At 45.0% G+C, this 140,122-nt stretch overlaps 1 protein-coding gene across 2 annotated transcripts; it reads left to right on the top strand.

Annotated features, from left to right (window-relative positions):
• Window positions 1–29,224: 29,224 nt before the first annotated feature.
• Window positions 29,225–109,106, top strand: WNT3A (Wnt family member 3A). Of its 2 annotated transcripts, none has more exons than XM_072329208.1 (4): window positions 29,225–29,250; window positions 74,856–75,097; window positions 105,248–105,513; window positions 108,575–109,106. In XM_072329208.1, exons 2-4 carry the CDS (start codon window positions 74,971–74,973, stop codon window positions 109,052–109,054), a joined length of 873 nt encoding a protein of 290 aa, XP_072185309.1. In that variant the 5' UTR covers window positions 29,225–29,250; window positions 74,856–74,970; the 3' UTR covers window positions 109,055–109,106. The 2 variants fall into 2 exon arrangements, with proteins under 2 accessions (XP_072185309.1, XP_072185308.1); XM_072329207.1 differs by lacking the exon at window positions 29,225–29,250 and adding an exon at window positions 31,047–31,151.
• The last annotated feature ends 31,016 nt before the right edge of the window (window positions 109,107–140,122 follow it).

Below are 140,122 nucleotides of genomic sequence, written 5' to 3' on the forward strand. Positions count from 1 at the left end.
TGGGTGTGCAAGGTCTGAGTGTGCCATGAGTGGGGTGTTGTGCAAGGGGGGTGTTGTGCAAGTGCAACGGGTGTGCAAGGTCTGAGTGTGCTGTGTCTGGGCAGGTGTGCAAGGCTGAGTGGTTGTGCAAGGAGTAGGTGTGCCACGAGTGGGGTGTTGTGCAAGGGGGTGGGTGTGCAAAGTCTGAATGTGCTACATGTGGGGTGTTGTGCAAGAGCGGTGGGTGTGCAAAGGCTGATTGTTCCATGAATGGGGTGTTGTGCAAGGGGAGTGGGTGTGCAAAGTTTTACTGCCACAAGTGGGGTGTTGAGGTGGGTGTGCAAGGGCTGAGTGTGCTGTGTCTGGGCAGGTGTGCAAGGGGTGAGTGGTTGTGCAAGGGGGATGGGTGTGCCACGAGTGGGGTGTTGTACAAGGAGGTGGGTGAGTGAGAGGTGGTTGTGCATGAGGCAAGTGTGCAAGAGGTGAGAGGTTTTGTAAGGGTTGGGGTTGCAAAGGGTGGGTGGGACAGAGCAGAGCAGGTGTGCAAATTCCAGTTGTGCAAGGGGTGAGCAGTTGGTATGTTTGCAAGGACCAGATGTTACAACACTGGGCTGCTATAGCAAAGCCTTGTGCAAGGGCTGTGTGCTGCATGTGGGCAGTTGTGCAAGGGCTCAGTGTGAGAGAATCAGACAGCCGTGCAAGAGCCAGGTGTGCAAGGGCTGAGCAGCAGTCCTGCAAAGGCCAGGCAGCTGTGCAAGGAGTCAGTGTGCAAGGCTGGTCAGCTGTGCAAAGATGCTCTTGCAAGCTCTAGACACTTGTGCAAGGGCTATAAATACAAAGGCAAAGCAAACCTGTGAGGTTATCCATGCATGAGGACCGACTGGGGTGTGCAAAGGGTGAGCAGCGTGGCTGGGAAGCAGTTAATGCCCCAAATGTCAGCTCTTGGAACCACGCATGGTGGCAGTGCTGCTCTCAACGTCACTCTCACCGTCACGCTCAGCTCACACACAGAGCACCTCCGGCACCTGGCAGCAGCTGAGAACAAAAAGGGTTTCCTCCCTAACGTGTGTGTGTGTGTTACACTGCTGAGCCACCCCATGTCCCTGCAGTAATAGGCATAGGGCCATGAAGTCCTGATCAGAGCTGTGCCCAGCAGGTGACACTCAGATGCTGGACAGACCCTCAGATCACCTCCAAGAGCAGCCCTCAATGCACCATGCCAAACACTGCACATCCATATGCTGGGTTTGAGGTGTCCCAGTGCAGCTCAGCACCCCAGTAAGTGCAAGCCATGCTGGCAGGAGCATTGCTTTGTTGGATCTGCACAGTGCCACAGGGCAAGGGGGGGGGGAGGGTATCTCAGTCCCCTCATTGCGATGCTCAAGGCATCTTTGTGCAGGTTCTGGATGGGAAACGGCTTTCAGGCTCAGCAGGCAGCAATACTGCATTAAAGCCCCATCTAGAGGCCTTTCCTCAAGGAGAGTTTGGGAGACAGCGACCAGGTATGGGGTCACAATGGGTATCCCCATGCTCCCAACTTAGCTTCTCCAGCATAAGGACGTAGCAACAGCAATATAGGAGAGAATGATGAGCATGGATATATATATAGCATCAGAAGGCTTTGCCCAAGTGTTTCCCTGCTGGAAAAGTGTAAGAGTCACCCTTCATGCACATCCCTCAGGAGCTGGGGTGCCCGCATGGGGAGAGGGGAAGGAAACTCCAGTTCCTCCAGGATAGGGATGTAGGGATGGTTCCTGGAATGGCAGAGCAGCCCTTGGCCTTACTCATTTCCTCTGCCCACAGCAGGTCGGGGAGATGCACCGGGATGTGAGTGACACTTTCCAAAGTGAGACAGCACTGAAAATAGTCCGCGCTTCTGCTTTCAACAGAAAGGGGAAGGCTAAGGATGCTGAAGTCGCCGCGGATGCAATGCTAGTGGACCACGCACCAGTGCTGGGTACATCATCCTTCCAGGACTGTGTGATGGTTTTCCACCACCTGCAGTGGTTCCCAGGGGGGAAAAAAAGCCCGGTGCTTCTGCTCAGCGTGGTGGCTTTGGTGGGTGTCCGCAGAGCCACCGACAGCAGAGGGCAGTGCCACATCATCGGCGCAGCTGGGATGCGTTTGGTGTTTTGCTGTTGTATTTCCAGGATGGAGGGATGCAGCCAAGTCTGATGGTTTTAGTGACAGTTTCACAGAAGAAAACGGTGCTGTTGGCAACGTGGTAAGGTCTTGTTTAGGATCGAAATGAGATATTGGGCACAGTGAGAATGCTGGGCGAGGAGGTGGTCACCGTTGCTGTTTTTGTGCTGGTAAACTGAAAGAAGGGAGATTTCTGTTAGATGTTAGGGGGAAATTCATTACTCAAGGGGCAGTGAGGCACTGACACTGCTGCCCAGAGTGGATGCCCTGGCATCCCTGTGCTCGGGGCCAAGTTGGATGGGTGCTGGTTACCCTGATCTGGTGGGGGGAAACCAGCCCATGGCAGGGGGTTGGAACTGGATGATCTCTGAGGTCCCCTCCAACCCAAGCCATTCAGATCCCAACACTGGGGCTTGATGTCCCACCACTGGGGCAGGCTCTGCCTCCCATCCCATGGGTGACACTGCCCTGTGACAGCCACCAGGACTTCCTTTCCTCAGGCAGCCAAGGCAACCGTGGCCTCCCCACCAGGCTTCCCAAGCACATCAGAGCACAGGGCATCTGCAGGGTGACTTCAGGTTTTCCTGCTCCATGACTCAGCTCTTGAGTGGCTCAGACTGTGCCTGTTGCTCCGGTGGCTTCCCTACCCCAGAAGAGACCTTACCACCATCCTTGATAGGATTTCAGAGGGAAACTTGGCTTCCTTTATGTCTTGGCGTTCCCCTCCCTATGGCTCTGCGTGCTTTTCCCTGTCCGTCCTCCACACTGCAAGAGGCGAGGACATTTGAACAGCTCTCCCAGGTTTTGCTGCATGAATCGAAGCTCTCCAGTGTGGTGCCTCCAGCTCAGCGGGGTGGTTGAGTCATAGAGGGAAGGAAAATACCCATGAGGTCATCTCGTTCATCCCTCGCTGCCAGTTCTGCATGGGTTCCCCACCAGATAGTTGGCACCTGCTCCCAGACCAGAGTAACTCAAGCAAGGCAGCAAAAGGTGGGGACCTCACTGGGCACTGTGAGAAGCCTTCAGCTGTGTTTCCTTCCTCAGTTTCCTTAATTAGAAGTGGGCCTGGCATTTATCTGCCATCCGGATATGATCTGAAATAACAGACAAGAGCCGGGCTCACCGCCTGCCCACGGGTTTTTGGTTATTCCACCATCCCTGGGACCACACCATACAATTTCCAGTTACTCCTTTTTCACCATCACATGGATTTCCAGGGTGTTTCCTCACTCTGAGTGATCACACGTGGGCTCTGAGCCAGGATCTCACTTCTTTTCCACTGGGCAGCTGGCATCACCCTGCGGACAGCCCTGAACTTCAGCAATGCAACGATTTGTGCTTGTTGTATTTGTTGCACTGTGTTGTGTTTTTCGTATTATGTTTGTTGTGTTGTGTTTGTTTTGTTGTATTGTGTTTGTGTTGTGTTTGTTGTGTTGCTGTGTTGCTTTGTGCTTGGTGTGCTGTGTTGTATTGTGCTCACTGTGTTGTGTTGCTTTGTGTTTGTTGTTTGTGTTGTGCCTGTTGTGTTGTATTGCTCTGCTGTTTGTTGTGTTGTGTTGCATTGCTTCACATTTTGTTGTGTTGTGTTGCTTTGTGTTTTGAGTTGTGTTGTGTTGCTCTGTTGCATTTGTTCTGTTGTGTTGCATTGCTTTGTGCTTGCTGTTTTGCTGTGTTGTGCTGCACCTGCCAGCATCCAGCTCTCCAGGGCCAACATTTTTAGAGGGCAGAGATGTGGTTCAAATATGCCCATTGTTTCCATTGGCAACCAGTCTGAGAGCATCCCCCTGGGCTCTGGGTAGTGCAAATCACTACAAACAAGGAGCAGCTGAACCTGGTAGCTCCTGTATGGTGTGTCCCCAGCTCTCCAAGATGAAAAGGCTCTAAACCAACTGCAATCTGTTACTTTGGAGCTACTGAAGGCAAAAAGCAAAGAAGAGCCTGTCATGCCATAGCTTCCCATAGACGGCAGAGATGCAGGGACACAGCAATGCTGTAAGTATGTGTATCCCCAAGTTATAGGAGGTGGGGCCGCCAGCTTTGTCCCCTGAGATCCATCTGCCATGGGGTCCAGACAGACTGAGCTGTAGCCCACTGAGCTGTATCTGCTGAGGTTTTGTTCATTCCTCTCAGAATCAGGCCATGGAGCAGACCCAAGCAGAGCACCTTACCAAACCCCAACAAGCAATAGGATTCTCTAACCCGTACTCCCACCACAGATCCCTTCTCTTAACTGATTACAGGGTCCATATTAAAATACTTTGAATGAGGCTTAACCACCAGGTCCCCAGGAACCTGTTAGATGGCAGCTATAGTCCACCCAGGCTGGATGCTCTGACTCTACGGTTATGTTGTCCTGTTGTGCCACCAGGAGGAGAAAATAAAGGAGGAAACTTCAATAGAACAGCATCTTATGCAAGAAGGGTGATCTTTGGGAACGTTCTCCTCTTTTTCCCCTAATCTGAAGCTACTGTTGGTGCATTCAGCTCAAGGAAGATCCAAGCTCATCACCTTTCTGTATGGAGGGAGCTCAGCTGCTGAGCACTTTCTTCTAGAGGTGTAGAGCATTGCACAAATTGAGTCATAGAATCATTAAGGTTGGAAAGGGACCTCTAAGATCCCCAAGTCCAACCCCAACCCACTCCTCTATGCCCACTGGCCACATCCCTCAGCGCCACATCTCTATGGTTCCTAAAGTCCTCCAAGGTGAGGACAGTGACCCCACCACATTCCTGAGCAGCCTGTGCCAATCTGATAGTGGTGATAACCTCAAGTATGTTTTCACATATACTGTTCCTGAGTTGTGCTACCATCTTGCAAAGGGTTTTTGTAATATCCGTGTTAATCCCTCTGAGTAAACCCAAACAACTTGTCCTATACATGGGCACCTTTCTAGTGTGATTTCATGGAGAATCAGGGACTTCATAGTCTGGGCCAGAGTGACTTTGAATGCAATTAGTCCCAGTGCAAAGTAAAGCCCTATTGTCTTTATGTCAAACAGACATGCTAGGAATGAATGTTTTTGTTAGACAAAGCCGCGGGAGGTATCCTTTAGGTCTGAAGGAATAGTGTCAGGCAAGCAGAGATTCTTGTTCACATTATGCTTGATCCTATGCTGTAAAACACGGTGATTTACCAGCCAGTACTTGAGGTTGTTTACCGATAATTTGTTTCCTTTGGAAAACCAACAGCCAGATAGAAGAGTGAGACCTGAATCCATGCAGAGCGAAGGGATAGTCCCCTGGCTGAGCTGAGCAGCTCTTTTTAGCTTGCTGATAATGCTGTGCATAGAATCATAAAAGCATAGAATGGTTTCGAAGGGACCTTACAGCCCATCCAGCCCCAATCCCTGCCATGAGAAGGGTTGCCACCCACAAGATTAAACTGTCCACGGCTCCATTCAACCTGGCCTTGATCACCTTCTGTGTGTTCCTAACATCCTATTCATTCCCAGTCTCACTTCTTTTACTTTAAAACCATTCCCCCTTGTCCTAGCACTATTGGACTGTGTGAAGAGTAGTGTATGTAGTGCCATCCCTGATCAGGCCCTGGCCATGGGGGTGAGCTGGCTGGGGAGATGCTAGAGGTGGTAGGGGAGCAACAGGAAATGGGAAACTGGAAAACTTGAGGTTGTGATTGCACAGGGAGAGGCCTTAGGGGAAACTCATGGTTCAGTGGGGGTTACTGTGAGGGCAGAGTTCAGGAAACCACCTACAGATCCATAGGAGACCTCATTAGCTCTGCTCCTGTAAAACTTTCTGTTTACCTCATCCTTAGGGTGACAGCTGCCCTGGGATAACCTATTCCTCTATCTTTAAGGTCACATACCTTACCACTGTATTGTAGGGATGGGTGGCAGTGACCAGGGATACGCACAAGTCAGGGGTCTTTGACCTTGAACATATATTGACTGTTCCCTGAGAGGGGAAAGGAGAGATACGATAATGTGGGGGGTAAAAGGGAAAGGAGGAAGAAAAAAGGATGAGAGAGAGAGAAGGGAGAAGCAGCTGCATTTCTGGAGCCCAGCAGGACCTTGTTTGTGTGTCCTGGCAGTAGTTACCACTGTCCCTTCAGAGGGAGGTGTTGAGAAATGTGTACACCCTCCTGAAAGGAAATCCCATGGAACCCTGGAGCATTTTCTGCTGAAGTTTTGTAGTATGTGATGACCACATTTTCTACCTGTACTTGTCATGTTGCCATCCACAATGAGGTATTTCAAGTTCCTCTAAATAACTCCTACCCTTGTTTTATCATCATCATCTTCATCCTTTTATTTGTTCCTAGTTTCTTGTCACCATCTCATTTGTTTTCTTTTTCTTGATGATAAAGGACAAGCTATAGCATCTGCTTTTCCTGGACTGTCCTTATGCATGGGGCCAGATATGACTGGGATGGGACGGGATGTGTTGAGTGTCAGTGAGTGGTCACGGGAAGAAAGGAAAGAACAGTGCTTGTGTGGGTGGATGGGGTTGGAGAAGCTCGTTTGGATCCAGTTCTCTCCACTGCCTTCACAGTGAAGGGATACTGGATGCTAATTCATTTTTTAACATGACAAACACAACAACAGTGGATGAAGAGTAGATCTGAATAGTGTAATAGTATGTTTCCTTTTTTTCTCCTCAGGAAGAAGGAAGAAAGGAAGGAAGGAAGGAAGGAAGGAAGGAAGGAAGGAAGGAAGGAAGGAAGGAAGGAAGGAAGGAAGGAAGGAAGGAAGGAAGGAAGGAAGGAAGGAAGGAAGGAAGGAAGGAAGGAAGGAAGGAAGGAAGGAAGGAAGGAAGGAAGGAAGGAAGGAAGGAAGGAAGGAAGGAAGGAAGGAAGGAAGGAAGGAAGGAAGGAAGGAAGGAAGGAAGGAAGGAAGGAAAAAAAAGAAATGAAACATTTCCCTGCAATAGTCTCTGGACTTACTTCTGTCCCAGTCCTCTTTTTTGGGGTTCAGGATCCCTATCTTCACCTCTCTTCACCTCACACCGAGGCCGCTTGTGTTTTGTGGAGAGGTGCCAAGAGCACGATCCAAAACCACTCAGTACCTGTGCTTGAGGTGAGATGGCTCAGAACAGTGGAATATCACTAGGATATTTACCAAGGGGGATCACTTCCCTGCAGTCCTGCAGCATGGCCACCTATTCATGCCATGTAGGTTAACCAGCAAACCCATCTTATTGAATGCCAAAGCAGAAAGAATCCAGCCATGAGATCTGGCAACCCGTCAGCTGCAAAACAGCCAGAAACAAACTGAGCAAAAATATTTTTGTAGTCACAATATCAAGCCCACCCATTGAACCTATGTCGGGTATTTTCCAGCACTGCAGAAATTCTCTCTTTGCTTTTTATTTTTAGACGAAGGGTGATTTCGGTCATGTTATTTCACTTTTTGGACATTTCATTCTAATAAAAAGGGTTTTATTTGATGATGTTTAGTTTTCTTTTAAAAATTAGAGAAGCAGGCTTATGATTTATTGAGGCAATTGACATGTCATATTCTTGAAGGCTGTTGTCAGTTGGAGCCGGGCATGAGAAGAGTGACAGATTTTGGCTCATGAGCCCCCAGTTGGAAAAAGTCTCCCATCAGAGAGTCTCCACTCCCATGAGCAATGGGAGCATTTGGAAAGAGAAGAACTCAGAAGTCAGAATGGTGGTCATGGGGCTGGTCAGCCGTGATGTTCCTGGATGGGTGTTGGGCAAAACACAGAACCTATTGGTGGGACCCAACCACCTCCATTCAGAGATCTCCAGACAAGTGCCCTGTGTCTGCTGGTGGGCACCTCAGGCATCCAGGTGGCTCTGGAAGGCATGATGTAGGAGTGAAGGAAGACCCGTGTCTTCTGCAGCTACAGGACATCTCAAACAGCCCTAGATTATTATGTCTGGACACTTGAATCCCACCTCATTGACTGCACTGAGTATTTTCATTGTCTGTAGAGGGAGCTTGGACACCCAGGTTGCCTGTAAAGACTTAAATGTTCCCAGGGTTAGGACTGTCTGAGTAAAGGATCATGTATGCTACGCTACCTGTCAGCTGCTAGTCCAGCTCTCTGCCTGCTTGTTCAGTGTTTAATACCTCCCTGCACAGCCAGGATGATGAAATAATCATTTTGCAATTTGCCAGCTGCTGCTCACGCTCTTGTTAACCTTATTCCAGGCCACCACATCTCTGAAATCCTTTACCACTTCTTTCCATCTAAAGTAGCAGACAGAATAAAAATGCCAGCTCTCAATAGGTAACTCACTCCTGGGGAAAATGTGAATATCAGTACTGAGCTCGCTGGTGCAGCTGGGGTGGTCTCCAAATAGAGCCGTTGCCATGGCTCAGGGCTGAATGGTGTGATGCCCTCATATTTAGGCATCCAGCTGTCACTGACTGTGGGACACTATCATGATAAATAGGTCTCCAGAACTGGACCCTTTACACATCTAAGCTCTCATTTTAGTCAGCATAGATCTAGGCTGTACAATCCATACGTGGAATTAAGTTATTTACTACTAGTAACTTAGGCCATTTGAGAGCATGTGGCACCAAGAACTCTCAAACAGCTCTGAGATACCTTTGAGAATCCCATATGCAGCTCTGCCTTTGGGCAAGTTTATGTTTCTCAATTCCCTAGAGCCCAGAGATACACAGAGATGTATCTCATTTGGCAAATGTACAGCTTGCAGAACATCCACCCATTCCACATCCCTGTACTAGCCTGAAGAAAATGTCACAGTGTTCGGTATCTGTGTCTCATCATGACTTTGACATCCTGATGGATCAGATTCCCCCATCATACCATCACACCACAATTTTTTCCTTCTCTTTAAAATGTAGAGTAGTGGAGATTTAGTACCCTGAATTTCTAGCAGCAACCCCAAGGAAAATGATAGGCAATTAGTACTGGGTAATCCATAGAGCGAAAACAAAAAGTGATGGTTGAACTAGGAATGCATATAAAGGCAAGGTACACAATACAAGGGTTAATTAGCACTGATAGGCTAGAAAGGAATGATTAATTCTGCCCCACACAAGAACTGAAAGGTGCTTCACCAATGCCTCCCACTGAGCAAATCTGTGTGCCACAGTGGCTACGGAGCTCAGGCATCGCATTTCTGCATCCCCAGCAAAGCAACACACAGACAGGTGTCATAGAAAAGCAAGGATGAAGGATGAATGGCAGCTATTAAGCCTCCTGGGGTTTGGTACAGGGCATGGATTTGGGCAGGATCCCTTTCCAAGGTCAACACAATGCCCATGAAAATGTTGAGAGCACCGGCCTTGGGAGCATGATTGGCCACATGAGAGTCCAAACTCAGCCATTGCACTGCAATATCCGCACGGCACTGGCAAGATGGACAAGTCAGGGTGCTTTCTGTATAGGACCCATTGTTCAGCAAATCAGAGAGCCTTCCTCTGTGGTTAATGGGTCAGCAAATTCTGTTGCTTTAATGGTTAATCATCTACTCGCATTGTTCAACGAGTAAACCCGTGCAGATAATGCTCTGTAGCTACAGTTCATGTGACAGGCTTCCCAGCTGTGAGCAGGAAAAGTGTTTGGTGCTGGGAGGACAGCAAGGAGGAGGAAAGCTGAGCTCCAAACTGTTGGAAACATCTGGTGCAGTAACATGCATAAATATGTATCTATGTCCACATACAACCATACCTGCGTGCACATGCGAAAACGCGTGCATGAACAGAAAAACAGACTCAGATAGACATAAAATGGGTTCAATCCCAGACCATTTGACAGCTATTAGATGACTGCCAGATATCACAGAATTGACTACACGTTGCCACGCACAACTCATTTCGGCATCTTTTATGCACCAAGTCAGGCTGAGGGCCAGCAACGCGTAGGATCTCAGAGTCTCACTATTACCTCTCATTCCTTTTACGCAGGCACCATACAGCTCCATACTTCTGGATTCCAAATTCACACATCTCACCCCTGCATCATATACTGTCTGCGTAGATCCAGCAAAGAGTTGGAGCTCAGAGTCAGGTTGCCAAATTCTACCCAAAAACATCCTTGATTTGCTGGTGTCATTTTGAAGGTGTCTATTGCTTTGACAGCTTTTAAACTTTGAATCCTTTGAGTCTTAGGAGCACTGAAGTCATCCAGATGAGAAGTTAGATGTTGCTGAGGTAGAAGCAGGAGTTTCTGGGTCCAATTTTCTGATTTACTACATTCAGTCAATCAAACTACGTAATTATGTCTTGACCTAAAAAATCTCTTTTTCTGTAGCACTGAAAAAATGGGCACTCTAGCTTGCTGAAAGTAACGGGGATTTCAGTCTAAGCTACTCTAATTTGATGAGGGTTAATTTTATGACTGGTCTAAACTGAGCATCTAGCCCCACTTTCTTTTTGGGATGACCAGTGTTATCCCAAAACAGGTGTCTCAAAGAGAGGATGGAAGGTATCACCAGCCTTTGGTAAGCTGGGGTTATGCCCTCTATAAATGCCATTAATACATTCCCATCTCCCTCGGTAGAATGCAGTGACTTTTGTATATGGTAAATCACACAACCAGGCAACCTAAGACTGGGTAAGCATTTTATTAACTGATGAAAACAGTCACATCTCAAACAATAACAGCTCACAGGCCAGACAAAGGGCTCCACAGCAGCCTTGAAATGCTTATTACTCAATACACTTCAAGTCCACTTAGGAACAACCGCCTTGACTTGACATCTATGGTGGTAAGAGGTAATAGGAGAATGGTCCACAAACACTTGGAGTGTTTGTTCCTCCCAGCGGATACTTGTCACTTGGGAAGTACTTCCAGCCTTCCAGGGCACAGATGGGTGTCTTTGAAGTCGAGGTCTACTTCCCGACTGGAGAGGCACCGACACCTCAGCCTCACCGACTTCTTTTGTCATCAATGAACACAGTGATGGATGATGGGGAGAGGTCATGGCCATGAGGTTAGAGATCAGGAGTAGAAGTTAGTCCCTGTCTCCAGAGACAAAATGGGCTTAAACCCTAAAAACAGTGAGCAGCCTGTATTTTCTCTGCAAGGATTTAGACTTCTGGCCTAAGCTGGCATGGATCTTTCTGTCCTGGTTTCAGACAGAACTTCTTCCACTTGTACTTGTGTTACAGGTATCTCCATTTTGAGAGCAGTCTGTGGGCAGAGCCCCCAGCCTTGCTGATGCAGTTGAGCATTCTGCCTCGGCCAATCCCATAAAATTAAAGGTAACAAAGACATAGACCTGCCCTCATAGACCTGGTTTTGCTCAGTGACCACGAAGCAGAGCCCAACATCCTGTATTCCAGGATTTGTCCTGTTAATATAGATAAAAACATAAGACCCTCTACTCATCTCAAGGCAGGAATCTGGGCTTTCTTCCTAACAAAAATAAACATTTACCTGTCCCAGGCTTTCTATAGTCATGGGAGTATAGAATCATGGAATCATTTGAGTTGGAAGGGACATTTAAAGGTCATCTAGTCCAACAGCATGGCTCCTCTAGAGAGGAGACAGTACTGAGTTGAAGAGAGGTCTCAAATAAAGCCCTGTGAAGGGCAATGGAAGGAATGGACTTGTAAGACAAGGAAGGAGATGCAGTCAGTGTATCAGCTGCTGAGAAGGGGAAAGAATAGGCTCATCTAGATGTGAGGAAACAAAGAGCTCTAAATGCAGTAACACAGGCTGAAGTTAAACATTAGTGTGACCTGTCTGCAGACCCAGCAGCAGCACTGACCAGGCTGCAGTGGGAATTGGTCACTTATAGAACACAGACTGGGCCTCCCCAGCCAGGGACTTCAGGACATCCAGCAAAGCGTCCTGGTGCCCAGGGAGCTAAAATTCCCCTGCTCACCAAGGTGAATAAATCAGTTGAATAAAGAATATTTTACTCAAAGGAGAAAAGGGAAAACTCCCCAAAAAATGCCCAACACAGACAACTGCAAAGCAATGCAATGCAAATGACCAGGTCTCTCCCCAACCACACTTCTCTTTCTTCCAGACCCAAAGTGTTTTTCAGCTAAAGAAAAACATCAGAGTTCAAACATCCATGTCTTTACAAGGTCATTTCTCTTCTCAGTGTGATTGCTGTAGAAATAACTTGGGTCAAGCTACCCGGACACTGATTTTCGGTGATTCCCCTTCTGAATGTCAATCACTCTCCCATAGCATACGGTTTTATATTAAAACTTCCTAAGTGCTCCACATGAACTCCATATGGCCAGAGGCAAGCCTGGCAAGAGCCCAGAGTTGCTCATTCATAGTTAGCCAGGAGACTGCTGGTCGCAGAGCTCTCATCCAGGAAAATCACGCTGAGATGGAGAACCACCTTCATCTCCCAGTCACCAGATATTCACCAGCTTGGCTGTTCTTTTGACATTTGCCACTGCCAGTTAAAGCCCTGCTGACCATGGAATGCTTTTGGATTAACCTCTAATTTGTTGAAGCAGTAGAGGTTGGGTCAAATAGCTCTAGACATTCACATGAAGGCAACTGAACCAGGCTTTGGGGTCTCTATCTGAGCAGGTATCTGAACTCCTGTTACTGAGCTCCAGATCCATGGAGATCAGATCAGTGAGGACTGTGGGGTGGTTTGGTCATGCACATGCTGCTGTCTCCGAGTCTCTTGCTCATGCTTGGAAGAGCAGCATGGACCAATGTCAGTGAAAGGGGCTGAGCTACCACGGCATTTCCACCAAGGACATGAGCAATAAGTCAGATATGTTTGGCCGACACTCAGTGACTGCTTTTCTTCATCTTACTTGATTTGACTGGATTCAGCATAGCATTTTGGGGGGGATCTTTATGGGTCCCAATGGCTTTCAAGTGATGGATTAGCTTGCACACCACTGTCTGATACCCCCATGCAAAGCAAATTCTTGACCTTGAAAAGAGCTACTAAACAGACTCTTTGTGGTTCTACACTTGCATCCTTCCACGTCTGCCAGGAAGGCTAAGGGAGCTCTGATCACTATTCTCCAGTTTATTTTTACTGTCCATCTTCTGGTTTTTGTGGATTAATGCCAGTTCCCAAAGAGAAGTGAACAGGAAAATGTTCCTCTGTGTGCACTGTAGGCTCTGGACATGCTGTCCTATTTCTTTATGTTGTTCAGAAAGAATCACACAACACTGGGCCATGTACACAAGTCACACACTGGGTTGTTTGCTTCGAAGAATTCGTCCAAGCTTTTCATTTTTGCATGAAATTAATTTACGTGTGTACCTAAAGATCAGAGTATGTATGTTTAGGTCAATCAGTACGTAATTGCTGGAATTACCTTATACTTTCTAACCCATTTCTGGGGAAGTTGTAGTTTTCCTGGGTTAATGATGTAGATCTGGTCAGTTTGGGGCAGCCAGCCTGTCTGGAAAGGGGATGCCATGCAGATGTCTGGATTTGCTTTGCACTGTTCTGCTTGTTTTCAAACTAAGAGAACCTGTCCTGGTCTGTTCTACATAGTGGCAGAGGTATTGCTCAGGCCTCAGGTTGTTGAGCAAACATGAATGCAGGACAAAACACGACATCTCTAAATGACTGTGAGGGTTCACATGTGATGTGGTGGCTGCTCTCTGGGGCACAGGGTTCACCTCAGATTCCTCCCGCAGCAGATTCCCCATCACCTACCTGCCCTCATTTCCTCTGTCCTGCTGCTAAACCTCAAAGTGGAGCAAGAGGAGTGAGGGGCTCTGCCCTTCCCCTTCACCTTGCACAGCTGATGGCACCAGATCAAAGAAGCAGAACCTGCCTGTCCCATGCCAGGACCCCCTGGGGATGGAGGAGAGCACATAGCTGTCAGCACACAAGGGCATTTTGGCACCTGTAACCACGTGTGTGTGAGCATGCAAACCACTCCTGGCCTGTAAATCATTGTTAGCATTCACACATATTAGGCCATAGTTCAGGGACTAACCAATGAAGCATCCACTCTCAAATATGCCATTGCACCCCTGATTTAGGAGCAGATGCAGCACAGCACTCCCAAGGCTTCCTCATGCAAGTTCAGGGGGGTGTGGAGAAATGGGAAGTATTGGGGAGCTGCGGGAGGGGAAAGGAAATACAGTTTTGTCTCATTCAGATGCTTTGCACATGGAAGATAGTGATTTCACCAGCGGTCAATGAAATGACAGGGCATAACTAATGCACTGATCAAGAATGAGACCAAATGGTTCACATCACCCATTGGACCACTTGGCCACTATATGACCATGCCTTCATGCTTGTGGTTTGTATGGGGAAAACACAGCAAAGCTTGGAGCACCACAGACCAACAGCAGTTATCTGCTGGGAGATTTCTGTGCTTCTTAAGCACAGTGTTTATCGTTAATGTGAACTGGAGCCGGGTAAACAGCATCATCAATGGAAAACACAAAGATCACCGTGGTCAGCTTGCATAAGCCTTTCTTAATCCCCTTGTTAAGCTTTTTATCAGCCTAGGGTCTCTCTTTCCTCCAGTCGTACATTCTTCCTGCACCCCAGCTCCATGCTGAACAAGTGTTTCCCATCCATCCATCTCATCCATCCCATCCTTCTCCGCACAACATCTGTCCCACCAATAACATCCCTCATCACCCCTCACTCAGCCAGACACCTCCTGAGATCCTTCCCAACATGAGATGTACTTTGTGGCTCTGTGATTAGCGTGCAGCTTGGCAGGGTTTCCAATTCACCACAAGGAAGGCAGGAAAAGGCTGGAGAGGGTCTCCCAGTTACAGTGAAAACAATGGGTATTTTCTCCCTGAAAAACCTAAGACTTGAATATTCAGAGTGAGAGTGGATAGGCTTATTCTTATTTTGGGCATCCAGGAATTCTTTTACCTTCAGATGTTGGAATGGTTACATTGAAATCTCACCTTTCCCTGTTCTGGAGGGTAATCCTCAAAGAAAGGATGGTCCTTCATCTGAACATTTAACTAAATCCATGCTCTGCAGATGTTTACAGAGGCTTATGGCATTTATGCAATGCATAATAGGTGCACATTATATGTAAACGATGCATCTGTGCATGTCTGAGCAATGTCATTTTGAATATGCTATTAGTGAGAGGTAAACCAATGAGCAATTCAAAACTGTTTTCCTGTCCCGCTGTTGAGGAACGGCTTCCTTTGAAAGCCTGGTCTAAGCTCTTGAGCAACACCATCTCATTACACTGTAGGCAATGGAGATGTCCTGGGCCATCTTGTCCAGCTGAACTTTCCTTTCTGATGTGGATCCAATGCTGCTGTTAAATATTGCTTTGGGAGTCCCGTGATTCACTGGTTCATAGAGGAAGAGCAGCTGATGAATTCCTCAATGCGCTCTGAGTCACTGCATTATTAATAGCTTCATTTTCTCAGGCCTCTATCACTGAAGGTGGGGAGTTCATGGAAACAATGGACGGGCTGCCTTCAGCACTGGTGGGTGTGGAAGGTGCTGGGAAAAGCTCAGTGCTGCTCACCCCTGGGGTGCCCTGCTTTGGAAGATAAGGAAAGCCTCAGGCCTCCTCTGAGGAACCAGCGCTCCAGGCTTTATTAGGATATCCAACAGGTTTTTACTATGGAAAAGAAGTGGAATAACAGGAAACTTTTTTCCTGCATGTCTTCTGGTCTTTTGCTAAGAGCTGAATGTGACCCCAGATATGGAGCTTTCCCCAAGACAGCGTTCCATAACCACAGCCATAGGAAGCCTTCATCTCAGGAACTCGGGAAGCCCCTTTCAGTGAGCACTCCTTGAACTTGCTCTGCTAGACTGAAGGCAGTATGTGTGGCAATGGCCCCATCTATTGGCTGTAAGGGAGATCTCAACCCAGAGATCGTGAAATATGATGATGCAATATGGAAATACTTATCCATTGATGGATAATACTAATCTATCGATGGATAACCCTGCACATAGTAGGGGGGGTAAAAGCTAGATGATCGTTGTGTTCCTTTTCAACCCAGGCCATTCTGTGATTCCATTCTATAACAGTCCTCAGTCTCCTGCTTTTTTCTATGGTTCTGTGGGCTACTCCAAACAAGGCTCAACCATTTGCTGGAATGAACACATCCTTACTGTACAACTTCAGCGGTTACAAGTCTAGAGAAAAAGATAAATTAGCCTAAAATTGGCCTTTCTAGATGTAATACAATTATTTCAGGGCTTTACTCCATAAAACAGAGCACTGAGATGAGGCAGTAAAATGGTGCAGGAAATAGAGTAAGAGTAAGAGTAAGAGTAAGAGTAAGAGTAAGAGTAAGAATGAGAATGAGAATAAGAATAAGAATAAGAATAAGAATAAGAATAAGAATAAGAATAAGAATAAGAATAAGAATAAGAATAAGAATAAGAATAAGAATAAGAATAAGAATAAGAATAAGAATAAGAATAAGAATAAGAATAAGAATAAGAATAAGAATAAGAATAAGAATAAGAGAGACACCTTTTTAGGACATCCATAAGCAAGGAATGCCATGGCCTTGGTGAAGCTGGAGTGAGAAGGATGTGGTTAAAGCCATATCCCAGCCATCCCAGTAGAGTCACCAACACCCATAGCTCTCCACTGCCTAGCCATGGAGGCAGAGAGTCCTGGGTGGATTTGGCAAGAGCTGAGAATGGCAATTGGTTTGCTGGGTTGTATTGGCAACATAGCTGTCAGCCATCAACCAGGCCAGGAAAGTTACCCCTCTCCTCCCCAGTTTTGTTTCACACAGCCCCTCACCCCAGCTTCACTTGTCCTTCAGTCTACCTTGCAATCTGGGAATCTGGAATGTGAGGCATTTGTTATGCAGAAAACATGGATGCTCAGAAGCTGGATAAAGCTACAGAACAAGACAGCAACCCACAAGTCCCCTGGGAGCACCCTGGGGATGTGTTTCATCCCAGGCAGAAGAGTGTGAGATGTGGTGTGTGGGGATGCACCTGTCCCCATGCAATGCTCCATGGAGAAGCAGTGCCATCTTCTGGCAGATGAGACCTTTCCCAACCAGCTCCAGTGATCTAGTGGGGACCCATCCGTGTATAACACCAGTTTTCAAGATCACTTCAGACACGGAGTGAGCCTCTAGGAGACATTCCAACATGGTTTGTATTGCCACCACACTTTTGCTTCATATTACAGTTGGGTTTTGCTTGCCGGGTGCTATACAAAAGCAGACCCAACTTGGGAGAGCTGGAAATCTACTCCTTTTCTTCATCACTGCAGTATGAGGTGATTGTGGTGTGCTGTATGAGCTCCATTTTTGGGTTCTCAGAGACAGTACAACATAGAGAGATAACGTAGACTCTCTTCAGATGTCATCATGAATGATCCAGGGTGTAGCAATAACTTCAGTCCCATTTTGTTTATCCACAGTTTTGAGAGTGAGGCTGAAATTTGGGGGTCGAGAAGTGGCTTGGGACCATCCTAAAGCAACTCATCACAATATGCTAGGATGAATTGCTGGGAAGCAGACCCACAGTCCTTCCAAGCAGTTACACTGAAGAAGACATAATAATCAGTTCATCTAATGACTTTCACAGTCTGCTGAGTGATGCTGTTGGATTGCCTGTGGGTCGTGAAAGCATAGAATCATTGGATCATTAAGGTTGGAAAAGACTTCTAAGATCATCTACTCCAACTGTCCACCTACCACCAGCATCACCCAGGCAAAGCTTGATCCAAAGGGACAACAGTAGGAGCTGGAAAGGCAGTAGGTGACCTATTCCACCAGAATACCTCTCTGTAGATAAGACATCTCCAGCTGATTCCACATGCCTACTGTACAAAGATCTACAGCCATTTCTGAGCACTGGCAGAGATCAAATTCATATTATTCCTAGAGTCCAGGGCATGATTCACCTACCTGGAGGCAGAAAACTACAACCAGTGAGATAAATCTGCCCTAAAAAATGCACATTTCTTCCTGCAAATGATCTTCAGGGATCTATTTGGACGTGCTCATATATTCTGTTGTACCAGAAAATTGTGGAGTTGAAATACTGCCCAGCTGATCCTAAGCTAATCCAAGTTCCCATTGGCAGTCCCTATTAAGAACACTTTACTGGAGCTCATATTCCCTTTCAACCTGCCCAAGAAGAAGAAAAGCAATGGGCAGTGATGCTTTCTCCTGATGCAAACCTAACCTAACATCACAAGTGCCTATATGGGTGTAGGGGCTTTGAGGCTGATGGGTCTCCTCCATTCCCACATCCTTCCCTGTAGCCCCCATAGGCAACGTTTTCCCGGGGCTGTCAGCTCTCCCATGTGCACTAGGTGGCAGTGGCTGTTTGCATTCTGCAAACATGGAGAGGCGAGGGGCATTTGGGGATGAGAAGAAAGAAATTGCAGTGCCTTGAAGCAAGGCTGAGCTGCAGGGATGGATGTTGACTGGTGACCCATTGGAATCGCTGCCTAGTGAGACTGAGCTCCTTCAGATTCTCTGTGGCACAGGAGATGTGAGGCTCAACCATTCCTGGGGCACATGAATCCAAACCCTCTTCACAGAGGTCTGACCTCTTAGCTCGCTTTCTGCAGTGCAGGAATTGCATGCAAAGCTGTGTAGAGAACCATGTCTGGTTCCCACATTGGGAATCTGCCAAACAGAGTCTTACACTAAGAGCAAGGGAGGTAGCAGAGCATTTTACCAATGACTCTCCCTTTACAGTGTGAATCCCACATTTATAGTCACACTCTGGACCAATAGTTGGGAATCATCACAGAAAAGCTTGCAGTGCTGTTTCAGTCACTGTGTGAGATGCAGTTGCATTTCTGATGCCCATGAAGGAATTTCTAGCAGTACAAAGCACCAAAGGTAGGTGACAGCCAATAATTTATTTCAATGCCAAAATGAATTACACATTCCTATGCATTACAAAAACATGAACAGTGTAAAACATTGTCATTCCAGGGTAGAAAGCATCCCGTTATTTCTACATGCAAGTGGGTGATCTCCCACACAATCATTCCCAAGAAGAGCATTTAATTGGGCACAGTTTGTAGCTGGCTACTAAATGAAGCAGACAAGTAATCTGATCAATAGTGGTTGGCCCAACACTTGCATTCATACCACTTCATTTAACTCCTGAGGTAGAAAAGCTTTGGGTGATACAGGGAAACCCTGGAAAATCTGGGCCTTGGGACATAGAGGAAACTTTTCTCTCTCTGGTTAATCACCACTGCGGCATCTTTGAAGAGCAAGAGCTATACCTGAAGATGGCATTTTGTCTTTCTATTTGAACACAGAGCATGGGTGGAAGCTATGCATGTCCCTTCCCTCAGGCCTCAGTCCTCCACCTGATGGCTGCCCCACCTCTTTCCATCTCTACAAGATCTCTATGGCTTTCCTCAGTGATCTCAGTTGTCACCGTCACTGAGAGTCGTTGAGAAAACCTCAGAGAGTCTAAGTTTTAAAAAGTCACTGGATTCCAAATGGCTGTTTTGAATAACAACCTTTCACTGTCGCGCCGAGTAAGGCTGTAGTGGTGGCATGATATCCACTGATATCCTACAACTACCCCTCGTGGTCCATGAATGTTCGTATGTTAGCAATGTGACTGTGCAGGGCAAAACAAAAAAGTAATTCATTTGCCAATTCATCTCCATTCAAGTCTGCTTTTACTGGCTTTAATTACGTGGATTTTATTCTGTTGGTTTTATATCATGACTTAGAACAAATTAGAGCTCCCTGACTGATTCCTACCCTGTTATTATATTGAGCACCTCTTACTCACCACCCCCTCAGCAATGGAATCCTGATATTTTTAATCTGTTCCTCTTCTTCCCTCTCTCTCACACTCTTTCTTTAATTTCAATACAGGATGCTTAGGACATGAGTACTCTAAGCCCTATTTTCACTTTCTTTCCAGATACACTCTGACTCCCTTTCTCTGTTGTTTGACTGTTGTTGCATTTTGTTTTGTTTCATATCATTGTGTTTATTTGGTTTTCTTCTGTCTGTCCATCAAGGGCTCCAGCTTTATTCAAAGTGTTGGCAGTCCATGGATGGTGACCACCAGTGTAGGTTCTTCTATGGCATCACATGGATACAAGCAACAAGTCTGCAGGCTACTTGTCCCACTTGCATAAAGCTTGGAAATGCTGGAGGGGCCTTTTTTTACCCTTTGCTGGTTGTTGTCTGCAGTCCCAGGAAAGAGATGTGGGGTTGCATCCCTTGAAGGTGATCTTGAATGATCACCTTGTGACTTGATGATCTTCAAGGTCTTTTCCAACCTGGGTAATTCTATGATTCTATGATTCAAGAATGCCAACAGTGAATAACAGCAGGGACTGAGCAGGGCTGGCACTGCTCTATCACGTTCCTCCTGATGGACAACAGCATTAAAATGGCTATCAGTCAAAGTAGGTTCAAATGAAGACATGGTGTTTGATAATGCAGAGTGCATGGGAGAATATTTCCTCCAGCCACCCAAGGCAATGCTATGTTTCTGACACACAAATCCAAGAGACCTTTCCTCTTCTTCCCTACCATTATAAGAGGAAGGTATTACCCTTCTCTTGTCACCCACATCTCACTTTAAAAGCTGCTTGAGTCCATTCTTTACCTGTAACCTTACACTGGGAAGTACCCTTGCTAGTTTTAAACAAGGTCATTGGGTCCTTTGCTTCAGGGTATTTTCCAGTCGCTTAGTTGAGATGAGAACACTGTTGTGTCAAGCACTCTAAAACTCACTGTCCCTTCTATCCTAGGGAGCTCCAGCCTTAGTCGTGCTTCAAGACAGTGAAAACCATCTATTTTTAAAGTTCAAACCAGGAAGAAACTCACGACTCCAAATGTGTTTGATTCCTTAAAACCTTACAGCTTTTGGGAGGAGGAAACAGAGGCAGAAAGAGCTGACTCCTGCTGTCTGGAGAGTCAATGGTTCATCACTCAGTGTATGCTGAGTGTACAGGCTCAGACTTGTGCAGCTTTAGCTCTGAGGAGAACATTAAAGGAGAGAAGGAGGAAGCATCGCCAGAAAGGACTGGAATCATCAGCAGAGCTTTCCTAGATGGCAGTTGAAGGTCCCAGTCCTCAAGCAGGTGCTGATGCAAGGCAGCATTGCCACCACATCCCAGGGCTGGGAGCAGAGCCATCCCTTTGCTGGGAACAGCCAGGTTGGGATATGATGAGCCAAATACTTCCAGAAAAGCCAAACTTTTGAACCAACACAAATCTCCTTAAAATTGTAGAGGTATCACCTACCATGGGGACACAGCCATGGGTACCTCTGTCCTGTCTACTGGTCCCTGGGAAGTGCTGCCCAAATTCAATGAGTCAGGACCACGAGGAGCCAATAGGAGCTCCACAGCTCCCTAAAAAGAGAAATAATGTGTAGTGCACTGCAGCCTCCAGATTTGAACATATGCTAGCAGATAAATATGTTTTTCCAGATGCTGGGGAAGCTCATCCATGGTGCAACACCAGCAGGGCAATGGTGTATAAGTGACCCAGTCCCCTATGGAGACCTAAGCACTTTTTCTACCTGACTTGGTTGCAGAGAAGGAACATAAACCCTTTTTCTTGGTGGAAAAAAAATTTTGCACAGCTGCCAACAGGGCCAAGCCCTGCAGTTTCCATACCCTTCTTACTCTGCAGAGCCAATGGGATTTCTGGGCAGGACCAAAGCCAAGCAGGGCTGTTAAGAGGCAGAGTTCTCCAAGCCCTGAGATTTCCTTGCCATTCCCATGAAAAAAAAGCTCAACTCCAGCAGAGTCCAGCTCTGCACTCTTGCTGAATCCAGCCAAATGCAACCCACATTAAGGGAGTTGCTCTACATTCATATTGAAAAGTTGGTGCTTGCCAACCTTACGTGCCTTCAAGTTCTTGTTTTAAACTCCCGAGCAGTGGCCTGAGGAAAGGATTGTGTTAAGGAATATGTTCATACAGTGCCTGGCACTGGGGGGTTCTGGCTCATGACTGGGGTTTGCAAGTGCTCTTGCAAGACTTGTAAAGGGTTGCAGTGCATTTGAAGTCTGGTTTCCTTGGGAAACTTGGTTTAGCTGATTATGTTGTACGTCTCTATCCGCTCATTTCCTCTCCTCCAACTTCTGAACCCCTCAGCCAATCCCAGCCAAATTTGGCAGAAAGATAAAAGTTTCGGAGAGATTAAGTTGTATGAAAATAAGTGTACAGGTAAGGAAGAAAGACCTTATTACTGCATTTCCCCTCCTTACCCCCTGGGAGAAACGAGCTGCAATGAGAACTCAACTTTTATTTGCCACCTGAGAGCCCGTGCGGGAAGGAGGAAGGCAGAGGGGACACCAAGCATTTCTATAGGACCATTTCCCACTGAACTACTTGCTGTGTAGGCCATGTCACTGCATGCCCAGAGCTTGGAAACAACTTTTAAAGTGGTGTGAAGAATGGAAAAGTCCAGGCTTCATCTGCAAATGTGAGACTGGGAGCAAATTAGAGCAATGCAGCCTCACATAGAGTTGTCCTTCCATCCTCTACAGCACTCAGTGCACAACTCCATATAAAAACTACAGCCATTCCTCACCCAAACCATCCCAGACGTATTGTAGACCCACGCACCCATCTTCAGTCTTCACTAACGCTTGGGATAGAGCAAAATGAACACAAGCATCTCACCACAAACCCAAGTCCCAGCACTTTGCCTCATTTTGCCAGGTGACCTTGGAGTTGGGCAAGAAACCATCTGCAGGTGTCACTCCTGCACAGTGAGTAAAGTCACCAGAAGAAAGTCCGGGGACAGGTGGCCACCCAGCAACTGCATTAAGACATCATAACTTGGACTAATTTGTAAACAGGCTGAAAGAACATCCACCCTCCCTCGAAGGGGAAGAAATGTCTCTCTAAAGCCTGGGGATATGACCTCTTGTCCTCTCTGTTTATAAGAGGGAGGAAAAAAAAAAGAAAGGAGGGAGAAAGAGAGAGAAAGTCAGACTTGTTGCAGTATTAAAGCCTCCCCCCCACCATCGGCTTTTGTGATGAAAATGGTAAGAGACACTCTCCAGGCACTGTTTTTCTCCCTTTGTCATTCAAGCTCTGCAAGGGAGAGCTCCTTTCTGTTTATTTCTCAGCCCGGAGCCCTTGTCAACACCTTGCTTGGCTGAGGTTTTAGCACCTTGATGGGATTTTTTGTGCTTTTTTTTTTTTTAACTTACTCATCCAAATCTGCCTATTCTTCTTCCTTCCCTGAGCTCAGGAAGGTCTTTCCTTCTCATTGATTGGCAATAAAGCTTTATATTGCTGCACCAGCGTCTCCTAAGGCAGAAACACCAGGCAACCCCCTGCCCACCCTTTTCCTATGAGAGCAATTTTCAGTATCATAGAATTAGAGAATCACAGAATCATAGAACGGCCTGGGTTGGATGGGACCTCAATGATCATCAAGCTCCATCCCACCCCTGTATCCATGACTCAGCCCCACTCTGTCCCCCTCTCAAACTACACAGGGCTGGCAGTACCCACTACAACAAAGTCGATCACTTCCATAACCACTTTGCCATCGTGGTATTTCACACTGAGCTGTCTGAGAATAAATCTGACATCAGACCAGTAGGAAATCTAACAGCCTTGATGCTCTTCACTTTTAAAGCACATGACAAAGGAGTTTGGAAACTTCCCACCGGGGCACCACTGCAATACTGGGCATTAGAGGAGATGCTCCCAGGCTTTCACATTGCACCCTACTTACTGCTTTTAATGTATCTTAATAAGCCTTACTGCATGCCCAAGCAGAAGTCACTCCAGTCCGGGTAGTTTTTCAGTCCTGTACTTGTCAGCAGCGCAGAGTAATCCCTGTTTAAGTTGCATATTGATTTGCAAGCACATGGCTAAATCCCAGTGCTCATCCAGAGCGATAGCATCCCTGCGTTTCAAAGAGTGCCATCAAGGAGCGCATTCACGGAGGGCTAAAACTCTGTTTCCAATTTGAATTTCTTTTATTTTCAGCTACAGGAGGAGTGAGGAGTGTGCCAGGCCCTTCTAAAAGGGGTTGCGATTAGAAAACTGCAGCATCACTGATTCGAGGCTTTAGTAAATAACTGTTTCTGTTACTGATCTTTCTGTCTCACCAATGCTTGAGATCCTTTTTCTTTCTTTCTTATTCAAATGTATATCCCCCAAACTCTCTTCTGTAAAGAGGAATTGCGTGGGGCAAAGTAAAGATATTATCATTTTAAAGCCAGTTCTTATCCCGAGGGTGATTTTAGTGGGAATCCTTTCCCCCAAAGCCCTCTTCTCCTCCTATGGTTCCCCTCTGAGAGCTGTATTACTGAAAGTCTGGGGGGGGCTCAGTCTGGAGAACTCATTGCTCCCTATGACTCCCTGAAAGGGGGGATGTAGTGAGGTGAGGTTCTGCACCTGCTTCTGGTTAACAGCAACAGGACAAGAGGAATGGCCTCAGGTTGCACCGGGGGAGGTTCTGATTGGGCATCAGGAACAATTTTTGGCTCTGAAAGAGCAATGATGCATTGGCATGGACTGCCCAGCAAGGTGGTGGGGTCAGCATCCCTGGAGGAGTTCAGGAACCATAGAGATGTGGCACTGAGGGATGTGGACAGTGGGTATGGTGGGATGGATTGGGGCTAAACTTGGGGATCTCAGTGGTCTTTTCCCTCCTTAAAGATTTGATGATTCTATGATTTGTAGTGATGTTTGTTGCAGTACTGACAGTTAATGGTGGGAATCACATTGTTTGACTTTAACTTTCTGGAACGGGGCACGTGGCTATCTGGGCTGTCTCTTTGTATCATGAATGGTGGCTGCAGGACCCCCAAAGGCCATTTGATTACACTCATTGGAGGAATTTCACTTCCACAGCCAAGAACCCCCTTTGGATTTGTACTGTTCACAAGTTGCAATCCCTCATTTGGATGCTGAGACTTGGGGAGTTGGATGTCTCCAGAAAGGGATGCAGGACCATTCACCCCCAAGACCCTAAAATGTTCTGTCAATTAAAGTGGTGAATAGAAATTAATTATTACTACTTTGGGAGTGTTCAGTTACTATCATCTAAGCCTGCATCTCCCTATGGAAGGTTATTTGTATATATAATAATAGGTTCGAGCTCTTGGAGATTGTCAGCTTCCACTGATAATTAGCAGGTTTTATCTGGCCTAGAGAAATTTGATGTAAGTAAACACATGTTGCACACACACGGCTCAGGTTAGGTATATGTTTATTGTATTCAAGTCCTCAAGGGAAAATTTCCACCGACCAGATCCTTCAGTCCCTAATTGGGAACGTTTCTGGAGTCCTCACAGGATTGCTCCTTGAGTTATAGTTACCTTCAAAGGGTCAGCTTGCCTTCAAAACAAATTGTTTTTTCCCCAAACCATATTCCTCATGAGGAAGAGCCTCACAAAAAGCCTTCCTTGCCATCAGGACCTACCCAGTTTTCCTCTTGCCACCATCCACAGGAGCTCTGCAACAGATGATGTAAGATGAGAAACTCAGTGGATTTAATAGGAAGTGACAAATTGCTACCATCACTCCCAGAGGATATTTTCCCTTCCTGCTTTGTACCTGCTCTTCAATGGGACAAGGCCAGGCATGCTGGCATCCCACCGACCTTGTGCTGTTGGGTGTGCAGGTGACAAGGACCTGGCTGCTCAGTGGCACGGTCCTAGAGCACTGTGCCTTCTGAGAACTGAATGCTAAAGGCCAGAGAAGAGATAACACCCAACATTCATCCTCCAGGGCTACAATCCTACCCTCCTTCAGACAGCCCACCATAGAGACAAGCTCCTCAGCATCTGGAGCTCTCCGGGTTCTTGAGCGGTGAGCAAAGGAAACAAAGCCCTGGTGCTGCAGCACTGCCTGTGTAGTTGGGCTGCTCTCAGGTCTGTTCTCCTGCTGTACCACTAGGTGGGCCAGAGCTACACGGTGAGAGGCTTCTCCCTACCTCCTGCAGGACACGGGTGTGCAGGTGATGGGGGACAGGGACATTAAAGCCAAGGGTGCAGGAAGGGAGCAGGGAAAGGCGACAGGGAGCCTTTGGTTTCACCCCGAGCCTTGCTGTTAGTCAGGCCCTACAGGGAGAGGTCTCCTGTCCTGACAAGGTGACCATCTCAGGCACATCAACATACAATGGACTGGTGGCAAGAGTAACAGAACAGCTCCATTGCTGGTTCAAGGCTTGGTCCTACCATCTACTGCCCCTCTAAAGCAGTTAACAGTGCCAGCAGGTAGAGCTGCAAGCACACCCAGTGTAAGAAAGGAACCCTCTCCCCAGATCGCTTTTGCCTTCACTGATGGTGAGGTGACAGAAGCTCGAGTGTAGAAAGGGCCATAGGGAATGAACATCCATCTGCTCTGTTCTGCAGCAGGTCTTGTGCAGCGCACTGCAGCTCTCTGGGTTCTCTGCTTCTATTAAACAGAAAACCAAGCCCTGTGTCTTAATCCTTCCCACCCTCAGTTCTGGACCATCCTATGTTTCTCTCTAAATACTGTGATCAGAGGGCAGCAGTGCCATCTACTTAATATAGGAACGTTTTGATGGGAAACCAGGAGCAACCAAAACCCCAGTCTGTCATTGGCACAGAATAACCTGGACAGATGGGTCAGAGGTTTTAGGCACTGTCAGATGTACGCTGCCCACTTGTAGATGGGGACAACTTGTACCCTATGGAGCTGAGATTCTCAGATCCCAGAGAGGAGGCAATAGCCTGTAGTCACCTCATTGAACTTCAGCCATCTGGAGACTGAAAACGAAATCTGAAATAGAGAGGAGTACAACACCAAATACAGTCCACCTCACCTACCACAGGCTACAGCCTTCGGTCAGCTGTGTTGCTCAGGTTTCCTTTGCTTCATTGGCCATAGAAGCAGCCAAGAGTATGGGAGCAGTATATGGACAGCTACAGTCTCAGAAGTCAGCAAGCAAATCTGGTGATCACCCTGCTGGGCACCATGGCAAGTTGTTACTCCACCAGGACTGAGATTTGGTGCTCACCACTGAAGATCCACAACTCAGAACTTCCCTATAAGCAGAGCAAAGAAGCCAAGGCAATGCTGTAGGCATAGGATCATAGAATCATGGAATCATTCGGGTTGGAAAAGACCTCTTAGATCACCTCGTCCAACCATCAACTCACCAAAAGACAGATCCTGCCAACCTGAAACACATGTCCCAGTGCTGGTCCGAACATTTGGAAGAGATGTGGATGGGATGGAAACCAATGGTTCAGCCAGGGTTTGAGGTCAGGCCCAAAAAATCACTCTTGGAAGAAAGTGCTGCTGATTTCAGCAATCAAATGCAAGAAGTCCTGAACCTAGACAGCCTGTGGCAGCCTTTTTCCTGTCTTGAATACAATTTGTCCCTTAAAGGGCACTAGTTCAGCGGTACTGCTGATAAAAGGTAATGAGCCTACAGTAGTTCCCAGCTCGGAGAATAGCTATCATACACCCAACTGCCTTTTTATCAGCATGATTAAAAGCAGTTGACGTCAGAGCAAGTGGCAGTGCTGCCTGCCGAAGGAATCAGTGTGATCCTGCTTTGTGTGTGTGTGTGTGTGTGTGTGTGCCTATGACAAAGTGGATTATCTCCATCCTGCCCCGCCAGCAGCTGCGGGGCTGAGAGGGAAAAGGGAGAGTGGCTGAATGTGTCCCTTCAGGTGAAGTTGCCTGGTGCTTCCTGGTGGGAGGAGCGGAGGCTATGGGGGATGTTTAAGTCTCTCCCCAGGAACAAAAGGAGGGGAGATTAGCTCGACTCCTGCAAGGGATGCATGTCGGACCCTTCCTCCTCGTTTGCACCTCGCCGGGACCCCCAAGCCAAGGCTGGTGTCTGGGGGTCTGTGTGTGCGTGTATGTGTGTGTGTGTGTTCCTGTCTGCAGTGTGAGCAATTTCACTTGAAAAGACAGAGAAATCCCCTCCTATGAAAGTCTCAGCTTTTGGTTCTTCCCAGTAATGCTATAATTGGATGGGATTTTCTCTAATACAGAGGGAAAGTCCTTAAGATGATTTTTTTTACGCACCGCCACCACCATCACCACCTTCCTCCTTTCTTCCTCACCTTTCCTTATGCAACGAAACTCCCTTCTCCCTCCCCAGATCCCATCACTCCCAGTGCACCCAGCAGCACCGGCACTGCAGGGATTTAATGGGAGAGCATCAGTTCCTCCTCTGGAAGCAGCGAGCTCAGATCGGCTGCAGCTCGGCTGCACGGGGCGATTAGATCTCAGCACACTTGCCAGCGCTCCCATTTGCAATCACTTGTCATCCAAGCCTAAAGAAAATAATCAGGGCCCGACCCCTGCCAAATTCCCAATGATTTAAATATCCCCGTATGAACTGCGTTTCGAGTGTAATTTCACTAGAATGAGTCTATCTCTCCATCTAGCTAAACACAAGCACATCTTTATATATATGCATATAAAGCTTTCTGTGTGTAAATATAAATATTCCTCGCGAAAGGAAAATAGGTATGCAATTGTTAGTGAGAAAGAAAGCGCATTTTGATTTGAGCAAAGGCACGGCTGCGAGCCTTCCTCCAACCCAGTCATTAAAACCGTACCTCTCTTTGTTCCGTGTGAGCCACAGAGATGTTCTGATCCACAGATAAAATGCAACCGTGTCAAGACAAGGAATTTAAAAAATAGCAATAATAAAAACATAAGGTGAGAAAAAAAAGAAAATAATGTAATAATAAAAATAAAAGGTGAAAACCCAACGCGCCGCATCCGCGGACCCCAAAACATCGCGGAAAATGGGATCCTTGTTGTTATTCTGGGGACAAAACATCCCCAAGCCCATCCGGTGTGCCTCCATCCTCCTGCTTGCTCCTCTCCAGCCCCTTTCAAACTACCCAGGGGAAGGGGAACGGCTGTCAGCTGGGTGACACTCGCTGACGGACACCGCCAGCTTCCAACAATGTGTCCCAGAGGAGCAGCAAATCGAAGCGCACACCCCGGCCGGAGCAGCTACGTCTTTATAATCATATTCCCAATGATGGCTTTTTTTTTTTTCCTTCTTTCCACCCCAATGAAAACATGATGGTATCAGAACCCAATTCACCCCGCCCGGCACCGCCACCGCAAAGAGAGAAAACAGTGGCGATGTGTAGAGAGAGAAATGAATACAAACAAACAAACAAAAAGAAGAGATCAGTGACTGCAGCCCCGTGGGGTGGATCTGGTGGATGAAGTCGTTTACAGACGGTGGTGGAGCGGTGGAAAAGTCCGGGTTGGGACTGCAACAGTGGGGATGGTGTGGATGGACCCCGTTGGGATTTGCATGGAAGAAGTGGATTTCGGAGCAGAGGTCTTCGCTGGAGCTGTGGGATCTCGGGTTGGTTGGAGTGGTGGGGAAGGGGGGTGCGTGGATGGGGTTTGTGTGTTTGGGAGCAGGGGGGGAAACGCTCTATTTCTTTATTTGTGTGTGATCAGGAAGAAAGGAGGAAAAGGGGAAAAAAAAACCCAAAACAACAAAAACCAAAACCCAACAAAAAAACAACCCAAAGTTACTAGAAAGTCGTTCGGAAGGGGAGGAAGAGGAGAAGGCAGAGCGGTAAGAAGGGAGCAACGGGAGGAAATAACGATTTTAAAAGGGAGGAAAAAAAAAAAAAAAAGAAAAAGAAAAAAAAAAAAAGAAAAAAAAATCCCCACAACTTCACACTTTTTTTTTTTCCTTTTTTTTTTTTTTTTTTTTTTTTTTTTTTTTTGCATTTTAGTCGCTTCAACCCAGGGAGCGAAATCCGGGCAGGTTGTTATAGCTACCCAAATCCACAGGGGTCCCCCCTGTCTATTTAAACCCCCTAAATCTTCCTTCCCCTTATTTAAAACTACATTTTATCCCTTGGCTTGTGGGCCAACGTGCCCCCTAATGAGTATTAAAACACTATCTCCTCGCAATTAGCTCATTCCTGACTTCGCGCTCCTGATTGACAGAACAAGCCAAAGCATCAGAATTCTCCCTTTGGCAATAAGTGCTGATTGGGTCCTTTTTTAAGAGAGAGCTACTTCAAACTTTTTTTTTTTTTTTTTCTCTTTCTTTCCTTCTTTTTTTTTTTTTTTTTTTTTTTTTTTTTTTTGTTTAATATTTGCCTTCAGTGCTTTGGCTGAGAGAAGGGGTTGGGGTTTGTTTGTTTTTTTTGGTTTTTTTTTTTTTGGTATTTTTTTTTAATGCGTTTTTTTTTTTTTTTTTAAACCTCTCCGAGATTTTTTTATTTATTTATTATTATTATTATTCCTTTTTTTTTTTTTTTTTTTTTTTTTTTTTTTTTACCTTGAGAGTAGCAGAGGAAGGGAGAAAGAAAGAAAGAAAGAAGAGAGGATTTACCTGGTCGGGTCGAGTTCACTTCATTTGACTTCTTCCTTTTTATTTTTTTTTTTATTTTTTGTATTCTTATTTTTATTCTTTTTCATATCTTTTCCTTGGGATAAAGGATTATTATTATTATTCTATTATTAAAATAATCATCCCGCCTCGGAAAGAAAAGAAACTTTTGGCAACTCCGGTTTAAAGAGGGGAAAAAAAAATAAGGAAAAAAAAAAAAAAAAAAAAAAAAGACAACTTTTCATCAATGGCCTCTTTTGGATATTTCCTGTTTCTCTGTGGGTTGAGTCAGGCTCTGTCAAGTTACCCAATCTGGTGGTAAGTTTTATTCTTCTTCTTCGTTGTTGTTGTTGTGTGTGTGGTGTTGCTGTTGGGTTTTGTTGGTTGTTGGCTTGTTGGTTTTTTTTTTTTTCCTCTCATTTTCATTTATTTTCCCCTCCTCTGTTTTACTTTGCAACCCCTTGCGCTCACCGTGACTTGAAATTCTCCTTTCGTTGCCACTCAGCTAAAGGAGGTGGGATTGTTCCAGCGCCAGCAAGCTCTTAGAACCTGCATTTCACCTCTTTTATTTATGCATTCGCTTTGTTTATTTTGACTGGGTTATACCTGAGCTCTCCTTCTCCCGCTGTAGCAGAGCGGGAGCGATCGGAAAGTTCTCCTGTTTTCCTTTCTTTCTTTCTTTTCTTTTTTTTTCTTTTTCTTTTTTCTTTTCTTTTTTTTTAAGCGCTTTGATCCTCTCCTGTGCAGAACAAAAGGCGCTGCCTGAATTAAAGAGATAATGATACAAGTTGACATGAGCATTTCAAGGTGATTTCGAGCCAGTCAGGTGGAAGGAAAGGGGGGCAGAGGATGGAAAGATGTCTTTTCCCCCCTTCGCTTTAAGGGATATGCAGGGAATGAATGGGAAGAAAGAGGTGAGAGGGGCACAGCGACCTGCGCGGAAGGCAGCGGAAAGTTGCGCGGTCCCAACTTTGGGGTGGGTTGGGGGGGGGGGGGAGACGAAAAAGGCACTTTCGGTCTCTTTTTCCTCACCCTACGCCTTTAAGAAGGTTTTTATTATTATTATTATTCTCCTCCCCACCAAAAAGAAAAAGAAAAAAAAATAAAAAGAGAAAAAAAAAGAAAGCAAATGGTGCAGGGCAAGGCATGTAACTGCACGATCTGCTCTAATTACCCCGCGGAGGTAATTGGGCTGAGGGAAGCCCTTAGAGCAGGGAGGGAGAGCCGAGAGGGGAAGGCGCAAAGCGGGTTCTGCGCTTCTCCGGCGGCTGCGCGGGTGCGGAGCGGTCCGGTGGTGTTTGTAGGGTGATGGTGTTGATTGGAGGGGGGGGAGAGATTGGGGTGAGCCCGCGGTGGGACAGAGCTCGGGGATGGAGCTGGGGCGGTGCTGCGGGACACCGGCAAAATATGTGTGTGTATATAGATATCTATATCTATCTCGGTTGTTCTTTTGACGCGCCTCTGCCGCTAAAGGAGGGAGAGGGTTTCGGGTGAGCTGAGAGCGGTGTGTTGAAGGCAGAGTCCCTGCAACTATGTCAGGTATGTCTGAGAGCAGAGGGAAATCGTTGGGATGGGAGAGAGGCCATAAAATGCAAATACGCGCTTGGGAAGACAGGCAGAAAGAGCAGCACCTGGACGGGAGTCATTAAAAAGCGATCTTTTATTCCCAGCCACCATCTAACTTATAATTAGAAACTCCGGTTGCATTCCTGATTGGAGAAGGAAGCGCATTCCTTCAATACCAACATAAATATTCCCCTGTCACCCGGCGAGGGGCTGAGCCCGCAGCTCAGGGTGCGGGTCGGACGGGGGGGGGGGGGGGGGGTTACAAGAGGCAGGATTTGGTCCGAGCTCACATCGCTATGCGCGGGGGGACCGAAGCGGTGATGCTTTTTCCCCTCTCTCTCTATGTATTTTCCTATTCCCCCGACCCCCCTAACCCCCCTATGCTTTCCCCCGGTGCCGTCCGGAGTTTTTAGACGTTTATTTAGCAAAGAGAGCAAAACCCCCTCAGGCGATGGAAATGCAAAGGTTCGGGGTGGGGATGGGGGGGGGAGTCGGGCCGGGCGCTGTTCCGCGTGCTGCTGCCTTCCCCCCATGCACATCCCTGTCCCACTTTACTGATCCTCAAAACGAGACGTAAAACCCGCAGCCTCCCCTTGGCCGGAGCAGGGGGAAGGGGGGTTGTAAAGGCTCCAAGGGCTGCGTGGTGGCACTCGGGACAGCCCCATTCACATCACAGGGGTGGGAACGCAGACCTCTTCCTCGGAATCGTTGTGTTCTGCAAGGACAGCTCGTTTCCAGTCTATTCAATTGAGAAAATCGATAGGCTATCTATCTTTCTCTTATTTGAACTGAAAGCCGTCCTTTTTTCGTCCTTATTTATTTATTTTTAAATGACATGTTTTCGTTATTTTTTAGTAATTTTTTTTTGTTTGTTTTATATAGAGCACAGACTGTTTCAGTCTGGAAGCTCGAGCAACAAACCTTTCTCCTCAGACATCTCTGTTTAAAGCCTCCCCGACATCTGCTCACAGCCACATGACTGCTCGGAGCAGAAAATCCCCCACTCACCATCCCCAAATTGTCTCCCCCCTCTATGAATTAAGAGTTCCTAATTAAAACATAACCTCACCCCAACGCCTGCAGAGCGATGGATGCTCGCTCTGCTCCCAGCTTGAGCAAAATCAAGGACTGAGAAACGATGCTCCCCTGTAGGGTTTGGTTAATTATTCTCCCCGAGGAAAGAAATTGGGGGAAACACCAAGCATGTATCTGTCAGGGGGAGCAAGCAGGCATGTGGATGTTACTGTAATTGCCTCCAAGCAGAGCTCCCTGCTTGGCTTCTCTGTTCGAGTTGCCATTCCCACCGTGGCATAGAGGTACCTGCTTAAAACAGGGTTTGTGTGGTGCTGGGTGGGCTCTGCACAGCCCCCGGTCTATGGGGGAAAATGTAGAATAAGAGAAGAGAAAAAAAATCCCCCCTTGGAGCTGCTGTGCTTTGCCTGCATCTTTCAGTGTCAATGTGGGGGGAAAAGCTGCGTGAGCTTCCCAAAATCAGATAATTCCTACATTGCGTGCTTTCAGAAAGGGAAGAAATAGGATTTAGGAATAACGTAGAAGGGACAGGATGACAGGGAGGCGGGTGATGTTGGGACTGAGGTGGTAAGTTAAGTTGGCAGGGACGTGCCGGCGTGATTTATTGCAGCACTGTCACTGCATGGGACTTTCCCCAGCACAGCACTGCGCTGCGTTGCACTGTGTCACTTAAAGGAACCCCCGAAGGCTCTTTTGCACTGAGATCAATAGCACAATAGTAATAATAAAGCTTTATTTATTTCAAATGTCAGCGTTCTTTGTTTGTCTAAAAATAAAAAGAGAGAGCGGAGAGGGTGAAGGAAGGAGAATTAGGAAATGCAGAAGCAGAATTCATGAGCAGAAAGCATTAGATGTCCCCTGTCCTGCTGGGGTCCAGGCACGAGTAGTGGCATCACAGTGCTACAGCTTTTCCCAGCTAATTTGTGTTGCTTTGACTGGCTGCCTTCACATGCAATGGAAGAAATATGAATAGATTTTATTTCTTTAGCTGATGGCATGAGGTCAGACTCGGTATTGGAGACAGTCAGAGAGTGAAGAAATGGCTCAGGAGGAAGAAGGGTTTGATTCAGGAAGAATGGTGGGATGCAGGTGATGCAATGTGAACTGGTTGGGGTGCACTGGAAGCCCCACGTGAGATATCCTAGGATCATTAAGGTTGGAAAAGATCACTAAGAGCACCTCATCCAGCCATGAAGTGAAAAGGAAAAAGGATCAGAGGTTGATAGGAGAGATCTGGTGGAGCTCCTATCTCACCTGCTGCTCTCTGTACCACCTAAGTGAGGTGAGATGGCACTGGCCTCCTAATAAGCTGGGTTAAAAGATGAGCAGTAACTGCTAGCAGCTGAGTGAAAGCAGCGTCACTGAAGAAAGACAAGAAGGATGTGTGTGTTAGGGATATTTTCCTAACTTCCACCTCTTTTCCATTGATTTTAGCTTCTTACTGCTCATTGTCCAAGAGTGGTCAAAGCAGAACTGTTGGTTGAACCATCCGTGTAGGATGAGATTGGCCAAAGCTCTGCAATCACCATTTTGCAGCCTTGAAGGCTTTGAAAAGGTGATCCATTTTGTCTTTCCATTCCTACTCCTCGTGCTTCAAGAAATATGAACTTCTAGGAGTAGGGTGGGAGGGCAGCCTCGCTAATGGGAGGATACACTGTGGGAATCATTCCATCAATGTGCGGGTGCCACAACTGAATGTTTCCCTGAGAGCTGAATGGCAACACTGCAATAAGAGCAGTACGCAGACAAAGTCCCAGCTTGTGCCATGTTTCAGGTCTCTCCTGGCATTTGTCCCCTTTAGGGTGGGGGAAACAGCCTCCAATCTGCACTGGGCTGGGTGAAAGCCAAGCCGGGTTCTGGATCCCATGAAAAACACAATCCTTTTTTTTTTTTTTTTCATGACAAATCCTAGAGAATGGAGCTGAGTCTTGGCAGGCTCCACACTTGAGAAACCAAAGCTTAGGTTTGGCAGAGAGTGAGCACGTTAAGTGAGAAATGATCATTCCTCGTTAACTGGGAGGGAGGCAGAGCCATGGAAGGTCACCCAAGGGACAACATGAGCCATGCACGTTGACATCAGAGCTCCTAAAGCAATCTGTAGAGCTCAGAAACGTGAATTGCATCTACCCTTTCTTCCTCTGATCAATTAACTCGAGCTGAGGATTTTGACATTTCCAAGGCAATGGCATTCATCTTCATTTCCTCTGCTACTGCAGCAGGTTGCAGTGTGATGTTAAACAGACGTCATGCTCCTCTGCTGAGGTGGTTGCATGCGGTGCAATCCCTGTGCATGCACTCCTCTCCCACCCTTGCCCCAAGGGTTGGGAATTGCCTCTATAAATATAATACCTATGTTACAACAGTGTCTTACACGGCCCCTTTCTGCCAGACAGTGTGTCATCACAGAATGATGCTTTAGCCTTTTCTCAGGTACCAACTCTCCTATTATCTTGGATACTCCTATGCACAGCAGGGTCAATTTGCACCTAAGCAGCAATGGGCACAGAGGCCACATGGGCTGAGGAGACCTTTCTGCATCAGTATAAGTAGTAGAAAACTGTTCCTGTCTTGTCCGTGCTTGAGATGTAGTGTGCAAAGGCAATGGACCAAAGCATTGGCTCAAGAAAAGAAAGTATTTTCTAACAAAGAATAAAGAAATGTGAACTATTTACTTTCTGCACAGTTTCCATGTTCATGGGTGCTATTGCAGTGCACAGCATGAGGCAGAGTAGAGAGCTGGTTGCTTCGGGGCAGTAGATGTTCATGTCATAGATGGGTCCCATTCTCCTCTCCCAGCTCTTGTGCCACCTTGATGTTACATTTCACCCCCACACACGGCATTTTCCAAACTAAGCTGTAAAACTAGGCCTTGGAAACGAACCATGAATCATAGGATGGCTTGGGTTGGAAGAGACCTCCAAATCATCTTGTTCCAAACCCCTGCTGTGGGCAGGGTTGCCAACCAGTAAATCAATCACTAGATCAGGTTGCGTAGGACCCCATCCAGCCTGGCGTAGAGCTTGGAAATGGCCACCGTCCCTGCTTTCTGTTTGGAATAATAATAATAATAACCATTATTATTATTATTATTATTAGACATTTTGACTGATCTCTCAAGAGTCAGGCTAGAGAAACCTTTGATTTTACTTTGAGTCTGTGCTCTCTTTCAGGAAAGGAAAGACAAAAATTGCTGCTCTTGCCCTGGATGTGCCAGGAGAAACAAGGCTGGTATCACCATCCCAAATCCATGGGAACTTCTTCCTTCTTGCATCCCTTTTCCCACAACTGCAATGAGCTAATTAGGCCCAGAGCAGCAGAGAAAGGATGATGTTCTGTACTAGGCCTCACCAGGAGCAGGTGTGTTACCTTTGTGTTTACAAGAGGGTGAGGAAAGCCCAATAGGACAACTATGTGTCCAAATACCCACTTCCACCTCACTCAGCACTGGCATTCCTCAGGGATAGTTGCACTTGCTTGTGTCACTTGAGTGCATGATTCAGATGTCCTAGCCACGTTTCATAGGTCTTTTTATACAGCATAATGACAGCACTTAAGGAGTATTGCACAAGTGTGCTACGGGGGAAATCCTCCTGGCTCTGAGTCACAGGAGCTCCATTTGGACAGATAGGTTTCTGCAGTGAGTGGACTCTGAGCGATATAATGGACTTGCTCCCACCAAAATCCACATCATGGTTTCCTTGCTGGAGCAGGATTGGGTTCATGTGCTTGCTCTGGAGCCAAAAAGAACCCCATAGACCTGGAACTGGAGAAATGTGTAGGTCTGGAGATATTCACTGTAGAGACAGGAAAGAGTCTTCTAGGCCCAGATAGACCCAGAATGTCTTTGGGAATGGTGGAACTTGGTGTTCCCTGCCCAGTCAGATAAGGCTGGTGTCACAGTGATGGTGCCAGTAAAAAAAAAGCCCTGAAATACAGTGGAAGTTGAGAGGGAGAGGTACGGACCAGAGCACGTTTATCTTGTCCGTGTGCTGTGCTCAGGTAAGGTTGGATGGAGCACTGCCCAAGGCTGTGCTCACTAATAGAAGCTCTGCTCTTCTGGCACCTCTGAGGGCCAAATGAAGGCTCAGGGTCTGTAAGATCCACAACAATTGCACTCAGGGAGGGCTTCCCCCAACAGCCAGGGCTTTGCTGGGTCAGGCTCAAGGTTAGTCCGCTTCTTCCAAATGTTTCCATCCAGACTGGGTCACTCACACCTGTTTTCTTCCCTTCTGCCCCTTTAAAAGTGGCAAGGTTTGCTGGTTTGCTTTAAATTCTGTTATAACCTAAGTGAAACACACAAAAAAAATCAGCAGCTCGCTGGCTCGCTCCAAATTCTACCAGGGCTTGCAAAAAAACAAAGGAATGGAAAAGGAACCAATGTGTTAACTCCCTTGTTTTGAACTCCTAACATAGGACACTGTCTTTAAAAACGGCCTTTAAGCCAGGGGAGAGCGTTATGCATCACAAAGACACTGTTTGTCTCTTCCTCTTGTTCCGCTACCTGCATATTCGCAGGCCCTTTCCCACTTGGATGTTGCCTGATACCCAGGAGAGCACTTTGCATTTGTAGAGCCCAGGCCATCAAAGAGTTCAAGGTGCCTTTGGTCCCCTCATCACAGTTCCTGTTCTGGTATCCATGACAGTCAGTTGTGCTTTTTATGATATATTGGTTATATATATTTTTTTTTGTGGGGATGCTGTTAATCTTTCCCAGCGTGCTTACACCTCTTCCATACTGTACTGGTGCAAAATGCTTTTGCTCTCATTGCATCTTTGCATACTCTGAAGCTTCACTACAAGGTCACATCCGTGTGTGGGCTGGTTCTCCTCTCACAGACCTCACAAGGTGTCCCAGGTATCTGGAATGGCCATTTCCCCTCTTCCATGGAGGGAAGTCAGGTTTTCCTCAGAGGCTCAGAGAGCGCCTCAGGGGTTCTTTGAGCTCAGATCATGGGAGACCTCCACATTTCTAGCCTGACCCCGTGTCTGTCACAGGATATGGAAGCTCAGCCCTTCCCCATGCATCAATCCTAGTGTTCATTTTAAGCTTGTCTTGCAGGAAAGGTGTCTAATCCCAAAGTGAAGATGCCTGGTTTTCCATCAGGTGTCCAAGCGTAGGTGTCTACTTTCAGTTCAGATGCCCAATGGCATCCTATTAGTCCTCAGTGGTCCGGAGGGAATCATGTAAGATCCAGAGATGCCACGCTCCTTTTTGAGCAGTAGATGGAAGCCAATCTGGTAAACCCTACAGCATCTCAGTTGCTCTTGATGCCTATCTGCAGGCAGCTGAGTGAAGTCCCAGGGTGGAATTAACTTTATCCATTACATGTCAGCAGTTTGGATGTCTCCATCCAAGCCAGGTGTTTTTGGCTTTGTTTGCACTTTCTGGTGCAACTCATGTGTCAATCCTTTGAAGGAACATGGGATGTGACTGGTTAAAATCTCTGTTACTCTGAAAGAGCTGAGGCAGTCAGCTCAGAGACATCATCTCCAAGGGCACTGCTCAGATTGTTCCCAAGAGAGGGATTCCCCTTTGAGAATGTGCTCAAATTCCCTTTGAGAATGTGCTCATTTCACTATTTTCTTGCTGCTAAAATAAGAACTCAGTTTCTAATTGCTTGGCTAAAACACACCTAAAATCAAGTCTTGGACTTTATCTTCTCCCTCTATTTTAACAATAGCTTACTGGTGTACTGGAATGGGTGCTTGGTTGATATGATCATACTGTGCTTTCACAGCAATGTGCATGCCTTCCAGGCTAAAACCACCCCTATCCTCAGCAGTTTCACCCTGTCTTATTTGCTACCATGTCTCAGCACCACTGCTGGAAGCCTAAGCAGCTTGAATGTTTTGCGGCTTTCTCTGTATCACGTTTAATCCTGTTTCTAATCCAGCACACTCTGGAGCACAAATACATCTTCCCCGGCTCTTTATCTTCTGTTGTCAGACACACCCAGAGTCTTCCATCTTCCAACCACATCCACAAGTCATTGATGCAAGTTTGTAATGGGAGCTCAAATGAAAACTTGAAAAAATTAGATTCAAAATGTCATTCTTGCATCTCCATCAAGTTGCGTCAGCAGAGGACACAGTCATTCCTTAAGAGATGAATCTGCATCTCAAAGAGTTTGTCTGGCTTTACTTTACTTTCAGTTCTCTGAAATCAAACCCTTTCTCTCTTCCCGGTCTGAATTTTACATTTCCAGTTTCGGATTTCTTTTCCATCTCTTTTAGAGGATGCAGTTCTAATGGCAGAGGTTAGGCATACTCAGGCTGCCAAGGAATCTGCTGTTATTCAACAGAATTGCCATTCTGGGACAGAGCAGTAAGAAAAGGCAGAAACCACTTCTGCTATAGCCAAACCCAAGGAACAAAGCCAAACAACAGTGAGCAGAGCAGGAGTTTCTTCTGCTACCAGAAGCGTGCACCTTGTCTAATAGAGATATTTGCTAAGGGGTGGGAAGGCAGGAACGAAACTCCCTGAACAGCTGCCAAGCCCACCATTCAGTTTTTCCCTCTGTCCCCAGAAGAGCAACAATAGAGCCTGTTGCTAGACACTGTCGTGTGGCATGACTGAGAGCAACTCCAAATCCTCGTAGGCTGAGGATGCGTATAAGGAAGCATTTCTATTTTTTACAGGACTTTATTAACTTGGGAAGAAGCGAGGCAGTCTAAGATCTTGCTGGACAGGTGAGGTCCTCTCCAAAGCCCAGTGAAAGGTGATGAGATGTCACTATCAGATAAGGTCTGGAGAATTTACTGGGAGACCCACTGTTGCTTTAGAGGCACAAAAATCCATTTAATGGGTGTTAGAACTAGACGATCCCTTCCAACCTAAGCCATTCTGCAATTCTGGGAGATACAGATTTGATCCTTGTCCCTTCTGGAGGAGAATCTTTCATATTTAGCAGTCTCTAGCCAAGTTTTCTTTAGAGTTATCAGTGAGAAATAGGATGCTACTCATCTGACATATGTTAGGCATTCTCCTTCGGATGGGATGAATCACTCCTCAGCTGTGCCAGTTTTCTCACCATTGCCTGCAACAGGATCCTGGGTGATGAGGTCAGACAAACATATCTCATTTTATACAGATGAATTCAGCTCCCTCTTTTCTTCTCTATGATTCCACTACTAAAAGTGTGTACTCAGTGATCCAGATAGACATGTAGAAAGTTAAGAGGATACTCCCATTGGAAGACTGTTTTTTAAACCCCAGTAGTTAGCAGTTCTTTACATCTTTAGAGACTGAACTGTCTCTAGAAATCTGTTGCTTAAAGACCTGGTGTCACATTCCACACTGGTACAGAAGAGCTAAGGAAAATTCCCATATAATAGAAGGGCATTTAAAGAGATTTCCTATGAAGTATCATTCTCTGGCACGTTCTTCCATAAGAAGAGTAGACCCATTTGTCTTGAAAGACTGTACTTTACCAATCTGTACCAGGAGAGATTTTTAAGGCCTTCTTACGCTCCTATTTACAAATAGTGTCAAGCTAGGAGGAAAATGGCAGCCTGAAGCCATTGAGTGCACTGCTGCAACCCGAGCAATCAACTGATTTTATTGAGCTGCCCCTTGTCTGGGGATTGCGGTGATGGGTCGATTAATACTTTGAGCTCATTCTGAATGTAGGAGAAAGTGGATTAGCTCTGCTGCTTTGTTGAAGTGCTCACTTACTTACCTTCACAGAAGAAGGGTGAGCAGCACAGATGTAACTGTCTAACTGTTAGGCACCTTGGGCTAGTTGAGATACATCCCACCGTGGTGCAACAACTTCTGCCATCATTAAATCATTCAACCCTGAAATCATCTCATTCACCCTCAAGTGCCACAGGCTGGGTTGAATATACCTAAATCACAGCCACAAAGAAGCAATGGGTAGGAGAGGTAGTTAGCACTGAGTCATTACTAACAATAACATCAGCTGGGCAAGGAAGGAGTTTACTGGATCACAGTGTTTTTCTAACAGGTCAGGTCGTGGATATTAACAGATTGATTGCAAAACCTGAAAGTCACTAACAACAGGAGACTAAGGGTGCTGTGGGAGTGAAAGAGCCACTCAGGGAGTGGCCTGAAAAGGTAACATGGACCAGACAGATGGGGGCAAACAACTGAGCTGAAAGAGAATAGATAAGGCACATTAGCAGAAGATTAGGAATCAGACAGGGGAATGCTAATTCAGTGCCCACTGCAATCCTTGGTGTAACTTGCCCACAGGCATATTGGGAAGTCTGTGATAGAAACGAGCAGTCAGTTCATCTGTCCCACTGATGTAATGTGAGGCCAGAAGCCTCCTGGTGAATGAAAGGTTCCATTTCAGTTGTAATATAAAGCAGTGCGCTGGAAGCACAGCATTCTAACAGTTCCACTGCGATTACAAGTAAACTGCAATGTCTACAAGCAGACCTTCCAAACTGTGGGATGGAAACTAATTCAAGGGTTATATAGTCTGGCATGCATTTACAGCCACAGATACATCTCAGCTGATTTACCTGTGGTGTCTGCCACCAATGGTGCTGTTAGTGATAGCTCCTATTGCCTCTGACATTGGCACTCACCTGGAACAAACTGAGAACGTTGGATCTGTTCTCTGTTCTCCAATAATAGATTTCTTGCAGGCCAATGCAGACTCCTGTTTGGGCATGTGCATGGAAGAGTCCAGTTGTGTTCATTTTTAATACAAGAAGGGTAGGACAGCGTGCAGGACCTTGACAGTGTAATGAATTTTAAACTCTGTGTTAAACCAAGGGAAAAGATAACCTGGGGTAAGGCACTTCCTTAGGACATGAGACCTATTGATCTTTGTTCTCTGCCCTACACAATCCTGAACAAATAGCTTGGTGCCCTGGATGGATGAAAATAATCCCATGTCAACGTGCAGCATGGGGTGATGGAGCAGAGACTGAAACACAGAAGAGCTGTGCTGGACTTGCTTTGAGTCACTGCTAGGACAACAGCCAGGGCAGCAGGACACTTGTGAGTCAGTATGACAGAAACCGTGAGTGAAGAGTTTAAGTTTGCTCACTGTACTACATACACTACAGTGGATGTGCACAACATTTATGTACTTCAGTCATGCTGAGCACATCCTATCCCAGAACTGGACATCTCATCTGAAGTAGTCATCTAAGTTCCCTTTCTAGTCAATGAATGAAAACTGACACTTCCTCGCTGTGATTCACCAGACCTATCCGTGATGCCAATCACACTGCCAACGCAATGAGTCTCTCTGTAGCATCTGGTTCTCTGTGCTGGTGATAGAACCAAGATGACTGCCTGGGTGGCTGACTTCTAGATTAACAAGGTTAGATCAAATGCTAAAGCCCAAGCATTCTCAGTTTCTTAAACTCATATAGATCCCTCAGCCATGGGACCCCATAGACAAGGAATTTGTGTTTCTGTGAAAGTCTGTTGTTGTTTGCTGTGGTTCTAGCTGACAGTGCAAAAGCTTGTTCAAGAAACACACTCTTGCAGAAGCATCACTGGTCAAATAAATAGTCATTTGGATGAATATTTGGAACCAGTAAAGAACTGCTAGGTGGATGTGGGATGTGGCTTAGTGGGCATGGTGGGGTTGGGTTGGACAAGATGATCCTATTGGTCTTTTCCAACCTTCACGAATCTATGACTCACAGAATCACAGAATCACAGAATCACAGAATGACCCGGGTTGGAAGGGACCTCAAGGATCATGTAGTTCCAACCCCCCTGCCTAGCAGGGCCACCAAACATACGTCTTTACTAGATCAGGTTTCCCAGAGCCCCGTCCAACCTGGTCTTGAACACCTCCAAGGACGGGGCATCCACAACCTCCCTGGGCAGCCTGTTCCAGGACCTAACCACTCTCCTACATTCCATGTACCACGATAGATAGTACTCTCAAGAACAACCACAGTCAGTTCCAGTGTGGTGGAAGAGTGGTAGAAGTCATGCGAACAGCCCTTTAAACTGCCTACATTGCAGGGCTGTGCACAGGTTTTGCTGTTAAAACTTCTTGGCTGCTAAGTTAGGCATGATTTTAGCTGTAGGCATAACTATGCTAAGTTAGACACAATTATTACTATTGGGAGGGAATAGATATAGACACCTTAGGTGTCGTAGGTGTAATTTCCAGTCAGTGTTGCCTCTTTCTCTGTGAAATTCAGACCCTGTTTAAAATGCAGAGGTGGAATGGGAGAGCTTGTGCAAGGAGAAGGATGTCCTTCAGGACATGTGCTTTGTGGCACTGGAGGAACTGGAAGGCCAGGAGAAGGGATGAACTCTTGGAAGGCTCTCAGCTACCTTACTCCATCTCTCACAGCTGGCTCCTGCAGAAGCCAAGGCTCAAGCCATCCTGCTGACTGTTTGCTGGACCCCTCATGACATTTGGGTCCATCAACCAAGTGAGTTTTGTTTGGCTCAAGTTCTGGGAGATGCTGGGTAGGCACAAGTCTCACAGAAAGCAGAAGAGACAAAAAGGTTGCTCCAAACTCAGAGTCAGGACTAGATTTCCCTTGAGTTTGACCTGTCTTTGGATTAGAAGCTGAACTCCTTTAGGTCTTGATCCTGCAAATTGCTTCGTACTTTGATTCCAGGCCAGGAAGGTGCTGCTTAACCTTGTATTTATCCTAAATATTTGAGCATTTCTGTTCATTTTCTATGTGCAAGCACCAAGCTGGGTCACGCAGGTTGAAATCAAGCCCGAGAACAGGGAGAATCTTTCCTGTGTTGTGCTGATACATAGCACATTATTATACATGCTACCAGGGACATACATTAATAATGTATGTAAATTATAGGCATATCTCTCAGTCCCATCTCTTATTCCATTGCAGGAGAGAGAAGGAACCCAGTTAAGGCTTGTATATATCTGACAACATGTAGCAAAACTTGGCTAGGAGCTAGATGGGGTTTTGGGGCATGCAAAGGCAGCATTGCAAGAACATTTGTGTATATCCTAATGGGCTTCAACATTTACAAAATCCATCTATATAGTATCTATCCTGATCTGCACCCAGGACTTAGATATTGTGGGTGTTAAGTCGAGAGCTTCTGCTCTGAGATTCACAGGTTTCTGGCTGAATCTCCAGTGTTGGTCAAAATTCAATCAATGTGAATAATCGATTTGGTAGTTCTGTAAGAAAGAATAATGTCTTGGTTAGCCTGTGCTGCTGAGATTTAAGAAATTTGGGTTCAAACTCCTGTTTCAAATCAAGGAGAGGAAACTTATGAAACTCATTTTCCCATACCATGGGTGAGTGCCCTAACCACTAAGCTGCTGACTGTGTACAAAGGGGACATTGCGTCCTCTAACTTCTCTTTGGGAATGGCACCTTAGGGGATGGGCACATGAACAAATTACCACGAGGTAAGTTAGGGTGTGAACTAATAAGATGCCAGTTTTTTTTTTCTTTGTGGTAACTGCCCGTGTGAATGCTCTTACCCTGCAATAAGTGCAAGACGGTTCGTATATACCAGGGGGTAAGAACATTCACATGGGTGTTCACATGGCTCACACCCCGGTTCGACTCCTGGTAACTTGGGGCTGTGCCTCTAACCTCAGTACCCTTGGTATTTCATCCTGGAAAAAAAAAATATTAAACCAAACTACTTTACCTTATCCCCAAATCTGCCAATTCTACAGTTCCAACTGCAAACATTTTCAAGTAATTTTGGGTTGCCAAGAAGTATTTGCTGAATTTGACTTTACTGCTTCATTTTGGCAGATAACAGCTCCTAGAGCCTTGCAGCCAGCTTAAACCAACACAGGCAGATCCTCTACTGATGCCTTACAAGCTTTACCCGCCTCATAGTCAGAGACCTTCTGGGCACTGACATAATATTAATATTCCCATTTCTTACAACCAGCCCCTGAGCTCTGAAGAGGTTTAAACATGTGGAGATGCAATGTTAGGTTTATAAAACGGTTTAGCCATGTGAAGAAAAAGTGTTGTGGTCGAGAGATGAACACTACCTTCAGGTTGCCTGGAGGTCAGTGGGCACTCAGCACTTTTTCATGCACTTCCCATAGGTCTGGGAAATGGCTACAAAGGATGGCAGCATCTCCAAAGAGAAGACTCCAATTTCAGTTCCTGGTAGACTGGTATGGGAGCTTTACAAGGTTGCAGAGTTAGATGGCTGTGCTTGGGTGCAGGCTGGGTATAACTGCATAGACTCAACTGAGTGAACAATAGAAAATGTCTTTAAAATATTCCAGGAACTGGACTCAACATTCCAATCAAAAAACACATGCTCATGTGGTGGGACTTTGTCTCATAATGACCCCAAATCTGACTGACTCAGGATCTCTTGAGACATCTCCTTAAAAGATATATTGGAAAGATCAGTTCATCTTTGAGGCAGTTCTTGACTAACGTGGAACACTCTTGTTTGAAAATAGGGCTTGCTCAGAAAGTATGAGGACACCTACTATTTCCAAGCACACAAAGAGCTGCATCCATTGGATGAGCAGCACACTCCCCTAACAGACTTCTGTGGATGGAATTCACTCACTTCATTTTAGCTATGTAATGCTTAAATATCTAAGCAAATCATCTTACCTCCCTCTAGAACGATGGGCATCTTCTGAAGGCGATTCATCCTTCCTTAGATAGATATCTTTGGTGGATGTGATGAATCACTGTCTGGAGTTGCCTGTCTTTCTTCATCCCCTCTAGAAATAACCAAAACACCTAGCTTTTAGACAGCTAATTCTGGGAGGTATGACTGAGTGCCTGAGCACCCAGAAATGTCATTGATGTGATGCCAGTTGGTGTCTGGAAGGTTTTTATCCCTATTTTAAGAGCAACTGATGAGAAGTCTTAAGTGTTTTTCAGATCCTTGACCTTCCTAGGTGATATTGTGTGGAAAATAAATAAATAAATAAATAAAAATAAAAATAAAAAAGAGGTGAAAGGCCCAAATCTTCTCTGGGACAAACAATATAGTACTTTCAATTCAGGTGCATAAGGAAACTGACGTATATAACAGTTTTGCAGAGGTATTTTCAGGAAAGCCTTCTATTAAAACCTGCCAGATTAAAATCCACCAGGTTTTAGCTTTGGGATGAAAATAGGATATTTGGGCCAAACACTTAACCAGATTCAAGAGGATTTTTTTTTTTTTCCAGAGATCTTTTTCTTGAGAATATTTACAGAGCCTGAAAATTCCCATATTTCTATAGGGCTGAAGCATTGTTACCAGCCTGACGTGCAATGTACTAATTCGTTTATTGCCACAATGTGGCCATATTATTATCTTTGTAGCAGAAATAGAAGAAATTTTTCACCATTGCATGCTTCAGAGGGTAGGCTATGGTTTGTGATTGGCCAAGAATTCAGTGTAACTTTGTCAACAGTTTGGACAAACACTAAACTGAGTTGCCAGCTGTCCATACTAACCATCTAACCATGCTAAACTTACGAACCTTTCCTTCTGAACTCCTGATTTCTTTGTTTTAATTATTATTTTATGTATGTGTGCCTTGGAAGATGCATATCATCTAGAACTTTAGGGGAGACCTTATCGCTCTCTTCCAGTACCTGAAAGGTTCTTACAGTGAGAGTGGGGCAGGTCTCTTCTCACTAGTGACAAGTGACAGGACAAGGGGAAATGGCCTCAAGTTGCGCCAGGGCAAGTTTAGGTTGAATATTAGGAAGAACTTCTTTACAGAAAGGGTGGTTAGGTACTGGAATAGGCTAAACAGGGAGGTGGTTGAATCACCATCCCTGAATGTGTTTAAGAGCCGTTTGGATGTGGTACTCAGGGATATGATTTAGCAGAGGTTTGTTGGACTTGATGATCTTCAAGGTCTTTTCCAACCTGGGTAATTCTATGATTCTATGATTAAACAGCTAGGCTATGGCTTTGACATTAGTTAGCTCTGTAGTGACTAACTCCTCCAAAAGTCAACCTGGTCCACCCGTCCTAGATGCTTATCTTAGGACGGAGCAACTTGGCCTTATGAGGCACAGATCTCTCTGAAATGAGGACAGAGGAGGCCTGGATGATATCACTGACTGGATACCTATCTTTCATATGGTCAAAGAGAGGCAAGATGATGTCTATTCCAGACAGCCAGCATTGGCATGAGCATTGGTTTCTTCCATGAGAATTGATGAGGTTTCAGCCCCGGTGAACTGAGAGGTGTTGGTGAATCTGCTGAAGTCCTGCAGCCTTGTGAAGCTGTCTAAAGTTGGCACAGCTCTATAGCCTAGAGGATGGGGACTGCAGCTGACAAACATCGCACCAGTGGAATTACAGTGCAGATGAAATATGAGGTCATTGTGGCTAAGGAAACTACGGAAGCTGCTTGCAAAGTTTTATGGCTTAAGAAGTTTACTAGTACCTACATGTCTTTTCAAAACCTAATTCTGCCAACCCTGACTCCAGGGAAGTTTTTAACCAAGCTATGAATCTCTAGAAGCTTCCTTTTTGCTTTGCTTCAGACCTCTACAATGAGAAAGTTTCTGTCTGCGGACAGATTTCATAAGAGCAATCCTTGGCTTTTCTTTAAGCTTTTCTAGATGTGCACTCAGTTGAGGCAACCTGGAAACTGTGAGATTTCCTCAGAATATCCTGAGCAAATGAAAGGTGTCACTGCAAATAATGTGGCTTTGCAGAGAATGGACTCAGCCTCTGCTGACCTTCACAGACCCACTTTGCTTATTTCCCACTCCTTGCATTGTGTTTCACCTACCTTTTAAGAAACTCTCGGTTGTTTGTACAGTGTAATCCACATACATGCATTGATTAGGAAGTCAGAGAGGAAGGTGGGAGCAACCAGAACTGATCTTTAGCATAACACAAGTCTGGCATTTGCAGGGTTTTCTTACAAAGAGCCTCATCCCAGAGGTCATTGGGGACCCCTTCAGTCCTGGGTAGATAAGACATAACTGCTAAAAATTTTGCATGCAGTGAATTCAGTAAAGCCATAATTGCCCTATCAGACACATCATTTTCTTATGCAGACATCTGTGTGCTTATGTCTCAGTCTGTGAACAGAATCTCCAGCACTAGGTGACCAATCTTTCCACCCATCTGACAGTGGGCCTGAAATACAAGGCTCTACAAGCTTCTCCCTTACGATGATGAGTACTTCTCCAATATTTTTCCTTGCTCATCCAAACAACTCACTACGGACTGAAATTCCTTTAAGGGAAGAGCTTTCAGTTGTGATCAGAAGCTGTCAGGAAGGAGGGAGATTCCATCCTTTTCCTTCATGAGCTTTGCCAATCTCACTGTGTTTCAGGTCTGTTTTTGAGGTGAATTTGGTTGGTTTCAATGAACTGCCACTGGTACCTCTTCCACTGCTTGATAGAGAAAAAAGCCTGTATAACGTAAGCATCTGACCTAGAGTTTGTTCCCCTGCTGTTGCCCTATGGACCTCTGAAGGTCTGGGAAACAAACAATTGCAATACAACAGTATTTATTCCAGGCCCCATAGTCTGTCCTGCACTTGGTGAGACAAGCTGATCTCTCCTGATGTTGAGACTGCTGTTGAACATGTCTACTACCCAGGCAGCAGAAAACATAGATGGGATGGTGGAAAATGTGGACAGCACCTCTCTTGAAAGATGTTTTTTCTAGCAGCAAGCAGTAAAGAGATTGTGTTTCTGTCTCAGAGGAAGCTGGATTGTCACTGCAGCTATGGATAAGGACATTAGCGATCTTTATTTCTTTCTCTCCTGGTCAGAAGCAGGAATACCGTGAAGTCATTTACAACAGTTTATTTCTAAGAAGTGCATGTTATTGCTTGCTGTTATGTGCAAGTGTGTTGCAAGGGATACTGGCTGCCTCTGGATAAAGAGATTTGCAGCTCCATGATGCAAGCATCTCTTCATGTTTTAATCTGGAAAAGAACTCAGAAATTAGTTTTTTTGATGGCTTCTATTGTTAGATACTTTCTTTTGAGCAAAATGTAAGTGTTTGGAGAAACACCGTCTGAAGATCACCATATTGTAGAGGGGTATTGGTGTGACTGCTCCCTCTCCTCAATACAACTTTTAGTCAATTTTGTACTGCCCGAGGCTCTAGCAGAAATTAGAATCTAGGTCTAAGGGTTTGCCTGTGTGTGGAAGTTATAGCAAATTAAACTCATGATCAAGTTTCTGCGGTGTAACAAGTTACCACACATCAGCTGACCCTTGGTAGCTGTCTGCATGCTCACTGCTAGCCTGCAGCAAGTCAGGTAATTAGACTGTGCTTACCCACAATAAAAAAGGGTTAATTTAAATCACATTCACTAGCATTTGCTGTAGGCTAGCAATCCACATATGTAGGATTGTGGGTCAGCTAGCGCATTGCAATTTGATCTTCACTAGCTTGACCATGAGATTGAGCCCTAAGTGGAGATCTAAATTTATCATGCATTGATGTCTGTGTACTGACGCCTTCAGGGGGGCACTCTATAGGATGCAGTTGTTCAGACATCTGCAACAGGTAACTCATTCTGACTCCTTTACTGGCAAAAGAGAGGAGAAATGGATGGTACCTGGTGAGCCATTTTACCCATCCTAAAGAGAGTCTAAAACAAAACAAAACAAAATCAATGACCAATTGAACTCTATTCCAAAACGGCATATTTCTTTTCACTGCCAACAAGAAAACCTGGATGACTTGCTCAGATGTAGACTTCTAGATTGCAGATGTCATCAGCTGATCAAATGAAGGCCGCTTCCCAGCGCAATCTTCTCACAGGCATTTGAGTGTTGAGTGCTATCCAAAGGCCCTCTGCCTGCCAGTCAAAAGTGGAGCTCAGATCCCAGAAAGGTCCTGTCTCATAACTGTCAACCCCAAAAGTATGCCTCATAAGCTGATGTCTCAGGTGAATTGGAACTTAAATGCCTCGACCCTTTTTAAAGAATAAATTACTCTTCAGACAATCTAGATGTAGATTATTCAAGTTCACATACAGCTGTCTATCTGTATTTCAGAGTTAGTGAGAAATAGAATCATGGCTTAGATTGGAGGGGGACCTTAAAGATCATCCAGTTCCAACCCCTCTGGTGTGGACAGGATAATATTTAATAGGTAGCACTTAATAATATTTTTAAAATCCATGTTGCTATGCAATGACATCTCCCGTAGGTAAATCATTAGTGATTTCAATACACGTTCTATAGACGTATGTGATGACTCAGAAAACAGGAGATTTCCTGCAGAAGGCAAATCCTGTCTTCACTTGAGCCAAAATAACAGGAGAACTCGCCAAATTCCAACATGGCTGTGTACCTGTGCCCACAAGAGATCAACAGAGAGGTTGAGAGCTGTAGAAACAATGAGCCAACCAAGCTTATTTTTAAGTAGTTCCCTTTCATTTGCTTGTGCAGTGCTGCAAATTTCCTTTCCCTAACACAGACTGCCCTTACTGTAATATCACTTCTGTAATTCCTTATTTCAGGTGCAATCCTCATCATAGGAAAGAAATAGGGGGCTGTGTTCTAATACAGCTTGTAGTGAATTTTCAATCTCAGCACTGAGAGTGTGGCTGAACACAAGTATCTACAATCGTCTGAGATTTCCTTGGAGTCTACACACTGCTCCGGGAAGGTACAGGCTTCCCATGCCACATCTGCAAGCCTTGTGCAGAAATCTCACATAGGATAAATCATATAGAAGCATACATGCAGCTGAATTCATTCCTGAGCCTCAGATTCGGATACTTTAACTTGGGTTTCTACAATAAAGATGTCAATATCTACATCTGAGCCTTGTTCCACTCAGTTGAGCTTTAAGGTTCAATATACTCAGGTACACTTAAGTGTTTAATGCTGTTCAGGATACTCTGTGTCATCTGAGGTATCAACGTGCTTCAGCAAGGCAGGCTGGAGCCAGGTAGATATGTAAAAAGTCCCTCAGAGGTACTCAACACACCTATGCTTAAGGAATTGAATTCCACTCAGGGAATTCAAACAAGCGCATACAATTTCCCCCAAAAAGTAAATATTAGTAGTCTTGCTACAGAATGTCTGTTTCCCAACTAAAAGCAATATTATATATAAAAGAATTTTATGTAAATGAACGTTTATCCTGGTTGAGAGAGTGAGGTCTACTATCATGGATGTGTAGTGCTTGTCTATAACCAGACATCCTTTGAATCGTTGACCATGGAGTCAGTGGGGAGAAATAAGAAAGAGAAGAATTAACCATCTTCCCAAACTTTGGCTCAGTTCATTTAGATCAGCTTTAGCCTATGTTTGGGGAAGTGGAAGCTGACGGTTCCAGTAACACCAGGCACCAATTTCCAATTGAGTCATTCAGTATTGCTGATTTAGAACTGTGTCTGAATACCTCTGAAGAAGGAAAATATGGTCTGTTGGTCATATCTAAAAGAATAGGTTGTGTTGTTGCATAGGATAACCTGTTGTGGTTTACTACCACAACAGTTGCACTGAAGTTGAAGACAAGAAGGTTATCAAAGCATTTAACTTCATATAGCATTAATTAAAAAAAAACACCATCTTCAGGTGACTGCATTATAGCTGCTGTGGCTCAAGAAATTACCAGCCATCAACACTGCAGCATTTCCTGGTACATAGGACCTCAGTCTAATTTCAAGGTGAAAGAGAGAGAATTAAGCTTATAAATTCCCCCCTTTCAGGTGGTGTAGGCTAAGAGCACTTGCTTGGACAGTGGCAGCAGCTCTGCTGGCAGGCAGGAACTTGTCAATTACTTGGTCTCATTCACTGCTTGCCAATAACTTGCTTCTCATCACCTTGGTGAGTAAACAGACGGAGGCAGAGCCCCTACCTCTACATTTATGAAAAATGTTACCATGTCAACGTGCACAACTTCACATAGACACAAGTGAATGGATTAGCTATGTACAGACATGCATCCTTCAACTTAAATGTGCAATGCAAGATGACGTGAAAGAAGAACCCACATGATCCAGTGCACTGAGCCCTTGAACTGAGTTGATATGATGATATGGCTCCTAAGCGAATGCACCTGGACTACTGTATTTCATTCCCTGTTCATGACAGGAGAATCTTGACAGACTGGAGAGTGTTCAAAAAGCCAGAGGGTTGGAAGGGCTGATGTTGATAAGCAAAGATCAGCAAGCACTAATCCAGACCAAATAGTGATATGGTAATAATATGATAATAGCTCTCAACCATTTTTCAGGTGCATATAGTAAGGGAAAGCAAAGACAAATAATTTCATGGGGACATAACACAGGGAACATAGGTAGGGGACATAGATTGGGAGCAGTGGACATAACTAAGTATAGGAAAGAAGGGATTATCTGTTAAATTTAAGGAAGGCAACCTGTCTGACTTCCCAGAATGTCAGAGTGGAGAGGAGAGATTATTGTTATTATTATTATTTAATGTTGGAAGTACCGAAATTTGACTTGTTCAGCATGGTTCCAGGCAAGATCATGGAGAATTTGTATCAGAAACCTCCATTTTATGAAACACATTAAAAACTGTGACCTTATAATTTCCGTTTAGTGCCAATAAAATGCTGTGAACAGGTTAATGTGCCTTCACAGCATTAATCACGATTCCCATGAGCAACTGCATTCCGCAAATAGGATTTTTCTGACCTCTTTTGATAACTCAGGCGTAGTGGGCTAAATTGCCTCCTGGAATTGCCTTTCTTTCCATCAGAACTAGTAAGAAGTGGCTAATTAGGTGAAACCAGGCATCCACGCTTTAGAAGGACAACCTTAAATGAGCCAGAATGAACTTGAACTGCAAATGAGCATCTGAGAAGCTCTAGAGTATGTGAGAATGGACTAATTTGTCAGAAATACTGAGATGAGTGCTTTACTCTTTATTTTCATAAGCGGGGATGAAGTGAAGGAGGAAGCTCCTGCCCCTTGATGGAGGACCTAGATATTTCCATGTTTTAGAATTCACTCTCAGCATGAGATAGCAATTTTCTTATCTTCTCATTCATAGGTAGTGCGCAAGGGTTGCATCTACAGTAGATGTAAAAAGACCCTCAGGATCAATGCCATTTAAGTACTGTGCTACTTCTCTCTTTAGCACCCATATGAAAAGCTGAGCAACCAGTAAGCTCTTGCCATCAAAAGTTGGCTCTACAGAAGGAGTTTCTTACAGGACATGTAAAATAGCCAAAGGAATGCACATACATTGGCCAAAAAGCCACAGCTCAGCGGCTGACTTGATGAGACAGAAGGGAACATGTAGCATGTAAGATCATCTATAGAGTTCCTGAGGCTGAAGTTTCAGTATTGTGTTAGCTGCTGGGTTGCCTCAAATGCTTACACCACTGTATAGATACAGAGGTATGGAGCTGGTAGAAGTAATCAAAACAGGGTAGGCATTTTAAGGGATAGAGTAGCTCCTAAATGCCTCTAAAGACTCGAGTCCTCATTTTCTGAGAGTCCAGGAGTGCTGTTTGACACCACCTAAGGATCTGTCTTCCCTCAGTACTGATAGAGATCACTGGATTCCAGCAGTGTTGTCATGTTATGTTATGTATTGCTCCAAAATGCCTTGGGATGAGATTTATACAGAAAGCTGCAGAGGACAGAGCCTGGATGAATTATGTCTGCAGTGAGTTCCTTCCAGATGAGACAAACTCGGGAGCAGAATTTCGCACTTCCCATCCCACTGGCAGCCAAGTACAAGAACAGATCCTCCCCACCCCTACTCCCAGCATTGGCTGGACTTCATGGTTCATGTGCACATTGCACGGCGATCCTTATGGTCCTTAGGCAGTAACTCGATTAGGTGAGTCAAAAATGGAGCCTCCACCCCTTTGGCCGAGCTGTGCTGAACTTGTCTCAGCTGGAAGTGACTGCATATTTTACCTTAGCTACTGAAATATGATTGATTCCAAGCTGAGGCGTGACATGCAGGTTCCTAGCTCATGTAAGCAAATTTGCCTAGTGAATTTGGATTGCTTCCCAGACGCTGAATTATCCAACTTAAATTGATTTTTTTTTCCCCTCACCTTTGTGACATTGTGTTCCACGATCTGAGATGCACCAGGAGACAAGATTTCAGACACCAACATTTGGGTCCGAAGTACTCCCTTTGCTCAGTATAGACCTATCAATCCAACCAAGTGACCTAATGCCTCCTCTCACAACTTGGGGTAGAGACCGTGTGGTGTGCATGGAATCCCTGCCATGTACCAGCGTTCCTCAGATTCCTGGATCATTAAACAGCTCTGAGCAGCTCCAAGGTTATTATCAATTATTCTAGCACCTGGATTAGTCCCACCTCTGTCACCTTATCAGTAGCAGAGTCGTAAAGTTGGCCTTTGTGGTTCTTATCTTCTCACTTTGATCAAATCCCTGAATCTCTACAGTGCGCTAAGTTGATCTTGTCACACTGTGTAGGTACCCAAGAGCAGTCAGAAGGCAGAACTAACGCGTGGCACTGGATGTGCAAAAAAAAAAAAGATGACCAGAATCCTGTTCTATTTTGTCTTAAGCCCTTGTAAAGTTCTGTTAACCATTTCACACTAGGAAATGCTGCTTTCACTGAGAGCAGATGGAGGTGGTGCTCATACAATGAAGGGAACATGCAAAATAGCTTTCCATTTCTATTCTTCAGGAGCTGAGCTCCTGGCTCCCTGGAATCAGTGGAGACTGTTCTGGATTTGTATCTCCAGGGACAGTGCATGTGACAGTTTGGGCCCATCAGTATCTTGCACAGGAGACTTTCCTTCAGCTCTGTGAGTACCAGATCTTAGACAACCATGGGCCTCTTTTGCTCTGGCTTCATCTGAGCTACTTGAGCTTGGCAAGCTGAATTTGGCCTGCCAGACAAATTTCCTTTCTGGACTCAGAGTGCTGTATCATGCTTCTGTTTGGGCTCTACTCATCAGTAGTCTTTGGATCACATGGATCAGGCTACAGATCAAACCTTCCATCTAATGGAAGTGCACTGCGTGCCCACTTTGGTCTATGACTGCTGAAGTATCCTAGACATCTTCAAAGAATTTAGAGCTTAGTAACTGATAAGAAGAAACAATACCATCAACAATCAAATTCTCAATGAAATCTATTAAGTGGGTGATTACTGATGGTAAAGTATCATAGAATGGTCCAGGTTGAAAAGGACCACAGTGATCATCCAGTTCCAACCCCCCTGATACGTGCAGGGTCACCAACTACCAGACCAGGCTGCCCAGAGCTACATCCAGCCTTAAAAGTAGGTTTATTGGAAATACTGCTCAAACCAGTGATTTCTTATTTTTTTTAACTTCTGGAGATTTTCGTGTATTTAAAGTATGAAAGCCTGGATTTAAAGCAATGGTGATTTCTTCAGTGCAGGATCCAATGTTACTGCATCTTACCTTGATCATGCATGAGGTTATTCATTTCTATTGCGTTAAATCTAATCCCCATGAGAATGCTGGCTAAGTAAACCACAAGTTGAAGCATTGGAGACATCTGTCTTTACATATTTGTCTTTTGAGCCCTGGCCTTGTTGGGGTGTCAAGCAAATCAGGAATAAATTTAATTCACCTGAGGGTCAGAGAGAGAAAATCCACCTTTCCATCATTTGGTCTCTCTAGTTGAGTGGATTTAATGCTTTGAGGTAAAGAAGTACACCAGTAATCAGGGGAGGAAGCAGAAAATTGTATTTGGTGTTGCTCTGAAGACTGGAAGGAGAAAATCTTTTGGTGGAGGTAGGGGGATTCCTACACAAAAACAGAAATGAAGCTTCCCCCACCCAAATTAATGTTCACTGATGCCCCAGTGAGTTCACCTGAGTTGGAAGTCAGGTTTGCATAATGTGTTGAACCTACTTTTAACAAGCTGGTTATGGACATGGTTTGTATCTTCCTGGCCCTTTCAGAAGATAGTAAATTCAGTGATGTTGCTATGTTCTTGTGGTTGACGTGAGCCTTTGTGAGCTTCAGTTTATCACTGCAATAGGACTCATTTATTAGTTACCATCTAAGCATTTAAAGTCTTTAATGCCTTAAGTACCTGGCTATTTTCATGAAGGGCTGTGGTAACATTATTCCCACTTTACAGATGGGAAATTGAGGCAAACCAAAATGCTCAATTTGACTCAAGTCCCACAAAGAATCCTTTGTTCAACAAAGTACTGAACCCACAGTCCTCAAGTCCTCAATCTGTGCCTTAATAACAGTGCCATCTTCCCTCCTGATTAAAGATAGTTACTGATATAATTGATCCATGTGCACACTAGAATGATTACCATCTCAGATCTAATGTCATCTTCTTTGTGTACAGGTTCATAAATCACTCATCTTTTGGTGCTGAAGGTTCTCCATCTATAACAGGAGGGCTATGAGGCTTCATCAGCCGGTGCTTGTTAAGTTCCTATATGTGCCTCATCCAGAGGTGGGAGCCTGAAATTATCATTCTTAAGGTCAAACAAAAACTAGGAAAAATCTGCTGCAGTTCTGATTGTCAGTGTTTGATGATTAAAAACATGATTCATACTAAAGCAACCCACGCCTTCCAGTCTGTTCCCAGAGCTCTGGCGCCAACCAAATTCTGGGTACCGAAGAGACAGTTCTGTCCTGTCACAGCAGGCAGCATACGAATTGCAGCAATGCCTTTTCCTCTACTAACATGGGGTGTCTTACATGAAGGTGACCCAAAATGCATAGGGTATCACCTGCAGGGATGCAAAAGCCATTCTCAAGCAGCACTGTCACAGGACAGTGGAACCAAGGGGCTGCAGCTGAGATGTTTCCAAAGAGTGTTTTTAGTTTAGGGCCTTTGCTGATAAGTGTTAAGGTGCTCTAAACAAAAAGGTGGTGCTAAAAGGATCAACAAGGAAAGTCAGTGCTGAGTGGGAGCAATTTGCCGGTGGGAATCAACATCCTTATTCCTGTAAGGTTGAAGAAGGCTGGTAATTCCAAGGCATAAAAATCCCTTTAAGGCTTGCCACATCCTGGTTTCAACCAACTCTGGGATGGGTTAAAAGCAGGAGGGACAGCATTGTAAACCCATGATCTTATCCACCTCTCATCCATCCAACTATTTATATGGCTGTAGATATAATACCATTGTCTAAGGCAGATCTTGGTGCTCGGCCCTTTGAGGCCTTGTGGTGAAAGCTCCTCTGATCAGAGAATTTTATAGCACTTTGGTGATAGGGGTCTTTGTGGCCTGAAGCCATGGGCCATCTTGGGCCTGATCATGTCAAATTCCTTACCTAAAACAATAAGGAGGTTGAGTCATTACCTGGGTGGGAAGTCTTCAAGGAAAGCCAAGTACGATTCTGTCGCTTCATGACCATTATGACTGTGATGTCTGAGTTACACCTGGTCACTCCTTCATCAAGCCTAGTATTTGTGTTTTAAATACAGCATTTAGAAAGACATTCAGGCTGACCTTTTCTAAAACTCCCGTACAGTCCACATCTTCAGACCACTGTTCTTAGACCTTAGGGGAAGTTATAGGTGCACACTGTGGCATTTGAGATCAATAAAGCAACAAATAACCTGAGTCATAGTATCAGAGAATCATAGAACAGCCCAAGTTGGAAGAGACACTTTAGGATCATTGATTCCAACTCCTGGCTCTACACAGGGCCAGCTAAAAATCAGACCAGCTCCAGTTATCTCTGAGTCACTGTTAAGATTCAGAGTCTCTTGTGTATGTGACTAGATTCAACCTTGTGTCCACTTTCTTTGTTGTCTGCAAAGGGACGAATGATGTAGCAGGTTTGGAACAGAGATGGTATGGATCCATCATTGCTCTCTCAAACATAGATGGCACAGCAAGAATTTTTGGTCCAAGCAGTATATTGCAGTATGTTATCTAATCACAAGCTCCTCCCTGGGCTTTCTCCAGCTTTTCCGTACTGATATGGTATTTTGGTAATGTCCTCATCAGTGCTGTGTGCAGAAGGTATATTCTCTTCTGTCCTTACTCCCTACCCAGCCTGTTGTGCTCAGAATTTATGTTGTGGGGAACCCCTCACATTCCCCTGGAGTCTCAGTATGTTTTATGCCTCTCTGCCACTCGCATATGGGGCACCATGATGGCTCTACGTGGGTACAACCTGATCCCTCTCTGCTGTCTCCAACTCCTTCTTTCCCCCCTGGGTTTTACAGTCCTACAGACTATTTCAGAAATGATGTTATAGAGGGTTTTTTTTTTTCGACCATTGGTTCATTTTTTTGTGGAAGATCTCGAAGAATTTCTGTTAGAAACAACTGCCCCCCATGCTAATTGCCAAGCAGAATCACAGAGAGCCGTCAGCTGTGCATCTATTTATTATGCACTGCATTCATCCCATTTAGACTTTTTCATTCTCTCTTATTCTTTATACTCTGGCAAGAGTGCTGTCTTGGCAAGGTTACTTTTATCACCTATATTTAGCAACTTCCTCCCAAAATTCACTTTTTGTTTAACAGTGGTTACTACTATTAATTATATTACAGCTCTTTCATTCCCCGTGGATTCAGTCTTTGTATCATCTGTTTCCTTTTTGGCCCAGGTAACAGATTTATGGTTATCCATTTGCTATTTAACAATACAGGAGATCTGGCATTTGACCTATTTGGCATTCTCTTTTATTCCATCATCGCTTTGGGATTTATCACAAACGTTAGCAGTGGTTGTCCAGAAATATCCTAAACTCCATTCCTTATCTCCTTGTTTATCTATGCACGGCTAGTTTATTATTAGGGACTATATGTTTGTGTATGTCTGTGTGTATCTGTATATTTCCCTAATCAGACATTAAACAATAATTTACTGGTCTTTCTCTTCTTTAACACCACTTACTAGTCATGGATTATTCACTGATGACTTGAGCTTCCCTTATCACTTATCTGCCTTACTTAGTCCTCATTTATATTCACTATACTGACAGTTTCCTGCTCTTCTCACACTGTTTCTGAGTGCCTGTGAGAACAGGGAGAGTCTGAGATCCACCAGCACTGAGCTATGAGCTGTTGAGTGATTTTTTATCACTCCCATGAGATTTCACCTCTTTGTCCACTGTTTGGGAAGAGCACAGGAGTTCACCTGAACTTTGCATGCCAGGCCACCCAATTTTCCTTTTACTCTTCCTGCCCTAAGTTGTGCTTCCATGCTCCCCTTTCACAGCAGAGGCAGAGGGATTAATTCCTTTTCCTTGCACAGGGCTAGGAAATGCCTGCGCTCTGTACCATGAACCCTCCACAAACACATCCAAAACAATTTCAGACCCACTCCCAGCCTTCTGTCACTTAGCATCTAACCTTTCAAGATACTCCCCATCATTTATTAATTGTGATACATTAGCCAGATCCAAGGAAGCCGAAAGGTTCGTTGTCCTAATCACTGAATGCACATCTAGTAAGAGACAGTCCTTGCCCCGGAGCATTTCAAATCTAATCTGAAGAGACAGGAAAAAAGGTGGGTGAAATGAAGAATTATGAGTATGCCACATGTTAGCAACTCCTTGCCCCGGATCCCTGGCAGTTTTCCAGCCCCGAAAAGGGGACCCGATTGCAGGTCACCACCTCAGCAGTGTGGGTTGGGGGTTGTGGGGGGGGGGGGTGGAATGCTCTCTGCTCTGATTTTGATACCCATGAGGAACTTTTTAGGGGGGCATTTGCTCCACGTTTCTGCAGCTGCGAAATCGAAAGGAGCTTTTCCCCCTTCTCCCTGCTGAGATTTTGACATGTGTGGACACAGAGGAGGAGCGGGGTTTGCTTAGGCAAGGCACCAGTGCTGACTCCTGCTATTTTGCTAACTGCAAAGCTTCGTTTTCTGCTTGCTGTTGCCTCTCATCCTACCTCATTCCTGGCCTCTATTCTCTCTCTTGTTCGCACCTTCGTATCCTGCCTGACTGCAGAGAGTGTGTTTTCTACAGCTGGAATCGGCTGCCTGACATTTCTCCATAAAGCTCTTAGCACAATGGGAGCCCTAATCTTAGACTCAAGTTCAAGGCATAATAGTCATAATTATCATTATAATAACAATGATGGAAAGATTTAGAGAAAGCAGAAAAAAAAAAAAAAAACACCAAAAAACAACAAAAACCTGTTGCTAACAGCAAGGAAAGATTAGCCTGATCCTGGAAAGAGGTGTGCATAAGCAACTTTTATTCACCAGATAGGCTTCCTACTCTACCTACCTACTGCAGAGAGTAGTTGGGTTGGACTAGATGATCTCCAGTGGTCCTTCCAACCCCTATGATTCTGTGATTCCCCTTCCAGCGTGGCACATCACTGAGCTCCAGTCACACTCTTTGTGATGGAGCATGTTGTAGGGGATGAACAAGCAACTAGATGCAGTTACAAAGAGGTGCAGGAAGGTGCTTTTCCTATACACAGGTCAGGATCATAGGTGTCCACCCAGGTTCATCAGCAGAGGGTGGCCGAGGCCTCATGCAGAGAAAGGTCAGCATTTGGCCACTTACAGGGTATGTAGGATGGGGTTAACAGCCAACGTGGGCATGTAGGGCTTTCTCCCTCTCGTTAGTCTCTTCTAAGCACACCAGATAAATAGCTCCAGGTGAAGGCCTGCCCATTCTTTATGAAGCAAAACGTGCTGTCGGTGTAAGGAGGCGAATCTGTGGCCCGGGGCACCATGTGCAATGTAATGTGTCTTGAGTCCCTTGCACGGGCTTGTTTGAAATATGTGTCAATAACACCAGCAGCAGCAGCTTGCTGCTCAGAGAGCAAAAGGAGGTTGGCGTGGGGAGCCGAGGGGAAAGCAGCACTGAGGTGGGGGAGGTAAGACCCCATCCTGCCCAGAGAGACTCTTAAAATCCTGCAAATGTTCCCCTCCCTCGCCACCAGCAACTCCCTCCTGGGTTGGTGAGATCACCCTCACTGCAGCGCATACAGAGCAGAAGCACTTCCAGTAGTGCTTCAGCATACTTTCTTGCAAGCTCATTTCCAGCAGAAGGAATAAAATCTGTTGCAGGGAGTGGGTGAAGCTTCTAATTATTGTTTTTAATGAAGCTAACCGAACTCACATTAAAAATTATAGAAGGAGACTGACTTATTTCACCTCATAGCCTCCTGTTCTAGGCAATATGCAAGTCTCACCCATTTTGGAAGTCTCCCATTAATACCTTTAGCACCTGTGTCAAGAAAGTCACATTCCTCTTCCACGAGCATTTACAATTGCAGCCTATAATTGCCACCTCTGTCACAAGCGATTGGCTCCAGCAGCACAAGAACCTCTTACCAATGAAGGTGGTTAGCCATTGGAACACACCCCCAGGGGAACTTGTAGATTCCCCATCTCTGGTGCTTTGGGGTCAAGACTGGGTGCCCTTTTGGAAAAGGTGACTCAGCCAAACCAAAGTTCCTGGCTTTGCTGCAGGTGGATCCTATGTCTGTACTGCAATGGCCACTGGCATCAAGGAGATGAGCAAAGGAGCAGTCGAGCTTGGAAAGTATTTAAATTGATGAGTCAATAAGGTTACAGGGTTGCTAAAGTGAAACTTGAAAGAAAGACCATGTGAGATTTCTTGTTGGTGGTGATTTCTCTAGGAATTTTGGAGGAGTTTCCAGACCTTTGCAATGCTTTCTCACCCGCTCTGGTTCAGAAAAGCTTTCTTAGAAAGAGACAAGTAAAGGGAATGGTGCTGAGCCTTCAGTTCAGTACTGTATGTCTGAGTGAGAGTCCTGTCCTGGACTACAGTAGGAACTGTTGGTTTTAGGTGCCTCTTCCTTTACTTGTTACACTTCCCTTGGATAGCCTCCTACTTCACTTCGAACTCCCTTCTGATCTCAGTAAGTCCCTCTGGAGCTCCTCCAGATCCAAGTCCTTGCTTGGCCAAAGAGTTTGGTATGGGTGAGTACCAACCTTCACTTGACTGCACTACTCTGGGTTCAAGGTAAGACTCATCTCATTAAACACCCCCAGCGTCAGTAATTCATTGTTATAATACCTGTTGAGTGGAATGCAGCATGTTACTTCAAATCATAGAATTTTAGAACTGTTTGAGTTGGAAGAGACGTATAAAGGCCATCGAATCCAAAGCCCCTGCAAAGAACCAGGACGTCTACAGCTTGATTAGATTGTTTCAAATTGAACCAGAATCTAAACTAGGGCCAGATGATTCGTGTTTTAATTATACCCTTTTCTCTCCATTGGCTGTTTGGGACACATGGGATGGCTCTCTCCAGTCTTCGCTTTAGACTTCTGCATAACACCGGGCTGAATCCCACTTAGTCCAGTGGGCCGCATCAAGGCACCCAGTTTTACTATGGATTCCAGACAGCGCCCACGACATCCACATGGGGCTGGTAGCTTCCACACAGGTCCTACAGGAAGACCTGTCCTACACAAAGGTGTTGTGGCACCCAGGTGCCAGATAGGATCCCCATGGGCAGCTGTAGGAACATGAGACATCCATGTGCAGCCAAACTACATCTTGAAATGTCTCCTCAGGTTTTGGATAGTTGATCCACCTAGTTCTGAGCTTCTGATTTCCAGATATCATTGATATTAGTAGGAAAAAAATGAAGATATAAGAGAGAGCTCCTTTGGGGTACCCACTGTTTCTGGCAAAGCTTGGGTGTGCTAGGACAGAGAAGTTTTAAATTGTGCCTCCACCAACAGGGATGTGTCAATAGGTGTGTCTGTGCGTGGGTACACGTAGAAAAGGAAGGGAACAGAAGGCAGAAAACATCTGATGGTGGCATCAACGATAAACACGCGCTTGTATTCATGGTTTTGCTCTCTTGCGGCCCAACAATTAAGGAATGGGCTGTTCCTTCAAGAAAGCTGTCTCTTTGTCCACTTGATTTGGTTACAAATGAGGTAATGTTCAGTAGCTGAAGTGCTTAGAAACCTTTCAAACCCTGACGTCTTTCTGCTGTCAGATCTCCAGGCATTGCTGAGTAATGCAAAATAGTTTATCCCCATTTATCCCTGCTAAGCTTTGGACCTTAATAATAATTTGTGAAAATGAGCACCATTAATTAATGATCTGAGCATATCAGTGCTCCGATGCAAATGCTTTGTTCCAAATAGCTTTGTTGCAAATAGTAAAATCAAGAGTTGTGCAAGGCCCTCTATAGTATGAGGTCTGTATGTCACTTAATGTATGACCTTGTATACACTTAATGTATGACCTTGAAAGCTTCACACGTCTGCTCTCCAGACAACATGGGATGTTGAAAACTTCCTTATTTCTTAACCAAAATGAGTTGCTACAATTTTTATTTGTTCAACTGAGTACTTCAGGCCAGTCAAAATATCTCAAGATTTGTACATTTCAATGCTCATGTTGCACGTGAGATTAATGATTATATTAATAATTATAAAGCTAAAAAACGTTTCAGTGTGGAAAATGCAAAGAATAAGCTGCTTGTACTGCAACAAAATATTTCATTGCTTATGAAAATAAAAAGAACTCTTGGAAAGTGAATATTTTAACGTAATCTTACCTAGTAAAAACTACTTGTTATTTAGGTTCTAATCCTTGGGCATGGGGAAGCCATAATCTGCAGGATGAGCAACCAGGGCCATTGCTATACAGCAATTTGGTGCGACAGATCTGCTTCTGTCGCATGAAGAGAGTGGTGACCTCCATCTGAGTAGTGCTGTGTGGTTTCCTGCAGCTACTTGGGCTCCTGGTCAATATCCAGAAGTTCCATAGGAGGTTTCCTATAGAGAGGTGGTGGGGTCACCGTCCCTGGAGGTGTTCCAGAACCATAGGGATGTGGCACTGAGGGACGTGGTCAGTGGACATGGTGGGGTGGGTTGGGGTTGAACCTGGTGATCTTAGTGTTGTTTGTTTTTTTCCAGCCTTAACTATTCTGTGATTCCATGAGATCTGTGGGTTGATTTATTTTCACCCATAGAGCTTCCTTCCCACAGCCTCCCCTTGTCGCTGCTCAGATCTCCTGCGAAACATAATTATTAACATTGCATAATCCCCCAGCAACATCAGTGCATCAGTTCTGCAGGTAACAAGGAGAAATCCAAGCTGGAAGGAAGCCATCTGCTAAGCTGAGTGACCCTGCAGCTTTATTATTATTATGAAGAGGAGGGCTCGTCTCTGGTTTCTAAAGTAAACACAGGAGGTATCTTGGCACAGGAGCTTGCAGCAGAGAGCTGGGATTGCTTTCCCAAATTCTTGGCTGCTCCCCTCGCTGCATGTCAAAGCTGGTATCTTTGCCTAATAGTGATCACCCCTCTGCGAGCTGATCACTATCTGGCAGCCTGTCTGCATTTCCCCAACCACTTTCAGAGAGAAATCATTAGTGCTGTGGTGCTGCACAGAGGTCTGCAGGTGCAGCTCCCAGCTGTTGCAAGCTCCCTTCCCCAAGCACAGAAGGACAGCAAAGGAAATCAAGCACATTGCTATGGTCATTCCTCTTCATCCTGTCTCCTATTTCAATCTCCCCGTTGGAGATTTGGGGTTAGTTTTTCCTGCTCTTAGGACATCTCCCTGCCCACTTTCTTCCTTCTAAATCCACACACACATCCTCTCTCAGCCTGGTTTCTCCCCTGACCACCACCAGCCTTCTTTCAGCCAGCCACTGGGTCGCTGATCTCACTGAGAACTTCTTAGGCTGGAGAGTGGTTATGCTGTTCTGAGGAACATCGAGGCACCACATCTGCTGAGTCACCCGGAGAAGGAACTCTTTGAAACTTGGCTCCTGGCATGTGAGCACCAAACTGCAGTACTTTTAGGGAGAGGAAACGGGAGAAGAAAGCACAGTCCTTCGATGTGGTGGTGATGGGTTGGTCATGGTGGTGATGGGTTGGTCATGGTGGTGATGGGTTGACAGTTGGAACGTAGAGGTCGTTTCCAACCTTAGTGACTGTATGATTCTGTTGTAGACAATAAGTTTGGGTCAACTGCTTATTGAGTCAACAGGCTGAAAGTGTTTTTCATTTGGATCACCCTTTTTGGACAAACAGTCTTTTAGAGTCTTTTAGTCTTTTAGCATCCTTTTAGAGACCTTTTGAGTGAGTGGCCTCTTTTAATCCAAAGAAAATGGCAAAGAAAAGCAAGCTGCTTATGAATAGATTCACATTCATCTATCTATCTACCTGTCTATGTATCTATCTATGTATCTATCTATCTATCTATATGGCTTCTCATCTCAGAAAAAAACAGAAAACATTGATTTAATGTTATGCTGCTGACAAAGACATAGAAAGTTTGGGAGCTTTCCTCAGCAAACTAAGAAAATTAGGCTGCTTTATGACTGAAATCCACATGTTCTTTTACTCCAGAAATTGCCATTTAATTTAAATGAAAATAAAAATAAGATTACGAGCAACAAAAAAAGAGAAAACATTGTTGGGTCTCATGGCTTCATGGCTAGATACTGTGGAGCCTTGCAAAACTTATTCTAATCTCCAAACAAGGGTTGACTTTCCCTTAGGTTGGGATGTTCCTTATGGCCTTCCCCATGTGTATTCTTTGTTGTCTTAACAACACGTCTTTTGCTGCAGCCTTTCCAAAGCAGAGGGAAGGAGAAGCTCAGGAGGTCTCTGCCTTACAGTACTTCCCACTTTTTCCTTAATTTTTCCTTAAAAGACAAATACAGACCTGGAAAACTTTGTTGCATTTTTTGGAGGAAAAATGTTTTTCTTCCCTGTCCAATTTTTATGTCCCTTTCCCATCTGTGTTTGAGACAAGAACCAGATGAGTGTTCTCCATAGCCCTACGTCCATCCTGTATACAGAGGTGGTCTTCAAAGATGGTGTAAGCTGCTTTCATGCCTATATTGTGGCTTTGGAACAGCTTATTTTAGCATTGATCTGATTTGGAGCTTGTTGGAGGAATCAAATGAAATGAATCTGGTGACATTTTAGACCAAAGGAGGAGTAGACTCTATGCTGAGTTAATGATGGATGGGTGATATGAAAAGAGGCACAACCATAATTTATTGTGAAGTAGCTAAATGGAATTTTGATGGATAGCACTACTAGATTAAAAGCTCTTTGGGGCTTGTTATCTTTTTTTCTTCCTTTTTTTTTTTTTTTTTTTTTTTTTTTTTTTTTTTTTTTTTTTTCAGTTCAGTAGTTCAAAATGGAAGCACCTTTTTGGAAACTCGAGTGTTTCATCTTTTCCCACAGAAGTAAAATCATTTCATTCAGGTTTGAGCATTTGAGTATTTTAAAGATGAAATGTCTTTTTACACAGTGTAAAACTGTATGCAAAACAGCCCCCCCTAACACTGTGTTAAGGAGGGTCAGATGAATATAACTCCTTGAGTGCTCAGGGAATGTGCCAGGCTACTAAATTTAAATCCCATTGATTACAGTGTTAACTTGAAACACAGACGGTAGGGCTTGCCTAAATCAGTGCTTCCACATTTTCCTTAACAATATTTTACGAGCAGAACACAAAGTGTCCATGGGATTCATTCGAGTGAGAAGGGTAAAAAGAGAGTGAGTGTAAAAGGAAGGAAAAACAAAGAGGAAGAAAGTTTATGGCTCCGTAAACAGCTGTAAGCAATGTCTCTGGTCGGGTCAGACCGGTCTGAGTTGACAAGGCAGTGTCTCCAATTATATAGCATGCTGTAGCCTGTAAAAATGAAATCAATTTGTTATTTTTCTGGGAGAACATTATAGCGTGAGTTCACACATTTGGTGAGCCTGATGACTCAGTTAGAGCCAAAGAGGGAATGCACAGACGTGTGTCTATGTGTGTGTGTGTGTGTATGTGTGCACAACGGGGCGAGGGTACGTGCATGTGTTGTAGGATCAAATGCATCTTCAAAAGGTGTCTTTGGAGGAATGGGTGAGAAACATAGGTAACTTGGTGTGTGAGATGAGTGGATGGAGCATAGAAAATCATGTTGTTCTTATAGGGCTGCTTAGCACCAGCACAACAGCTTTCCTTCAGTGGTTCCCATTTCAAAATGGGCTCCATCACTAAGGAGTTTCAGGACAAAATTACCCCAAGCATTTAAGCACTTAAGCAATTTAGAAGTCCAGTTCCAATCTTCACAAGCATCTGAGCTCAGTCCTCCAAGGTATTTAGCACTGACATAGCCCAGAACAGACCTCAATTCAGGGGGATGAGTGTTAATGAGAGGTTTGTAACCACAACATATAATTTATATTGCTGATCATTTAAAAAAAGTTCAGGTTGGGATGCTTTGGGGGCTGGAGGGAGAACTAGGAAGGATAAGACTAGCCACACTCCTAATTATTATTGAAATACATAGCAGGCGTCTAAATACCTATTTTTACTGCAGACATTTTTCTAGCATTTGCCTAATATATTGGCTTCTCTCTTTCCTCTGTTCAACTAATTCATCACACCTGACTCAGAAAATCTGTGTTTTGTTTTTTTTTTTTAATGTAAAACCTGATCCCAGTGCCCAAAATGTAGCCGTGCTACACAGGGCAGAAAGAAGCAAACACACACATGCATACATACTTTCCATTTGTCATGAAATCCTGGTAGGGGTTAGGCTGGGAGAAGTCAGAAGTGAGGCAGCAAAGGTGTTTACATGAAACTTCAAATTACTCTTCTTTCATTTGCAAGTAACTGTTGTTCCTCATCCCAAGTAAATTTATCCATCAGCAATATCATTAGATGAGTTCATTGTAACCACGAGATTTACAGCGCTCATAAACTGCAGTGTAGGTGGCAGATTAAAATGTTAAGGCTTATACATCTCTAATACCACGTGCTGTGATCCTGGCAAACCTTACCAGGTGAATGGAGCTGCATGAAGGCTGATTTCAGTGGGGAGACCTCCAGGGAGAAGACCCAAATGGAGAACGTGGTGTGGAACCAATATCAGGGTCCTGGAGTCAGGCTTGAAAACATGGTTTGAGGGGCCATTATTCTGCTGGATGGGTTGTTTTTCAGATGACATGTACATCAGAGGAGTTAATTGTCTTGGGTAATTAAAGAGTTCCTAAGACTTTCTGCAAGGAACCGGGCTGTTAATACTCGTATTCTCTCCTGTTCCCTTCTACAGTGTAGATCCTAAGGGAAGACAAAGTCAAAGCAACATCTCTTGCACACAGAGTGGAAGGTGCTGAGTGTTGTGGTGTGCCTTAGTTCCTGTGGGAATTTACTGTCCCGGCCAAACCTCAACTCAAATAATTATACGCAGCTTTCTTAGCATCCACGTGAAGTTGCCGTTGAGTCTGCTGTTTTCCAAATCTGGACCCAAACTGTTGGATCTAGATTTGGAAAAAGCTGCCATGTTCACATTAGAGAGAGCTGCCACCCGTCACCAGGCAAAGACTTCCCTTGGTGTCCTCTTAGCAGCCCTCAGGCACTTCTGAGGTTCAGCGAAAATGGGTGAGATTCCAGCTCTCTCACTTCAGCTAAAAACAAGGCGTCTAATTTACGCTCATCACCCAAGCTTTTCCCCAGCCAGTGCTGCCTCCTGGGCATCTCCATGATTCAGCCCACCTATCTGAGGCACCTATCTTAGGATGGGCCCAATTGCCCTCTGGAGGTGCTGATCCCGCTCCATGGACTCGAGGAGAGTGCTAACTTGGCTGAGATGCCTAACAGCTTTTAATGGTCAAAGTCGGGTGAGATGAGTCCCACGCTCAGAGATCCTCTGATGAAAGGTGCTAGAGAAATACAATGCTGCATCATCATCACCATTGTTAATTATTAATGCAGAGTAAAGGTGAGGGAATTATTCATGGGAGAAAAGTTACCTCCATGCTTGTATATTTACAGGATCAGACCCAGCTACACAATTATGTACATACTTTCAGGGCTAGAAAATATAGCTCAAGTCCTCACCTTTAAGATGAAAGAAAAGGTGTTGTAACAACAGAATTGAAAGGAAGAGTTAATCCAGAGGTTTTCAGTCTTTTTCTCTCCAGATCAGGAAAATAAATGTCTGGAAGTTCAGCACAGTGAATGTTAGCTAACAACAGGCTTAGGTTTCTTCATTCTTTCTGTGGACCTTTCAGGAATAATCTGTAAATATGAAAATGCTCAGAGACCAGAAGGTGAATACACCACTGCAGTCACCACTATAGACATTCATAAATCATTCAGCTGTGTTGAGGTAGTTTTCAGTTTTTCAGGTTTTAGGCTGAAAATATCTTCAACTGAAGCAAATTAAGATTTTTGTTATAAATCACATGTTAAATTGCTTGGATCTGGAGCAGTTTTCATGCCTAGAAGGAAATCAAATGCATCCAGTGAGAAAGTAGTTAGCTGAATGCTTTCTTTTTCCATTTAAAATGATGGGTTTGGGTATGCTCCCTTCCCTTTCTTCATTTTTTTTTCTTTTTTCCTTGGAAAATTAGTGGTTTTCAGTGAAAATGAACACAGGTCTATTCATTTTTCTGTCCGTCCTCCCATCTGATCTCTGATCTTGTGATTCATGTCTACAGAAGTGTTTCATAAAGCCTGGATACTGGTGTATGCCATAGAAGTGGAAAGGAAGAAATGATGGGTTTATCTACCTCTCCTACACCTCATCCCTAACTCTGATTGAAATGCTTTTGGGTACCTTACCAACTTCCATCTGTGCACTTTGGACAGACACCATCACTTTTCTTTTTGCATGCCAGCCCTGTAGGGCACCCTGTCTTTGTGGGAACTGAATCAAGGTTAACACACAGGTCCTATTCTTTGAGTGTCTTGAACACTCAGGTGCCATTTACCCTCCAGAGCAGTCTCAATTCTTTTGGAAACTTCAGAGTCTCCTAGTAGTTATGTCCTCCCCAAACATACTTTTAGCATCTTCACATGCATGAAGTTCATGTGTCTTGACCTCAGCAGCCTGTAGGGGATGATGGTTAGGGCACCACTGGAGGCCAAATTTGGGTGTTGTAGGGTGGAGTAAGAGCTGTGCCCACTCATCACCTGCAAGCAGTTTTTCTGTGAGCTCTTCTTGACTTGTAGCAGAACATGTGAGATGACACTAGGTTTTCTTTATAGGACCTATGAAAGTCCTGACAGGACCTATGGAGACTTCTCCAGATGCCTTCCTCATTTTTGATTTTTAAGTTTCACGATGCTGAGTGCATTGTGTGTGTGCATCCTTTTGGATAGACAGCTCTGACAGAACTGCAGGGAGTTAACCAAAATAAGGTGAAAAGGAAAAGAGTAAGGTGAACCTCTGGAAATATAAATGGGTTGTGAGAGAGGATTTGGAGGAGCTGTGTCATCCTCTTGCTAGGGAAGCCCATGCAAAGGGAGCAGAGTGGAAAAAGACCTAGTTTATCTGGAAGGGAACATAAATTCCCTCTAATATAAGCAGATGAACATCCTTTGACTTAACTTCTGCTGCAACCGTGCATCTGTATAAGACAAAAGGACCAGTGTAGCTGCTAGTGCTCAGTTTTCAATATTCAGTAGGGAGTTAAGTGCTTTCTGGTCCTTATGGTGGGTTGGTGCAGAGACGTTACACTCCTGCTGTACAAATTCCATTAAAGCAGTTACTTTACCTGTGTCAGGGATCCCAGAAGGACATCCGCTCTCAGCAGCACTTGGAGCCAGCTAAAGGCCTCTCCAAGATGAATAGCAAAACGGAGCCTCTACAAGAGTTCAAGAATAACAGAATTCAGGAAGAGGCAAGTAGGTGTACGCGCCTCTACATGCTGCACCCCATGCGTCAAGGACTTTTGACAGCCAGCACTGAGAAGGTAGTGACCTTGAGAAGTTGGTAGAGTGGTGCTGTACAGCAAGGTCATCCAGAACTGAAGCCTTCTCTTTTTTTTTTTTTTTCATTCTGAAGAACGTATGAGAATATACTTCCTGCATATTTCTTCCTCATAAACTGACTGAGGTGTCCATTCCAAGAAGGAGAGTACATGTAATTTATTAAGAAGGTGGCCAGGTACTTATCTACAACCACTCTGCTGAAGGAGCAGATAGATTGAGATAAGGGAAATGAAGAGCTCTCTAGGTGTGCTGGCAAAAAAATGCTCACTGGAGGTTGAATTAAACACTTCAGGGCATGCAAGGCTTAAAGATAAGCCAAGAACTTTGGCTGTGGAGTTACAGAATAGTGTTTTCATGGCTCCTACTGAGCTAATGGCAAGAAAAAACTAATTGGCTTGAAAAGAATGGCTCTTTGACCCTTTCCCTTGGGTCAAACTTGAGCAGTACCTGTAAGGGGAATCAGCATTTTTGTAAACTTGAGAGCTTCATGAGTTCTCCAGTGAAAAAGAAGATGTTGGTGTCAATGCATCCAGGAAAAGCTGTTGCTTAAAAAAGTTGCAGATGATGCCCAGTCAGATATTCACAACTTGGCCCATTTCTTGACACCATGCTTTCAAAATCACCATCATGCAGAAGACGGCTTTGAAACAAATCGTAGGAGAATGGGAAATGCAAAGAAAACAGATTTGATCATTGGATACAAGAGAATGAAAGATGGGAGCTACCAGAAAGCTGAGTAACACTGAAATGAGATTGTGATCTTTATAGTCTTTCCAAGTCTTTTCTAATGGTTTTGGTTGTTGTTTTTCAGGTGTTGGTGTTGGTGGGTTTTGTTTGCTTGCTTGGGATGGGTGGGGTTAGAGGGTTCATAAGGTTCATATCTTGTGATCAGTCTCCTGAAGATGAACTGACCTTAGAGAGAGGGATAAACTGTTTACATCTGGATTCTGGTAGCAAATTAGAGACCAAAAGAGGGTGCCCTAATTGATGTTATCACACTCCAGAGTCTGTAAGTAAGAAAGGAAAAGGACTGTACCTAGCTGCCTTTAGCAACAAAGGCACTGAGCATGGACGGATGTTGAGATTCCACCCTGTAGCTCCGACTGAAAGTCAAGTGACTGCACACTCCAAATTTACATTCACTGCCTCAGTGCCTGATGACGCCTTGAGAACAAGACTCTTGCGTGAGATTGTCTTTTGCAGATTAAACTTTCCAGACTGTAACACAGATCAAAGAAAGGTGTGACTGTTTCCCTGCTGCACTGAGAAGGGAGCAGTGTGAAAAGCAATTAAAAGTATTTCTACATGTTTTTAATTTTTATCTTAGACGATCTTCCCAACAATGGAAACGAATAGTTGAGGGCATCAACCTGTAAACTCCTCTTCCTATGCCTTGTGTTTTCACTGTACCACTGCAGTATCTTCCAGAAGACATGCAGGCATGAGTTTGGCTGTTCAGATAAACTGAAGTTTAATTGGTGTCCTAAAGTTTCATCTAGGTTCTGTTGAAGTGGCTGAAGCCTCCTGGCTTCACAACATGGCATACTCAGCTAACAGCGGGTTGGTCCTACCCAGTGGCTGCTTTGTTAGGAAATGGGATGATCCCTTTGTTTGGGATGTATGCTGGTGACTTTAGTCAATGTGGGAACAAGCTCTGTTAATATTTTAACCCAAGTTAGCTTTAGGTACTGGAAGGAGCCATCCTAGACTCTCACTATAGACAGCGGAGGAACTATTCTCTGAAGGATGAGTCAGAGCAACTGTTGGTGCTCTTCTCTGGAGGCTGGAGGCTTCAGTGAAAACACCTATTTCTCCTCACTGTTTATAGAGATAAGGGCCATCTAACTTCAGAGGTTAAAGTATTCTAAGTTCCCTTCTGGGAATAGCTCCTATCTCCCTTGCATTTAGGCTCTGAATAGACTTGGAGTTGGAGATGTGGCACCTTAAGTCTCTGTATGCCCAGCAAGACCATAGGGGCAACACCCTAAGCAAGCCCCCTGCAGCCTGAAGCAGTGTTTCAAAAGGTGTCTTTAGTCCATCAAGTGTGATCCAGCATTTTGTTTGTAGCTTAACAATTAAATTAAAAGTACACTGTGAAGTCAAAGTGAAAACACCCTTTGGTCTGGCATGGGATCCATTCGCAGGTGCTTTTCTGCCACTAGATTTTCCCTGAATTAATCAAAACTTCAAGAAAACCCACATCAAGACACACAGATAGGGAAAACAAGTTATCTGGGTCCTTTCCTTGGCTTTCTACTGTGGGGTCCTGCAGGGATTCACCTCCCTCCTACAGATTGGGTTTTTGTGCAGACTTCAGCACAGCATTCACCTTTCCTGGGTGGGAAATTGTAAGGAACTTAGCTGTACCTGTTGTTAGATGTAATGACATGATTCACCTGGAGATTTCTGCGGCGCAGACACATCCCACTCAACTGCTCACCCAGGGTTTATTCTCTCTAGTCTAGCCAATACAGTCAATGGAGGTAAGGCCATGATTCACCTCATCCTAAGCAAATGTCTAAAGTGGGGCAGATGAATCGTGCCCTAGAAACGCCTGTTTCTCTCTTCTGTCTGATCACAAAGGCAGCCTGGGGTGTGCAGATCAGCTGGAGACATAAGAAGGTAGATGCGATGAGCACAGCTCCTAGTCAGCGTGATCTACCTGCCTTCCTCTTCTTGGGAAAAGGCAGGTACTTCTGGAGGGCAGTTCATAGTTGCCTCATATTCCTTCCTTGGAATAGGAAGAATCAGTGTTAGATGAGATGAATCTTCAACTCAAACCACAGCCGAGGTGAAAAGAGACCCCTAAGTTTTGGAAATCAGCTGAAAAATGTTTGCTTTCACAGACACCTTTCGCCTTGTCCATCTAAAATTCATCCACATGATGATGTTACAGCAAAAGAGAGGGATGACATATTCCCTGAGTGCCTGCTGATAGTTCAAACACACCAGGCCGTTCCCAAATGAAAACCACATAGCAAAAAAAAAAAAAAATTGAATGTAAACAGAAATACACGCTGCCCAGGCAGGTTTCTGTTTGTCATTAATTCTGAGCAGAAAAGTCAATCAAGAGATTTAATTAGAAGAATAGGAAATTATGCTCTAAAAATCCCTTCGGTTTTAGTAATCAAGGTTATTATTAGAAGCACCAGTAAAAACACTTAAAAAATTTATCTAATTAGCTACGTATCTGCTGATCTCTCTGCATAGCTGACTTGTTTGTCTCTAAAGCTTCAACCAACATAATGGTTCGTGGACACTCCTTTCAGAAGACTTCCATTTGGCTCAGTGCAGAATCTGCACTCCAATTGTTGTGGTTTTTTATTTTACTCCGCTCATTTTAACTGGAGCAATTCACAGACTGATGGCCAAAGCAGGTTTTGCATATCCTCGTGACAGCACAGCAAAGCTGGGCTTTATGAAAATGCAACCCTGGTTTTGAAGATTCCCAGATTAAAACGGGTGTGAGAGCGAAGTGAAAATCTGCTGAACTAATATCCAGAGGCAGACTTTTAATGCTTAATTTTATAAGCACTTCAAATTGATAAAGCCTTGCAAAGCACATGCCTGAACTAAGCAGGCGTGGAAATACTGAAGAGCAGAAAAACCTTTTGCAGAATGTGCTTTCACAGAGGTTACCAGTAGAGCCATGGCTCCAGACTTCCATGTACCCTTGCACTGATGATTCTAGTAACGTAGAATTGTAGAATGGTCTGGGTTGAAAAGGATCACAATGCTCATCTACTTTCCACCCCCCTGCTATGTGCAGGGTCCCTAACCACCAGACCAGGCTGCCCGGAGCCACATCCAGCCTGGCCTTGAATGCCTGCAGGGATGGGGCATCCACAACCTCCTTGGGCAACCTGTTCCAGTGCGTCACCACCCTCTGGGTGAAAAACTTCCTTCCAAACATGAGTCCAGTTTTTCATAATGGAGGACAGCACTGATGTTGGACCAGCACTGAGCTCAGTCAGGTTTTTAGAAGCTCTCAAAGTCCAGCCTGCTCAAATCTTTACGATCAGTCTCAGAAGTTTGAACCTGGTAAGGTTCAAACATAAATGGCGCACAGATTAATTGGGTGCTGTTCATCAATTTGTGGGGCACTTCCAAAGTGTTGGAGCATGGTGTCTTCTTCTGTCGGTGTTATTACCCTGTGTAGCTCTGGAAGTGCTTTTGACTCTCTGATCCCTGGGCAATGATTTCCAATAAAAATTGCATGCACTACTGCAAGTCTGCTTGGCTTCCAAAGGGAGAAATGTGGCTTAACTTCTGTTTGCAAATGAAACTGACTGCACGAGGTGAGCATCTTTGGGAAGAGGTACAATGATGAGAGAATGAAGGAAAGGGAAGGAAGATATCAAAGGTAGAGCTGCTCACCTGTTGGTCCTCTAGAAGACTTCAGGAGAGAGATAATGATGTTATTTTGGAGAGAGATGACAGTGGAAAGGATGCTTTCTGGTGATTTTCTGTCCCCATTCCTGGAAAGCAAATACAAAATTGAATGCCAGACTGACAGCATCTCTTTTCTTTGCGTTTTATTCTAGGTCTTTGGCGATTGGTCACCAATATTCCTCTCTGGGGACTCAGCCCATCCTCTGTGGGAGCATCCCAGGACTGGTCCCCAAGCAGCTACGATTCTGTCGGAACTATGTGGAGATCATGCCCAGCGTAGCAGAAGGGGTGAAGATTGGGATCCAAGAGTGCCAACACCAATTTCGGGGCAGGAGGTGGAACTGCACAACTGTCAATGACAGCTTGGCCATCTTCGGACCCGTGCTAGACAAAGGTGAGCCTTGTGCCATGTGTTTGGTGAAGGACCATGGTGGGATAGTATCAAAGGTTTTGATAAACCCACTGTGAACTTGTTTCTGTGTGATAAAATTCCATGTAAAACGGGCTGATGGAGACAGGACTGAAGTTCATAAAAGGAAGCAAATGGCAGAGGCAAGGAAAGAACTGAGGGCATGGGATTCTATCCAAGCTTTTCAAATTTGATGTAGAGGCACTTGGTAGAGACAAGAAAAAAATGTAAACCTACTCATAGGGTTGACAAGTAAATCTGTGGCTCTCTGGTGTAAGGTGATGGGCTGCTGGGCAGTGTGTGAATGCAGTCATGGTTGCATGACTGGTGGTTCCTAGGTAGGTGGTGGTTCCTAGGGGTTGAACAAATTAGGCATCATTGCTGTTGATGCCATAGTGGGATACAATGAAGATGAAGGGCCTGAGGAACTCACCCTTTGTTAATGGTATTGCTTTCACTGGGTTATGAATATGGCAAATTAAAACAGATTCTAACACAGGGCATTCAAAAACCTGGGGCAAAACATGTCTAATACCAATGTTTTGTCCCAGGTTTTTGAATGCAGTGACGTTTGACTACTTGGCTCTTGTTACCGTTTGTGTGAGCAGAGACCTATTTTAACTCATAAGAATTGTTTTAATCTTCTTTGCCCTTGTAGTATGCCTTCAAAGTCCAGTCTGGTCCTACATTTAATAACATACCAGAGAGCACTACAGCAGCTTGCAGAGAACAGAGCCATGGTGTGTAGCATGGCAGGGCTTTCACCAGCCCCAAACAGGCATTGTTACACAGCACACAGAGAGCATGGTTTCAGCTGATGGGTGGATACCATTACCCCATTAGAGGTGGGACACTATGCTAACACCAGTGTCACCATTCGGGTTTATCAGAGATCAGCCCCAAATGATTACACCTGCCAGAGCTGCAGTGTGGTGCAGCTTAAGCCCATATCAAGGTGTCAGATCACAATGTTTGGCACAGAATTAAAGCAACCATTCCAGGTACATCACTCCTGGGTGACTACAGCATTTGAATTAGGTCAGCAGAGCAAAACATTTTCTCATAGGCACAAGCCCAGGGTGACTTTCCCAAAAGCATACACTGAGCACAGGGAGTAAGTGAGCCAGTTAACCTAATACCTTTGTCTTGTCTTGATGTTATAGAATCATAGAATGTCTTGGGTTGGAAGGGATCTGAAAGATCATCAAGCTCCTACTCCCTGCCATGGGCTGGTTGCCCCACACCAGCTCAGGCTGCCCAGCACCCATCCAACCTGGTGCTGAGCACCCACAGAGATGAGGCATCCACACCCCCTCTGGGCAACAGTGCCAGGTCCTCACCATCTTCTGAGTAAAGGATTTCTTCCTAACATCTGACCTGAATCTCCCCTCTTTTAGCTCAAAGCCATTTCCCCTTGTCCTGTCATCATCAGATCATGTAAAAAGTTGCTCCCCCTCTTGATTATAAGCTCCCTTCAATACAGGAAGGGCACAATGAGGTCTCCCCAGGGCTTTCTCTTCTCCAAGCTGAACAAGCCCAACTCAAGGACATGTGGAACATCTTGGGTGAGATGCCTGATGTTGTCCTGTAGGAATGCTAGCAGGAGAGAAGCGATCTTCACCTTCTTGCTGACTGAAAGGGCCCCGATCCCACAAGCCTTATCTCACAGGTATGTCAGCATGAAGGGTCCATCCCTGTTTGAGTCTGCAGGCTTTCAGTAACTGGGCGCAGCGAGGGAGAGAAGGCTGGGACGATTTCATAACTGAAGAATGTTGTTCCTTGAGGGAGAATCAAACCACCCTTCAGTTTTGCTTCACCTACAGCAGGAGGGGGGAGAAAAAACAGCTCAGTCACATTCTTGTGCGGCAGATCCCCCAGGGTAGGAACATATTTGAGCTCCTACCCAGATAGAGAGAAGGAGAAGCAGAGAGAGAGAAAGAAGAAAAAAAAGCAAAACTCTGTTTTGTGGCTGGAATTTTAAGTCACTCAAGATCCCAACTTCAGCTCCTCATCTTTGTCAATAGGGGCCCTGTCTTCCCCTCCCAGCACCAACATAGTCACTAAAGCAACTCCTTTTTGCCTAACATGACTATCTGAACTTCTTTGATTGCAAAGGATTGATTTTAATGCCTTCAGGAAACACTTCCTAGGCCCCAGTCTCTCTGAGGTTGGCTCACTGTCTGAGCTGCCCTTGCTGCTTTGCTATCTCATTGCTAATTCAGGGCTAGGCTTGAGCTGTGATTCAACAGTGCCAAACTGTCACCAGACTGCTGCCCTTAAGAGCCATATTCTGATCTGAAACCAAACTCTTTTTCCCCACAAGCCAGATTGTGAGAAGAAATCCCTTTTGTTTTGGCTCCAACTATATGCATTTAAGTATATATATATGTTGTATATGTAGTGTGTAGTATATATATGTTGTATATGTAGTGTGTGTATATATATATATATGTATGTATTTCACATATCCATAGCCAGGATGAACAAATCACATATTAAATCACAGTGGTATTCATGAGTACATCACAAGGGAACAGTGATGTTCAGAGGATCCAGGCTGGCATCTGTTTGGAGACAACACCTGAAAGGTATGGCCTATGGCCTTCTAACTCAAGCTATATCAGGAGCAGAAACCCCACTACCCATCCAGCTATTCACTCCCTTGGTTTTGCCCACCCTTGGCTATGGAATAGATGTTCCTTATTCAAAAGGAACAGTGCTGTCTTCTTCACTGCACTGTGGGATCTGCATGGGGATTTACCTGAGAGGTTGAGCTGTTTGTAAGTCAGTTTCCACAGATTTCAGTTTCCAAAGCACGAAGGAAAAATGCTTAAGTTGTCTTTAAAAACACGCAGGTTAAAAGTTTGGAGGATGTCATAGAGGGACATGGCTTGACCAACAACAGAAAGTGAACTGTGCAACCCAGCAGGCATTTTCCATCTCAGGCTTAAGTGACTATTGGGAGTGGAGCCACTTGACCTGTTTTTAACATTTAGGGACTGAAGACACTGTTTATGGTTAAGTTGTGGTACGTTTTCTCCCCTCTAAGCACAGTGCAAGCTCTCTTTGAAACTCCCCTGGGCAGAAATATGAACCAATCTCAAGAGAAGGAACACAATAAAAACTTCTTGCTGCCTTGTCTCTGTAAAGGACCTCAGCACGTAATTAAGTCAAAATAAAAGTTTCCTCCATCTCCTCCCCCTTTCAATAAAAGTAAATTACCTCAAACTATTTAAGTCCCTCAAGTTGGTTTAAATTTAAAAAGGCAGCCCTTGTCTATCTATTTCTTTCACTCGCTCCCACCTCCTTCTGCTAAAGACTGGCTGGGGCTCTAAACCTGCCAGCTGGGCTGAGAAATGGTTAATAGTTATTGTGGAGGAGCAGCTTTTAATGAACTATTGAAGAATGATACATTGATGGAGTAATGGGAGTTTAAGTCGCTCTGTAATGAAACAGGTTCTCAGTGCAGACCCATTGTGGTGTAAATATGGCACGTCTCTCCCACTGTTTGGTCAGGGCTAAATAGCAAAGGCCAGAGGGGGGTCAGCTTATGGGGTCTCCGCTTTAGTTAATCAATCTGATTGGATTAGGGTCACTGCGATCCCTAATAATGTCAAAGGTTACGCCAAACTGGATTAAATGCTTTGTTGGGGAGGGCTCAGATTCTTTCAGCTTTCACCGATGGGGCTTGTTTATTAGAGTTTAACACTCGTGCAACCTTTGGAAGCCACTCCGTCTCCTTTTTGTACATCAGGGCATTTGCTGGCTTGCAATGGGGCTTGGACGAGCCGGGGCGGGTGGCTTTGTCAAGCATCTGAGCCCGTCGGATGTGCCCTCTGAGGACATATATCAAATTCCCTGCTGGACAAATGAGAGCCTAATGGGTGATGCGGAGGCTCAGGGGCATAAATTCATTCCGGAAATAATTGTTGGCCCTGCTAGAATGAGAACGACCAAAGTCACAGAAACGATGGAGCGCCCTATTGTTCATGGTAAAGAGATGCTCACTTTGGTGTGGTTCTAGTCTATGAAGATACCAGGATAGGTACAATGTGAAATACAATTTATTTGAGATCATACTATTCCTTCTAGCTGGGTGGAAGTCTTGCTTTCCAGCACAAATCAAGGTGGGCTGGCATGTCATCCAGGGGGACCGTCAATCCCACAGAATTACTAAAACCTTCACTCATAATCGTAGAATTATAGAATGGCCTGGGTTGAAAAGGACCTCAATTTTCATCTCATACCAACCCCCTGCTATGTGCAGCCACCAGACCAGGCTGCCCAGAGCCACATCCAGCCTGGCCTTGAATGCCTGCAGGGATGGGGCATCCACAGCCTCCTTGGGCAACCTGTTCCAGTGTGTCACCACCCTCTGGGTGAAAAACTTCCTTCTAAAATCCAACCTAAACCTCCCCTGTCTCAGTTTAAAACCATTCCCCCACAGGACACTGCCCTGTAGACAGCAAAGCATCCTTCAGAAATTGATTCCAAATTGATTCCTTGATGGCCATCTGGCAAAGGAAAGGATCAGAAATAATAGCATGTTATTGATACAGACGCCTCTGCCCTCCTGCCATTACTTTCTTTCCTGCACTAGTGTTGATGTTTAAGGCACATCAGGGCTGCCAGTTCATCCAGATTTCTTACATGCTGGAGCATTTCACCTCAAGACTTCTGGAATGAACCCAAAATCTGAATTTGACTAGGACATCTCTTCCCAAAAGATGCCGTATCTCAACATACCACCAAGAGATAGATAGCACTCCTTTTAGTAGTCTCCATTAGCACTGCTCAGGCATTGACAACCATTCACTGTATTGATCTCTCCTGCATTCGGGACAATCCTTCTCAAGCAATGCACTGTCTTTGCTACTTACTCTAAACATGTTGCTTTGGGAGAACTTCTGACACTGCCTTCTACCACAGGAAATTCACAAGGTGAAACTGAGGGTTGCAGAAGATCATGGGTCAGCAAAATTTTGGGTGCACCATGTCAGACAGCGAGACAGGTCATGGGAGTTTCATCTGATGCTGGGGTCCTGTGGGGCGTGATTCATCTGATGTCTTGTAGACACCTGGGGTGAAACTATTCACACCCTGACATTTCTGCATCCTTACATCAACCCAAGATGGGAAACCAGGGAGACTGGCTCTTTGGTGGGGAAGACTTCTGCTCCCAGGAGCATATGAGAGGCAGAACAGGCATTCATCTGGCTTGGAGATGTGGGGATTCAGGTGACGGCTTGTATTGCATGGAATGCAGGGCTCTGTTTGAAGCTAAACTTAATTTGGATTCTGGATCTTCTGGAAATAAGGCCTATGTTTCTCTGTGTCCATGTATCAACTCCTTTTTCCATTCTCCATGTATGACACAGCTCACCTTGTGCCTAACAAAACCCATTTGAGCTTTTCCCCAGGTTCAGCAAGAACAGAACAAGACTCCCAGATTCAGTTATAATACCTGGGGGACATAAGTCTCCTTTCTTTTTTTCCCTTGTGTTGTAACAATACTGCTCCACGGGCTCTCAGATAGTGCTGATCTCATCTCCCAGAGTTAGATGTCGAAGTCTGAGCTAGTCACCCCAGGCTCCCTTTGTAGTCAGTGGAGAGCAATCGCTATCTCCGGAGAGCAATTCATCTGACCTATCTGAGACACCTATCTCAGGATAACATGAATCATACCAAGATGTTTATTCCTCTCCATTGACTATAGAGGGAGCCTAGGGCTACAGCCTCAGCTTTCCATGTGTACTTCTTAGAGGCCCACTTTGGGGGCAGAGATCTCCCACCACCATCTCTCTCCTGTTGGAAAGTGGTCCTGACACCCAGCCTCTATTGGAAAGGCCATTTTAGTAACATTAGAACACAGCACTGGAAAGGATCCCCTGGACCATGGAATACAGGCAATCCTTTGCTATTTCAGGCACAATCCCATCTCATAATGTCTTGCATGATTTAAAATTAAGATGTTTAGCAGACCTCATCATATTTTCCTGATGGCATTCTGGCATCTCTGTTGTCTCTGTGCCAAATGCTTCCCCCCCCCCCTCCTTTCCCTGCTCTAGATCAGGCTTCTTCACTGCTGCAATAAAGTAAGGCATGAGCAGAAAGCCACAAGATACTGATCCATCCAGGAGGTTAGTTACATGTAGGAGGTACTCTCTGCTCTCTCATGAAACTCTTCCCAAGAGGATCTGATTTCCAACCACACCCTGTCTACCTCTCCGCTAATGGCAATTTGGGCAGCTGCCCTGGTATCAACAACGGAGATCTACAAACTCTACCCTGTAACTATGGGGAAGGAAACTGGAAGGATCAGGATTGAAAATGTGACTGTGCAAGCTCCGCTCAGCCATCAAGATGCATAAATACTGCAGGCCGGAGATTTGCCAGTGCTGCTGAGAAACAGACCGGCAGCTCCTTGCTTAGGACAGAAGCATTGGTTGTGTTCAGTGTCAGCATAAGCATAGAGCTGGGGATTACTTTGGGAGACAGCAAGAAGTATGTTATGGCAGTGTATTATATATATATTATATAAGCCAGTGTATTGTGTGCGTTACATAAGTCAGTATTGCACAGGGAGGTGGTGGAGTCACCGTCCCTGGAGGTATTCAGGAAGCATGGAGATGTGGCACTGAGGGACGTGGTCAGTGGGCATGGTGGGGGTGGGTTGTGTATGGACAAGTGGTCTTTTCCAATCTTAATGATTCTGTGATTCTATTCTGAGATAGGATAGCACCCAGAGGATTATGGTTAGCATCATATCTGGTTGCATTTGCCTCTCCAGTCCCAAGGCAAACAACTGAGCCAGCTGAAGGCTGACCATGCCCTGTGTTGGGTGGGCTCAGGTGTAGTATTTGCTGGAGGTGTCTGTTCACCTTTCCACCTGGAATAAAGACCTGGCTCTCGCACTTCTGCAGAGGGTTCTGCAGAGAGACAAGCCCATGAAAAGAGCTGCTTTCTGCAGCCAACTCCCTGGCACGAGCTTAAACCTGACGGAGTAGTGATGGTGAAAAGGAAACGGCAGCAGCGCCAGGAGCTGATCCTGTTTGTTTGCTGTGCTTCCTCCTACCTCCCACCTCACCAGCCTTCAGCTGTCAGCCCCGACATGGAGAATGGCGACTAAAACACGGGATCAGGGAGGGGAACGGGAACAAGACGGCTCGTGGCTACAAAACCGGTGCCGTCTCTCTCGGTGGAGGGAGGCGCTGGAAACTTCTGCCTCCGGCAGAGCACAATGAGATGGGCTGGCAGTTATAGATTTATTTCCTTCCCCACCTCTCCCCCGACCCCCCCCCCCTTCCTCTCGCCTTTCCCTGCTGGATACATCGCATTCCCCAACTGGGCTCAGGCTGGTTGCAACAAGGAGCTCCCTCTGCCGCATCCCAGAGTGCCAAGTCCAAGCGTGGGAGCTAGTCCTAGACAAAAGGCAACAGTAGAGGGAGCTGATTAGCATCCCTTTGTCCTGGGAGAATCCCGGCCCCAAATGGGCCCTCGGCGCTCAACGGGCGGCACAAACACGCACACGCATGGACGAAAGCCAGGGAGGGAAAAGGGGACAGCAAGGCCACCGCGGTGGGCACTGGGGGAAGGGGACGTGGTGGCTTCAACCCTCAGCACGGCTGTAACCGACCACGCCATGGGACTGGTCCTGGGCTGGGGTCCATGAGGTTACACTCATATGTAACAAACATCCCAAACAAGCAAAGTCTTCTGACAAAGAGGGCTCCCAGCTTGTGAATGTGGCTCTTTTTTCTCTCTTTTTTCTTTTCTTTTTCCTCTTTTAACCCTGGGGGATGTGTTGTGAGCTGGCAGTGCTGAATAGAGGCAGGGATTTTAAGGGCTGTGGGATCATCTGGTCGGATTCGTATATAAGAAGCAGAGAATTTCCTCCAGTGTCTCCCCAGATAGATATGGCTGGGCAGCAAGAGGGAAAGCTGAACGTATAAATCTGCCCTGCACACTCCTTTCTGCCTGGCAGGGGAATGGATGTGATGCAGAAGTCATCCCCATGGCCTGTCTCCCTTCTTGGCATTTCCCATGGGGCTGGAAAGCAAAGCACAGTCCAGGCATTTCTCAACAGGAGATAGCATGGTTCCTGCAAAGGTCTGCTGCAGGAGAAAGTGTGTTTCTTAATGGATTATCTCCTATGATTCCCTGCTCCCTCAGCCTCTTCTTTTGGGGAGGATGTTCATCAAAGGAAGGGCACTCAACATCCAAGAAGATCCATAGGATTAACAGAGAGGCAGTAGCTGGGAATTAGCAAGTCAGAAAGGTTAAAGGTTCTGACTGTTTTTGTTCTGTTCTACATGTGAATGATGTGCTGGAATGACTAGGGACCTGCTGCACTGACTGCTCCACAATTGACTGAAGAGCAATGACAAAGCAAGAAGGAGAGTGAAGCAGAATTCTGGGATTCCCAAAAAACCTAGGGGACACAAAGTCATAGAATTAGACAGCTTTGTGGGAAGCAGCACCCTACTGAGGTACAGGATCATAGGCTTAGGTTGGAAGGGATGGGATGGACCTTAAGGATCATCTGGTTTAAATGTGCTTTAGTGTGCATGGTGGTGATGGGTTGGTGGTTGGACTAGATGATCTTAATGGTCTTTTCCAACCTTAATGATTCTGGACTGGTTGCCACCTACCAGTTCAGGCTACCCAGGACTTCATCCAATCTGGCCTTGAATGCCTCCAGTGATAGGACAAGGTAAGCAGGGACTACCAGGACTATCCGTAGTAGGCAGGGGTGTTGAACAGGAGAGACATGTTTTGGATAAACAGCATAAGATAGATGAAGACAAAGTACCTAAGGATGATATAAGGTGGACCCCCAAGGCATGAAGCAGGGAAGCATATGGTGCTCCATCTTCTACTCTCCTCCAGCATACTCCCATGGGTCCACTGAGATGCTTCTCAGAGCTCAACCCACAGCACAACACTGTAGAAGAGTTCATAAAAGTGGACCTGGATTATGTCTCAGTATGAGTATGCTTCAGGGAAAGACTTGAAGGAAGTGGTCATGGCTCTGTTTTGATTGGGGTTGGGAGCAGGGAGTCTTTTGAGGAAGCAGGAGTGAGCATGGTGAAACTCAAGGAGCCTTTGGAGCTTTGGCTGCAGGTGACTGTAGAACCTAAAGGTGTCTGTAGAACCTAAAGGCAAAGCACAGACAGAAAGACAGAATGTTCACCAGAAAGAAGGAAATAAATACATTGCTGTACACATGGCTTGAGGTGGAACTTGGAAATGGATACAGGTCGTGAGTGGAGGAATGGAGAGCATCTTTTTATTTCATCTTGTCTCATCTCATCCTTCCTATAGAATGAAAAACAGCTTATAAAGTATATGTATTACCTAGCTGCCTTTTCCAGACCCAGCCTGAGCCAGAGATGGATAACAAGCCAAAAAAGGGAGGTTCTAGTTCTGTTTCAGGCTCTGCTTTTGACTTTGTTAGAGACAGTGGAGAAAGTCCTTCTTCTGCTCCATATCCATTTCCTATGGAGAGGACCACAGCAATGACAGGATACTTCTAAAAGCAGGTCGTAGGTAGGGCCCTGAAGCTCTTGCAATATCATTTAGTTAGCTTTATTGGCCTACTTATAACTGTTGCTCTCAAGTTTGATCAATGGGGCAGTAATGCATCACGGAACGTTTCCTGGTAGGCTGAAGTTTGTTGACTAAGCATCTGGCACAATTTCCTCTCCATTATTTCCAGGTGCTAAATCACATTAAATGATAGCTAATAATTATGGCTTATCCTTTCCTAATCACGCTGCTTTCCCAGGGAAGCTGTTGCCACAGGGATGTTGTGGGAGTGTGAATGGGTGGGGAGGGCACCAGGAGATATTTCAACTTACCCGGAGCCATAAAAAAGTTGGAGACCCCTTAGGCTAAGCACACAGAATCCAAACTAGGATATATTATATCTTGCTTGAAATGTATTTATTTATTTTCTGGGCCATTTTTTTTTTCCATCCAAAAAAGTCAACGGCTTCAAAATGGAGATGTTTTGCAAGACCTCCTAAATTTAAAAGGCAAAAAAAGAAAAGGACAGTTTTGACTTTCTTTCTTTGTACCTTTCAGATAGTTCTGTTTGAGTTCTTGAACTCATCTCACTTCATTTTGAACGTGATCTTATGTCAAAATAGCAAGTCATTATGCTACCAAAGAAGCTCGTTGCAGAGCATTTAATACTTTGTGGGGGTATTGAAGTGTTTGGATATTCTTGAAGCAAAATGACTTTTTCTTCCAACGCTGCCAAGAATAAATGCCCCAATAACCTTTTTTTTTCCAGTCTTTTATTGTACAGAATCATTCAGATGCTCACATTTTCTGTCTAATTTTGAGCTCTCTCTCAAAAAGAAAAGGAAGGAAAAGAAAAAAACACCCAGAATTTCCCATAATATGTAAATCTGATTCCTTTGGCCCTCATTACTAGCCTGAGGCATGGCATACTCCTCAGATAGCTCCCATTTGACAAGCTGCCTAAATCCAAATTTACTGAGAGTGAAGTATCAGCAGTGCTCTCCTAAGGACCCCCTAAATTCATAAAGCAGCCTTACAGCTCTATAAAACGAGGGCTGTAACAGATAGGCCCCAAACCCATGACTCATTCTCCTCTGTCATAAAACTCCAAGTCCCGTCATGAAGATGCTCCAACAGGAAATTGCACAGATTCTTCTTAGAGAAGTAACAAAAGGTGGCGAAGTATTTTAGTGCTGTTGATTCTTGGTGGAGAAAGATGTCTCTGTTCATCTAGCATTTTTTTTTTGTCTGCTTCCCTAACTGCATTTCGGATATAGATTCCTCTACAGTTGAATTTAAGTATGTAGATGTGTCTTGAGAGCCAGTTTGTAGGACGTCCAGTCATTGCCCAACACAGTGGCACTGCTGTAGCAGAGACAGAATATATTACAGCTTAAATTAAGAATATTGTCTATATCTAGCTCTCCTGAGCAGTGTCTTCTCAATCAGATGTTACCACGCACATCACTTGTTCCTGAACACATTGCAAATGACTTTGTGAGCTCCTGAAGGGAAGGCACCTACATATGATGGGTTTTGCTAAGTTCTCCACGTGACTTTATTAATTATAAACTGGATCCAACACATCCCCATATGATGTTAAAGTTGAGGAGAATACAAATATGGCAAAATACTGCACAACCCCACTGAGCTGCATGCAGCTCTCCAACGGCATCTTGCCTTCTTGTGATGGCTCTCAAGAGGCCGAGCAGACACCGAAGCTTTTGAACTTCTCTGTCAGTACCATGATTCCTATGCTTACCCAAACATAGCAGGAGCTAATAATCAAGTGTAAGAGTTAAAAGCTGTCCCTGAAGCTTTGTCACTTCAACCCAAGACAACCCCATAAAATTTCTGTCCCACCATACACCCGTATTTTAGCTTGTTATTCATGTTAAGGCCAATGCTTTCAAACACCACAGCGAAGAAAGACTAAAAAAGGTGTTTGTTTTAAGCTTTTAAAGGAATCCAGGCATCTCTCTGTGTTTAACTTGACTTCCCCAATAGATGTTTTGGAAATGGATAACGCTGTGCTCTAACAGCCGCACTCACCATTAGAGCTCTGGCGCAAACCTCATACCTGCTGTTCACTGCAAAATAGCAGTTACAGAATCTTCAGAGGAGGAAAGATGCAATTCAATTCAATTCAATTCAATTCAAACTATTTGTATCAGCACTACAGCTTCACTGAAAAAGTAGCTGTAATCATCAGTGTTGCAACTCAATGAGATCACTGCATCAAGCAGTCTCAACTATGTGCATCTGCGTAGTTTATGGTGTTGGTCACTACTGGGTTTTTACTAAAAGCTGACAGCATAGTGGGCTTCTCTTGCCAGGGATGGATCTTGGGGTATTTGAGGGGCTGTGGGGCTGACTGCTACTTTGCTATTCCATTGCTGCTCTCCTCTCAAGAGGGTTATGCCTCCTGGTGTTTTAGACTATTCTTTGATCCTATAAGCCCTTCTAGAATAAGAAGGGTGTTCTCTGTTCACACTGGGTAACCAAACCAGATAACCTGGATTAAAATGACAGATGATCTAGGCTTGGTTCTGACTGGGATCAGATAGCTTGAGATGAATCCCAGTGTGCGATAGCAAATCTTGCACTATGAGCTGCTTGCAAAATACATCAGAAAACTGAGGGCCATGGTGCACCAGTGCTTCCTTAGATGATGAACCCGGCTCCTTTGGAGCTGGTCTGGGCAAGCAAGCCACAGCCCAGACTAACAGCAGTATTGGGCTTTCTAGACCCTGAGCAGCATAACCCTGCTGCTAACAACACGCTGTAGCTGGGGCAAAGAACTGTATGCAAACATTAGAAAGCCATATGTGATTCAGGAGCTGCTGGGGTGTCATCCCAGCTTTAGCTGCCTGAACTGCAGCTACTCAGGCAAACTAATACCCAAAATTGCCTTGAACTTAACTTACTCACTCAAACTAATGCCCAAAATGCTTTGCTTTAAATACTGTTTTAACCTACCTTAGCTAACTGAGGTTAACCAGTCTGGGTGAAGTATGTGTATTCTGTGCTTATGATTTAATGGTTGAGAACCCTTTATTTTCATGCTTTTCAGGAATCTGCAGATGGTGGGCAACTGGCATCTTGTGGTAGCAAGGGTAATGGGAGGACAGTTGGACTAGATGATCTTGTAGGTCCTTTCCAACCTTGTGATTCTGTGATTCTTAAGTTAATGCATTTACTTAGCAGTATGTGGAGCCTCAAAGACTGACATGTTGTACTTCGTAAGGGCAAATACTGACTCTGAAATCTGAATAATCTCTGCAGTTCCCCACCAAAATCTCTCCTCTCTAGAGGAGATCACACCTGAGTGAAGAAAAAACCATTCTCAGCTCTGCTTTGCTCCACTCTGCTCTCAGTTCCTCAACATTCTGTGGGCTCCCCCAAGCCCCCAAAATCAGCACCTAAGTTTATTGTGATGCCTGTAGTGCCTATGCATGTCCAGTACAGACAACCAAACATGCAGACTAAAAGGAGAACATACCAAATCAACATCATAACCAAGAAATACACCGTAAAGACAGTGCATAGTCAAGAAAAGCAACAAGATGAGGATAAAAAAGGAGTAATTTATGGGCAGAAGGTAATGTTTCTTTCCAGTGCTGCCATTGTTCAAATACAGAATAGCTTTGGTCAGTGTATGTCGGATGAGTCAACTTCACCATCTCCACATGGCTGAGTTCCTCCCACAGAAGGGTGTCCAGCAGCCCCCACGACATCTGAGCCCTATTGTTGGTCACCACTGATAGACCCCGCATGAGATCCGCAGTTGAATTCCTGAAGAAATTCAACTCAAGAGCAGCCATGTGGTCAGTCATAAGCCAAGACCCAAGCCTGATTGCCTTTAGCCCGCTGACAGCTTTCCACCCTCCCCAGCTCACCTCCATTGTGAACACATGCAATGGTTCCATATCCCCTTTGCCACTTGCTTAATCCATTCCTTCCCGCCCCACTGCCGATACAATAATGCCCCACTGAGGAGATCCACCCACCAGGAAATCTCCCTTTAACACCCTGCAAAGGAGCAGCCAGGTTTATCTTTACTGCTTTTCTAGAAAACTAAATGGGGACTCATCTGCTATAATCCCTCCTTAAGTCTCCAAGAGGCGGCCTGTGTTTCCATTTTAGCATATCTAACAGCTCCTACGTGTGTCCTGCAAGGCTGCTGCTCCATGGAGGCAAATCACGTAGCAGCACATACTTCAAGTCCTTACTATCTCCCTCCGGAATCATAAATGGCTCTTCATGTAAATGGCTGAGCCTTTGAAACTTCATAAAAATGCCTGAAGAGTTGGTTTAAATGGTCCTGGAGATCTCCCTGAAGGATGAATCTCGTGACTCATCTACAGTCTCCTGCTAGAGAGTTTGGGGAACTTCAGTGGGGTGACGCACACCATTGCCATAGGCCTCACTTTTAGCATGGCAGCAGTGACATCCCTGATTGGGGTAGGAAACAGGCATCCCGGTTTGAGAAAACCCATGATACTTCTGCTCCAGAATGACACTGAGGCCTCCCCAGACTTTCACAAGTACAGAAAAACCTTAAAAAGGCCTGAAAAATCTCTGGGCAAATGTCATGCATACAGCAGATGAAGGTTTGGGGCGAAGGTGATCACTTGGGATGGCAGAGACTGAACATTTTGCTTCTTGTGGTTCACTGTAGAAGTCTTCAGTTCGTTAGAGAGCACAAGGAGGTGTCTTTGTGGCTTGTGATGGACAGTAGAAGGCTGGGAAGGATTAGAGAAGCCCCAGGCCTCCATCAGCACTGAGTGTAGGGCATCCTACCCTGAGTCACGTTTACATCCTCACTGTTATCCCAACCATTGGGCTTTTGGGGTCACAGTTTCTCTTTGCCTCTTTTATTTGCATTGTCCCTGCCTATCTGGAAGTAGGACATGCCAATATTTCTGCTAAGCTCCTGAATCACGTTGTCCACTACAGAGGCTTGTCGGGCCATGCAATATGCAAACCCAAGAGTTTTTACCCCTCCCTGCTAACTTTGGAGAAGCATCCACTTGGAAGGTTGCATTTTCAGGCCTGTAGACGTCAAAAGTTTTGTTGTGCCAGCACAAATCCCAGTTCCCATTTCCATACTCACTCCTGCAAGCCCTTTTGCTGGCAAGTCTGGAGCTGCACCGAAGACGTGAGCCATTTGCATGATTAAAGGTTGCAGGACCAAGCTGATTAGAAAGATTCAGCACATTTTCCAATCAGAGCATTAGCACAGATCCACTAGGTGAGGAGCTGGCTCTGAATGTGTAGTTGGCTCCTCCTCAGAGACATGGAGTACCTTCCACTGGTTTCCACCAAGAGCCGAAGTTCTCAGTTGCTCTCAGGATTGATCTCTGCACCTGCAGAGTGAATGCCTGTAAATAATGTTGTGGTTTTGGTGGCTTTTTCTTTATAATATCAAAATCTTCTGCTTTGATTAGAGTTGGGGGGCGGAATCTGACACTGTTCTCTGGCGTTTAGCTCCTAATTGGAATATTCCCTGTGGGTATTTAAAAAAAAAAAAAAAAAAAAAAAAAAAGTATATTAAATTGGCCCAGATATTTTTTTATGAATAACGCTTTAATTAAATTTTTACATATTAAATGTACATCAATAGGAATAGTTAGACAAATAGCATGAGTGTTAGTCATGTACGAGCAAAAGGATGAATCAGCCGAAGACTGCGTGTGTTACAACACCCTCTCCCTCCAAGGGCACATGTGAGGTGCTGAAAGGCAAAGGAAATTACCATGAGAGATGGAAATGAGTGAGAAGAGGGAGCATAGGAAAAAAGCCAGGAGAAAGGAGGGGTACCACTGAGATTAATAAGGTAAGGGCTCCCCCGCTGATACTGTGACTCAGACACAAGTCACAGAGCCAAGGGACTTGAGCTCCATTCCCAGCGCTATCACAGATGCTACACTACTTTATAGCATTCCTTCATCTTCCTCTCTTTCTCCCCACTTCCACCTCCTCCTTTGCTTTGGCCAGGTTAGTTTGACAAGCTCTTCTTCACATCCACTTCCTTCAGAGCAAAGTGCTTCCAAACAACAGCTTCCTTTACACCAGGCCAAGAGGAGAATCAAGCCCCGTGTTTTTCTGCTGATGGCCAAACTATATTTTCTGCTGTACCAGATTTATTCAGTAACTGATTTTCAAAGACATTTCCTAAGGGTTCTTGGTTGTTCTCTTATTTTTTTTTCACATATGCTTCACATACCATCCGCCTCCACTTATTACACAGGGCAGTGTCAGTGTTGCCAACAAGGGAGATTACATTTAATAGCAAGAGAGAAATCTTTCGCAGCTCCCATCCCAAGAGGCCACAGATGCACAACTTTGATTTGCTGCTGTAAGATAGGCAGGGATGAAAGCGAAGTGCGCTGTTAGTAAACCCTCAAGGTACTGGGTTCCTCCAGCAGCCTGGTAAATGCTTTCCACTCCCACTAAAGTCACTTAAGACATTGGATGCAGGTCATCATCCTTCCTTTCCATCCCAGTTGATGTGCTGGGTCAGGGGTCCCATGTTGTTCTCACCAGCTCTGGGGTGCCCACGCTCCAGCTATGGGTTATGGATGCTGTTTTGCATCCTGCAGGAGAACTACAGGAGCATTTAGGATGTAAAATCAGGAATAACATCACCATCAGTTGTCAGACATGAAGACAGGGTTGATATAAGAGCAAATAGGCATTTAGTGTATTTGAAGCAAAAAGAATAAGAGGTTTAAGCTGGAAGTTGCAAGTTTTCGTGATATCATACAGCCATTTGAATTGGAAGGAACCCTTAAAGGCTATCTAGTCCAACTCCCCTGCAGTGAACAGGGACACCTGCAGCTCCATCAGGTGCTCACAGCCCCATCCAGCATGACCTTGAGTGTCTTTGGGGATGGGGTACCCACCACCTCTCTGGGCAGGTTGGCAAAGCTCTGTAACAGACGCACAGCACAAAAGAGAAGAATCAAAATTAGTAGTGATGTAGCCTGAGGAAGAGACTGCTTCATCAAAGCAAAGGTTTTCATTTGGTTTATGATGGATTAATGCAAATGAACCCATAGACAGAGGTGGAAGCTGGAATCCTACGTTTCTTCTGCAAAACGAAACCCACAGCACCTGCTCTTCTTCCCACTTGCTCACACCCCCTGTTCTCAATGATGCTTTCAACACCACCTGGCAGTTATGTAGTTTGGATGTCCATTGTTTTCCTTGCCTGGGAGGATCAAGCCCATGTGCAGATCAGCTGGAAGAGATCATCTCCATAGCAGAGAGCATCTCCATAGTCTGCACGCTTCCAGCTCCGCTCACCACAAGGGCTGACGAGTGTATGACACGGGGCTGGGTGAGAAAAATGCATCTCTCTAATTAGGTGGGTGGGTGTTGTGTGAGTTAAGGAACCTTCAAATAATTTAAGCATAAGATTAATGAAATTGGCTTGTTTTATGAATACAAATGATGACTGGTTGAGAAAGAGTTGTCTGGAGGTGTTAGGTATCGTTTGCTTTCGCAGCAAGTTGGGTTTTTTTGAGGTCAGGTCGCTATCTCATGCTGCAACAACTCTGCAGCCATTCTGTTTATGGAAAGGATTAAATAGCAGGAGACCAAAGCTTTACAGTACCAACAGATGTTCCTAATTTTAAACTTGTTTGTAGGTCACCAATTCAAAAACCTGTGTGACTCAGTGAGGAACAGAAACCTATCGTGTCTGAAAGTTTCTTGGTGGGCATCAGGTCGGATGTTCCAGTTGAAGACATGTTGCTCATGGGGCTCATCCCTGCATTAAGAGCATGTTTCACAGCAGGTCGGTCCTTAAGGCCCCTTCCAACCTAAGCCATTCTATAATATCTATCCACACCACAGAATGAGAACTGCATGGCATCCATCTCATCAGTGTAGGTACAGGCACATATTTGGTGGGGCCAACCTAGACAGTTTGTGTGAGATCTCCAGTATTTAAAATCACAAGTAGATCCAAGCTACAAGCTTTGTATTGTTCATATTGCTATGTAAACTCTGTCTAACACTTGACACCCTAGTTAAATAGCCCAACATTGAAAGTAAAGCTGAAGGAGATCTTCCATTTATCTAATTTCAGAGGTCTTAATATTTACCAAGAGCTAAAGCTTTCGGCTGTACATTAAATATGACAGACTGCCAGATGATCTCCTAGCCAAGTATTCACCCTGCATGCTCTTGCTCAACTTCCTGATCCAAACTGATGACACGTTTTCTGTTCTGCAGAGTGATAGGCTAACTCTTCACAGCAGCTAAAATGAACTATTACGGACATACATGCAACACAGGGAGAGCTGTAATTTAGAAGCACTGTGGTGTAGATTCTCCTCATCAGTTTTTAAGTAAAAGGACCCATTTCTCCATGACCAGGACCAAGAAATGAATGATCACCATTTCACAGACTTCTCTTAGCAAAACTGCCTTTGCACAGGGATGTATGGCCATCAGATTTATGCATGACAAAGTTCAAGGTCTACACCCACCTGGCCAGCAGATGTCTTTATGGAGTAATAGAGCTATTTCCTTCAGAGCAGGGTGGAATTTCCATTCCTGAGGTTACAGCTTTGATGAGCTTATAGATCTATTCATTTGCACACCCTTAGAAGGTACACTCTGTGCTGTAATGCCCTTACATGCACTCTGTGATAGACAGGTACAGAACTGAATACATCTTTAGACAGATGTTCAATATATTTAGCTCACTTTTCCGCTTGCAAATTGTACAACAGCTTCAACTGTAATCAGAATATCTGTCATCCAGAGCTTATCTCCTGACTCATAATTGTTTGTAAATCATCCAGTTTGTGTCCCAAGCTTTGCAATTTTCTTACTCCTCTCTGTCTAAATAGATGTTCAAGCCCACTGCTTCAGCTGCTAGCTGAAGTACCAGGGATTAGAAAGCAGGAACAGGTGGGCAGCTGAGGCAGAGTTGGGGCAGGTGAGCTGCTTTGAAGTCAAGCTGTGAGAGTGAGCCCTTCATTCCCCAGGAACCACAGATCCAGACTTCAGTTCATGTTTCCTTTCCCAAGCTATTGATAAAGTGTATTGTGTGCACTGGTAGTTACATAAAACATCTCTGCCTCCCGAGCTGTGTGAAACTGAAACCCATAAAAAAGGAAAGAAAAGAGGAAGGGAGGAAGGGAGGGAGGGATGAAGGAAGGAAGGGAGGGAGGGATGAAGGAAGGAAGGGAGGGAGGGATGAAGGAAGAAAGGGAGGGAGGGATGAAGGAAGGAAGGGAGGGATGAAGGAAGGAAGGAAGGAAGGAAGGAAGGAAGGAGGGAAGGAAGGAAGGAAGGAAGGAAGGAAGGAAGGAAGGAAGGAAGGAAGGAAGGAAGGAAGGAAGGAAGGAAGGAAGGAAGGAAGGAAGGAAGGAGGGAGGGAGGGAGGGAGGGAGGGAGGGAGGGAGGGAGGGAGGGAGGGAGGGAAGGAAGGAAGGAAGGAAGGAAGGAAGGAAGGAAGGAAGGAAGGAAGGAAGGAAGGAAGGAAGGAAGGAAGGAAGGAAGGAAGGAAGGAAGGAAGGAAGGAAGGAAGGAAGGAAGGAAGGAAGGAAGGAAGGAAGGAAGGAAGGAAGGAAGGAAGGAAGGAAGGAAGGAAGGAAGGAAATATGGAGGGAGGGAGGAAGGAAGAGGGAGAAAGGGAGGGAAAGGGGAAAGGGGAAATAATAGAAAAGGGAAAAGAGGTGGGAAAGAAAGACTTGTCAAAGGTTGCTGGGGAGTGAGCAGTTCCCCTGCAGTTCTTCCAGCACCCAAACCTCCTTCCTTTTCCAACTGAAGCCTGCAAAGCAAAAGCTTCTGCAAGCTGAAAAAAAAATTGCTTAATTGCCTCAAATTGATTCCATGGTTTTATTAAGATATTTGCCCAGCTCTATTATGGTTAATTATTTGTATTACAGTAGACTCTAAGGCCCCAAGCAGAGATCAGGGCTCCATTGTACTAAATACTGTACAAGCACATAATAAGAAAATCACTCCTTGCCCCAGATAGCTTACAATTAGGTGGAAAGCTGCAGTGGAAACATACCACAGCTGGTGTGAACATCTTTTGGGAGAGGCTAATGTGGGTTTCCAAAGCCAAATGGGAACTTGGTGTGAGCATGGGCTGCGTTCACTGTGCATGAGCCTGCAGCCCCTCTCTTCTTGCAAGGGAGAATATTGAGCAATGGAAGAACCCCTCCCAGCCAACACTTTGTGTTGGGAAGGGAGGGTGAAAGAGTTCCCGTGCATCTGAAAGCTCTGGCCTTGGAAGCCTGGCTGCGGGAGGTTTGTGAAAGATCTTGTTTCCCTGGGGATTTCCAGTTAGTTTTTGCAGATGTACCAGTGCACCACGTTCCCCTGTTTAGGTAAATGCTTAAACAGAAGCACTCAACTCATCCTCAGCCTTGTGGAGACCCTGTGCCTGCTGCCACTGCCTGCCTCTGCTCCCCAACCAGGGCAAGAAATAGGAGCAAAAACCACAAAGGGGAACCGTGCACTTCTCCTTTCCCTCCCCTTGCATCCTGGGTGCTGCTCAGGCTCTGGATGCAGCCCTGGGCTGTGTAGGAGGCACCTTGCATTGCTGGTCACTTGCTTGCACTTTTCCTCTCAGTGCAGGGTTGAGAAGATATGAAAGTCAGCAAACTGTAGGCAGTAATAATAATAATGTGAAAACCCCATTGTTTCTAACACCAAACTCAAGCCTCAAGCAGGAACCTCATTAGAGATAGCTCAGTGCCTATGTGTGTGTGTCTGTCTGTGTGCAAAACGGCCCGGCAGAATCCCCCAGCTTTAGCCAGGCTTTGAAAAAGATCTGGGTGGTGATTCAAAATCCAGGTTATGACCTGTGACCTTTGGATGAGAAATTGTTGCCATTTAGGATGTGTTAGGAGGTCCATCCTTTTCATCAAATGCGTGTTTCTTCTTGCTGCGGGAGGCAATCACACCGGTATATCATTAACTCGCAGAAAAGGAGGCTGTAAAAGAAGTTGATGGGGGACCTTAGCCCACACCCTGCTGGGGTCTGCTCAGAGCACAATATCCCAGCGACCATGAGATTAAGCTAAAGAGAAAAGTGAAAATGCTTTTCACGATTCACACGCCCTTTAGATTGTTTTATTAAACCATTTGAATAGGGATTTCCCTTTCGGCCGACAACGGGGCCCGGCCAATGCATAGTTCTAGGTTGCTATGACTTAGTTGGTGCTGGCTAATCACAAGTGAGGGCAAATTTCATATAAAATATCTGGGGCTATTGTCAACCTAATGCGGCGTGACAGTGCCAGCACAAAGGGGGATTCATTCACCCCAGCAGGTAATAAGGACGATTTGCCATACCAACCAGGCAGTCTCGAGGGGGGCTGTCAAATACGATCAGAGCAGCAAAATGGAGCCTCGCATTCCATTCTCAGGTGGGCGAAGGCAATCCTTTTGTTGGACCATGTTGCTTCTGATAACAGAATACAATTATTTTTCTTTTCTTGCCCATATCCTATTGACCAGTGGGGCTGTTTTGCATAGCACTCTTTAGGACTTGTCTTTTCTTCTTGCCTTCTTTCGAGGCCAGGAGAGACCCCGGTGATCCCTTTAACCTGGAAGGCGCCGCAGAGAATTTCAGCCTTGTCCTTCCCTGCTCCCTCTCCGCCTTCCCCTTTCATTAAGGGCTCAGTCCTGCCACAATGAGCATGGTGTATCTCTGCTAATAACCCCCAATTGGCACACAGCTTCCTTTTGTCTCAAGCCTTCCAGGGACATCAGGCGGATGGGGAGACAAGGGTAATTTGGGGCAGTTTGAGGGACCGTGAGTTTCAGGCCTTGAGACAGAGATGAAATATTCAGAAGACATTTGCGGGAGGTGGGGGGGAACCACTGCTGAGCATTTCACACATGACCAAGCCAACAGAAAGACAGATAAAACGTGCTTGCATTGAGCAGGGTAGGTAGAGAGACATACATGACAATGATTAGATCGACAGCGAGATTGGGCAATAGAGAAGGAGATAGGGGGATGTTTGCTTTGTGAGCGGGTTACTGATACCAGACCATCCTGCTGATTTGCTTATCTTGGGGGTCTGCTTACCTGCAGTCACCTGGGGTTATTTTGACAGCAGCTAATTAGCAGGAGCATTCCAGCCCCCGACCCACCCTGCTCTGCTCAGCCAACAGCGCCCATTGGCCCCGCTCTATGAGCTGGCTCTACCTGTTTGGGAGCACAGGCACTGGAGGTTGCAGCTTCAGTGTGCTCAGTGCAATGAAAACCATAAGCAACCAACAAGGAAAGAAAAGAAAGAGAATAAATAAAACCACTGTTCACATGTTTGAGAGGAACTTGGCCTTCAGGATTTTACAAACCGAATTCATCCAACCTCATTCCATCCAACATTCTCTCTTATCGTTCGTGTTCCCTGGCAGGAATTGCCCATTTAATAATTTCCCTCCAATGATCTGAATCACGGCTAATCTGATCAAATGTCTTTTTAGGGCCTTTCATCTTTGCAGGGATGTGTTGACACTAGCACGCTGGTGCAGAGGAAACAAGAACTCAATCAGAACTTCGTTCAAAACACAGATGGGACCCAAACCTAACCTTTCCTTTAAGATATGCAAAAGTGTGGTTAGCTTCTTGTTATTATGCTTCTCATTTGCATAAGTCTTTGCATTTTGGGGCCTGATTTTTACGAGGATAAAATAGTCAAACAAACCCCGGAGCTGGATTTTGATGAGAAACAGTGCAGAATCAGCTGGGCATGGAGTTGGCATGGTTTCTTGTGGTGAAGGGCAGAGGCTGTGGCATCATGCAGAGCCCGGCATGAAGCTGTAAGGGAGCTCTGTGGGATCTGTGGGCGTTCTGCACTCATGAGTGCTCTGTGGTGGGAGAGCTGCATGTATTCCATCCCTTTTGAGGGTTAGACCTAATATTGTTGTTTACCTGCAGCCACCAAACACTGGGATTTTTGCAAAGTATTCTCCCCTAAGCACAGAGAGAAGCCTGCTTAGGAAATGCTTCTAAAGACCAAGGGACCCAAGACAAACCTACACATCACAAAAAGGCAGCATGTATTTGGGTTTCGGTAGCACGTGGCTCCAAACCACTCAGATCAGTCTGTAAACCTATGCTGTCATATTGCAAAGGGCTGTCAGGGGAAAGGAGCTGATGATCCTTCTGTATCCAGAAGTGCTGTGCCATAATAGATTCTACTCTTGTCCAAGGGATCCCATGTAATCCTGCTCTTCTTGAAAAGACTGATGGAAGTTTGAGTAGTGGTGGAGGTTTCTTCCCTGTAAAATACAGAGCTGCTCTGGAAAGTCCTGGAGGTACAGCCAAGTCTAGATAAGTCTAGATAAGTCTAGATGAGATGCTGATCTGAAGGTAGCCGTGGTCTGCACAACTCAGCATATATGGAGGTTGAGGTACCAATGTTCTCCTAGAATCATAGAATCATAGAATCATCAAGGTTGGAAAAGACCTCCAGCATCATCCAGTACAACCATCCAACTATTACCAATATTTCCCCACTAATCCATGTGCCCTGGAAGGCACTATGCAAGAGTGACACAAGCATGAGCATCACTCCTTGTGTAATGAGACAAGATGCAGTATATGGCAAAGAGAAAAAATCTCCCTTTTGCCCTTCTCCTCTGTAACATGGTAGGCTGATATAATACTTAAAGCTCTAGCTATGGGGTGTAAGCTGAACTTTCTGATTGTCCTCTATGGATAGTACACCAGATCTGCTCAGTGGTGTGAGTCAATAGAGTATACTATTTGAATGCATCTGTGAGTGTTTCTTTATGTTTCATGACACATGAATTTTGTGTATTTCTGCAAATAGGGAAACTGAAGCAGGTTATGTGGTTGCTCATGTCCAGAGAGGGTCTTTGGTCAGTATTTGTAGCCCACTGGGTGATGCAGTCATTGGGATCCAATCTTTCTGTAGACTTCCTAAAGCTTTCATAGATATCTGAGAATAACATGGACTTTTAAAGCTTCCTGCCTGACTGATTCTGTTGTGATTAAATGGAAACTCAGAGCCTGGCACTTGGCTAGATGGCATTTAGACTTGGAGGAGGACCAAGTACAGAAATGGAAGCTATAAGCACAATCAAGATCTCTTCCTACTGCTTTGACTTTGGAAAACGCTTTATAGTCAACATAATGATAGGCAGTATGAATGTGGGAATGTGCTCTTTGTAATGATTTGCCCTACCACCAAGAAACGTGGCTTGCCCCTTTCTTTCTTGTGATGAGCACATCCAAGGCCACCACTTGTTCCTCTTCACCTTCCCTAGCGGGTGGAAGGGGTATCTTTAAAAACAACTCACAGCCTTGGTAAAAGGATCCCATCTCACTGTGCTGAAGGTGTAATTGAGGAGACTCCAGCAGCAGGCCTGGAGATGCTGATGCAGGATGTGTTGAGACTGGCAAGGCTGGGTTGGGGGAATATGAACACTGAGACCACTATGGAGCAGAGCTAAAGGAAGCCTGAAGCTGGGCCAGTCAGCTTTTATAAACTCCTTTTAGTTGATTTATCTGAGCTGAAATCTTCTATTGCTACAATCAGGATTGGAATACCTCTTAGGCTATAAAAGCCAATATTTTGTTTCCAGCATTCCCAGTATTTTCCCTGTGACACCTCTGTGATCCTCCTCCACTTTTACTATGGGAACAACTCTTGTTCCCCTCCAGCACTTGGACACCGTCTCTGCAGCATGGATGGATCTTTCAGACAACATGTGCCAAGGGGATCCCTGTTCTCCATTTTCACATGAATGCCAATATTTAATACTACTGATTGGCATACCATTTTCTTCTTCGTGATCATAAAAAAACAACTGCCTTTAGACACTTTGTATTTCACCTTTCCTCCTTTTTTCCCTGGGGAAAAAAAATGCATCCTGTGATCAGAGGTGTGACCCTTCACTTCTTTCCTCACCAGTTTTTGCTAAAGGGATTGATCTTGCGCAAGGAGCATCACAAGGGGGAAGACTTCATCTCCATGTACTGAATCCTTGGTCCTTGGCTCTGACGGAGCTGTTGGTTGGTAGGTTTAGCACAGAGGCTGAGTGAGTTGTGGGGCCTTGAGTCAAAGGCTGGGCTCTCTAATCCCTCAAAGTTCATATCACAAATTCCTCACCGTTTTTGGACAATTCCTTCCACCCCTGTAGCAGCCATATCTTACCTGCAAGAAGGATCTATAGTAACTAGGAAGAAACTGAGCCATTAAGAAAGGCTCTCAGTCTAAAAGGTGGGGCTGTGCTGACTCCAAATGCCAGAATCGCCAGGCTGCATCCAGTTTTATTTCCAGTTTCTTTGGTTTAGGGTTTTATTTAGATTATTATTTTTTTTTTTTAATCCAGAGTCAACGTAGTGTCAACTCTTGTGCAAATCCTAGCATGAGAGCTGTGGGTTTGTATTCCCTCAGGCCAGGGAGGGGATTTAAACCCTTTCTCACACTCTCTGGGTGCATGCCCTACCAGACAAATGTTGGAAAGCCTTTACACTTTCAACCCCTCAGAGATGAGTTTTCTGAAACAGGTTGCCTGGGCGTCTAAAATAGCTGACACAACAGATAGCTCTCTCTTCTGCGTTAGCTTTGAAAAACAAAGCAGAGAGAAAGCAACGTGCTCCTCCCCGAAGTCCCGTTGAGCAGTTGGGATATTTTCTCTATTTTAACCTGCTTCCAAAGTAATTCTCCTAAGATCTCTAAAGAAATTGTTGGAAATTTGAGGCTTGCAGCCATGTCACTGCAGTGCCATTCCTAGTGTGGGCTTGGGAGAATGATCCTCTATTCAAGAGCAGAAACACTAATGATCAACAAGGAGGAATGTCCAACACCTGGAGATTCTTTCCTTCACTGTCACACATCTCCAGGGACAATCTGTGTCAGTTCTGTGCTTTTTTTATGGTGTCCACACATCACCTAGACCCAAAAGGCACCCAGTCAATGTTTCACACCAAGGGCCATGTTTTAAAAGGGATGGCAGATAGATCCTGGAGAGTAGAATACTGCTGGCATGGGAGGCTGATCTCCACAGAGCAGAGTGAGTAGCTGTTCTACAGACATCAGGGTCTCATATACTAAGGAACTTCCATACCTTCAGTAGGAGCACCCAGAAAAGTGGGATGCTGAGTCCCTCCTGCTCATCTCTCTGTTCTCCAGGCTGCTGAGGGCTCCTTCCTTCCTCAGCAGGTGTACAGCCCAGAGCCACCTCAAGCAAGAGACCCTCCTTTCTTTCCTAAGACTGCACAGATCTTGCTGCTGTCTTTTAAGAAGCCCTCAGTGTAAATAGCAGTTCCTCCCTCTTTAAGAAACATCCTAGCTCTTCCAGCTGCGGTCCAAGGCACAGAATTTGCAGTTTCAGTTCCTAACATATCTCTAGATGATATGACCCTCTCAACAGGAGCCTGCTGCTACCTTTATCCAGCTGAGCAGAGAGCCAGGAAAGATGTAGGGTGTCAACAACAGAAAGAACAGGGCTCAGTGCTATAGTACAGAAGTAGTGGACTGTGAGTTTTCCAGACAAAAATGGACCATTATATCCATCCTTCTGCTTCACCTTAGTCTCTCTTCCCTCACATCTGGAATATCTGTCTGACCTGGGGTTCATCTTTGAGTCACCAAGAGAAAGACTGAGGAAAAATAAGTCACTGTCTGGGCAGCAGTGCCTATGAGAGCAGGTTTTGTATGTTAGATAGTCAAAATATTTATGTGGTTATTCATTTGCCTTTCTCATCCCACATCTTGACGGGCCCTTTGTTCAGCTCCAACACCTTCTACCTACAGTTCTGAAGACATCACTAAACTGAGCATTGCTCCAACCCGTCTTGCTCCTTTCAGGCAATTGTAGAGAATGATGAGATCTCCCCAAGCATCCCCTTCTCCAGGATGAACCATCCCACTTCCCTCAATTGCTCCCCATCAAGACTTGTGCGCCAGACCCTTCATAGCTCTGTTACCCTTCTCTGGGCACATTCCAGAGCCTCAGTGTCTTTCTTGTAGGGAAGGTCCCAGAACTGAACACAGTACCAGGGTACCTTATTACCCCCCTCCTTGTCTCCAGACCCTCCAGGGAAAGTTGAGAGCAGGAGCAGGCAGGAATTAAACAAGCCAGAGCAATGGTGACCTTGTGCTGCACTGAAAACAAAGTGTTTAAGATGCTCTTAAGCCATCATCCCCATGAGGTACAAGTCCCTAGCAACCTCCCTTTGCCAGATGACTTTCCAGAGACTCTCTTCAAGTCCTAAGGAGATGCTTGTCTCCTGCTACCAGAACCACCCAGAGAGGAATGAGGTGACCTGACCAACATACTGCACTTTCCTGTTATCTTTGCTAAGTCTCTTGCATTTTTATATGGCATCTTAATAACCCCTCATTTCCATTACAAGTGCATGCTTTCCTTCTGCTTATCTGTATCTCTATACACTCCTTCTCCATTCCTGCAGCCACACCGCCTCCAGCTACAACCTGGGGAGCTCTCCGGTGCTCCATAGGGTCAGGTCTGCTCGGTAATGGGAGTTCAGCCCCATAACTGGGGAGGCAGCAGGACGTGATTCAGGCGATGGCTCTCCTCCATCTGCGTCAATATTGAACTTGCTGCCTGAAGTTAGGGGCAGGAGAAGTAAACCCAGTGCCCTAATTTCATGCAGTCATTAAAGAGATTGGCTGCAACTTTCTCAAGAGACAAACTCCTAACCTCAGTGCCCGGGGCCAGATTTCAGCTTTGCTCTGCCTGCCTGCATTCCCCAGGTAGTTACCATCAGATACAATGCTATTTGCTTCCTGTTGTGTGCTGTTAAGTGGTGGCTGCACTCCACCCCAGGGGTGGCTGCATTTCAAAAGCAGGGGAGTGATTACCGCGTATACAAGCTGTAAAAGGCAGTGGGCTTTTTTTTTTCTGGGAAGAGCCAAGTATGATCCCAGCTTCTTAAGGTAAATCCTATCAATACCCTCCCGGAGCTGAAGGCTTTCAGTAAGGGCCAGCAGCAGTGCGCAGTTGATGTAATAGACTGGGATTTAGGCAGAGCCGGGTACCTGCAGCCAAAGCTGTGCTGCTTTGCACCCCTGTTCAGCTGTGCCCAAGCTCTGGAAAATGCAGTTTTGCAGCCCCTCCTGATGCTCCCTGGGTTTTGGAGAGCTCTGCAGCTGCATGCAGGGAAACACCTCTGTTCTGAGCTCATGAGGCCCTCCAAAGCCCAGGTAGAATGCAGGACTTGAAGTCTCCTATCCCTCCTAACGCAGGGCCCACACAACACAAAGACTTCTGTACAAACGCTGTGGTTGCAGCTGCTTTCTTTCCAGTCCTAGCATGGTAAGGCTCAGGGGATCTCCAAGGCATTTGCAAACATCTTCTTCTGTCAACCTCTTCTCCCATGTAACAGCGATAGGAAAAGAAGGGATGCTCTCAAGTTGTTCCTGGGGGAGGTTCATGTTGGATATTTGGAAGAACTTCTCAGAAAGAGCAGTGCTGCAGTGGTACAGGCATTGGCACAGGGAGGTGGTGGGGTCACCATCCCTGAAGATGTTCAAGGACCTTGGAGATGTGGCACTGAGGGACGTGGGCAGTGGGCACGGTGGGATGGGTTGGGGTTGGACTTGAGGATCATAGTGGTCTTTTCCAACTTGAATGATTCTATGATGAGTATGATCATATGGAAAGACTTCAGGATTAGTTATGCTGCAGCTGGAGGCAGCAGAGGTGTTTCAGCTATTCCCCAGACACTGTATCTTCCAACTCTCTGCCAGAGGATAATGGAACTCATCCCAGCAGTTTATCTGACTGGATTCTGTGAGAAACGTTTGCCTTTCACTGATGGTAAGGCTGGCCATTAATCACCTTGGAGACACTGTATCAACCTCCCCATGCCGGAGGTTTGGTTTCTGGATGCCATTTGAGCTTAGGCAAGAGCAAAGTGCTGAGTCCTCAGACCTGTTAGAACTGGACTCACCTGGTCATGCTCTGAAGCCAAGCTTTTGCACAATGAAAGAGCTGCGTGGTCACCAGCTTTGGGAAGCTGGGAGCCTTCAAGGTGGAGAGATGCTGAATAGGGATTTTTAAAAGTCACACTGTGGAACTGAGTGTTCCTGCATTTTCTGGCTCCCACAGACTTACTAACCTCATGATGCGCACTAACGTTGTGTTCCAGAACATTGCTCATACCTTCTGCTTGTAAGTTCATGCACATTATTTGATTTGCTTATTGCTGTGTTTGGTAGTCTTCCCAAAGCAAAGCAGCACTGCACAAGTTCTTGCTTAAGCCTTCAGTCCAGGTTTGATTTCACCCTGAGAATACACTGGTATTTTGGCTTGGCGTATTAAACTCTCCTTGTGTTAGTAAAGCCTGGAAGCATCTAGAAATTAAAGATTAAGCCAAAAATGCCCAGGCAGGGAAAGCTCAGATCATCAAAATGTGGTGCAGAGAACATGAGGGAGGATTTGTGGGGGGATATCATCAGATGAAGCAAAGCTTGATGGAAGTTGGTGAAGCTGCATCAATTGGAACCTGACTTCCTGCCTTCATGGGAGAGGTCATATTTCAGCGTGGTCCTATTCTAATCATTCAACCATTCAAAAGGTATCAGAGACAAAATGCTTTCTTGGTCAACTGGTCTATAGGCAAGCGGTGAGCTCATGTGGTAAGATATACAAGGTTAAGGAAGGCAGGTTGTTAGAACCACTGTCTTCTTAGGACTGCCTCAGGGGACTGAGAACAGCCTTTTTAATGATAAAATGTCATTTTCCTGAAGCCAAAACACATTGCAGAGATGTTTTCTGAGGTGTAGTGTTGAACTCCACAGTGACTTCCAGTCAGTGAAGAAACAGAATGAAATGAAAACTGCAAATAAAGCTGATCCTGTGGTACATTCCTATTTTCAAAGCAGTTTAAAAGGTTTTCTTCTCAGCACTGGAAACCAGGAAAGCCAGGCTAACACTGAGCTGCCCTTCTCTTCCCATCTCTATCTATGAGGAAAGGCTGTGAAGGAAGGTTTCCTCTGAGGTCATGGAAACATTTGGCTGTTCCCATCCAGCATATGAGGCAATGGGCAGAAAAGGAGAGTTCGTTCCAGTCCCCTTGGCCAGGAATTTAGTCAGGCAAAGTGAGCAAAGCTTTAGAAACCTGCATGATGCCATGTGTTGAGCACTGTCTCCAAGGTGGCTTTAGAATGGAGGGTAGGGATAATGCTTAGTTTACATAGTTAGGATAAGGAAGCGTCTGTCCATCCTGATATTTGCCCACCTTCCAGCCATCAGCATCTCTCCCAGTGAAGGAGCAGTGAGTGTTGGTCTCACCATGAAAGGCAAAGGCTGATGTTAACTGTAGACTTGCATTTTTATGGCCCAAATTCTACTCATCAGAAGCCAACACTGAGGCTCTGTGAGTGGCTAAGTGAAGCACTGCCTGCAAATTAGTATGTAATATAGTTTATAAGCCCTGATATATTCAGCTTTGGATCACTTTTTGTTTTGCCATAGCCCTGTCCTAAGAACTCAGTTAAATTGTGTTGGATGCCAGGTTGGATGGGGCCATGTCCTCAAGAGAAGATGTTCACAGCGTTGATCACAGCCACATGTGGTCCTTTTTGCTGGCCAATGTTCATTGGTTTCTTTCTTTCACAGCTACCAGGGAATCCGCCTTCGTCCATGCCATTGCCTCTGCTGGAGTGGCTTTTGCAGTGACCAGGTCCTGTGCTGAGGGCTCGGCCACCATCTGCGGCTGTGACACTCGTCACAAGGGCTCTCCAGGGGAAGGCTGGAAATGGGGAGGCTGCAGCGAGGACGTGGAGTTTGGGAGCATGGTGTCTAGGGAATTCGCTGATGCCCGAGAGAACAGACCAGATGCTCGGTCAGCCATGAACAGGCACAACAATGAAGCTGGAAGAACCGTAAGGACATTTGGTTTTACCTTTCTTGATCTCTTATACTGATTTCTTACTAACAGGAGTAATCAAACCAAAATCGGCGCTGATTTACGTCGTAAAGTGGTGATACATGTCCCAGAATGGTTCTTTGCTGGGAGGTGACCAATGAATCCCTATGCCTGGTCTTAAAGTAAATTCACCCACTCAGATGTAAATGTCTGACTTGGAGTTAATTGTCTATATCCCTCCTTAGGAAGTGGATCAAAACAGGTGGCACTAGGGTGGAATATGAAGCATGAAGTTTTGGATCTTGAAACAGCTCAGTTGGATGATGCCCTATTTGTGCCTGGGTGTAGGTTGAAGTGCTGTATGGCCAAAGATGTCTGTACTGTAGACATCTGAAGTTAAGAGAAGTGAACCAATATTTACAGGGAGGATTCAGCTGATTAAGCAAAGGCAATTTAGTTTAACCCAAGAAAGATATTCTGGAGCATCCAGTCTTTCCTTGGACTTCCAACGGGAAAGACTATGGGCCTTCTGCAGGTTCTCTTCCATCTCTGATCTGATGCCTTGGACACTCGTGGAGCTTGGAAGTGATGTCATGTCCTTGTGCTTCAGCAGCTGAATCCTAATCTGAGTGCAGCAGTCATGCAGAACACATACATCCAGGCCTAGCTATAAAAGAACTCAGCTGCCTAAAGTGAGATTTGGGTAGCCAAATGTACAACTGCAGATCCCTTCTTTCATACTGCAGACCTATAAAGCTATCAATATCTCAGCTTGTGCCTCAGAAGCCCCCAGCATTTGTACCACTTCGGGTATGTTGTCTAGAAGGGCCCATCCTGGTGGAGAAAGCTGAATTGATTGTTTCTGTGGAGTGTTTTCCTTCAGGAGCTCTTGAAGGGAGCCTGATGCCTTGAAGCCTTTCCTCTGGTACCCCTATCCTGCCCTGTAGACAGAGTGGGGAAAAGCAGGAGAGCATTTCTCACCACCCCTCTTCTCAACAGTGTTCTATTTCCCAAGATGTGTTCAAAGGAAAACGAGAGAGAAAGTGACTCTGTTGCCTTCAGATTTAAAATGGACCATGCCCCAAAGCCAGATAGTGTGTTTTCACTTCTGCCACTGAAATAAATATATGAGGGAACTGATAGTTTTGCCCTCATCTCAATGGCTGGCTCATAAACAGTGAATCTTTTTTTGTAAGGTGGAAAAGTCCCTATCACAGGACATTCTCTTTTTATCTCAGGAATAGTCCATAAATGCCCAAAGAACATAATCTATAGGAAACAATTTGTGAAATTAAATCGCAAAGCTTTTACTAATGTAGACCGTTCCACCTCTCCTGTGAGAACTGTTTTTCTTTCTCACATAATAAGATTAAATTAGTTCATCCCTCAGTGCAGGAAAGATACATCACCGCAATCAAAAGAGGTTAATGTGGTCTTTTTCCCTCAGGATAAGGCCTCACATGTGCCTAGGAGGATGTATGACTGTGCAGACCCATAGCAAAGCCAGCACAGTTGTGCGATGCTAGGAAACCTCTGTTCTTGCTCAGACTTTGTGTGAGCTCTTCAGGTAGATGCTGCCTAACCTCTGTGGAGTGATTCCACCTCACACCATAGGACAGCAGGTCTGAAACATGGAGTACAATCTATCAAGATAAAGAAATACCACCTGAAACAGAACTTGTCCGCAAAGTAAATACGAGGAGTAATGTGGTTTCCTCAAGACCTGACCCAAATTATCCGAGGTAATCCAAAGAAGTGTGCATTCCTGGGATAGGTGATGAGATGCAGAGGACTGTGGGGAAGCTGGGTAGACTGAAAAGGAGGGATTTACCTTAAAGTGAGAATCCCAGGAAAAAGATGTGCTGTGAGCAAAATCCCTGTGATCTCATGTCTTGCAAGGTCTTGTGACTGTCAGTGTTGGCACTGAGTTATTTCTGGTTATTTTACAGTTTTCAACAATTCTGAACATCTGAAATCCTCTGTTTTATAAACTAGTGTTTGCCATTTTCACCATGCCAGCACTCCATGCTCAAGCGGTTTCAGCTAAGCCTGAGCCCACAGGCAGTGTTTCATATTAGTTCCCACATGAGCTCAAACCCTACCACCAGGCCAGCAGCTTTGATTAAGTTCAGCATGAATACACGAACCAAACATTTTGTGGTTCCCTCTCATTGTTAATTACAACCTCTTTTGTGGCATGTGATACTCCGTAAATAACGCAGGAAAGCACCTGGTGAACATCAAGGTGCTGAATCATGGCAAATCTCTTGGACTCAGGCTGCCACTCGTCTGTTCACGTACCCAGAAATTTGCTGATCAGCCTGAAAGTGCAGATTATCAAATGAGTGTCATAAGGCTGAGAATACCTCAGAGCAGCATCTCTGGAAACCTCTGGACTAATTTTATGAGTGGCGAGGGTATCCTATGATCAATAATCTCCCTCCCGTACATTCTAGGATGGTGCTTTATGTTGAAATGTGAGCTTTCCAAAGTCAGAAGTTGAGCTCCTATTTATTTATTTTTGTCTTCTAAATGGTCTTAAGAAAATCATATTTGCTTGAAAATAAACAACGCATTAGTTTTCAGGTTTCTGAACATGGCCACCAATAAGGCTAGAACCATGTTTGGTGAAGTGAACGTGAAAACGTACAAAATAAATGGAGTTATGGTCTGAATGTTCAGGACGTTTCTCATTTCTTCATCTTGCAAATGGAATAGCTGTATATTTCACTCCTGAAGGCATTAGTTTAGTAGGTTTCTCCTCTCTTTGCTTTTCTGCATGGATATGTCCAAATTGTATTCTTGGGTGGCAACACTGAAATATTCATATATGAACGCTGGTAGGAAAAAGTTTAATGTGTATGAAATCACTTCAGCCTGTACTGAAAGCAATCAGTAGATGTTTAAAATTGGGGTGAGAATCGGAGGTAGCTACAGAAAGTAACTTTCTGTTATCCCAGCTTTAGGATATGTAGGATTCTATGGTTCTATATCCTGGCTGTATTGGAAAATGCAGTATGTATTTCGATGGCAGGCTAATGTCTTCCCTCTGCTTTTTCTCACCTTCTCTTTTCCAGTCTATTATTGAGCTCATGCATCTGAAGTGCAAATGTCACGGCCTCTCGGGCAGCTGTGAAGTGAAGACCTGCTGGTGGTCTCAGCCTGACTTCAGGGTCATCGGGGACTACCTGAAGGACAAATATGACAGCGCTTCAGAAATGGTGGTGGAGAAACACCGGGAATCCCGTGGTTGGGTCGAGACCCTCCGGCCCAAATACAACTTCTTCAAGGCTCCGACTGAGAAGGACCTGGTTTACTATGAGAACTCACCCAACTTTTGCGAGCCCAATCCTGAGACGGGTTCCTTTGGGACTCGTGACAGGATCTGTAACGTCACTTCCCATGGGATTGATGGCTGTGACCTTCTGTGCTGCGGCCGCGGGCACAACACGAGGACTGAGAAACGGAAGGAGAAGTGCCACTGTATCTTCCACTGGTGCTGCTACGTCCGCTGCCAGGAATGCATACGAGTCTACGATGTCCACACGTGCAAATAAAGAGCGCAAGCCCCTTTGACGGGCTCCAAGAGGAGAAACAGATTCGAGCCTACTTCCTCTGAGGTTGCAGACAAGAGAGAAGTCTACTTTTTTTGATATTAAAAGAATAATAATAATAATAATAATAATAAAAATTAAAGGCTAAAAACTGGTTGGATAGAATAGGTCTAATGACTTCTGGGCTATCCTGAGGTACATCTGGCGGTCACACAAGTTAAGCCGCAATGATGCATCCCGTAGGAGACAGCGGCTTTTTAGCTGGCTGACAACGCAGAGCTGGAAAGAAGAGCATCAGCAAAAGCATGGATTGGTTCTGCTCTCGCCCACCTGAAGTGATTTGTGTGACTAAGTGTCCTTTGAAAGACTTGCATCTTCCTAGATATCTCCTTCTCCCTCAGCCAGAGATAGGCTGTGTTGGACGCCAGCACTAAGCTTTCTGAGATCTATCTACATACCCAAATGGCCAGACTCTGTGCAAAAGAGCAACAACGACAGCAAAAGAAATAAAAGCAGATAAGTTAATGATGTAAAAAAAAAAAAGAAAAAAAAAAAAACAAAAAAAAAACAGAAAAAGAAAGAAAAAAGAAAGAAAAAAAAAAAAAAAAAAAAGGAATGAAATTCTCTTTTACTTTTACCTTGGAACCAGAGAAGTCTAGAAATATATGATAGAGCTGTAGAGTGGGCAGGCTCTTGACATGAACTTTTTAGCATAGCAGCTTCTGCCAAATTTGACATAGGATGCAGTGGCACCTACAGAGAGGGAGGGAGGGAGAAGGCGAAGGAAAGGGATAGAGAACTGCCAGTGGTTTCCTGCAAATGCCTTGTTGGTGCACAGGTGATGTGCATGGTACAGAAGAGTTTAGTACCTGATACGTGAAGAGGACTTGGTGTGTGCATTGAGAAGGAGATGGTCCCATGATGGGACATGTTGCTCCACCTGTGTCCCAATACGAGGCTCAGCCAATGAGTTTTCATTGGGGACATGGTGCAGGGCAGTTCTCCTTGGGATGAACTCTTGCTGCTGGGAAGAGGACATCTGGCTCCTCAGCATCCTGGCTCACTCCAGAAGAGGAGGGAAGGGAAAATGTTTATTTCTCCCGCACCATCACCAAGAGTGGAAAGTACACTTAGTCCTTCCACTCTCTGCGCTTCATGCAGGCTTCCCCTTGGGCACTTAGCAAAACCCTTAGACCACAAATGTGTCAGAAATTTGACTCTGAATGACAGTTTGTCACCTGTGCATTTACATGACAGTGACCCAACCTTCACCCCCAAAGCTGGAGCAGTTTCAGCCTCTAGCCAAATTTGGTTCCTCACCTTTGTTCTGCAGCCATTCCCATCTCTAAAAGTGGCGCAGATTAAGATGTATGGAATCCAGTCTCCAAATCAGCCCAGAGATCGGGAAAGGTTGGACACAGAGCCAAATTGCCCCATCTCTGCTATTTGCTTCCAAATCCCCTTCTATACGTGTTACTCTACTTTTGATTTCATATTGCCAGATACAGAAAGAGCTCTCACTTCTGATGTAAGCATCAAGGCTTCCTTCAATCATGTGGGTATTGGGCCAAATTCTCAGCCCATTGCCTTGGTATTTACAACATCAGAGTTACTCCTGTTCATTACTAGCATAAACGAGTACTGAATCAAACATGGAGTTGTAGTCTGTTTAACTTCTAATATGCTTCCCCAATGTCCTCTTTGTCTTACTCATACCTTGAGTTCCTATCTTTGGAAAGAGACCAAGGATTGACATGTTTTTCTTTCCCATCAATCCAGGGGATGAAATGGGTTGTGATTCATTTCCCAGTGAATCACAGGAGTCTTTTCATGGACGGCAAAGCAATGTAATTATGACTGTTGGCTAGTTCAACCCTGGAAATTTATGCAGAGAAATCAGAATGTCAGCTTATTCCCAGAACTAAAAGAAAGAATATGCAGAAGAAACAGGGAATGAACAGAGCTTAATCAGAGAGAAAACAGGAGGAAATGAGGCCTCCAAGGGTTGACTCTGAGTCAAGGCATCTCCTGAGACTACTCCTAGGCTGGTGCAGTTTGTGCATCACTGTATGCCTCAGGGCTGTGCCCAAGGACACAAGCAAGTTCTGTGTGTTGGTGGAGGCACTTCTATTAATGCTCTGCAAAATAGCTGCAATGAAACAAGAGGAGATATACAGGAGAGAGGAGAGGAAAGATCAAGAGCGAGAAAAAAAGAAAGAAATGGAAAGAGAAACAACTGTTCTGTACATGTAAGCACTGCATACAGTGGATGGCCACACATCATCTGTTAGAAAGCAACAGATAACTAAAAATCAAGAAAAAGATGAACCAGTGAATGGATAGATGACTGATTTTTATAGAACAGTCAAGGGGAAAAGGAAAATCTGGTCATTATAGCAAATAAAGAAGGCCATTGCAGGGGGACGTTGCCACAGCAGCAAATATCCAGATGCAAACTATCAGGAAGGAAAACTCTGAAGGAAAACTTATAGGATGGAAGGCATTGAGGAATTTTAAAGTTGGAATAAGGGAAGATAAGTCTGATTTATTTAATATAATGCAGTGCTGGCATTCTCAGCAAGAGATTATTGGCATTTACTGCCAGAGACTTTTGTCCAAACAAAGAATGCAAACTGCTCCAGATCATGTTCTGCATCAAACCACCGACTTCAGCAGGATCACATCCCCAACTGCATTTATCCTAATATCTTTAAGCAAGGTGATTTCACATTCCTTCACGTACACCATGCCAGTGAAGGAATGGGTCAGAGCATCTGGCTTCTTTGCATGGGAGTTGGATTCTGACCCCATGCCATCCACAGCATGCTAACGTTCACAGCTTCTGCATTTGCACCAGAACGAAGCCCAACATCACTAGTGGGTAGAGCTCTTTGGGAGACATGGGAAAAAAAATAGACATCTACTGAGCAATTGCCTCTTATGGTGAACAAACAGCTTTGACTGCAGTAGTTGGATCTATCTTACCTGGCTGTGTCAAAGTTGAGCATCTACTCTAAACTATTTGTCTACTTTTCTGCTATGATCAGTGGCAGGACACAAACAAATGCAGAAGGTGATTCATCATAGGCTAGGATGGTATCTAAGCTGGGTTTGGTAAATTGCCCTCTGAATGTACCTCTGTCTTTCCACTGACCTGAGCTGATGAGCTCATACGAGATGATGAACTTTCAGACTGGGTACAGTCTGATGATGTGAAGTCCTCCATGAGTCAAAGAGGTGAAGGTGCAATCTGATCATCAGCTGAGATGGGCTGGAAGCTCTACTCCTTCATTTAAATCTGGGGTCAGGCTCAGTGCTCGGGGACTTCCAGCCCATTCAAAGTATTTTTTACAAGGCCTATGCATATTTAATAGGTTTTATTATGTAATTAGTCATCTACTAATAGTAGTAAGGGGTTGTAAAGTGTAAGTGATTGAGCAGCTGCTACTGAAGCCAATGACATATGCCTCTGTGTATTCTGCTCATGACATCAGGTCCATCTGAGGGTTCTAGTCCAAGGTCTGACTCTATCCATGTGGAAGGGAAGGGGAGCAATAGTTTACACACGTTAATTCAGGAAATGTGTTTGAAAAACTAAGATCCCACTCTGCTGTCTTCTCTTGGTGTCTCATACGAGGTTCCCACTGCAGTGAGCAGTGAGGTGCCATCCCTCCTTATCTATCACCTCAGATACAAGGGGCCTCATTTAGATAACTTTCTAAGTGCAACCCAAAGCCTTCTTCTGCCTCAGGTTCTCCAAGTCTTTCAGAATTGTAGGGTCTTCCTCACAGGGGAGATTTTGGTTATAAGCATCTAGCCACATTTTAGGTGCCCTAAGAGACTGTATTGTAATGCAGCTCTTGTTCCAATGGCATGGGACTCCCACAGGTCCTGTTTCATATGTACAAAATCTAGTGTCTAGTTGTGTCAGACACCATGGGGTACCCAAAAGGACTCATTTCTCATGATGCCTATGTGAAGATGGTTGAATTGCTCAATTGTCTGGTAATGGTTTTCTGGAAACTTCCTTCCCCCTCAGCTTGTTCTCATGTGTACTCAAAAGGCAAAGATCATTCACTTCCAACTCAGCCTCCATGGTCCATGGCATCCTTCCCTGGTGAGGTTTACAGTAATGATATCATCCAGCAAAGTAACACAGAAGTAAAAAATAAAGGTGCATAATGTAATTCCTCTTACATGCTGCTCTCCCGCCTTTCCTTTTGCTGAGCAGATGGGCTTGATGGCCACCATCAGTCCTGCATCCAACCTCATTCAAGTCAGCAGAGTTACATGCAAGGGGTGAATTTGGTCTTATCTCTTTTCTTTCTATGAAAGAAACTGAAAGTGTAGGAGCTTTTTTCTTGTCTTGGCTCAATTCTAGAATTTGGGGATTTCTCTTTCTCAGAGAAGAAAGAAACGTGAGGAGGAGAATGCGTGACATTTCCTATTACTGGTCTCCTGTGTATCTCTTTTAGCTGAGTGCCATCTCCAAAATACTTCAGAGGTCTCCAAAATGATCTTCACTCCTTACAAGGAGCTTCATGTGCACAATGAAAGCGGCCAGAAATCAATATTGAGAGGGGATTGCAGGGACTGCCACATCACAAAATGCCATCTGAGGCAGAAATCTCTGAGTTAGCACCAGGCACATCAACCCCACAAACAGAAGTGCTGTAGTCTTAGCTGGACATTGCAGGATTTTGGTGTCAGTTCACATCACAGTACAATTTCATTTGATATTCAATCTAAAATACGTTTGGATTTTCTGTGTGTTTAGCTCTTTTGCCACAGGGATGTCCAGGGATTGTAATACATTCATCGTGTGTGTTCATGTTTGCCATTTCCCCAGCCTTAAATTCAAATATTGGAGAAACGCTTCCTCGTCTTATGAGCTCCAGGTCACATTTTAGCTTCAAGGAAAGGCTTCAATGCAGAAAATCTGTGGGTATTCAGGGTTACAGCTTGAATATTCTGCAGGAGCTGGGAGTTGTGAATCCAATTCTGGGTTCTGTACTAAGGAAATCACTTCAGGCTACCCTCGGTGCCTTAATGATAGGCTTCAGTAAGATAATATAGGGCCACAAAAAAGGCCACAATCAAACTGCCCTGCAGCCATCAGCCACTGTGCCTGGTTAAAACTAATAAACAGCATCAGCTACCCATAGGAAAATGACTCCTGGCTCCTCCACAGAACTGCTGGTTGTTCGGGAGAGAAGCTGTACAGAGAGTGCAGATGATGAGAGTGAATGTGAGCTGGGTGGGAGGAGGCCCTTTCTCTTCTCCATAGCTGTCTTTCTTCTGTTCTTCATCTCCCCCCACACTAAATCTTGCATGTTACAACAGGGACTTAGCACAGGAGCAAATCTCTTCTAGATTTCCCTTATCCCATGGGGCAGCAGTGATGAGACCTGGCTCCATTTTGCTCATTGGCCTTTCTTCACGGCTTAACCCTCCATTACGTTCCCAACTCTCTCTTGTGTGCTCTGACTAAAGCTAACAAAATGCACTTCATCACTGTTCAGCACAGGGGCTGGACACTGCTGTCTCAGGTCTCTGTTAGCTGCTGCTGTGTGCAGATGTTTCCATTTGGAGGGAGGCAGAGGCTCTGGTGGCCTCTGTTTTAAGAAATGGGGAGATGTTCTCAAGTACTAAAGGGAGGCTGGGATCTGACTGCCAGGCAGTGGTACCTGAAAATGAGATTCAGGAAATGTAGGTTTCTACATGTGATCTTGAAGTCCCATACTAGCAACGATGATGAGATCCATTTGCCTAAATGTAGCATCCAGGGCTGAATTAATTATTGAAGATAGGCATCTAGAGTCATTTGGGATGCCCCAGGGTGTCCCAGTGGCTTCTGACAGCTGCTCTGGAAGAGTGCAGCCTCCCCTTAAGTCCCATGGTATATCTGCCAGCCTCATGCAGATGTCTCAGAAACCCTAGGGCATCTCAGATGGCACTAGATGTCTATGCGTGAGCAACCCAGTTGATCTCCTAATCAGTAGACATTGGAGGCAAGAGAACAATTCAGCTGGCCAAATGGAAGTGGCCACCATAGGGCAGGTTGAACCACTCTAGGCCACACTGACTGTGCTGATGATCCCCATAAGATATGGGTCTTCAGACATCTAATTGACATGGAGACACATGCTTGTGAGCATCTACAAGTGGGTGTCTCAATCTCTGAGCTGGTCTCTGCTTTGGAGATGGAAATCTGTGTCTGAACTCAGTTCTGCTCCAACTTTGATATAAAATAGGAGGCATCATTTCCATAATGCCCAACTTACAAGCGTTCCAAAGGGACCAGAAATAGGACCTACTCTATAAAAATAGTTGAAACCAATTTACTGACTGGTATGTAATGTGTTTGACTCCAAGACAGCATCTCTGCTGCTCTTCTTGGTGAGCACATAATGAAAATAAACAATTCCAAATCATCTGCAGGCAAAATCTTGATGCTATGTGAATACTATGTAGAGAAAGCTCCTGAGGCACAACAGTCACAAGCATGTTCTCCACCTGACTTTGTCTCCTTGTCTCTCTTTGTATACCTTGCTCTTATATGTATTCTGTGGACCAAGGGAGGTCTTGGACAGCCCTGCATGGAAATGGAGAGTGGGGAAGGTGTGAGGTGATGCTTTCCTCATTTTCCTTTCTTTTTTCAAGTTCCTTCTCCTTATTTATTAGTATTTATTTATTTCTCACCACTCGTTCCACTCTACCAAAAAGCCTGAAGGCACATCTGCCACAGACATAGGCTAGTAAGCAGCCGAGTGTCACCCATGCTTTTGAGGGAAGGCACCATTTCATCAGAGCTTCCTCCCAACATGCACTTGCCACCACTTGCTCAGCACAGGAAGCCCAAGTTCCCAAACTTGTCAGGCTCCCAAAACCTCCCAGATCCTTCTAGATGTGATGAAATCCTCCGCAGTGGAACCTCCACTCTGTCAATGCTCATCCCTCCAGACCTGCTTGTCCCACTGCCCACCTGTCCCTCACTGCCTGCAGCCCAGCCTTACACCTCTTCATCTCAGTGAAGATGTCTCTATCACGGCATCAATTTCAGTCACCCTTAGGCCAAAATCTGCCCAAACAGGAGACCTCTCATTGCTTTGGACTATCTGATGAGCCCACCAGCAATGTCAAAGGCATAAAACACAGCCCTGTAGCAGCACGGGGGATTTCCCCATGGTATGAAACATACTTGTCCATAAGTCAAGGACAAGTATCTTCTTGTGGGTGGGTTTTTTGCTGTTACTTTCCCTTCCCACAGACTGTCTGCCTGATCACATCACCCTGCTTAGAGCTACGTCACTGTCTGTAACCCTTCCTTAGCCTGCCCCTACCCCCACCCCACTGAGCACCCCTTTGTACTGAATGCATGTATGATACAACCTGAAATTCCAAAGCTATTGTACAAAGTAGGATCGTCACTTTTTTGTTTTTGTTTTTTTTTTTTTCCTCAGTATTTTGTTAAGTCTGATGATGATTTTTTTTTTTTTAATGATTATTTATTTTATGAATAAATGTATATATTAGTAAGAGTATATATTTGCGGAAATAACTCATCGGGACAGTGTTGTTGCTCTGCTGTTGTGCTTGTGACCTCACTGGCTTTTCCAGTTTTTCCAATACCCTCTTTTCTACTGACAGCACACTAGAGGTGTCTTGTAACTGTTCTTTTGTTACCAGTTAAGTTTGATAGATGTGTTAACTTTATAATGAAAATTAAAAAAAAAAAAAAAAAGCATTAATTTTAACCTGCGTTTGGGTATTTCTCCAACCATTCCACAGTCCCAGTTTTGATAGGATTCCATTCCATATCATGGGCTGAAAAATAGCTGGAAAGAGGTCAGGAATAAATGTTCCTGTATTCCCTTGTAGGACAGAAGCTGTGTGTTACGAAAGAAGAGATGCCACCTGAGTTGGTGCCAAACCCATAGCCACTTTCTGCAGTGACAGTCCAGTTCAGAATAGAACATGTATACTTAAACAGCCACGAGCCCGTTTCTTAGCTAAGCATCTCTGGGGCAGGGAACCATAGAATAGTTTGGGTTGGAAGGGACTTGAAGAACACCTAGTTCCAACCCACTGCTATGGGTAGGGTTGCCCCACACCATGTCAGGGTGCCCTATCCAACCTGGCCTTGAGCACCTCCAGGGATGGGGCATCCACAACATGCATTAAAGCCTCACCACCCTCTCTGTGAAAAACTTACCCTTGACTTCTAATCTCAGTCTCCCCTTATTTAGTTTTAAACCATTCCTGATTGTCCTATAGGATATAATTGGGGGAGGGCAGATCTGATGGGGAAAGCCCTGGTGTTCCTTTCACTGGAACTCTGTGCCTATTTGCCACCATATTCACAAAAACAGAAGCAGATCAGGTATTCTTGTGGCCTTAGCCCCTCACTTAGTGGGGATTTAGCCCTCGTAGGCCAGATATCTCCTCTATATCCATCCTGGATGACCTCCTTATAGAAAACTGAGAGAGCTGAATACCCCCAGAGATTCATCTCACTTCTTTAAAACATATTGCTGTGGTGATGGTGCGTGATGGTGTAGATCATCTTCTGGAGATTTCTGGTGGTTTTGGGGGGGGTATTTTTTCCTACAATGATTCTAAATGAGCAAAAAATAAATAAATGAAGACCACTTCCTACAGTTGGACAGGATGATCTTGGAGGTCTTTTCCAACCTTGGTTATTCTATGGTTCTATGAGGAGGTCCTGGGTGACCAGTAGCATACTGTGTTGTCTCAGACACAATATCCCCCCCCCCCAAACGCACACCCACACCTTGTTTCAAATGACACAGGTCAAACACCACAGAGAGCTCTCAGCATACCAGGTTCAGCATATTTTCCAGAAATAAATGATAAACATTCTTATTAAAGAGCCCTTGAGATAAGTTTGTCAAGCTGCGTTGCCTGCTTCCCCAGGTTCAAGCAAGAGTACCTTTTTTCTTTTTTGTTATGTAGATAAAGCTAAGAAATGTATGTACATCTCAGTAACTCTTACCTTCTCCGTGAGGGCATATTTGCTGTTAACCCCTATAGATCCTTTTGTGAACTAAAGAAGAGAATCTGGTATTGATATCCCACTCCCACCCCATAGCCTGAAATCTTCACCATGGGGGGAACTGCCAAAGTCCTCTGTTTTGCAGAACAGTCCCTTTCCTCTGTAAGGTAGGTAGCATGGTCTCACTGGGGTCACATTTAGCCATACCAGAGGGCTTTGCCCATGACAATAGACCTTGCAGAAGTAATCTAAAGCCACTCCAGTACCAAGTGGCAGCTCTTAGATCCACACAGACAAGGGTTTAGTCCTATCTCCAAGCAAAATGTAAGGACTGACGTGCACAGACGTGCTGATACATGGAGAGAATTAGGCATCTGTCCTCCTTGTAAAGAGCAGAGTTGAGATCGTAGCATTTCTTTGACAAATAGTGCCCTGAACTTGGGCAAAGATTTTGTTTCCAGCAAACAGCTGGTCCTAGACTGACAAGACTACTTCGCCTAACCAAACTCATGGCACAACGCTGACAGCACATCACCTCTCCTGGCTTCTTTCATAAAATCCAAGAATCGTTAAGGTTAGAAAAGACCTCTAAGATCACCAAGTCCAGCCATCAGTCCGTCCCCACCATCCTCACTAAACCACATCCCTAATTGTCACATCTCTGCAGTACTTGAGCACCTCCAGGGATGGTGACTCCATTAATCCCTGGGCAGCCTGTGCCAATGCATTAACACTCATTCTGATAATAAATCTGTTCCTAATGTCATGTCCACAAGCATCCCATTCGCATACAAACAGTAACTCGGGCAGGTCTGAGATATGCTAGATCTATAGCACATGTGCAAATTGGTCTCTGTGTGATGATCCCAAGGCTTCTGAGAGCTCCACATGTCTTCGTGCCTGAACATGAACCTGGTGGAATCAAGACACCAAGAATCAGACAAATCTGTATGTGAGCAAGGTATCCAAAGCCTCCAAAAACTTGCAGACTTGCCACACAGGCTTCACTGATTACAAGGAGTGGGATTCAGATTGCAGACTCAAACACAGAAATATAGGTGCCCACAGAACCACAGACATGCCCATCAGTGCCCTGCAGGCATTTCAAACTGGAGCATCCTGCCTGTCCTCCAGGGGCAGTTCTAGAACCATCGTGGATCTGTGTCATGCCTGGCAGCTCCAGGAAGATGTCTCAGATGGCCCAAGACGTGCCAAAAGCAACAGGCTGTTGAGATCAGGCAGGAGAATTGAGCCAGAATTTCCTGTGAACTTCCTGTTTCATGTTCCCATTATTTTTTTCATCAGTAAAGTTGAGAGAGGGATTTATTTCAGCTTCCCTGGATGCAACATCACCTGGGCTTGGTACTTGTTACACCAAAGACTCTGTAGGAGACCCATGCCCTCCTGAATCATTAGTTGGGTACCCAAAGGAATTATCCCAGGTGGTACCAGATACCTGTGTTTAGGCAAACACATTGAAATTTCAGTCTCCAGTGGTTGTAGCAGGAGTTTAGACTCTCTGAGCACATGCAATACTCTCCTACGCACGTTTAGATGTTTTAATCTGCAAGTTGAATCCCGCTTGAGCAATCAGTCCAATACAGCATCCTTTGAAGCTGTGAAAACCAGCAGCAAGCAATTCTTTGACCAGCAGCTAACCAGGCCTTGAAGAAAGAAGCTGTGACCCAATGTAATTTGAAAGCTTTGCCGTTTCATTGCTACCCAGCCTGGCTTTGGAATTTGCTTACTGATCTCTTTTATTTGCAGGTGTGGATTATTTTCCCTCATCATACAGTCATTTGGAGGCACATAGCCAGATTTGCATTCCACAGGGCTACAATCCGGTCTGGGATTTGCCTGCGAGTGTCAACAGGTGAAGTGTTAAGTAATGAACTTGGTGGTAGTGTTAAGAGGAGGTCAGCTCTGCTTTTCTTCAGGCTGCTTTCATGCAAGGACAGCAGCATTAGGTAGATTCAAACAGCCATCTAAAATAGATTAGTGCTCTCAGCCTGACCTTTGAAGCCTTACTCCATCTTTTGCATGTACTGACACCCTAAATTGTGTTTCCTTTTGTCAAAGAGGGGATACAACAAGGCTACGTTGAGTATCTCTCACCTAGTGCTCGAGAAATGAGAAATAAACTAGTTCTGTGATATTTCTTCCTGGGATATGTGAGACAATGGTCACTCCCAATTCTGCAGCACTGATGTGTGTGGGAAGTGGTGGTAGCCATGAGGTGCCAGCTTGTTATAGTGAGGATTTATTTCATGCAAGCATCCATAGTCTTGGACCTGTTTTTTCTGTCCTAGTCATTGCTGTTGGGTCATGCAGGCAGTCTTTCGTCCAGGGGATATCAAGGTCACTGTGCAAAACTAAATGTGAGAAAACGACCCCAGGACAGCCACACAGCAACGGCAACAGGCAGCAGTCGGAAATCCATGTGCAAGCCTCCCCCTTCCTATCAGACAGAGTAGAGTCTTGACTCTCCTGGCTGAGTCACCATCTGTCCTGAGTGACTGATAACTCCAGCCCAGTCTTGAGCAACCTTACAGGAACTCTGATTTCAACAACCTGTAGCTTTCCTAAGGAAAAATGCTGCCTTTGAAATTGCTGCTCCCCTCTCTGCTTCTCGCGCTGTTACCTCGCAAAGCTTGGATTCCAAGCACTTTCAAAAATAAAGTAGCTGGGGTCCCACCCCTCTTTTAGATCCACGTTCACAGTTGAGGTTGCAAGCAGCCTTCAGCTAGTTGCTGCGAATAAAGATAGGTGTTTGTTGTTTTTTTTCTGTAGAGATTGATTGCTGTCACACATAGACTGAAATGATACACAGCACCTTCAAACACCCAGCAGTTGGTTTTATCTTCTATGCTGCCAGAAGATTGGACTTTGCAGGAGTTCTCTTTAAAGTCATGGTCCCTGCATTGTCAGCTGGGACAATAGAGTGTCTTAATGAGGTGGAGCTGGCAGGACAAGTAAATAGCCCTGAAGTGGGTACATGAAGGACTTGGGCTGATATGAACAGCTAAATCAATAGACACATGTTACTGGTTCAAACATGGAGTGGGAATACCATCCCCCATCTTTCCTCACTGGGTCACCAGGGAGGAGTTTGGCACATGGAGGGCTGTCAAGGAGCTAACCTTTAGGGTTGTTAATTAGTGATAATTGAGTGGTCCTCAAGAGTTCTGACTAAGTTCCTTGGCTGCTACAGGTTGGCAGGGCCTGCTTGGCGCACCCAGTCTCAACTGCAAATGTTGTTCCTGTGAGAGAGAAAGGTTACACATTAAAAGGCAACAGACATTCCAAATTCATGTGGAATGACATGCAACCCAAAGGCTGGCTGCACAGCTTCATTGAATTAGTTCTTCCTCCCCTGTAATTAGGAGGGTTTGAGATCTGGCTGCTATTGTTGTGATGATAGTCTCGATCACAATCATACTCCCTGCTTTGTGGAGGTGTCTCCAGTGCCCACCACCACCGAGGACCACCCCTAGTGCTGGGTGATGTTGCAAATACAAGACAAGGCAATGGACCTGATCCTAAAGCTTTCAAGTCCACATAGTGTTTTTTTTTTACCTAGCCCCGTTTACATCTATCAGCAATGATGGAATATAAACACCCCCTGGCTATTAGTGTAGGTTGCCTGAGCCAGTTCGCCTGTTGGCAGAACAGCCATAGCCAAGGAGGCCACCAAGTCATACCTGTTGAGCAGATTTCTTGTATGTCATCTGAATGCAAAATTAACATTAAGGTCATAACAGTAACACGGTCTGGTTTAACTAGAGAAAAATGAGGTCCACCTTCTAGCAACAGTTATCAGAAGTGTTATATCAAGGAAATTAGTTGTTTTTTTTTTTTCCTACGTGAAATTTGGAAGTAGTACAAGTCAATAAAAAAGTTGCCTTGCTGGCATGAAGAAGGTGGGAACTGCTCTGCAAGTAGAGGCCATGGGCTAAAAGCTGACATGATCTGCAAAAAAGAAATCCCGAAGTAGGCAGGCATGGAGAGACAATACGTCTGAGAAAGGAATATAGAACAACCATCCACCATTTCTCATCATATTAGAACTAGGAGGCATCCACTGCAATTAACAGGTCAGAAGTGAAAGAAAAGTGCTTTTCTTTTCCTCGTGGGACATAGTTCTAACAGCGAAACCCATCGCTGCAGGGATCTGAGGATAAATATTTCAATTTATCTGGGTTCAGAAGCAGTGAAACAAAATTCACTGAGGAAATATGTGTGAAGACTTTTTGAACTCAAAGATAGAACTCAATTAGAAATCTCTGTGCTGGAGGTTACTGGAAGTAACCACCAGTGGAACCCTGTGTTTGTCCTGTTCTGCTCTTCCCAAGGCATCTACTCTTGGCCTCTGTTAGACACAGGACATATTAGACACAACCAGCAGCCCTCTGACCCAACACAACTGATTCACCAAGATGTAAATGGCCAAGAAACAAACCTGGGAGAGGTTAATGTTCTTTCTACACTTCAGGGTGAATGGTTTTCAGTTAAAAAAAGTGATTTATTCTTTCAGTCTAACTAAAGAATGAGAAGACTGGGTTAACTTGCTAACTTGAAGCAATATACAAGTTCAGTAAACAGAACTGGACCTGTCATGATGATGATTTGTGTGACCAACCTTAGGTGTCTCTTTTGGAGATGAATCTCCCTCTAGGGGTGACTCTTTTCTGTCTCTCAATTACAAAGCAAGCATGGGCTAACAAACTTCTCATTTTAGAGGCCTATGTTAGGACAGATGAAACCCCTCCAGAACTGCATGCCTCACTTCAAACTTGCAGGAATCTCAGTCGTGGCAAGAAGGTAGAGCATAGGAAAAGTTAAAAACCAGCAACAACAAAAGTATTAAGCACCAAAAAAAGTACATGTATGTGAGTAAATAGTGTTGTGTTGGATAACTAAATCTTGATACCAACCTTTATGTCAGACCATCAGGTCAGCATGTCAGCCCTTGGCCCAAGTTGTTTTCTTTGAGAATTTTAGATGTCTACAGTGTTTCCCATGACCACAGAATCATTGGATTGGTTTGGAAGGGACCTTAAAGACCATGTAGATCCAACCCCCTTGCTGTGGGCAGGGTTGCCACCCACTAGATCAGGTTGTCCAAGGCCCCATCCAACTTGGCCTTATTGAAACTAATTAGGTTCTCATGAGTCTACTTTTTAATCCTGCCCAGATCCCTCTGGATGACATCCCTTCCTTCAGTTGAATCATCAGCTCCATACAGCTTGGTGTCATTAGCAAACTTGTTGAGGGTGCACTTGATCCCACTGTCTGTGTAATGGATCACAATGGGTCCTACAACAGACCCCTGGGGTACAGCAGTCATGACCAGCCTCCAACTAGATGTAGATCTGTTGACCACAATGCTCTGGCTGCAGCCATCCAAACAATTCTTTAACCAGAGAATAGTCCCGTCTGCAGATCCATCTCTCTCCAATTTAGGTATAAGAATGTGGTACAAGACAATGTCAAAGGTCTTGCACAAGCCTAGGTAGATGACTTCAGCTGCCCTTCCTTTGTCCACTGATGCCATCAGTGCATTACAAAAGGCCACCAGATTTGTCAGGCATGATCTGCCTGAAGGAAAATGCTCTGGAAAATACCAAGAATTTCAAGTGAAGTCCATTTCTAACTAGGGATAAACCTGCATCTGAAAACACTGAAGTAGACTTCATTTCTGTCCCCCATAAAGGCATAGAAGTCTGTCCAAACCACAAGACTGTGTATCCTTAGTAGGACTAATCCAAAGATACTATACTCAACTACAGACAAAGCATGAAAGTTTGAGCTGAGTCAGCTGGATTTTGATGCTATGGTCAGAGTGAATCTAGATAGTTCAAAGCCTGCCCTCACCTTGCTGAACCTTTCTGTGACAGGTCTTTCAGAGCATGCCAATGCTGGTGAGTAAAATCCTCTTTCTTGCCCAAATTCATAAGAGCTGTGTTGTCTTTTCTCTTCCACAAGAGAAGACCTTCTCAACAGCTTCAGGTGCCAGTTGTAAATCCAAATTGTGTGAGTTAAAAGAGTCTGCAAGTGCCACAAACTCATGTTGCACATTTTTAAAGACAAATATCAGTGCACTGTGGAGGGAGAAAAAAGAGAAAAATAAGAAAAAAAGAAAGAGAGAGAAAAAGCTTTAGGACATTTCCTTCCCAACCTGCTGTAGACTGACTACCAAGGAGAATAAAACAATCTATTTCTAGAAACCAAAGTAGCATCAACAATTTCCCTCCTTCTTTTGTCATACTCCAAAATATCATGCTGTAACAATGGTATCTAACTGTAAAATTCTCAAAATAAGTAGGATGGAAAAGTTACTTCAGACTCCAGCTCATGTAAATGCAGGGTATCTGAAGATTGAAATGTTTTAGAATCAACAGAGCAAGTCAGAAATGAGACCTTTGTTGCCTTGTTCTCCATTCAATAAATTCATGTTTGGATGTTCTTTAACTACTCCAGTCCATCTCAGATGCTCCAAGTAATGATAATGCTTTTACCATATCTATCTCCCCTTTCATATTCACTTAGATGCTCTGGGTTACCAAATGACTTGTGCCCTTTGTTCTTAAGACTTCTCATTAAAGGCCATCTCTTCCATCATGCTCCCCCACTTCTGACCTCCTTAGTGACCTTCTTATTGCTAATCTTTCAGCATTACTGCCATGTACAGCCATAGGCAGACAAAAAAAACCTTTTGATTCACAGAGCCTTGGGGAATATTTATCCTGCACCCCTCAACCCAGGGAAATCTAGAAAAGCCCACCCCCGAAGCAGAGCATCTCTTGAGATGGTGCAAAGCCAACTCCTGGAAGAAGATATTAAATAAGCAAGAGTTACGATTCATAAATAAGCATTTTGACTTGAGTTCCAGAACTGTCTTCTTTGTTCACCAGGGGAGCACAGAGAGACATCTGGCGGCTGAATAATTTTCTGCAGGTAAGCACATTTGGGGATATGCCTTTTACTAGGCAGATGTGCCAAGAAGCGTATGTGTATCTTCAGAGACATTGTACCATTTAGCTCACTTGGAATACTATCACAAAACTCACATATCCCAACTCACCTACAGATCTGTTCAGTCGGGGCAAAAACTTGTCAAAAAATGTGTCTTGTTTCTTCTTGAACAGTGCATTTTGCTGGGAATTACTACCAGATCTGAAAGAACTGGGCATGGTTCTCACCTCTTAATCCATTGAGAAAGACTATAGATTGGAACAGGATCAAGTCTGGGTCTGACATGTTCATATAAATGGCCTCTTGTATCCATCACACACAAATCATTTTGCTCTAGAAACCTTCTACCATTTAACCTCAACAGTCAGTAACCTCAGAACTGCATGTGAGCAGTTGAATGAACACTGTCCTTCAAGAAGACAATGGTGAACAGCTCCATATTGTCCTGATCTCTGCAGCAATAGTATTCCATTCAGGTAGAGCGTGAACATCACAATTATGTTGTCTATGTTGTGCAGAGGGTAAATCATAGAAGTATGTTTCACTCTCTCAGAGAAAGCTGAAGAGTAGCAAGAAATACAAGCAGAATCTTATGAATTCCACTCCTAGCTTCAAGACTATATCTCTAAGCAGCAGCAAGAAAGTAATCCAACAGAGGCACTGCCAGTAACTTCAGCTAATCCTCTTCTGCATGACTGGTGTGGAAACTTCCTCAAGATCTTTAGATGTTAGACGTGCTGGAGGATGTCACACCTTGTCTGATGGCTAATCCCTCCTCAGACACAACTTGAAGACTTATCAAGGTAGAAATTTACTCTAGAGTTGTCTACTTCTGGGATGAAATAAAAGGCAAGAAAAATATTGACAAAAATGAACTTCTGTCTGCTCTGCAGCACTGTGTTACTACATTGTCTTCTCGTGTTTCTTGGCATCCTGAGAACTGAAGTGCTGCACAGAGCTGGATGACTATCACTACCCCCATCTTGCTATGGGGTTCACTAAGGCATAGGAGTCCATAGAAGCTGTTTTAAGCTGTAAATGCCCATCATCTGAAGTGTTCCAGTAGTAGGATACACTCTTTTCCCACCTGTGCCAGAGAAGACTTTTAGATCAGCTCTTGAGTTGGATTCAGGAAAACAAACTGAGGAAGATATAGACAAAGGAGAAGGCTAAATTCCTTTTCCCACTCCAGCTCCCCAGGAGTCAAAAGGCTTTTTGTCTTCTTTTATCAGCATTACACTATTTTGCACTATATTTCACCTTTACAAATCCTCCTCAACGCTCATGACCACTTCAGAGGGCAACAGTAAGTTGCAATGCAACATGAGTACAGCCACTCTTTACACAAGCCTGGATATTAAACCAACAATTAAATTTGACAGTGAACTGTTGGTGCTGACAAAATGGAATAACTCTTCATCTCTATCCATCTCAAACATGATTTTTTCAGGCCTAGAAAAGACCACATCATCCTAGCTCTGTTAAAGTCTTTAGCGCAGACCTTCTACTGGGCATGGAAAGGACTGAAGTTAAAGCACAGTGATGGACCAACCTACCCACAAGGCCACCCGAGGCATTAACACAAAAACCATGACAACAGTTCTCTATGACTTTCCATAACTAGTTCTTCTGGTAGTGAGCCAATATGTACATAAATTCCCTAGACCAGTTTATTTCAGGCAAGTTGGAACACTTCCTTATCTCAGGACCCAACTGGTCGTTTCACCAACTGAAGTACAACCCCTGTGTAACTGAGACTCTCTCCTACCAGTGATGCCTCCCAGTGGTAGCATCTGATTTTGGCTACTGGGCCTATCAGAAAAGGGATAACTTTCTCTGAATAACGTGCTTTCCCTCACTGTCCAGCAAAGCAGAAGATAGCAGATGCTGGAATAATTAACCTACACTGCCCTTCCAGCTTTGACCTCAGCATTTGAGCACCTCACAGTCTTTAACATTCTGTTCCCCACATCTTCTGCACGATACAGTGAAGTTGTCTATATTTTATGAATGAGAAACAGAAGCATCAAGAAACCAAGAGGTGAGCCCTTTCACCCAAGTTCATACCTCTCAATATTAGGTATTAAATCTCCTGCTGCCCTCAAGAGAGACAGATGGGCACATCTCCCTCTGCAAAGCCTGCTGAAATGAGAATTTGACTGGCAGCACCTTGAACTTATAAATGGGTGGGATAAATCACTTTCTGGACAACTAGTTCTCTCTAACTGTAGAAGGTGAAAGACTAGCTCAGATTAATGTCATGTGAGAGGTGGCCCATATCAAATAACTTCCCCAGTGTTACATTAAGGAATTGCATCACAGCAAACAAACCCCCTCATCCAGAGAGTCCATCTTTCAACCTTTCTAAGATGCCTTTCAGCAAAAATAGGGAAAATATTTGATCCATGTATTGGGTAGGGAATGGGTCTTGCAACAGACTGACCTTGCAACTCCTTCTCCCCCTACATGCCCACTGACGTCCTCAGGACCTTTCTCTCAAATAAGGTGAGGCAGTACAAATGATTGTAGCTGGAAAAGGCCCCGAAGCTTCATTCTGAGCGTAGCTTGATGAGATAAGGCTCTGCCTATGCTACAGCTGGGAGGCTAAAAACCATTTACCACCACAGGGCACAATCTAATCTACCTATTTTGTTGGTCTAATCTCTCCTAATTTTGAGTAATCTGGATAAGGAGATGTTTTGTACCCAGAAGTACTTTCTGCTCCAGGTGTATCAGATGGCTTACATAAGATATCTCTCCTCCCTGCAGCCTCGAAGTGGCCTAAATCTGTTGTTGTAGTGTTGATTTTTCCTTCTGTATACAGAGCATTTCTCAACAGAAGTTCAAGGTCCTGACTAAAGGGACATCTCCCACTCTCCTTTTTCCCTATAAACTTCCCAGATTTTTCATTTTCTATCAAAGTACCAGAAAACACATGGGCTGCTCTGCCAAGGAGCAGCTGCCATGAAGGCCTGGAGGCTCAGAGATGCTCCCTGATGCTGCCTAAATGCATAAATTTCATCATTCAAAAGGCTGATGAAACAGAAGCAACACCTTCACCAGCGTTGGATGGGTGATCATGGAGGCACGTCAGCCTCCAGCAGCAGAGGCCAGTTTGCTAGCTGGAGCCAACTGACCTGCTTAAACACATACTAGATCCAAGACAGCATCCCACCCCCTATTTCAGAATATAAGTCACCTGAGGGAGGATTTGCTTTATCATTACTCTTGCAAGCCTGTTTCTAAACCAGGCTGTGCATATTGACTTCTTTTCTAATCAGGATACGAGTGTCTACATAAAGCAGTTTGCTCTCCCTACACTACCTCTCCAAGGCAGGTAAGAGCACCAGGCTCCTGGAGGAGCCTCTTTGACCCCATTATATGTAGCTCACCTTGGATGGTTTGCTTTTAGGCAACTACATTTGAACCAAGGATACCCTGTTTTTACTGGGTGTGTGAAACCCACACAGTGCTCTAAGTATGGCATTAATATAACCACTTTGTTCCTGACCTTCAATAGATCAGAAATTCCTGCTCATTGTCATATCTTGTTCTACACATACGCATTTCAACTGTGAAACACCAAGGGTTTTCCTAAGCAGAGTAATTAATTTGGAACAAAAATTGCTTTCCTTTGGAATAGTGGCACTGCAGAAAGCTAATTCTGAAATATCTATTCTGGTCACATTTGCCATGAAGACAAGTCCTAAGGAGATGTAAAACTGGCAGCACAGACCTTAGCTTCATATCCCCTGTAGTGATTTCTCAAAGAATGCCTATTGTCTTGCTCGCCTCTGACTGAGAGATGATAAAACCAAGGAGCTGAGGGGAGCACAGAAAGGAAAAGCTCTGCTGTGCAGGGAGCGCCGCACGTTGCATGGGAAATCTGGGCTCCTTTCTGACAAATGTATTTTAATTACCCCCTTTTGTTGGCAGGACCAGTTCATGTACTGTCCTACAGCACTGCCCTTGCCAAGCAACCCAACCTCTCCAGTCCTTCCCCCATCAAAATGATAAGGTCCGTTTAGGAATCATGATGCTTTAAGCTGGATTTGCGTCTTTTATTCTGATTTATGAGTGCTTGTGCCCTCAAATCTGGCTCTGGGCACTAAAATTCATGGATATACACATATTTCTTTTCTTTTCAACTCATTTATAGCATGTCTGACAATGGGAGCATCAGTAAAATCCAAACATGAAAGTCTTATAGTATAATCACAAATAACCATAGGCAAGCAAAGAGACAGCTGGAAGATACTAATCATTGGACACTGCACATGAAGATAGATACATGTATGTATAAAAATATACATATTGTTCAATCTAATTCTGGTGTAGATGGGCACCTACACTATAAGGCACCTGTTACAATGCATCTCCAGTGAATTTTGCTCCCCGCCAAAAAAAAAAAAACCCATCTGTAGATTTCTCTTTTGCAAATTGCCCTTAGCCAGCATGCAATAGCTCCAGTGTGTGCCTCGGGGAGGGCAGAGACTCTGTGTAAGGGGAGATGCTGGCATACAATTCGTTCCAGTGAAATTCAGAAGCCATTCATAATGAAAGATGAGCAGCTGAATAATATCTGGTTGAGAATTCATTTAAGGACCCAGAGAGAAAGATCTGGATTTGTTGAGTGTTTCTGTTGTGCTGATGCTTCAAGGCACCTGTTGCTGTCCTTGTAATTTTCCCATCCCTTTGTCATTGTTTTGAATTACCATTCTGTTTATCCGGGCCAGTCCTTGTGCATGATAGTAAATCTGTCCATTCTGATATGAACCTGGAGTGAATGAGGATTGCCTGTGGTAAGGCAGCCGGGAAAAGGTTTGATCCTCCACTTATCTCCAGGCGGGGACCTTTCATTTCTAAACTGTTAATAAAGGGACGTACGCACCAACATCAACCACCACCCACCTATTTAACAAACTTAACTGTGAAATTGGATCCTTCCCATTTAGCCTGGTTTTGCCTTTGATGCAGTTCCAAAGCTTAGGTTGCCTTATTTGCCTTTAATTTCTAATCCAGGCATATAGCCAAGTTTAGGACACATTGTCTCGTGTATTACAATAACCTCAGCACCGCTGCTACACCAACATCCTACAGCTCAATAACGGCTCTGATGAGTCAGACCAAGAGTCCGCCAAGCCCCCAAACCAATCTCCATTAGTATACAAAAGAGGATGCATAGAGACGACTGCAAGAAGCAAGAGAAGGATCCCTTCTCCTGCTAGCCCTCCTTATGAAGGCGTTGCTCCACCAAACATTGTTGTATCACTTGTCCCTTCTTATCCATAACCTTCATCTCTGATGTGCCCAGATTGATGCAGAGGTGTATGTATGGTCAGTAGTGGGAATCACAGTGGAGAAAGCCATGGAGCACCTGATAGATCCATCAGGGCCTTCTCTCCTCCATACCCATGGGAGGTATCAGCTGTTATTTCTGTATGGTGCCTGACAACAGGCAGAGAGGGATCCAGACATGGAATGGAGATCAAGTTTATCTAATTAGGAAGATGAATGTATGGCCATGATCTTATATCTGTAGACTATCTGGAATGGGGTAATGATGTTCTTTAGTCAGGAATAGTCATGTTGTCAGTGCTGAAAGACATGAAGATGCTTTGAAAAGGGTCAGGAGCAACAGTACCATCAGTGGTGGAGCAAGTGTTTTTCTGGGTCGCTGCACCATCATTTCAAATGGAAAGAGAGATGACTTTGCCCTGTCCTTCCCTGAAGTAAAGATGGGATGGGGAATAAACATCTCTGTGCATGGCTCATCACAAGACATCTCAGTGTCTTGGACCGTAGCATAATATCTGCCCACACTGCTGGTGACTCCTCTGTGAGATGCCTCACCACTGCCAGCCTCAAAGCATGCCTTTCATTCTTCTCCCACCATTGCAGGGAATTAAGGCAAGCAGGGGGGGGACTTGTTTTCTTGAGGAGTGCCAGAAGAGTAGAATGATAGTATCACAGAATCATAGCATCACAGAATGGCTTGAGTTGGAAGGGATCTTACAGACCATTCAGTTCCAACCCTCCTGCCCTGGGAAGAGTTGCCACCCTCTAGACCAGTTTGGCCAGAGGCCCATCCAATAAAACAAAGCCTTTGCACATCTCCTTCCCAAGCCAGCCTTGTGCCAGGGATACAGAGAGACAACTCTATCCCTGGGAGTATGCCAAAAATACCCAACTCAGGAAAATACCACCATAATGCCACTCCTCCCTTCTCCTAGCTGGCAAGTGAGCCCTGCATCCCTCCACCTTCCCCCCAGTTTAAAACATCTCAGGCCTCCTGGCTGAACTTGGCTGAGGTCTATAAACATGAATAAGCTTCCCCTGTCCAAAAGCCAACTGGCAAGGCTGGCTTGGATGGACCCCTCCATTTGTTATGGGGAAAACGGCCGGTCCAGTTCTCCTTGTTCAGCAGCGCGCTGCTGGTCGGGAAATAAAGACAGAAGGTCTGTTTGTAACACTGAACACACAATCCCTTCCAGCCTCAAAGACACTGAGGCAGCAGAAAATCTACCCTATTCACCAAGATGACCTAGTTCTGTTGTCAATAGGTTAGAGTGGAGCAAAGTTGAGGGAGAATATCCTGATTAGAGGGATCTCCCACAATGGGACAGCGAGTACCCTTTTGTCCCTTAATGTCCCCCTACACCGCTATGCCCTAATGCCAGGCTTGCTATCAGCACATAACTTAGTGAGCTATGGACTTGTCTGCTTCACCACCTCCTCACTCCATTGGCATCTCAAAGCAACCTTTCACACTGGGGCAGATCCTGCCTCGTGCTTTGTGTCACCTGGTGTGCATCGGCACATGCAGCAGAGAAAGAGTAGAGCAAAGATATATAACTCATGCCTGGAAGGCTGCAAAGTCCCTAAATATAAGAGCAAGGATTAAATTGCTTGTCTGCATCCCTCTGGTGGCTGCAGGATGGACAAACCAACAGACAGACAGAAAGACAAACAGACAGACAGACGTTTCCTTTCTGTTCTTTAATCACAATACAACGCCACACCAAAAAGATTTTCCAAATTCAAAAATACTGAGAAATCTGAAAACACGACGTGCTGCAAAGCCATCCCGCTGGACGGCACTCCAGTGGTTTGTTAATTGTTAATAAAGGGTAAAAACAGAAGGTTGGAAGGAGGCATTTCCCATTCCTCTTCCCCCCCTCCCCCCCCCCTCTTTCTGGTGGCAACTGTTAATAAGGGATTTAATCACCCGTTTTACATCCTGTTTAAAAGAGAAGGGGCTTTCCCGATAACAGATGCCCCTCTGGCCAACTGGCAGGGAAAAGGCGAAGATATGGGGTATATAAATCTGTTTGAGAGGAGAAAGAACAAACCGAGGGAGAGGGGAAGACAGAGAGAGAGTGAGAAAGAGGGAGGGAGGAGGAAGAAGAGGTTAAGGAGAAAAAAAAAAGGGGGGGGGGAAAAAAGAACCTGAAAGGATTAGAAATGAAAAAGAAGGTATTTTGTGCTGAGCTAAATATTATTTTGTTTCCATTGAAAGGGTTAAGAAAACAAAGACAGAGTTGACAATTTCTCCCGACTGGAAGCTGGGAATGGCCCACGGTGGCACAATGCTATTATTCTTGCATGGGCCCATTCTCACTGGATTTTCCACAAAATCTTTAATAATTTGATTCTTTTCAGCCTCAGCAGCCAGCTGAGCTCTTTAAGAAACAGTAACAAAAACCCAGAGAAAAACCCACTACTGAGAGGGGAGCTTTGGCGGAGAGCTGAGCTGAAGCCGATTAGTTTGGCCTGAATAGAGGCAGCCGGGTCCTCGAGCTCTTGCTCAGCCTGGAGCCCTCCGCCTCATTCATCCCAGCACAATATCACCACCAGAGCCCGGGCCTAGACACTAAATTACACTATTATAAAACTAGATTGATACACAAACTTTCCCTCCCAGGCCGAGTGGGGGACTTTGAAAACAATGTTTTTGGGGGCTCGGGGCTCTATTCAGGCGTTTCGAAGCATCCCCATTCATATTGAGCATATCAATTCTTAATTGTGCCACACACACAAGTTGAGGGGAGGGGATGCAATCCTCGCAGGGGGGTGGGGGGGACTCGTATTGTCCCCAGGAATTCACCTCGGAGTGGGGACGGGGGAACGCGGGCACTTGGCCCTCATCCCATGCTGGTCCTTGGGGCTCTGCGGGCATGCCATGGATATGCCCTTCCTCTGTGTCTTTGCTGAAGGGAAGGAGAAATAAAAGAATAACCCTTCTCGAGGTGCCCGGCAGGGATCTGTCTTTCATTTTGAAGCTGTCCACAAATGGGTTTTGCTGTGTGCTCCCAAATGGCATTATGGAGGATCCCCAAAAGTGCTGCATGGCTCCGGGTGGATGGATGTGGTTGGGTCACAGTGTCCCATCTTGCCTTCCTGCAGATGATGTCTACTCTGTTTTTTCCTCCAATAACACTAAATCCATATTTAGGAGAGAGGCGTCCCCAACAGGCTCAACTCCTTCCTCAACCTGCAGGGAAATAATGCTCATTTCAGGCCATGAAAGGCAAAATCAGAAACGCCACGTGGAAAAAGAATCAAGATTGGTGAAGGGAGAGGGAAGGAGGGGTCAGGAAGGAAGTGTTTTAAATACTAGAAATCACAGATGTGTCCCACATACCCAAAAACATGGCGCTTGGATGCGTCCCAACCCAATGTGCCCTCATCATCATGGACAGCCCCCACTTGGCAAACCCACCCAGACATGCAGGACTCAGTGATGTGCCTGGAGAGCTTCGCCTTTGTCTCTCTGTGCCTCTTCTCCAGCCCATTTGTGGGCAATATTTATGTGTCTTCATTCATTATCTTTCATAGAAACATAGAACCATAAAATGGTTGGAAGGGGATTCTGTCTACATCCATCCCTGCCTTCTTTTATCATTACTGTTGATTTATTTGTCATCACTTTCCTTGTCAGTGCTGGCACCTGTGGAATTTATTTTCCCCATTTTGTTTTCCCTCTTTTCTTTACTGAAAGCCACATTCACCAGTAGAAACAATCTCACTCTCCAAACCTCAGGCTTCCCGAACACTATGAATACATTAAATGCAACACAAAAAGAGCAGCAACCCAACATGCAAATGAAATTAAAACTCTGCTCTCCGCAAGAGGGAAATAAACAAACAAACAAAACCCCCACAGCTTATATATACACACAAAGAGGAGAAATTAAAAGAGACTTAACAGTTCCGAGGAATTTGGACGCTTTTCAATGGCTTTGCTGAATGGGGGCTGTTAAATGACATCAGCACCGAATTTCGGCCATTTCTGGAAACAAGAGATTTTCACGAATCATTCATTAACTGGAAAGTCCTTTCAAGTAGTTCCCACTTCACATATTTTGGACGCAATAAATATCACGAAAGGCAATCTTGGCACCGGTTATCAATGTTATCTATCTCCATAGATTTTAAGTGCTACCTTCAGCGTGAGTGATACAAATCTGGTACACGGCCACACCAGAGTTCAAGCTTGGAAAACCCTCTAATTGAGATAGCACCATTACGAAGCAACAGCAGCACTGCAGAGAGTGGGGCATGCTCTCAGCCAACCAGACCTTGGCTTTGTTTCATCCTATGTGTGCCCATGGAGAGGTTTCATCACAGGAATGTGACAAACCAGTGTGCTGCTTGGGCAGCATGGCCAGGAGTGATACCTGACACCCAATTAGGGCTGAAGACATCATTGGACACAAGCTATTTTTGTCCTGCTTTTCTCACTGGTTGAATGAAAACTTGTAATGGAAGGATAAGATCAGCCCTATAAAGTCAAGGATCGGATCAAGGTCCAGGTTCTCTGGGTTAAGGCCAGTGCAGATTCTTGGATTTTAATTCAGTTAATTCTGATATTCACCAAAATATGTTGCGGTTGGAATTGATGATCTTCAGGGTATTTTCCAACCTGGGTAATTCTATGATTCTATGAATTACTGAAATATATTCCTGGGAAGGAAGGCATTTTCTTGAAATGGAGTGGTTTTAGGACACAATGCAATCACAAATTACCATTCTTTCCAAAAATCATGCAACTCCCATGTTCTGTCAGCTCTCCTGTAATGAAATAAAAGCCACGTGTAGGACAAGGCAGGGATGTGGAGATGCTCAGCAACTGCTTGGCTCTTCATTAAGGCACGAGATGGCTTCCTCTTTCCAATAGCTGAGAGGAGGGAGTTGGGACCACCACCTCAGCTGCTGTATGTTATCAGGGAGTGCTGGCATCCAGCTGTGTCCAGCTTGTGACAAAGACACATCTTATACTTCACGTGGAGTAGAAGGTTGGAAAGGAGAGCAGGTTGAGTTGGCATAGCTGGGTTAGCTAAACATTAGGGTACGTACCCCCAGAAAATTCCAGAAACAGAGGAAAAATAAAAACTCATTGGAATTTTGGACCTCTCTGCCACTGCCAGGTGTCCGATGGGAAGTGCACAAGTCCCTTAGCTTTCGTAGCTGAAAGTTGATATCTAACCTGGTAGCCTTCATAACCAGATGGGTAGTTGAGGAGAGCAGTGGGTGCTGTGTGCCTTGACTTCAGCAAGGTGCTTTATACTGTCTGCCGCAAGGACAGGTATAGGGCCCTGCACCTGGAGTGGAATGACTGCACACATCAGCACATTCATGGGGCTGACCTACTGGAGTGGAGCTCTGTGGAGAAGGAGCTCAGTGTGACCCAATAGACAACGTGTTGATCATGAGTCAATTGGCTAACACCACCAGCAGTGTGACCCAATGGGCACAAGGAGGACAATATGGGACTGATGTAAACCAGAGGGTTTTGTTCTGCAAAGAAAAGCAACAGGAGACTACAGGCAACCTCATGGGGGACAGGATGATGAACAGGAGCCTTGTGTGTTGCTGAGTTTTTACCACCCTCTGACATCCCTTGGCATCAATCTGGCAAGTTGGACAAGTGTCCTAAGAGGGAATTGGGGTTCTAAGGTGGGGATGTAATGAGAGGCTGGGGCAGATGTTGGCTATCTATCTGCATGCATTTTGCCAGGTCACTCAGAAGCCTTCTCACACCTCTCCATGCAGAAGGGTTCATAGCATGGTCACCCCTCCAAAGATATTGTATGGCAGTAGGGACACCAAAACTTCAGAGATGCTCCCACTCCAAGGTGACTACGTGGATGCACAAACTGGGTTAGATGAGATGTTACACACTCCTACTTCACTACAACCTGAAATGTGAGCATTTTCAAACCCCTGGGTTCATTCCAAGCAGACTTTTAATACTATTTTTTATTACTCTCCTAAAGTATTTTTATTATTATTTTCTTCTTTTAGTGATAGCACAGCAGCATTCTGCAGCAAGGAGTTCCCCAAGCAGGAAGGTGACATGATGGCTATGCACCTCTTGCACTGTACTCACATCCCTCACTTTCACCCTGATGGAAACCCAGATGATCCATCCTCAATACAGATTCTTTTCATACCACGGCCTCTCCTTCCCAGCCTGGAGAGAAGGGCAGAGCCAGGCCCTGGGGTGCTGGGTGGCCCCATCCAGCAGGCGCTGAGCCTTCTTGGCCAAGCTTAACCAATGTCCCATGCTGCTTCTTCATCACCACCCCTCAAACACACAATTTTTTTTTTTCCACTGCATTTTTTTCTGGCATTTCCTAACGTGTTTTTTCTTGTGTTACATTTCTCAAGGAAGGCTGCCTGATGAGCAGCAAATCATTATTAATTCCTCAGGTATTTGCTCTAATACATTTAACCCCCTACACGCCAGACTTCAAGCTGTGCTTCCCAGAGAGCCTCCAGCCTCCATCCATCCCTGGTACTCCATGATGGTGACCAAAACCAGTCCATAGACTAAAAAATGTGTGAGAGAGGGATCCACTGCTCTCCAGACAGTAATTAGAATCATAGAATCACTAAGGTTGGAAAAGATCACTAAGATCATCAAGTCCAACTGCCAACCCATCCCCACCATGCCCACTGACCATGTCCCTCAGTGCCACAATTACCCTTTCTTTGAAAACCCCTGGGGGTGGTATTTGTGGAAGGCCATTCGTCTCTGCTGGACATGGATATTTAATGACCCTATGAATATCCCATCTTCTTTTCCTGAGATTTTTAAGGGACAGTGTCCCTGGCTTCATGTCCACAAAGATATTACCCTTCACTGTCTTCAAGAGTCAACATCTAAGCACTTTGGAGTAGAAAGTGCCTGTTTCTCTTGGAGAAGCCCCTGCAGATAAATAAGGAATGACAGAACCCAAACAGTCCTTCACTATCCAGAAAGGCACTTTCTTTATGGTTCCTTGATATTAGAAATTTTCTTAAGCTCTTCAGCAGTGTTTCTTCTCTACAAGGTACCACCTTTCTGTAGGACATGTACTGCCCTTACACTGTCACTGCAGGCAATTTGGTAGGACACTGCCCTGAGCAATCAGACCCATCGCTTGATCTAGTGGCTGGCAACACTGCCTGTAGCAGAGGAGTTGGAACTTGATGATCCTTGAAGTCCCTTCCAACCCAAGCCATTCTATGATGTCACTGAATGTTGCAGGATGTTGTGATGGGAGTTCTCTGAGCACCACAGAGGGAATTTTTCTCTCTGCTGGTCCCTACAAGCGGCTTCAGCATTGCAACCTGTGGGAAAGAGTCAAGCATGCAATAATACTGTTGAAACAGAAAGAGTTTTGAGTGAATGAGGGGAAAAATGCATAGATCCCCTGCCAGTGTAATGCAGGATGGGAGAGAACATAAAGCCCTTTCAAACAAAGCAGCATGACCCCTCCCAAAGTTCAGCTCAAAGCTATGACTCACTGCCCCTATTGTGCCAATGGAGAAACTGAGGCAGGAAGGCTTGCTGGCGGCAGGCAAAAGAACTGCATGGTACACAGACTTGTTGGCTCCCATATGTTCTTCTGGAATCACTCCCTTCTCAGTGACTTGAGGAGCTGTCTATACATATATTTTCTACTGCAGTGTCTGGGGATGCCCAGGCATTCACTTGGTGTATGCACCAGCACATCCTTCCCTCCTATGGCTGGGCTGAGACAGCATTGCTACTTCTCTCCATCACCTGCACAAAAGCAAAGACTTCAAGCAAACCTGCTGCCTTCCTCCAGCCACAGTCAGGTATTTAGAGAGCAGAATGACCTCCTGTGATAGAGAAGGTCTTTGCAAAACTGCTGGGAGAGTGCTAACCTGTTTTCAGCGCAATCTACAGCAATTTCCTTGGGGAAATGTAACATTAAGGGATACTTATTTCAATGTTAACAATCGAAAGTCTTTCATCTGTTTCTAAATCCTCAGCTCCTGTACTTATGTGACGAGCAGGGGATACCTCCACAGGGTGAATGCAAGGAGTTGTCCCTTTCCCATAGCCCATCTGGGTCACTACGGGACACTTAGATAGCAGAAGAGCTTGGTTTTCTATGGTTTTCTGTCTCATGGGTGGGACTTCTGGGGTCTGATAAAGGCTGATCCTGGCAGAAGGAGCATCCACTCACACTGCGTTCCCACTCTGATTTTGGAAAGGGTGTGTGGGCCACACTAATGATCTGAGCTAGAAACAATGAACCTGAGTCAGATCTGGGCCTGATCCCTCATTGCACCCAATGCACTGGGAAAAAGAAGCTCACAAACCACTTTGGGATTAAACAGATGAAGAGAAAACCATTCCAATGCCAGGCTCATGATCAGACTTCCATTGCAGTGGTTTTGCTGCTCTGATTCTTGGCTGGTAAATCAAGAGCTTTGAAGCCAGCTGGTTTGCACCCAGTTCTACCTCCAATGGTTCTGCAGAAGGACAAGGAGGATTTTCATCCCCATCCGGCCACAGTATGCCAAAAGGCAACCCAAGCCTGGGCATCACTTGCTATGGCAAAAGGTGGGGAAGTCCCTGAAAAGACTCGGTGGATACTGGACTGAGAGCAATGTGGATTTGCCCCGGTATCACCAGAAACAAGAAAGGCTGTCCCTCGAATTAAAGAAGCCTGTTGACTTTTAACACCACCTGGGGGAAAGAACAAGGAAGCAGAAAAACAAACCCAGAGAAGGAGGAGAAAAACAAGTGGTTTATAGCTTGGCTTGAAAAGACTCCCCCCCCCCCCCCCCCCCCCCCCCCCAAAAAAAGAAAAAAAAAAGAAAGAAAGAAAAAAAAAGAGTGAAATTCTTGGCTCCCCTCACACCTCTTAGCCTAGGAAATGGTGCCCGGTCTCCGCTGAGACCTGACTGAGACCAAGGCAAGGCGACCTGTTAGCAGGTACTTGAGAGAGGGGCTGCTGGCTGGATTGGGCTGGAGGCGTGAGAAGCCCCATCAGCCTCCTCCATTCAGGTTTCCTAATGACCATATAAAAGGCCAGGGTGGCTTTCACGGCAATCAGCTCCCTCATCCCGTCCCATCCCGTACACAAAACCCCACGGCCATAACGGGTGGCCCAGGGGGGACCGCGTTCCTGCATATCTATACGTCCCCACCTCTGCGGTGGGGTTATTGGAGCTGTTTTCCCAAGCTGGGGCCGTTCCTCCCAAAAGTCACACTCCAGGTCGAATAATTCGGCCTTTGATGTTGGGAGCATCGCTGGATGGCAGAAGGGCTGGGGAGGTCAAACTGGCTGCAGCATTCCAGATGTCTGTCCCCAGATAAATCAAATCCAGACCCGAAAGATTTGTTGCAAAATTCCTCTTTCTTTCCCCCAGACATGCAGTAATTCTGACAGTGAAAGCAGCACCCAGAAAAGTTTCTCTTGTTTTCGACCATCATCCTTTTTTTTTGTCCCGTATCTCTGGCTCTCAAAAGCACTGCAGGAGTGCATCAGCTATCAATGGGGTTCGTGGTTTACCTTTTCTTCTTCTCTTTTTTCTATTTCTTTTTCTTTTTCTTTTTCTTTTTCTTTTTCTTTTTCTTTTTCTTTTTTCTTTTTCTTTTTCTTTTTCTTTTTCTTTTTTCTTTTTCTTTTTCTTTTTCTTTTTCTTTTTCTTTTTCTTTTTCTTTTTCTTTTCTCTTTCTTTTTCTTTTTCTTTTTCTTTTTCTTTTTCTTTTTCTTTTTCTTTTTCTTTTTCTTTTTCTTTTTCTTTTTCTTTTTCTTTTTCTTTTTCTTTTA

This window comes from Excalfactoria chinensis, chromosome 2 (assembly GCF_039878825.1).
Source record: "Excalfactoria chinensis isolate bCotChi1 chromosome 2, bCotChi1.hap2, whole genome shotgun sequence".
NCBI classification, from domain to species: Eukaryota; Metazoa; Chordata; class Aves; order Galliformes; family Phasianidae; genus Excalfactoria; species Excalfactoria chinensis.

Bases quoted from the DNA above. Each gene is read 5' to 3' on its own strand.
- WNT3A (XM_072329207.1), top strand. The intron at 75,098-105,247 runs GTGAGCCTTGTG...TTTCTTTCACAG, and splicing joins CGGACCCGTGCTAGACAAAG to CTACCAGGGAATCCGCCTTC. The intron at 105,514-108,574 runs GTAAGGACATTT...TCTCTTTTCCAG, and splicing joins ACAATGAAGCTGGAAGAACC to TCTATTATTGAGCTCATGCA.